Below are 144,179 nucleotides of genomic sequence, written 5' to 3'. Positions count from 1 at the left end.
AATAGTGTGATCTGTTTACCTGTCTCAGTAGGACAGCTAGTCCAGTTTCTGCCTATCTTTAGAACTGTATTTTTATCTTGTTCTCATTCTGCCTTTCTGTGTGTCGCTCGTCTGTTTGTCTACTCGTCTCTTTTGTGAACTATCAGTCTCTCAGAAATGACTTGATCCACACAGCATGAAACACAGCGGCTCTTTGATGCTCCAAACATTGTCTGACAGGTTTTCATGAGTTTTTACGAATGTCACAGGAGAGAAAGCTGACAGAAAGTGATGTTGCTGGAGATGGATGTACCGTAGTAGCACCTTAAGGCTGGCAGTGAAGGATAGTGATCTCTATCATCCCCTCCAATTGACAACCTTGTTGAGAACACCTTTGGGTGCTTGTATCAAAAGGTAAAAAGGACCTTGGTAAAAAGGACCTTGCAAACTTTTGATAAGCGTCACTTTAGCAGTGCACTTCTCTTACGGAGTGACGCAAAAAGAACAAAGGTGCTCGCTCGCTAAGCTGATATCTTCAGGAGCCTCCCAAAAGTTAGGAAAGTGATGTACAATACAAATTCAGAAGCAAAATGCCACCATATTGTGCAAAAATCAGCTAAAGTTGTGTCAGATAATTGGGATGGTTTTAGGACTTTCTAAAAAAAACAAGAAAAGCAAAGTCTTGATTGTTTCGAAAGTTTTAAAGCATCAAAACTATTCAGCTGCCATTGCAAATCAGGTTTATTGTAAAAATGTACAGACGTTCAGCTGTTTGCAATGGAAAAAAATAAACACAAGGAATTAATATAGCTCAACACAAGAATGCTTCAAGTGATTTCCACAAACACAACTGAAAATGCATCTTATAATGACTTCTCAAAATGATCTCAGCCTCAAAATTATTCAACCCATTATTCAACCCAATCATTCAACAGAATCCTAACCTTGCAATGCCAATGGACTGGCCAGACTCCATGTCCGTCATCAGGCAAATCCATCTTGCAAAGCTCTTTGCAAAGTTTGTGGTGAACCCAAAACTGTACAGACCAATCAGCATCATTTGAGGAGAACGAGGCAGTAGCTACAGGAGGAGTTTAGTTGTACTGGGAGCCGACAGCAACTTATGTGTTACTCGCAGCTAGCATGGTGGAGTATAGCGGCAGTTTTATCACAACTGGACCACATTTCTTAATACAACAAAGAGCAAGGAACTGCAGTGAAAGCTTTTCCTGGTGGAAAAAATGTTTCTGCCCTTCTGCCGACCTGCAAAAGGGGGTCTGTATATATAATGAGAGCTGACGGAGCAGTTAGCTCAGCTGTAGCATTGGCAAAGCAGCATTTAAATCAGAACTGGACCACATTTCTTTGTTAAAACAAGAGCAAAGAGCCACACTGTACGTTCCTTGGTGCAGAAGACGTTTTCACTCTTCTCCTGACTGGCCACTTCATTTGATCCACGTCATAATCTACAGTTCTTAAACTGCAGTAGCATTCACCAGCAGGTTTGTTGCAGAGCTGTGCATGCATGCTGCTACTTTACGTTTTGTCACTTTATTTGGCCTGTGATGAATGTGACGGACAGAACATTCGTCCAATCACATTCCGAGATTTTTTAAAAAAGTCCTGCCCTTCCCAAATGTGTTGATAGCAAGCTTTCCCAGATTAATGTGAAATATCTATGCAAAGGATACATGAAACAGTCTATCTGGTGTGTCAGGTTAACAGAAACCCTCATTGTGTTTGACTGCATATAAGAAATATGGCGAAATCAAAAGAATGGCCCAAAAAGTTAAGAGATCATTGTTTTTCACAAACAAAGAAAAGGATACAAAAAGGAAGCAAAGGCACTGAATGCTTACAGAAACACTGTTGGAAGCAAAGTTCACAAGTTCAAAGTTACAGGAAGCATGGTTACACTACGTGGCAAGGGCAGAAAAGATGCTATCAATGGCTGCAACCAGATACCTGACAAGGCAGGTTGTGAAAAACCCTTGAGTGACTGCACAACACCTCCAGGAAAACTTGGGTACAACAGGGACTGAGGTTTCATTGAGTACAGAAAAACGCATACTGAGCGTAAATGGTTTCCATATCAGAACTCCAAGACGTAAACCACTGCTGACCCAAAAGCACAAGAAAAGTTGGCTCCAACATGCTGAAAAAAAAACATTTAAATAAGCCACAGAGGTTTTGGGATTCTGTTTTGTGAAGCAATGAAACAAAACTGGAACTTTTCTGCATGATGGATCAGTGGTATATCTGGAGGAAGTAGAATGAATCATAAGCCAAAAACAACACTGTCCCCACAGTTAAGCATGGTGGTGGCTCGGTGATACTCCGGGGCTGCTTTGCATCCTCTGGCACTGGAAACCTGAAGCGTGTGGAAGGCAGGATGGATTCATTGAAGAATCAGAAAATCCTAGGAGGAGACTTCATGCCATCTGTGAGGAAACTGAAGCCTGGGCGTCTTTGGACCTTCCAGCAGGACAATTAAATTCCACAAGGCTTGGTTGCAAAAGAAGTCCTGGGAGATTCTACAATGGCCATCACAGTCAGCTGACTTGAATCACACAGAAAATATCCGGTGAGGTTTCAAGAAGGTGGTTGCAGCATGCAGACCCAAGAATATTAACGAAATGGAGGCCATTGCACACGAGGAATGGGCTAAAACTCCTCAGGAATGCTGCCAGATACTGGTGTCCAGCTATGCATCATGTTTGCAGCAGGTCTGAGAAACAAAAGGGTGCTCGACTAATTACTAAAGATGCTTGTCATGAAGGGGTTGAATAATTTTGAGACTGGAGAAGTCATTAAAAGTTGCATTTTCAGTTGACTGTTGGGAAACCACTTGAAGCATTTGTTGTGTTCAGCTATTTCAGCTCCTTTCGTTTGATTTGTTCATTGCAAAAAGCAAAAAGTCCGTAAATTTTCTGATTAAACCTCTTTTGCAATGGGGGTTGAATACAGTCATGGACAAAAATATTGGCACCCCTGGAATTCTTCCAGAAAATACACCATTTCTACCAGAAATTGTTGCAATCACAAGTATTTTTAGTATACACATGTGTATTTCATTTATGTGCATTGGAACAACACAAGGAATCTGAAGAAAAAGGACAAAATTGACATAATTTTACACAAAACTCAAAAAATGGGCTAGACCAAATTATTGGCACCCTCAACTTAATATTTGGTTGCACACCCTTGGGAAAAAATAACTGAAACCAATCTCTTCCTATAACCATCGATGAGCTTCTTACACCTCAACTGGATCTTTGGACCACTCTTCTTTTGCAAACTGCTCCAGGTCTCTCAGATTTGAAGGGTGCCTTCTTGCAACTGCAGTTTTGAGATCTCTACATTGGTGTTCAATGGGATTTAGATCCAGACTCATTGCTAGCCACTTCAGAACTCTCCAGCGCTTTGTCTCCAACCATTTCTTGGTGCTTTTTCAGGTATGTTTCAGGTCATTGTCCTGCTGGAACACCCATGATCTCTGATGCAGACTCAGCTTTCTGACACTAGGCCCTACAGTGCAGACCAAAATCTTTTCATTGTCTCCAGACTTCATGATTCCTTGCACACAGTCAAGGCACCCAGCGCCAGAGGCAGCAAAACAACCCCAAAATATCTTTGAACCTCCACCATGTTTGACTGTAGGTACCGTGTTCTTTTCTTTGTAAGCCTCATTCTGTTTTCTGTAAACAGTAGAATGGCCAGTTTTTCCAAAAAGCTCTACCTTAGTCTCATCTGTACACAAAATGTTCTCCCAGAAGGATCGAGGCTTACTCAGGTACATTTTTGCAGACTCCAGTCTAGCTTTTTTATGCCTCTCTGTCAGCAGTGGGGTTCTCCTTGTTCTCCTGCCATAGTGCTTCATCTCATTCAGATGACCAGGTATGGTCCGAGCTGACACTTTTGCACCCTGAGTCTGCAGGATGGCCTGAATTTGTGTGGAAGTTGACTAAGGATGTTTATCCACCATTCCAACTATCCTGCGTTGCATTCTTTTGGTCAGTTTTTCTCTTCCGTCCACGTCCAGGGAGATTAGCCACAGTTCCATGGGTTATAAACTTCTTGATTATACTACACCCAGTGGACAAAGGGATTTCAAGATCTCTGGAGATGGTCTTGAAAACTTGAGATTGTTCATATTTTTCCACAATTTTGCTTCTCAAGTCCTCAGACAATTCTCGGCTCTTCTTTCTCTCCTCCATGCTTGGTGTGACAAACAAAGGGACACAACACAAAGGTTGGTTCAACTTTTATACATTCTAACTGGCTTCAGGTGTGATTTCTAGATTGCCAGCACCTGTTACTTGCCACAGTTTAAATGAGCATCACATGCTTAAAAAAAAAAAATATTTACCCACAGTTTTAAAAGGGTGCCAATAATTTTGTCCGGCCCATTTTTTGAGTTTTGTGTAAAATTATGTCAATTGTGTCATTTTCCTTCAGATTTCTTGTTGCTCCAATGCACATAAAGGAAATAAACATGTGTAAACCAAAAACATTTGTAATCGCAACAATTTCTGGGAGAAATGGTGTATTTTCTGGAAAAATTCCAGGGGTGCCAATACTTTCATCCACGACTGTAATTTTGATTGCAAATGTACATATCATATCTCCAGTTGCCATGTCTTTTTTTTTTTTTTTTAAGTCAGTGCTATTGGTCACCTTTTACACCTTTCAGTGGGTTTTCATAAGTAAACCAATAGGAGGTGTAAAAAAGATGCTGACTAGCACCATTACTTCATTCCATGAAAAGTGGTAAATCTGGAAAAATCAGATTCTGGTCTTGCATAAGAATGTATTAAGGAACTGTTGAGGCCAGCTTTCGTAGTACATTCCTCTGTTCATAGTGTCACAGAATGCATCAATGATAAATTACACACTGAACAACTGTTCTATAATATGAACAACTGTTATACAATACACCGTATAAAGTTAAGGCCCTTGATGCCTTTTTTATGCAGACATTAACATGGTCCCACAAGAAAAATGATTTGTGTACTTGTATACACAGGACAAAGGGTATCATTTATCCTTACAGGGAAGGACAACACTTCCGGGACCACAAACAAAGGACACCTCCAGAACAGAGACAAAAGATGCTGCTGGTGCTCAATGCATCATCATTCGATACTCCATCTGGAGTAATCTGTTTTAACTGGTGCTCTCCTACATGCAGGTGGGTTTGGAAATTGTGCAGAAAATTAAGCAGCTCTGAAAAGAAATAGGACCTATTAATATGGACAGAGAGATCTCTGTGTACTCTGCAAAATGTACTTGATGCACATGATTTTAAATTTCAGACGTGGTTCCCTCTCACCATGAGGCCTTATTCAGTGTCAGAATCTGCCTGGTCAAACCTGTGGCGTCTGAAACAGATCAAAGGTATAGCTCAGTCTTTGTGACTCACACCGGCCTGGCATCAAGGTGAGAGATGCAAGAAACATCTGATTTGCTGTGACAGCGAAAAGGATGATTCATTGATGATGTTCTTTCGGTGCAAGAGTCCACAGAAGTACATCGCTTCTCCCCAGTTGGTGTCCAACAGCTTCAAAGTCTGTACTCCTCTCAGGGATGTCTCCTGTGAGAATTACTTAGGCAACCTGGGAAAGGGTAGAGATTCTCATACAATCAAATTCACTGATGCATGACTTGACAACAAGGTGTTATACTGGGGACTGCAGCATTTATCTAATTGATCACTGGGCTTTCTTCTTGCAATCCAAGATGTTAAGTGAGCTTTTCAATTGCAAACTTTTGGAATTAAGTCACAGTGGGAAATAACCTTGCGAAGCAGATGGATACGCCCGTTTCCTTGTTTCTCACTGGCGAATCTGGCAAAGCTCCCGTCTGAACCGTTTAGGCCTGGTTAGAAAGTGACAGGACCAATCAGCAACGAGGGGCAGTACCTTCGGGCGCTGCGGAGTTGTGACGTAAAAAAAGCTGCAACAAGAGGCTGGTGCTGTTATGGCGGAAGACATTAGCGTGGATGCTGCTAAAGAGCCAGTTTTATCTGAACTTGACAACATTTCTTCATTAAAAGAACAAAGAACAGCACTGAGTTGTTTTCTTTTCAAAAATGACAAAAGTCGTGTACTGACATGTCTGTAGTCACCATGGTTCGTGTTACGCAGTTCTATATGGAGTTTATTCCTCGGTAGCTGCACAGGCGCACCTCGGTAGCAGCGTCGACGTCACATTTTTTTTTTTTTCTTTTTCCAAGGCTCTGCCCTTTCCCAAATGCTATATATCGAAGGTTTAACACATCCATCTAGCGTGTATGTTTAAGTGGGAGAGGCATTGGTTGGTAAACTTCTTAAATCTGAATAATAAATCAGCAGATGTTGGGTTTCTGTTGTTTGAGCCTCTTATATGAATCTGCTTCTAAACTAACAAATCAACAGTCCCAAGAAATAGATGTTTAACCTTAAAGAAATTAGAAAAGTAGAGAATATATGTTGTGTCTGAAGAAAAGTTACTGTTTGCAACACAATGGCGAGTGATCCATCACATCAGTTGTTCTTCTGAAGTTCACTACTCATCTCATCCTACATCCTTCTATCAATACCTCCAGTGTTTCGACTTCATCAGGGAGTATCCTATCCCGCTGTCTGCCTCATTACCCCTTTCTATTCACCAGAGATAGTTTGCATTGCTCTATTCCAAACCTGCAACATAAATAGAAATGTCAGCTCATATTTATGTCTCTTTTGATTGAAACTGAGTTGTGATAATGATTTAAGTCTAAATGAATTTCCAGCTATTTATGTATTAATCTAAAAACAGCTATAATCAGACATTTCTCTTAAATGTTCATTATTTGGGAAATTTTCATTATTGGCAGTATCATTTTCTTATTCCTTAGTATGTTTTAAATGCAGAAAGCAAAGAATAAATCACCACTATTCATTTACAATAAAGCCGACATCTGACAACTGTTTATCCACTTTGTGAGGAAGCACATCTCGCTCAACTTCCCGTGTCAACCAAAGTACAACAAGTCCCATTCTAATACAGTGTGAACTTTGAGGTCTCTAAATGAGCCACAGCTTTATTATCTTGAAGCCAGGTGGCACAATGTAATGACACTGGTTACAGGCGAGTGGTCAAACAACAGCCTAATTAAAATCCACCATCTAAGCAAATCACTGCCAGGATGTTGTTGTCTGTAATACAGGTGTCACTGACAATAACCCTCTCAGAGTTGTCAGATAGAGTGCACAGAGATCAGCACAGGCAGTATTAGGAATAAGTCTGACAGCAAGGATCAGGTGATTAATCAAATGAATGGTTTGTAAAAATATTTTGTCCCTGCTCTGGTGAAACTTTAGTGTTGAATGTGTCAATCTTGCACAAAGAAGTACCTCCTTTGTGAGACATGGAAATTACAATATGCCGTAGTGTATTTCATCAACACCAGAATGGCAGAAACGTCATTAGGACAAGGAGTGTGCATGATTAACCAACTTAATAATTAAATACTTTCACCCTCTCTCATCTAGAACAAAATTAAAGTCAGCTAAACAGATTAATTTTTTACATTTTGGCCCTATTTGCTCATCAGCTGTAACCCAGCAGGCTGTCTGGGCTGTAGCTGTAGACTGGCTGTAGCCCACGTAAATAAGCCTTCAGTCTTTGCTCTACTGCTCAGATGTAAGCAAGAACAGCAGATGGACAGCATGTTGTAAGAGGAGTGAATTTTGAGCTACAAAACAGAGTTAAAGTTGTATGTAATGTATTCAGTGACAAAACAACTAGAACAACATTTAGGAATGTGGAAATTGGCCTGTGAAGACTGAAGCTGGTGGTGCTAGTACTGCTGATCTAAGCTGCACTTTGCAAAGAAATTTGACATATTTGACCACAGAAGCTGTGATCAGTAGTTTGTAGCAACAGCATTGTGAATGTTATGTCTGAAACTATGGTGTAAAGTTCACACTTAAGTCAAAACTTGATCTTAACTAGTAGAGCTTTACATATCTTACTATATCAAAAGATGGCCTGTCTGTCTTTGTGTGTCTGTTTGAATTTGCACACCACACTGTTGCTCCAATCATCCTTGAGCCCTCTCATAAGACTTCTTGGGTGTACTGGTTAGAAACTGGTACCATGAAAAAATCATTAACATATACAGATTTTCAACAAAATCCAGAAATGTTGCACCTTTCACTTAAGTCTGCCCCACTCCCTGTCCCCCAACACCACTTCCCCTGTGTAACACATACACTCACTCCACCACAATGCTGAAGAGGAGACGACCTTCAATCCCAAACATACTTCCTATAAACCTGAAACTACAACAGGCTCATGAGTCTGGTTTTTCTTTGTTACTGAGAGCGTTTGTGAGAGAGCTGGAAAACAACTGGACTTTGTTGAGACGTTCCCACAGAAAAAGTATTTGGCACGCCTGGATGTGATGATATACCAAATCTTGGTTAAAGAAAGCTCTCTTTAAAGCACTTCTCCATGCTCATATTAAATAAGGTAACACAGGAGATGTGTCACACATTGGTGTTAGAAATCACGGTTTATTTGATGCTATTTTTTGGTTGTAGTTGACTTTGCTGCATAACGTGTGAATGTGTCTGTCTCTGTGCAATCAAACGGTGTGATTCTTTGTTAAAGCTCTACAATAAAGTGCCCACTCTAACAAGTAAGTCAAACAGCACCGTTTTAATGCTCCCTTTGTTACGTTATAGGCCAATCACCACAAACACGCAACATGCAGAGACGCTGAGCCATTATGCAGTTATTTAGGGGGAAAAAAAACAACTTTTGGCCTTACTGCATCAAGCATCTAATGATGAGGTTGGTAATGGCATGGCATCAACAGAGTAAAGATTAGTCTCATGTCTGTGAGAGCTGATGGACATGCGCTGCAGATTTTATGGCACATAACCTTTCCAGAGATCAGGAAACCATTCCACCTTAGTATGACTTAAAATTAATGATGATTAGTATTACTTTGACACTGCTATAACTAAGTCATAACCAGGAATTTAATTAGTCTGAGGATCTCAGCTGCCTTCTTTATGCATGTGTGGCACCATTATGCATGAAGAGGATGTGAATGTAGTATTTAATTTACAACTTAGGGCCTACATTGAAACTATATTAGTTCTTGCACCACCTTAAATGTAAGGAGAGCGTAAACTCTGTTGTAAGTAAGAACTAGATTACATTTGAGCTTTTGCAGAGCTGATGAAACCCATAGTTCATGCTAACTGATTTCCAAATGTTATGTATTTGCATTGTTGTTAAACTGACTAAGGTCTTATTTGCTAAAAACAAAGGCAAATCTCAGTTTCAATCTTATCCAATCTTGATGAATATGTAAGTTGTAATTCTGTCCCTTCATGCATAAATGGAAAATAGCTACGACTTAAGAACTTACACCGACTGATTAAAGACAGGTCATGCAAGTTGCTCCATTTAAGAAAGCACAATGGACTTATTAACAGGGTGGCCCCAAACAAATATTTAACATAGCATTTTGGCATGCTCTTTTAAAACAACTGCTGTTCAGGCATTTGTACAATATGATGTTACTTTTTTGAAAGTGTTGGGCAGCTGTTGTAGCAGAGTTATAGACCGAGTACAGACTCATAAAAGCAAATAAAAATGAAAGAGTGTTTTGGGACAGGCTTTTCAGCTTTTGTGAATCAAGAGAAACCTAGTCACTTCAACAAAACCTGTCTTTATACTGGAATATATTCCAAGAGTGCTACCCTTACAAAATTACATTTATCTAACGCTTTAAAGTCTGAGAGAGGTTGGGGTAACAACCCAAGTAAAAGTGATTTTTGGATTTTAGAGACAATAAAAACAGCCCAGACTATCTGGTGTCAAACAGAGTGTAAGATAAAAAAAGGAGTTCAGACTTTTTATCAAACACAAAGGAAAGTGACTAGCGACGGGGTCTTCATTCCAGCCAAAATGAACAAAACAAATTAACAGTCTGAGTTTTTTATGTTTCAGAGATTTTTAGTTGTGTGTGTAAACTAGTAACAAGTTCAATCTTTTTGCAGGTTTTAACTTTACTTAAACAAGCCAACAGGAGATGACAAATTCAACAAAGTGCTGACACCTCAAACTGATTGAGTCAATTCAAAATGCATTTATCAACTCTTTGGGCAGCATAGCTGCTCCTTCAGGTGTCAACCAAGACAACAACAACAGATACCTTTGTCAATGTGGAAAGTTCCAGGATGTAAGATAGAAAAGATTTTGAAAAGAGTCAAGATTGATTGTGGCAACAACCTATGAAATTCCAGCTGTGCCAAGTGAAAAGGTGAACAATGAAAACCATCTTCTTAGACAAACTATGTCAAACTGCCTATCTTATCACTATTCATCTGGTTTTGTTCAATTTGATAGCAACAAATCTGAGAAGTGTCTGGCACGGCAAATCTTACCTGACTGGTCTGTGCTTCAATCACACACAATTTTTTTTTTTTTTTTTTTTTATCTTTAAAGACAAACAAGCAGTTCATCAGCATTTTGTCATTTCTGTCTTTTTCTTTTTTTCATCATTCTAATTCTACTTTAATATGATTTATTGCAAACCGTGGGGCATCGTACTACTGAAATTTTTCTTTGTTGTTAGTCGTTACAAAACTTTTATTACCAGAATCAGCTCACCCTTCACCTCTTGTAAGCTCAGACGCTACATTTCAACTGTTCAGTATGCTGCTGGACTACAGGCTGCGTAACTTTGCTTATCACTGTTATTTTATTGGGACATGGCCGTTTTGCTTAGGTTTTATATAGTTTCTGGCTTTATTCTCAGTTTACTGTTAACATGTTTTATTCTCAGCTGTTCCTGTTTTCTTGCATGTGCTGCTGCAATAAATAAAATGCTCTTCTGGGCATCAGTAAAGGCTTATCTCATTTTATTTTATGGCTCTGGGTAAACAGGCTGCTGGACAGACATGAAGTTGTAAATTCCAAAGAATAATTTGGTCTGCTAAGACCAAAAAATAAAAAAACATATAAGAATGGCAAGACAATATGTTTGAATTAAAGAAAAAAAAAACACCCTCATCCTCTCAAACAATAACAAGATTTTTACAGCTTATAACATTTGGCAAAACAGATATGGTGAATAGATATTTTAATCAAGGCACAACATAGCATGCTACATCTTGGCTACCGGACAACTCCAAAGAGAACAAATCATAAAACTGCAGTCCATTCCATTTAAAGACCTCGACCCTAACCCAGTACATTCAGTAGGCCAGGTGTTGTTGCACATTTTGAGGAATAAAACTACGTCTCAGTCATACATTATTGAAACACATTGTGGATGAAAAATAAGGAGGAAAAAAGAAGCAAGACAGACAAAAAAGATTAACCTCAACATCTAATCAAGAAAGACAAAATAATGGTCTTTGTATGAAACTGCCAGTGCTAAATTATATAAAACCAATGTAGTCCAGTGTTTTCAGTGTTCTAAGCACAATAAACACACTCACAAGTATATGCAGAATACCTGGTATCAAATTTAACACTTTTAATATATTTTTCAAAAATCCCTTTGTGTTTTAAGACCCAATCACATTTACAATATTTTATCCATTTCATAAGTGACACAGTCATGTTTATCGTCTATGTTTTGTGCTGACTGTAAGATAAAAAAATATGACTAGTGTTTCTTGTTGTAGCATACAAATTAAGTCCTCTAGGAGCATTTTGAGATCTGACTATGAGAAAAAAACATCTCAGTTTGAAACCAAAATGTCAACAGAAGGTCTTTTTGTTTTGTAAATAAGCAGCCTTAAAGCAGTTATTGTCATACTACAGTAGTAGTAGGTTCTGTGCTATTGTAGCTGATAAGCTATGGCTCATTATAGTTGATTTCTATTCATTTTAATGTTTTGTTTTGTTTTGTTTTTCAAAATTGGCTGTGAATTCTCCCAGCATGCAATTCAGAAATACTGGTACATCCAAACTAATTTGATGAAAATATTTATTTAAACACTACATCATTTTAGATGAACAAAAGTTCTGGAACATTTGACTGACAGGTGTACTTTGTTGCCCAGGTGTGTCCTATTACACTGATGATTCACACGATAAGTATCACTGAATGTCTACGCTCAGTTTCAGATTTGGGTTTTGCCTAGAGGTGTAACCAACATGGAAACCAGAGAGCTGTCTATTGGTGAAAAACAAGCGATTGTGAAGCTCAGAGAAGATGGAAAATCAAACAGAGCTGTTTACAAACATTGGCAATAGCCAATAAAACCATTTGGAATGTCCTAGAGAAGAAAGAAACCACTGGTGTAATCAGTAACAGTTGTAAATGGTTAGACCAAGGGAAACAGCAGCAGTTGACAACAGAAACATTGTGAGAGCTGTAAAGAAAGACCCTAAAACAACTGTTAGTGACATCAGCAACAACCTCCAGAGGGCAGGAGTGAAGGTATCACCATCTACTGTTCACAGAAGACTTCATGAATAAAAGTACAGAGGACACACCAGAAGATGCTAAGCGCTCATTAGCAAGAAGAACAGAATTTTGGAATTTGCCAAAAAGTACTGAGACAAGCCTAAAAAATTCTAGGACATAGTTTTATGGACTGACAAAGAGACAAAGATGAACCTTTACCAAAGTGATGGAAGGCTAAAGTTTAGAGAAAGAAAGGATCTAGTCATGATCCCAAGCTCATCTGTGAAACACAGTGGGGGTAATGTCATGGCTTGGGCTTGCATTGTGTCTTTTGGGACGGACTCATTAGTCTTCATTGATGAAGTAACACATGATGACAGCAGCAAAATGAACTCAGGAATCTACAGAAACATTTTGTCTGCCAATTTGAGGAAAGATGCAACCAAACTGATTGGGAGATCCTTCATCATGCAGCAAGATAATGACCCAAAACACACTGGTAGATTAATTCATCAGGGGCATGAAGTAGATGGTTTTGGACTGGCCAAGTCAGTGTCCAGACCTAAACCCTATAAAGCATTTCACCTGCTAAAGAGGAGACTGAAAAGAGTAACCCCCCGTAACAAACAACAACTGAAATAGTCAGTGGTAAAAGCCTGGAAAAGCATCACAAAAGAAGAATGCTAAAGTTTGGTGATGTCAGTGGGTCACAGGCTTGATGCAGAAACTGCAAGAAAAGGATTTCCAACTAAATATTAAGTCTTATTCACTTGAATCTGTTTTCAGTCTCTCTGTTCCAATACTTTTGCTCACCTAAAACCATTTGGTGTTCTGTTACAAACAAAGCTATCTTAGGGCTGGGCAATATGGCCTAAAATTGATATCCCGATATATTTTTGCTATATCCTGATCAACGATATAAATCGTGATATTTTGAAATGTCCTCTCAGTAGCTGTATTTAATTCAGCCCCAAATGACACTAGCTTAGTGATAAAAATAGACTGTTCTATTGGATTTTTAATAAAGTTATCTGCAGAAAGTAAAAATCAACATAAAGTCACATTTAGCAGTTTTATTTTGAAAAGGACTTCACTCAATCTTTTACTAATAAATCAAAAATACATCAATCATGAAATACTCAGTATTTTACAGTGTATGGAACGTCCTGAAATGTTTTCTGTGTTATGTTTACTGTTGCTGTTTAAAAAATGATTATTTTCCTCATTAAGGGTGAAGCAAACCTACACAAAACTCACCAATCCTGCATGCAGCCGAAACCCTGCAGTCTAGTCCACCATTCAGGCTCACAGCTGTGATTACATTTGTCCGTTATCTGTGCTGATGAACGCTGGACCAGTTTCTGACAAGTTCATAGCACAAGAGTGTCTTTGGACCTCATTCAAGAAACTCTCCTGTGTGATCATGGGGGAAAGCTTGTTCCTTGGAGGCAGGAACATTTTAACTCTGCATTGTTGTGTTTTGAACTGTAAGGCTGAGATAAGGCTCCATTGTTGTGGAGAAGTTGATCACATTACATTTGTCCGCTGCTGGGTCATCTTCTCTCTGACATGTACGACTCTGGCAGGGAGTTTTCATCAAGGGTGTCCAGGCAAATCTCAAGTATCTTTATGAAATTTTTAAATCCTGGCTTTTCAACAACACTGGGCTCATGTCTTTAGCGGCATGTTGTGTTACTGTAGTCATCTTGTAGTGTATTTTAACAAATACTGTGTGAGTTTGACCTCCTCCTTTTCAAAGTTGAATGACTGCTCAACGCTGCAGATCCAACGCTGTTTCTCATTGACTGTCTCAAAAGGCAGCTAACTCACCGCTAACTCGCCACACTGCTCTGTTTACTTTCCTCTCCCTTCCTTCTCTCGCCGCTGATACAAAAATGCGCATATGTAGGACTTTTCTGGATGGGCAGGGGAGAAAAAGACAGCTCTCTGCTGTAAGAGATGCATTCAGGGACAATGGGGGAAGTGAAACGCCAGCGAGAAATGCACGCTGGCGGCTCAAAACTTCCACATAATTTATACTCGGATATTCGCGATATAGTCATTTTATACATCATGAGTGGCAAAAGCTGGGATACATGAAGTATACTCGATTTATCACCCAGCCCTAAGCTATCTCCTGTCAAACCCAAATGTTTTTGGTCTACAGCAAAAACGAAGGAATTGGTCCCACTGTTCCAATACTTTCGGAGGGGACTGTATTTCATTTTCATCTGGGAAACCTCTCATACAAAGTGTTTAGAAAGGGTAGGACTTTTAAAAAACATTCTCAGAAGGTGATTGGACAAACATTCTGTCTGTCACATCCATGACAGGCCAATAAGAGCAACAGGACAAAATGAAGTAGAAGATATGCACAGCTCCAGTACTAACCTGAGCTATCCAGGCTAGCACTAGTACGTAGTTTATGAAAAGTGGAGCTTGTCAGTGGCTAAAACATCTTCTCTGCCAAGAGCAGCTCTGTGGTTTTTTGCTTGTTATAATAAAGAAATGTGATTGAAGTCTGATTAAATGGCCCTTTTCTATAGCTACATCTGGGAGAGAGGAGAGGTCGAGAGCATCAAAAGCTTTTAGCATGGCCCTTTGCTCTTGTTTGAATAAAGAAATACTGTCCAGTTCTGAGCCAAACTGTTTTCGGTGCTAATCGCTCCACCAGCAGCCGGTGTATATACTGGCTCACAATACAACAACCCCCACACCCCCACCCCCAACCCAATATGTTGTAGATTGAAGCTTTGCAAGATAGATTTACCTTTTGACAGAATGAAGAGTGGCAAATCTTTCTGCTTTGCAAGGTTACAGATTTATAACTGTATTGCCTTTTCCATCTTCGCTGTGCATGAGTTTTGATGAGGCACAGAGCGGCAACTGGAGTCGTGGTTAGGTCACGCCCTCCACGCCCAGATTCAAGTCCAACCTAAGGCTCCTTTCCAACGTCATTACCCAGTCTCTCCCCCATTACCTACCCTGTCCACTGTCATATCTAGTAAAGGTAAAAAAAAAAAAAAAGGCAAGGCATGTCCCTTAAAGATTCATGTTCCATGGGCTATTAATAAAGTTCTTCAGTAGATTGCATGCTTAGGTATTTAACTCACTCAGCCTTCTTTTTGCCCATTAGTTTAAATGTGATAGTATGCCTAAAATGACTTTTTTTTTTTTTTTTCCCCCTGTCTCAACTGTGCATACATAGCAGCACAACGGTCTGTAACCAGATAAGCACACCTGAGCTATCATTTGTGTAGAATCATTGTCTTTCACTTTTGGTCTTATGCTGTTTAAATCTGGATCATTTCCAGTAAACTGTTGAAACTAGAAATAACCAGAAAGACAAGTTTCGAGGGACACCGAGGGAGAGACTTACTCAAGGTGTAGAAGGGAGGAGGGAAGAAAAGGGAAGTCAAGAGCAGGGAGCGAGAATGAAAGGGGGCGGGACGTTCAGTAAGCAGAAAAAAACAGGAACAAGGTGATAACAAATGCCAAAGTACACCTGCACACCTGAGAAAACCATTCCTGTCTCAGGACGCGCTGGGAGAAGAGGCAGAAAATAGAATGAAACCTCAGACAACTTTTATTTTCTACAGCATCGATCACATTTTCACTCTGTTTGGATGTATTTTTGATATCAGGGAGTGAACTTCTGTTTTGTTTTATTTTGATTTTTCTTTGTGGAGCGCAACACATTTTGACTTTGACCTTAAAACCTTGCCACAGCAGTGTAGGATTTTAATGTGTTTTTGTGAGCAGCAAAGCGATGAAGATGTGGTCCATGAAGATCATCATCCTCCTCCTGTTCTGCTACAGTGAGTACAGAAAATAACGGGATCTGTTTTGATATACATATATCAATCAGCAGGCACTTGAACATATAATAGGCCTGATTTAAAACATAATAACTAAGAGGCTTCACCAAAAAGGCAGTGAAATATAATACAGTATTTCATGAGATTTTTTTCTTTCCTATTGAAATGAATCAGAGAACACACTGCTCATTTATAATGATAGTGATCAATGAAAATTTCCATTCATTTGAGCCTGCCTAATGTAATAATGATAGTATCACTGTATGGCTTATTAAAATGCTAATTTTGAGTGAACTACTCTGCCTGTAACTTTCAACTCTGTCTTTCACATCATCAGTGAATGACTTGGGCTGTTTTATTAAGTAGTAATGAGATTCATGGTAAATCACTAGATGTGGTGTATATTACACTTTGTATAAGCAGCTTGACATATCCTTGCCTTCATACTCTTTACTTAGCCAGCACCTGAGACTTTGAGTACTTCCTCTTATGAGTGACGTGACTGGCAAAGTAACATCATGAGTTTTGAATTTCAGACACCAAAGGAAACAAAGTCCATTTTACACAATTCCCCTATGATCCTGGATCTGTGTATATTTATGCTGTTTCACTGAGGTCTTAGTCGCTAGAGTGACTATTCCTCTCCCTGTACTTGATATGTTAGAGCTGCATATACTCACAATAGTAACACCTCAAGTTTGCTTAGTTGAAATTTAACACCAAGTATAAAAACAAAATAATGTAAAAAGGTTGTGTACTTCATTCACATGACCAGGTTTTTAATTCCTGAATGTTGGACTCACCAAGATCAAGGACTCAGTATGGCGTATGCAATAAAATTATTCACATGGACCTTGCCCTTCTGCCTTTTTTTCTGCAGCTTGTCTGTCAACAGAAAATCCAACAGCTTGTCAGTCACCAGACAATCAGACTGTTTATTTTGAATCCAGAAACTTCCACAATATTCTCTGCTGGGTGCCATTTAAGCCAGAAGTTCCTGGGCAAAAGGTCGTCTACAGCGTCCAGTATTGGAGGTAAGACCTAGGAAGTCAGATAAAGGTTTGTTACATTTCCTTTACCTTAGGACCTTAGTCCTTTAAAAGCCTCCTCGGGTTGGCATCCCCACAGCATGATGCTGGCACCACTGTGCTTCAAAGTGGGGATGGTACATTTGTGGTGATGTGTGGTGTCTGCCAAACATAGTGTCTTGAGTCCTTAAGTCGCACACATCAGTGACTTGAGACTTGACTCAGACTCGTGATTTGGGACTCGTGCACAATCTTCGGTTTTTAATATTATCCCCCTGTCCTCAACTTCTGTTTGACGGTTCGTGAGTCTTTCATGCAGCACCAACGACTGCTCTCCTCTCTTCCTCATCTTCTTTTATGCTGCAAAACAATGATACACACAAACGCAATGCTCACGCACACACCTACACTAAAACGCACGCAAAACTGCTGGTAGTGCAGACTTCAGACTTCAGTCTGTTGAGGGCAAAAGTTTCATAATACCTAAACTTTTTTTCTCCCACATTAAAGCTCCTCTCTGACCACGGAGGATCAGCGTCAGCGCTGTTTGTGTGTGCTCCACTTGTGTGTGTCTCTGTGTCGTCCATGTGAGCCATGGGTGTGCACAATTTCAAAATATTATTTGGTTAATAATCCCTTAATATCGTACGCTTATGGGGAACAAATTAATGTTAGAATCTCTGCATTGTCGCTTATTGATAATGAATGAACATAAAAGACAACAGGAACATTAAAACTTTAAACATGGTTCATGGAGGCAGCGAGAAACAGAGACAGATAGATACGAGGCTGTAACCGATAAATTTCTAACTAAGGAGTTCAGGAGATTTCAGCTGAATAAAGTAAAATATGGCTTGATTTTACCCATATAAAGAAATTTACACCATAAATGATGACAGAAGTTTCTCAAGGAGAACGGAGGGAGAAATACTCAGCATACTCTGTTGAAGGTCTGAGTGAGAACTAGAAATGCTCATTAAGTTTTTATTTTATTTCGTTAAACAGTTCATCAACAGTTAGTGTTGTTGTGTTAGTATAAAATTACTACCATTAAAGAAATATATCTGACAAATGACAAGGAAATTCAATCTCCAATGTCTCAGTGTCTGTCTCCATCAGTGAAATATGACACATCTCTGTAGTGTTTTAAACACAGAGAAGACCTTTATTAAGAGGAGAGCTGATATTGATCATGTTGATGAGGGAAAAAAGAGCGAGCGAGTGTTTCATCTTATAGCAGATGTAGATATGATATATAGCAATACATTCCCAACAACAGAACTGTGACTAGTGGAAACACAGAGTGGCTAGTAGTCATTAGTCACAGTGGCTGTTGTGAAAAAAGTTAATGTCAAGTAAGTGTACACATGCGCAGCCACAGACAATAACCGACCCTACTGGGTAGATAGAACGATGCAGTGGTCTAAGCAGACTGAATGTCAGAGGCAGATCATTGCACACTTATTACAACCATCAGAGACTTGAGACTTGACTTTGACTTGCAAAAAATGACTTGTGTGCATCTCTGCACATTGGTGTCATCAAATCAAAGAACTTTCCTCCACATGACCATGGACTCTCCCACATACTTTTTGTTAATTTAATTTGTTTTCTCTAACAGTGGCGTTGTCGGTGCCACTCTCCCATAAAGCTTTGACTGGTGAAAAACCTGGACAACAGTTGTTGTCTGCAGAGTCTCTCCCATCTCAGCTGCTGAAGCTTGTAACTTCTTCAGATAGTCATAGGTGTCTTGGTGGCCTCTCTCAATAGTCTCCTTCTTGCTTGTTTGTAAGTACTGCCTGATCTAGGCAGATTTACACATGTGCCATATTCCCTCAATTTCTTGATGATGGATTTAAATGAACTCCAGAGGGATGTTCAGTGCCTTGGAATGTTTTTGCATCCATCCTGATTATACTTTTCAATAACCTTTTATCTGATTTGCTTGGAGTGTTATTTTGTCTACATGGTGTAATGGTAGCCAGGAATACTGATTAACTAGTGAGTACAGACACAGGTGTCAGATGGTACCAACAAAGCTTAAGCAATATGATGCATTGTTTAGGTGGTTCTATTATCAAAGAGTGATCTAAATGTACTTTTCTTCTCTCTACAGTTATGGTGAGAAGTTTTCAAAGAAGCAAGCCAAAGAGTGTCAGAACATAACTGCTCTGTCCTGTGACCTTTCTGCTGAAACCCCATCACATCATGACAATCAATACTTAGCTAAAGTCTATGCTAACGGTCATATTCATGGCTGCACCACCACCAGATTTACACCTCTGAAACAGAGTAAGAATCTCAATGATCAGTAATAAGTGCATCCCTTTGCTTATTACAACCTATTTTCTTTATTTTTTTACAGTATTGTAACATCTGTTAACTAGTCTTTCTTTTCTCCCTAGCAATCTTTGGTCCACCAAGCCTATCCATTCACACAACAGTGTCATCCTTGCACGTTAATGTCACACTACCTATGGGGCCAAACGGAGAATCCATTGCAGACATCATCACCAAGAGCAGAGGAGAGAACTATCAGACTGTGATTGCTTATGAAATTCAAATCACAAAACCAGAGTGGGCTGCAAAGGTGAGTCCCCGTGTGACAGTAGAATACACAGTACATTCACATGATCCTACTCCTATACAAGCCATCTTCTTATGAAATAAAAGAAGTAAAAAAGGATCTTGTTTTGTGTGTAAGTTTTCATTTTTAATCTGAACCTTTCTCCCTGCAATGGACAGAATCAATCAATTCAAATGATTTTCTTTGGTTCCAGGTCAATCATTCCAAAACAGGACGGTTCATCATCAACTTCAAGAACACCCAAACAGAGTACTGTGGCTATGTGATTTACATGCCCTCTGTTGAATGGGGTCGATCCAAGAGTGAGAAGGCCCCGTTCTGTGCCAAACTGCAAAGTAAGAATGATGTCAAATATCTCCTCAAAACCCAATATGCTGATTTAAATTGGGTGGTGTGATTGCTCAGTTAGATATCATTAGCATATGATATGTCCAAGCTCTGATTATAAGTTGTTGATTAGTATGTATCTATTTGGAATTGCACACGCTTACATGTTTTTTATTTAAGTATGCTATTTATGGACAATCTGAATAACATTCTTATGAATAAAGACTCATCAATTGAGTCAGCTCCCAGACTTTTACTGCCAGGCACCCTTTGTTAAATTAAAATATTTTCAAGTCACCCTACCACACCCCATATTTATTAGACATCCTTTGGCACCTGTAGATGCACTAACTGAGGTGTGATGTCTGATTTAAAAAGTCAAGCTCGTATTCTGCCATTTCAAGACTTCTGAAGCTTCTTACTTGGGACAATGGCATGTAAGGCTTCATTCATTTTCAGCTGCAACACCTTATATTTGCAACTGATTTCAAAATAAACAGACAAATATTTATTTCTATTGTTAGTTTTGTTTTTGTTAGAAAGTGGATACATTTTATGGTATGATCAAATTTAGCAGTTTTACCTTGGTTGTACCACCTGACATAAAATGTTTACCCACTCACCCAAGCAAACCTGTAATTAACCCCCCCAAAAAATTAAATATGTAATAGCTCATTTACCTAATTAGAAGTAATGTAAATATTTTAGGAGCTTTAAATATTATTTATTTCATATAGTGGCACTTTTTGTAGTATCAACACTTGAATCACTGGTTGTGCCACCTGACATTTGCTGCTAATTTAAAATTAAACAGGAAAATAATTAAACACATTTTGTTACTTTTGCTCTTGTAAGAAAGTGGACAAATATTTTTAAAGTATAACCATGCGTTTAACGGTAAAAAAAAAAAAAGTTTTTTAGCACATTAGTTGTACCATTTGACATGGAAGTGTACCATCACAAAAAAAATGTTTATCTTTACTGTAAAGAGTCTACAAACCATTTCACTTGTCCATGAGTGCCAGCTGTAGTCAAACTGATGATAAACTACGCTATAGTTTGTTTTTACCACTTCATTTCAAAACAAAATACCCATGATTACAGCTGCACCACCTAGACATTTAGGAATTTGAAAATTCAGGGGCAAAAGTTTTTTTTTATGATCATACTAACTTTATATTAATAGACTTTAATAAGAGTTTTTTTTTCAAAGATTTATACCATAAAATCATACCAAGGCATTCTAATTTAAATTTCTCACAATTAAAATGACATTTTTAATAGTGTCAGAAATATTAAAATATACAGAAATTTTTTTCAGGTAACAAAATTGTAGTAAAAAAACAGATTCAGACACAAAAATATGGACGTCATATCACTGACCCATTTCTAATACTTTCCTGTATTCCTGTGCTCATGGATGATGGTTGTGATATCATCAACAATAAGCCTTCACACATACAGCTCACCTGCTGTGATTATAGAACATCAAGTGAAACATTACTAAAGGCAAGTTGTGCTACGCAAGTGTAATTGTACAGGAAGCAGCCATCTTTACTGCCCCAGTAAAGTGTGATTCTATGGGAAATACTGTTGATTTGCATAAAAGGTGCAGTAGGATGTGGTAAAAGGCATGGCTCTCTCTTTAATCCATCATTGCACAGGTATTGTGAAGAGCAAGATATGACCTGTCAGATTTTCTTGTCTTCATTTTAGTCATCATGATGTCTGCTGCAGATTAATTGTTTGCCTTACATTTACCTGGAAATCATCCCACAAAACTTGCAGCTCTTTGCCAGCAGTGCTAAAAAGGACATTATTGTTATCAATAATGCAGAGGTGTCCCACACAGGCCCCACTTTAGGAATCACTGGATTAAGTTATCCCCTACAATCCAGTGGCTCTCAGTGTGGGGGTCACAAGACACTGACAGGGGGTCACCAGATACCTTCCAAAAAACAAAATCATATTTATAGTTTAAAATGTTAAATTTGACCCATTTTTGTAAAAATATATGCACACAATGAGTTAAAGGTAAAGTAAACACCTAGCCATTTGGTTAAATTATGCTGAAATCAAAGTAATGTTTAAAAAAATCTTAAATTGTGAGTCTGCAAAAAACTATTCTTGAACGTGCATGGCTGCATTCAGGTACAGTCGGGGTCCTCGGCCTCTGGGACCATTAATTTAGAGGTTGTGGGCTGAAAAGTTTGAGAAAAACCTGCTCTACCGAAAAGTTTGTTTTGCTTCAGGCAAAAGCTTTACACCGCATATCTTAGTTTGAATATTTTAGGTATCCACCTGTTGCAAGAAAAATGCAGAAATGCATTTTGTGTGCCACTTTGATTGGGACCACTTGGGGAAAAGGAAATGTTTGATGAAGTGAGAGGACTCGTGAAAAAAGACATGTTTTAGATGCCTGTGTTTGCCCCACACTTGAGTGTTACAGTATATCAGGTGAACTCCACTGGTTGAATCAAAGAAGAAGCTTGGACTTCAGTGAAACTGAAAATACTGAAACCATCACACTTTTAAAGATGAAAATTTCCTGCATTTTTTTTCTTACTTTGGAAAGAGAAAAAAAGAAGCTAGGTGAAATTAAATTTAAAACTCCTTCTGGGAAAATGATCTCCCTACTTTCTGTTTGCTGTAATACTGGTGAGACAGGAGATTGGATAACACAGTCTGTCGGCAAGAAGATATTTTTCTTCCCATGGATTCTCTTATTTATTTTCTCTGCTTTAAAAACTAACGACCATAAATGTAGATGAGTAAGGCAGGATACCGGCCCTATACATTTAATCCAATGACTTTATAATCTTGTACAAATAAAGAATGACCCTGCTCCAGTCAAACCATATGTGAACATGGTTCTTTTCTACCCAGATATGGAAAAAAGCATTATTCTGCTATTAATCACTAAAAAACATGCTTAACCAATAACAGTCAACTTTATATTTTTAATTTCACAAGTGCACTCATACAAGTGTGCCAATATCTATCCTATTGCTGTAGCTGGGTTTCTGAGAGGTTCCTTAATAATTATTGTCATGGTCCATCCAGGAAAATGCTTTAATCATCTGTTCATAAAACATGTCACAGACACTCCCTGAGAACATGCCTAAGCTTGTGTCACTGTGGGAATTTTCATAAGGAGCTATTTTTAAACACTGATGGGTATCTGATTTTAATGATGTGTTGTTTATTTCCTCTTGATATGTGACACTTACTCTCTTTTCCTTCAGATGATTCTCTGAAGATTTTGCCGTGGCTGCTCGTGAGTGCTGCTCTTCTGATGGCCATCATCATCATTTCCGTTGCATTTATTTCCTACTATGTGAAGGGTGGAAAGGGAAAGAAAACGCCAAAGACCTTGGTAAGACTTCTGTTTCTCCAGTGTCCTTTAGTGTGTCTGGGTACTACAAGGAAGTGATGTCTTACTGGTAGTAAAAGCCTTGAGGCAATTAAAGACAATCAAGGTGCCAGTGTGACACGACATCCTGAGAGGAATTAAATGCATCAGAACATTTTAGATGTTGTTTTTTTTCCAAATGGAAAAGTACTTCAGCGACTCATGGTGCCTGACACATATTTAATGTAGTTTAAGTCTACTGTGGTTCCATTAATCTTACATTGAGGGTAGATAGGTTTTACCCTTTGTATCACTGTGTGTAAAATGTTAGGCCACACAAGAATGGGCCACTTTGTTTTGTGATACCCAGCCAGGTCAGATAAGACAATGGCTAAATACCTTGAGGCATCAGATAGCAGATAATCTGAGCCTTTTGAACAAGCTGACATTTCCTAACTTCACCAGTTCATTCTGGCTGTGTCAAATTTTGCTTTTCGAGTGAAATATTAGCAAAAACAAAGAGGTGGAATTGAGAGAAGACGTCTTTGTTCAAAAGGTCCATGTGTAAAAAAGCAGTTCCCTTTTAAGCTTAATAACTGTACCACCCAATGACAACAACTGCAAGCAAGCATTTGCTATAACTGACGATGACTCTTTCACATCACTAAAGAGGAATTTTGCCCCACTTTTTTTACAGAATTGTTTTGATTCAGCCATAATGGAGGGTTTTTCAAGGATGAAAGGCCTGTTAAAGGTCATGCATCTCAATCAGATTTAAGCCATTAAGAGGTGGACTTGCTGGTGTGTTTTGCCTCACTGTCCTGCTTAACAATCCAAATGTGCTTGAGTATGAGGTTACAAGCTGATGGCCAGACATTCTCCTTCAGGATTTTCTGGTAGAGAGCAGAATTCATGGTGCCATCAATTATGGCAATTTGTCCAGGTCCTGAAGCAGCAAAGCAGCCCCAGTCCATCACACTACTACCACCATGTTTGACTGTTGGTATGACTTTCTATGAAATAAAAGATGTAATAGGACACACACCTTCTAAAAAGTAAGGATGTTCCTAAGCGTCTTTTTACCTATTCGGCTAAACGCACGTTTAACCGACTAGCCCCGCCAACCTTCATTACTCTTTGCAGATTAATATCGTGCTTTGACATGTGGCCTCCTTTCACTTCAGGTGGAAGTTATACGTGAATTCAACCCTTAGCCCCAACACACTGCTATGTTTCCATTTATTACTTAAAAAAACGGTCACATCGTGCTGTTCCTACTACACGCTAACCGCTAAGCCACCGAAGAGCTTTTCATGTTAACATCCGTGAAGTGCCACACAGGAAGGCAGTGAACTTTAACTGAAGCTACAGCGGCCTCTAGTGGCGGGAGGTTCATTACAGGTTAAAAGAGCATCATAGACCGGGGTTTCAAGCCGGTGTTTAAAAAAAATGATAGGTAATCAGTTAAACCAGCTCGTGAATCCCGCACCAGCTAATTTGATAAACAAATTTAACTGTTTTAGCGATTAACCGCACGCATCCCTACGTTGCTCATCTTTCTTCTCCTCAGTCCACAGAATATGTTCCCAAAAGTCTTGGGGATCATAAAGATGTTTTTTTGGCAACTGTGAGATGAGACTTTATGCTCTTTTTGGTTGCTTCTTGAAATCTTTTAGCTGACCAGGTCCCACTTCAGTGATTGTTAAATATGTTTGGATGTTTTTTCCCTTTATTAATAAAATCACCCTTTAAAATCTGCATTTGCATTTGCTCAGGTTATCTCCATAATATTTAAATTTGTTAGGTGTTCTGAAACATTTAGATGTGACAAATATGCAAGAGTACAAATGCTTTGTCTTGTCTCGTGTTTATGGAAAGCCAAAGTTATCACTGAAATTGAAACCAAAATATTTTCCACTTTTTTTCTCTTATTGTACCTTTGTAAAAAGCATTCTCTTAAAGACAGGCTGCCGATTAATCCAAAAGAAAAAAAAAACCTAAACATTTACTCGACTGATGGGTCTCTCATCCTTCTCTCCAAACAGGTGATCTCTTCTCACACCGATCCCAGAGTACTGAAGCCTCTAGATGGCAATCTCCACATCTCTAAACCAGAATTCAACACTCAAAGTGAACGGACAGTTTACGCAACCATACAAGTGAAGCCAAAGGTGCCATCAGTTGGAACAGGAGGTTATTCTCCTCAGGACATCCCCTGCCCAACCTGGCTAGACAGCGCCGAGTCTTCTGAAGGAACAGGAGCACGAAGTCCAACCCCAGATCCAGTCGACACAAGCGCCCAGTCCTCAGAGATTTACAGTGTTGTGGCTGTCCACGTCCCAGCTGAAGAGAATGAAGATAACCAGCATGGTATCATAAAGAACACATTGTCTCCCAGTGGAGAAAAGTGGGACAAATGTAAAATGAGTCCAGAGCTGACTACACATGTAGTAGCACCGTTACCTGATGAGGATTCCTGTGAGGGAAGTGCAGCCATGCCGCTGCTGCTGCACACAGTTCGGGATTCCAATGGACAACTCATGTTGCCTTCACTCGATTTTAAGCTACAGAGCAGCACAGGTGGCAGGGAAAGAAGACCCCTGTTAAGTGACCTCATAGACTCCAATAAAGAGGGGCCATCTTTGGCTTCCTTGCAGAGCTTTGACAGCTCAGAGTGGTCAGACTCGGGATGTGATGATAGCACTCTAAACACACCAATCCATCCATATTGCAACACTAATTACTCCCCATCTCAGCCAGTTGTTCCTTATTTGCAACACGGATGTCAGAGCATGCCATTTGGTAATGCAACATCTGAATCAGGTTACAAACAGAACTGGATGCCTGAAATCCCTCTTGGAATTCCCTCCAAAGACAGTTGTGAATACAGAAGGACGGAAAATCTGTGGACGTGGAAGGACTCCCATACAGAGGAGGATGCTGAGGGAGATGACGGGCAAGGACAGAAGGAGAGATCAAGGGAAATTCCTCTTGAAAGTTGGGGGATACAAATTCCAGAGTAGCACTTCTATTTTAACCTTCAAGGCATTAAGGGCATTCTAGGTCCCTATGATGATAAAGATGTTTTATTACAACACCGTTTCTTTGGAAACAGCTGACAAGGAAGAGGGCAGACCCCAGGAAGATACCTATTCTTATTGGTCTGATATGCAAATGAGGATAGATGGACAAATGTTTAAAGTGTACATAAACCTCCAAATGGATTTTCTAAGTCTTTGTATAACAACTGCATTCTAATTTCATTCTGAATGTGATTTGCTGTAAATATATTTTTTATTTATCTATCCACACTTGAGTGATGTTAAAAACAACTTGAAGAGTCAAGACTTTACATTTTAATGTCTCATTGTATCAGAGGATGGGCTAGACATATTTCACTGTTTCGTTCTAGACATTATCTGTCGTTTTGATGAACAGGTTTTACAAATTTGGTCATACTGTTTTGCAATCCATCATAATTTTCTTCTTTTAGTATTTTTAATATATTTTAATGAAATATGACTTTATTAATGGGCTGCACGGTGGCACAGGAGTTCACACTGCTACCTCTTCCTGTTTGCTTACCAGTCAGGGTCTCTTTGTGTGGAGTTTGCATTCTCTCCAGACTTCATTTAGATAAATCATCATTTAGTAAGCTATATGGTAATAATAATGATGATGAAAAAGTTCTGTGAAGGGTTTATTTTTCCTCTTACAACTGAAAAGTTTGCGTGGGTGATCCATAAATACTACAGTGCATTCTCCATTAGCTCTCCTGCATGAGATTGACAGTCTTTTAATAATAAGGTAAATTGCATATAAAAAGGACTTTATTTCCCAGAAATAAGTGCATAACGGCGTTGCTTCTGTGTGCAGATCTTTCCTAGCAGTGGCCAAATATAGATGTACATGAAATAATTTATTTACAGTTTGTACAATGATCTCACCTCTCTGTACAAAGTTTGAAGCATGCTGACTTTCTGCACCACAATGGCAGCTGTAACCCTCTGTGACAAACACACACCTCCAGCCCAGCCTCTTAGCATGCAGAGGGACCAATGCTTTCACTAATCTACTATGTCGAAGTCACAGGCTATGAGAGGAATCCTTTTATAATAGATTCAATAACCTTCTTGTTGGGCTATGTGTGCAAAATAGAAACTCTGTGCATCTGTGTGAGTGTGCCGGCACGCGGGGCCATCCTCATTAACCCCAGTCGGACAAAATGATAGCCAGCCTTTAAAATTTTCGGTCATGCTTTAAAAAAAATCTGTCACTGGCAATTTTTTTTTTTTTTTGTTAACGCAACCTCTTCATTGTATAGATGTTTTAAAACCCTTGTTAACTTTTTCGAAGCCATTACTTTGCAATGTAACCACACAACAACAAGTCAATATCAAAAGATGATAAGCTATAAAAGGCTTAGTGCGATGTGATCATACTGATATTTTTAATGAAATATTCTTGTTGTATGTTTACAATGTACACATATTACATTTGACTTTATTTTGCCTTTATAAAAATTTATAAAAAGAAGGGAAGTGAATACAGCAACTACAAAAAAAAGAATTCACAAATATATGAAATTCAAAGTGTCCTGTAGCTCACAGAAGATGTATTTGAAGAGCAAAATTTGTTACATACATTTCTAAAAATGTAGTTCAATGTATTTACAACCCTGTGTTTGAACATACTACACATACACATCTGAAGGAAGAAATGGCTTCATTCTTCCCCTGTAAGACAAAGTAGTCTGCATGTAGACTTGATTAGATTCAAATTTAAACTTGTTTCCGAGACACAGTTCAGACCCTATAATATATTTTAACAGAGGCTGAAATTCTGATAAATTTCCATGCTCACTTTGTTGCAGTATTTTAAGTGCTGAAAGAAAACATAGAATGACTGAAAGTGTAAAAAAAAAAAAAAAAAAAGCACGCTTTTTTATCACTCTGAAAGAAAGAGGTAATGCCCTTATTTTGTTCTGCTTATTAGACATGTTCATGTTTCAACATTACAGTTCAAAGCTAGGTTTATAATATGCAGTCGTAAAGCCATAAGGTGAGGTGTGTTGAAACAGTGCAACATGAGTCACATATGTCAACACTGAAGAGAATTCAGACGTACTGTAGAAGAATGTAGATATATAAATGTCATATAAAAGCTGTGAGTTTTGCATTTTATGATTATTTTGAAAGTTTATGTCTACAAGCTTGAACTGGATTTTAAAAAGATGTCAGGTTTAACGCTGACAAAACCCTCTTTCATTATTGACACTCTGTACCAACAGTAAATAAAAGGTTGAAACTGTTTTATTTGACTAGTCATTTTTTTGGTTTGTGTTTGTAGTACATGCAACTATAATGACTTAGTGTGGCAAAAGTAAAATTGCACAATCAAAAAAATGAAGGAAATAAACAGTTGAGCCCTAGTTCTGCCTCTAAAGTGTTGATTGGCTAGTACTAACCTGACATCTAGCTAGGGTTGGGCGATACAGAAAAACAAAATCCTGATTTTTTTGAGGCCAGAAATATACAGTATCAGACACAGCTGTTTCAGTGGACACAATACAACACAAACCTTACCATCTACATTTCAGGTTGGTGCTGCTCTTGTCCTTTTCTTTCAGAATTCAACATATTTTGGATGCTTTCTCAAAGCCTCACACACCTGGCCATATGGTCTGCAGCTATGTGTTGTCAAGTCAGAGAGAAACAGAAATGGTGCAGATGCTTCAGGGATTTTTTTCTTAGGGCAACAAAAAGGGAGGAAGATTTTAGCTTTTTCATTAACCAGTTACTTTAATGAAAAACACAACAAATTACCTCAATTGAAGAACTGACATGCTATTTTACTTTGTTTTTAACAAAAAAACGAACCTGAGTACTCTAAAAGATTGCTTTGTAATGTGTTGCCTCAAACACTGCTTCCAAGGTCAGATGATAAAATTCTGCCTCATAGAGAACTTGGGAAACACTCTTACACGAAAAACAGGTGCATAAAAAGTAAATGAGCCTTGCTGCACCCTGTACAGTTACTGTCAGGGGCAATAAAGACGTAAGACATGTTACAGACGGGATCCAAAGTACAACTAAACAGTCTGTTGCTAGGGAGTGTTTTTTTAGTCAGGAAAAAAAACAAAGCAGTGTTAGCTTAACCATCTCTGTTTCTACTCTTTTAATAATGTAGACTTAGTTGATCCAGCTGGAGTACAACAGAATGTAAAACTATGAATAAAAAGCAACAAGAAACCGCTAAATTATTAAAAAAAAGAACACACAAACATGAAAAATCTGTTGTCTTTAAACAGTACTCTACAGTGTAAAATCCAAGGACACATGGCAAGATAAACGATCTCAAAGATATGGAGTGGCTTTTATACCCTGATTGGGAATTTCCCCCTTTATATTTTATTGGGATTCAGCCCCTTACTTCCTCTTCCTTTCAAAGCAGCTGCATGAGGAAATGATCCTCATGTTTAACCATCAAACAGAGGAAGAAAACAGCCAAGCTATCCCTACTGGGTACTTTCCAAAAGACAATATAAGCCATGAGTGGATCACTTTGTGCCTTGTTACAGAAGTGCTACCAGATACCAGACTGGGATACTCATCACTTGAGCCCTGACCTACACATACAAATAACAGGAATAAAGGAATAAAGGTACAGATATCCAAAATTAACTAACCTACAACAATTAGGCATTTTATCTTGAAAAAAAGCCCCTTCCATAATTGTATTTATACATTTTCAGTGCATCAGAGGCAATATGAGCAGTTTCTGATAAACTACATTAAAGCTTCCCAAAATACCACCCTTTCTTAGCCGTACTCTCCTATTTATTGTCCAACTCAGCCTTCTGTCACAGCCCTTCCCATTAATGAGACAGCAGTGCTTCAAAGTGAGATCACCAGGCTCTGTGGGTAAGTAAATACTAAAGTGAGTGAATGTCAGAAGTTATTTTTGCCAGTGACTGCAAGGCAGAGATTTGTTCACTTTTGACATAATTTGGCAAAGAGCCATGTCAAAGAATTCATCTACCATCCTCTAGTTATGGGCTGCATTATTCTGAAAATATCTTTATATAATGGTGCAACAACATCCCTGAAATGGAGACTATATGCTGACTTTATAGCAGATCAGGTTGATGAGTGTAACGTGTCTGAACCTCCTACTGTACTCGAAGTCAGGGGTTCTTAAACAGAATTAAAATGGGTTATGAATTGCTAAAAGAGGTTAGAAATGAAAATTGGCAGAAAAATTGGTGAAATTGGATTTCAAAAGTAGCAGAAATGGGTTAAAAGTGGCAATTAGGGTTAAAGTGGCAAAATGGAAATTAAAAAGTGGTTCAAAACGACAATAATGTCTGAAAAGTGGAAGAAATTGGCAGAAAAGGCGGGGAAATGGGATTAAAAAATGAGCAAAAAAATTGGAAATATGGTTAAAATTGCAAAAAAAAGGGTGTAAAAAGTGATGAAAAGGGGCTACTAGTGGCAATAATCAACAGAGGTAACAACTGGCAAGAGAAAGTGGTGAAAAGGGTTTAAAATGACAATAATGTCTTAAGAGTGGAAGAAATGGGCAGAAAAGGTGTGGAAATTAGATTAAGAAATCGCAGGAATGGGATTAAACTGTCAAAAGTGGGTTAAAAGTGTCAGAAAAATTGGTGGGAATTAGAGAGAAAAACAATTTGCACCCATTTTTGAAAACAAAATTTGGTGGAAAATGGCAAAATGGGTAAAAAGAGGCAAAAATGGGCTTAAATTGTGCAACACTGACAACAAGTGGCAAGTTATAGTGGCAAAAGGGGTTATAAAGTGGCACAAATAAATACTTTAAACATTAGAGAGACAGTGAGAAGGCGACCCCCTTTCAGTGTCTTGCGACCCCCAAAGAGGTTCTGACCCCGAAGTTGAGAACCACCACTCTAAGTCACATGCAACATTTCTGACTCATAAATTCAAGGTTTTTGAAATGAGCCCTGTAATCACTTCTAGTGAGTTGTAAATAATATGGTGTGCCAGAAGAAAAGGCTAAGCTGTTATTTCAGTGTTGCAGGTTAAGATTGAATCAACATTTAAGGAAGTACTGAATCAATGGACTGTATGAAGGCCTAATGAGCTTTTTCAGAACTTAGTGTTCATACACTAGGTTTTATAATGTTTCTGTGCAAAGGAAGAAAATATAAACCAAAAATTCAATTTTAGGAGTTTTAGGTTCATCAGTCACCAACCAGAATATTATTCAATATGACAGGTGGAACAGATTCATAAATCATGATGACAAAATGTACTGACTGAGTAGACACACAGTACACTTTGCAGGATATTAGATGCTAAATGCTGAAATCCTGCTCCATGAAAAATGATGGCAAAACTGAATCAATATATCCTGTGACACACTATCAACAAGAAACTTTGCATTATGAACACGTTCAGAGCTTATGATTTATGGCCAGGTTAGCTTATAGAAGTAACGGTACAAGTCCATTGCACATACACAACACACAAATACAAAGACTACTGGAGGAAAGCAAACAAGGATTATGTGAAAAATCAACCTTCGTATGCAAATGCCTGGGTTAATTTAAGATGAACCAAGACACTGTTCCAACTGTTCTCGCCCTATCCATACAAACAAAAACCTTCAGTGGCCATCAGGAGCATACCATCACAGAAAAATGAGTTCAAAGTCTCTCTGTGTTCACTTCTTTGTAATTGCATCTGCAGTTTAATTTCTCACCTGCTGAGGTGTTTTAAGCTCCTGACAATGCCATATTTCCCGATTTAAGCATTTACAATAAAAGCACTTGAGCAAAATACAACTACAGACTTTTATTGTAAAGCACTTGTTGGAAACAGCATGTTTATCACAACTTTAACTTTGGCAGAGATGCCGGCTAGTGCATGGAGCAACTGTGTTTACAGCTGCTTAACTGGCTGTTGTACCGTATTTATCTTTTCTGTGACATATTGCACCAGTGTGGAAACAGTAAGCTTCACTAATTCTATAAGTTTAGAGAACAAATTCATCAGACATTTTTTAGCTTGTGGACTTTATCAGGGTTGTCAAGATACAGATTGCAAATATACTCTACCAATGTGGCCAAGCACATTCTGCTACAGCAAGGTGAATATGCCCCCCTTTTTTCATTTTCTCGTCTAATTCTGGCTAAAAATCGCTAGTGGTGCACAGAAAAAAATGGGCGAGACTTGAATTCTCTTAAGTGTTGAATTCTCTAAGTTTTCCATGTGTGAGACACACGGCTCACAGGCAGTCTAAAAGCTCTGACTTAACAGGCCACTGAACTGAAAATCCAAGCACCCAAACATGCATCCCTTTTCTCCCAGTGTCTCAAACGGCTGAAACTGCATAGAAATTGTACGGCCAAGGAGCGCTGCAGCCAGACGACGTCCCACTACCAGTGCGGATCAAAACATGGCGGTCCCCTGGTGAGTTCATGGGTTCAAATCTGCTCAGGATGCAGATATCTAGTAAGTTTTTTGTCCAATATAATATAAGAAAAACAAATATCTATCTGATAAGGCGAACTTGTCTGATGATGTCAGATTCCTTATAAAAATATGAAAACCAATGTTTGTTGTGCTTCTCTTCAGTGGAAGGCTAAGCAACATTCTCATACGGGACACCATGATGAGTGCTTTATCTGGCCATCCATCCATTTTCTACACCACTTATCCTGTTCAGGGGTTACGGGGGCTGGAGTTTATCCCAGCTGTCACTGGGTGAGAGGCAGGGTACACTTTGGACTGGTTGCTGGCGTATAGACAAACAACCAGGCACGCTCACACTCACACCTACGGTCAACTTAGAATCACCATTTAACATGAGCATGTCTTTGACAATGGAAGGAAGTCTGAGAACCTGGAGAGAACCCACACATGCACAGGGAGAACATGCAAACTCCCAGTTCCACATCGGGGCAAGGGTAAGACAAGGCAGTCTGGCTGCAGACCGCCACTCTCAGATCCTTCCCTCTGCAGACAACCGCTGTCACACAGAAATACATACAAAAAGTTCAAAATAAAACTGGATTACACTTCCAGTTAAGGTTAGGGTGGATTAGGAAAGCCTGAACAATAGTAAAATAACACACAATTGACACTAAAAGTAACTAACCTGACACTATCAAAACGTTTATTATAGCCGCCTTAACAGTGAGCTTCTCTCCACCTTTTTTCCCATTTTCATCAGGAAAGATAGAGAAGAAAAAAGAGAAAAACAACAAAAACCATTTTTTCTTCTATGATTTCTGCCCTTACCTGGCACTATTTCTGCTCATCTGAAACCACTGACTCGTTTCAGCTGAAAACAAATTGTTCTTTCAGTCTAACCAGTCTGCAGCCATGTCAAAGATCGATTCAAATCCACAAGGCGTTAAAATTCAACTCAAAGACTCTCTTGGTGTCTTTCATGTGTAACTTTTATGAAAGAGACTACAGCGATGCTTTTTGTTCTCAGTTGTGGTACGTAGCCCCAGCAGCTGTGGGTGTTGTTAGAAGCTGCTACTACATTTCTCTATCTTGTTCAGTGCAACAAAGCAGAAGTCGTATGTTGCATGTTTCATAGCTGTTAGGCATTCTGTGACCTCTTCTACATCAAAGCTCAGGCATGTCAATGAACATGCTGCTTCTATTCTGCTTTTCAGTTTCAAGTCATTTCTGCTGCCCTTTACATATGAGTGGGCTCTGCGCTTGAAGTGAGAACAGGGCTGACAGAGGAATAGAGGAGAAAGTGGGCATTGTAAAAGATGATTTAACAAGAGCTGAGTCCTGACCCCAGAGGTACACCAGCAAAGTTCAACTACCACAAAAAATAAGGGAAAAAATGAATAGAATGGCTCATGTGTGTGGGAGGAAGTGAAAGATAGAGATGAAGAAATAGAGTTAGATTCAGTCACAAAAATTTTCGGATAACTACAACTGAGAGAAGCAGTGTGCTAAATAGCAGCGAGAAGGAAACCTGGGAGACAAGGCCATTCTCCCACAGCTTAAAATACACTGCAGGACAAAGGAGAGAGTTTTCATGATGAGAGGGGATTACTAGTGTCTGATGTGTTTGAAAAGGGGAGACATGGCAGAGGGCATGTTGTCCAACTTTTCATTACACTCTTTTCTTCTATCCTCCAATCTAGCGCTACTTTGGACAGGCGTCTTTAAAACTGCCTTTACTTGGCTGGCAGAAGTGACAGTTTCTTTTTTCTCTGCCTGTCCGTAGGCTGTCTTTGGTCTTTTTCAACTCTCTGGACCCCAAGGAGATCGAATGGGAGATTGCAGGGCAAATACTCTGGAGTGCCACAAGCATGATGGAACTTTAAAAGGGGAATAGTAGCTGGGATGAACCCACTGATTCTGCACAAATAGAATTTCAATCACAGCAGAGGGTGTGTGCTAGCCCTGGATCAATGAATTTATGGATGGCCACTCTAGTCATTCCTAGTACTAGGCACAAGGGAGGTGGCCAGCTCTGTCTCTTGGACTGGGAAATGCTTGTTTCAATCAATATAAGAAAAGTGTAAGGCTGGGTCAAAATCAAAACATGCATACTTTGATTTTCTCTTAACTCAGACTTAAAAAGTGAACTTCAATGTGTCCCAGAAACTTTCTAGTCACTTGAAGTTTGTTGATAAAATGTGTATGTGTAGAGATTCCCATTAACATTTAATGGCTCCTTTGAGGTTTAAACTTCCAAGCAGACTTTCAGAAAGCTGATTCTGGGTGTATGCACTCATGATTGCCTATTTTTTTTTATTATTATCACTATCCATAATTAAGGCAAAGTCCTAGCAAGGGAGATAGAGCTAGAGCAAGGAAAATCTTCTTTGAAGGCAATTTACCGTATCGGAAATTGTTTAAACAAGTTGAGAGGATAAGTTTGGTCGTCTTAGTCTTAAAACTGTGCCCTGAGATTCACCCTATCTTGGCTTAAAACATCTTTTTTTTCAGAACTTATCTGTTCTGATAAGGTGGTTGGAGTTAACTGGGCCAAATGAAATGTACGCAGACCTTACTGCTTTAGATCCTGTACTGATCCCAAAGTATTATACGGCAATATAAAGTTATTTTTTTACTGTTTCCCACTAGGGCTGGGCAATTGATTGAATTTTAGATTAAATCAAAATATATCCTACTGCAACTTTCAAATCGCAAAAGGTGCAATACTTCTTTGACCTGAAATGTGTGTTAAAATACCAGTCTAATACAATTTTAGTTTTTAGAATAGTTTGCACAAATCTTACTTCCCTTACTTTTTTTAAGTTTTTCTTAATCAAAATAAGAGTGACATAAAAATGGTTATTCTCTTTAATGCAACATTTCATACCGAACTTTCAATATGAGTCAAAATAATTGAAATAAAATGTATTTTAAAAAATCGTTCCACCCAAGTTTAATCTTTTAATGTTGTGCTGGTTAAAATAAAGAATGATTTATTGCTTGTGTTGGTTGAAAATATATAGGATGAGGCACTTAAAAAATAATTGCTCATTAAAATACAAATGCAATAATGGAAAAAATTATCAGAACTGCATTATTTTCCTAAATGATGTCCCACACACCACTGCAAAATAAGACAGTAACTAATGCCGACACAAGAGAGATAACCTGATTCAGATAAGGCTAAAGGAATGTAAGATAAGTTTCAATTGAATGTATGTAGCTGATTTCCTGATGACAGAGGTGGATGTTTCTGTGTGTTGGCTGATTCTTAAGATACAGTGAACAAAAAATCTGTTATAACAATGATTTAGTTAAAAGGCATCATTTGAGTTATTTCTGTGTAATGGCTGACATCAGCTGTGATCAATCTTGGATGTTTTCTGTTCACTGTGCCTCCTACAACTAACTATAATGCAGTGAAAGGGCTTTTGCATTTGGATTAACTGTGATTAACTTTCTTTATAAGGGTTCAGTTAGCCACACCCAGGCCTGATTATCGCCAAACCTGTTGGCACTGGCTCTGGTCCTCTCTAGAGTCAAACTGTTGAACGTTCATGACTGGTTGTCCTGTGATCCACCGCAATGTGAGTTTAAAAACACTTCAATTCTTTTGTCTTGGTGTAGATCAGAGATGAGAAAGGATGAACTTTATCCACATCTGGAAAAAAACTGGTTCTAAAAAATTATAGGTAATTACTCTAACCGACTTGTAGAGCTCACTCCAGCTAATGTGATAAACAAATTTAACCGTTTAACCATTTATCCGCACGCATCCCTACTTAACAGTACTGAATCATTTTCCTTATATGGAGAATTATCACCAAATGAGAAAGAAAAACTGTTAAAAAGTGGCACTGCAGGCCTGATACTAGTCACCATGTATCCCAGCACATTTTGAGCAGTGTAGCAGCTGACGGCAGCTCATACTGAATAGGGACACATTTTAAATGATATCAGGTTGCATGCACTGTGGCTGCACTTGTGGTCATGAAGGCACGCATCTAAGCATTTTATTCTGGTATCTTAGTTGTATCACCACGTAGGATGAAGCTGTCTTTCTACACAAATAGGTATTCAAAGTACATCTCATACACTGGATTTTACCTTAAACATGCAGTTTACAAGGAGGGATGCTATCTTTGCGAACCAAATGTTATGCAAAATCAAGGAGGTCACAACAGATAAGTATCATTGTCAATATTTTCCCACTTGAACAATGCTTTATTTAATCACAACAAGATGCCCTTTTCCTGCCACCCCCATTGAGAAAGTACCCAACCTCTGCGACCACATAACTCGACAAATTAAAGTCTGCGTGTAATTGGCTGCAATCACTTCGCCCCCTTTCTTTCCTCTCCTGCATTCTAATGAGTTCTTAATGGGTCCTCAATTAGAAAAAGGCATGAAAACAGCTGTCAAGGCAGGCCAGGAAATGATGGATCATCCTAGAGTCTTTAGTGTCCATTATGGTCTATTCTTGGCCACAGCACTGGTCGGTTAGAGGGTCAAATTAAAGTTTCTTAATATCACTGTTGCCACCAATACAATGCCCAGAGTAACAGTGATCAAAGTTGAAAGCAACAGATGGCATCTGAACACTCAGAAGAGTTTCCAGCATGACAATATTGTGTAGATAGACTGTCACTCTAAGACCATCATGGTGGCTGTTCACTTAGCTTTAAGGCACAACAAACGAGGAAAATGTTGAAATTATAGCGAGCTGCTTTGAGTAACTCAATAGTCAGAAAAATATGCCCAGTAGAAAGATTCATTATGTCATTTTCATTATTAAATCATAAAATAGCAATATTATATTATTATTGTCAAAACATGAAGAAAATCCTCACATCAAAGAAAGTCATGCCATGCCTACCAAATTTAATTTGTCTGATACCTCTTCATATCCTGGCCTCTGGCTCATGTCATGCCAGATTTGCAGTAAACATGAGCTGCACACTGAGAAGTAAATACATTCACATCTGCCTCCAAGTCTCTATTACAATAATGGTGTTTATGTGGATTTACTCTGACTTCAAACCACAGCTTACACTGATAAAACTGACCATTCTAGCCATAAATGATTCATTTTACTAAGGGATTTCAGCAGAGCACTGGTTCTCAAATGGTGTGGTAAGACACAAAGCAAGTCAAGGTGTGCCTTGGGGATTAGTACAACCATGCCTGATTATTATGACTACACAACAACCAAAGATACTTTCACATGTGTTTACACTGGTATTTTTGGATTCTATCAATGATTAAGATAACCACTTTTAAAACTCAGTATATCATAAGCTATCAAAGTACTTAAGAATTAGACAACCTCTTAGACATGTTTTTCTCTGCGCCTTTATTTTGCATGCACGTATTTTGGAGAATTTGGTGTAAAGATGACTATTAAAAGGTACAAAAAAATGACTGGATTGACTAAAGCAGATTGCTTAAATGAACAACTGTAACTAAGGCTGGTGTAGCTAAAATTTAGGCTGAAAAACATAAATCTTAGCATGCATTCATGGAATTTATTTGTTCCCAATGATGGAGTGAGGCATGTCTAGCTGTGCATTGTGGATTTAAACAACAATGCATCATACTAAAACTAAAGATATGATTTTACAAGGATATGAAGATGATGTGACTTGAGATTTTGGCTTGATCTTTGGTATACCTTGAGCAAAATATGTTTGAAAAATCACTGACTTAGAGTAACTAAACCCTTGGGCCACTTTATCAGTTAAAAAACTGTGTATATAGGGATTTAGCAGCACTTTTGGTACGTTACAGCAAATCTATTTTCACTTCTTGTGTTAAAAATGTGCATAGCAACTGCCCTCTACAGGCTTAAATCATCTACTCCAACTGAACCAATTTGAAAATTTTCTACTGGCTGATCTGGGGCCGTGACGTATTTGGTGCCAGTTACCACATACTTTTTTGTGGCTTCTGGGAAACGTATTGCTGTTGATCAAGATCAAAAATAAACGATATGTTTCTCAAAATGAGGCTGATAACGAAACTAGCTTGTGCCTTCTGCATGACCAGATATCATCATTTTCCCATTCAAACTGTCTTTTGTTTAAAAAAATAAATAAATAAATAAAAAGGAACTTTAGTTCACTAGTATACACAAACAGACACTGTTCGGGTAAAAGCGGGATCAACCAATCAGAGATGTTGTTGGGACTCTCTAGGATGGGATGAAACAACCATCTGTTTTAATCATCAAGTCACTGGATGATTATTTTCTCCATTCGTCGCTGATTTGGATCATTTCTTCCATGAGAAAAATCTTTACATCTATCTATTTTAGGACTCCACTTATAGTGGGACAGTAGTTTTATTGCTACCACTGACAAACATGTTATCCCAGAAGAGCCACATGTTCAACCAATCAAGCATCTTTTTATAAGCTAAATCCTTACGTAGGTAAGCCTCAGCCTTCAGAGGTTATTCATACTGTGATAACTTACCGACCTTTGTCACTCACTTCCTGACCAAGCTATCGTTAGCTTGTTGCCAGGCCGGCCCTCATTTACTGACGGACGTGCAAACACACATGCACACAAACAGCTGCTCCTCTTACACTGTGACAGCAGCTCACACTGATCCTCCTCTTCTCCTGCTCAAATTTTAGCTGAAATTTAAGATGAAGTTGGGGTAAACACCATGGATAACATGAATACCCGACAGCTTTTATCCAGTCTTGTCTCACAACAAGTATGGTTCCGATGGAAGATTTCTGACAGAGAGCTATTTTGAGGTCACCAGCATCTTGTCTCATCCCCCTCATCAGTAGTGGATGAACATTTGTCCTCATTATTTCAGTTGATCATTGGAGTATTATCAGAGAAGTAAATTACTTAACTAAGAGAAAGTACAGTTTATAAACTGTCTTGGTGTAGCATTAAGGATTTTTCAGGGAAAGTGTTCAGGGGATTTAACAATTGACTCTGTAGGTACGGAGTCTTAAGTCAGGAATAGTGAGAGGGTCAATGTCTGAGACCAGAGAACCCTGGCAGCAGAGTTTTGGATGCACTGGAGCCTGGAGCTTTGTTCATGATGACCACAGAGTCTGGGAGTAATGGTCTAAGTCTGGAGATGCTTTTGCAGTGGAAAAGGCAGTTTTGGTCACAGCTTTGATGAGGGACTGGAAGGACAGGGTGGTCCCGGATGGGTTTCAGCCCTCAGAGGATGGGCAGATGGGAAAACCACATCAAGCACAAGATCATCAGCATAGTGTGTCATCACAGCTCTTTCTTTCAACACAGCTGTATTAATGCTGATGCACCACGCTGTTGCCGCTGCTAGTGGCAAAACGTAACTTCCTCCACCACCCCCTCCTCATTTATAGCATAAAGCATGTTGAACTCTCATTCAGATTCATGCTTCTATGGATTAATAGCTTTTAAACTAATTTTATTGTATTCAATACACATTGTCAAAAATATATCTATCCATATGGCGGTTTCTAGCCATGTGAACAATGGAAAGTTAAAACATACTGTTTGACCACCAAAGGGAGCATCTTTTAAGCAGAGCCTTCTCTGCCAAGTAAAACTGTGTATCCATTATGCTATAAAATGGTTAAATTGTGATCTGAGTGTTCCTCGATGAACTGCCAATACTGATGTCATGTGGCTAATAATGGCATCTCTGTTCTAAAGGCATTTTGGGGGGGGTTAGTCACTTTTAAAGGACACAAAATTTTGAATTATTATTACAAGTAATACAATCAACTCTTAACAAAGCTGATACATTACTTTCACTGTTGACCCTTGTAGCCAGAAGTACTTCAGATGTGGCTACTCCAACTAGATACTGACATCAACTATTCTAAAGTGGTAAAAACATCCTCCTCTTCTGTCATGCGTTTCAGGCAAAGTGCTCTGAATGAAGCTTCAAACAGAGCAGAGATATCACAGCTGTCCTCTCCACAGTGTCCCATGCATTAAAGAGTATGATACCCTCTACATCTGTGAGGTGCAGATGAAATGTAAGAGAATCCACCAGGGAATAAATGTTTGCCACAATGTCAACACTGACTCTGGCTTTTAGTTCATAATTAATGGGAGTAAAAGCACAGAGCATGCATAAATTGTGAATAAGCATTAATGATTAATAAACAGGAATAGCTGTTCTGACGTGTGGCAAATATCTAGTCCATGTTGGCTTGTCATGCGTGTTTCACCTGGTACATGTACAACTCATTACATATTTTGTGCATCAGGTGCTTTGGGGAAGTGTAACCAAATCAGTTTGCATAATTTGGTGTAAATAAATCCAGCACTGAACAGACAGAGGCTGCTCTGGATGAGTTTTCAAGCTTGGCAGGATTTCAGAAACTTCTTAGTAAAAGTGTTTAAAATGTTCTGTCATCACAGAGCTTTCAGCAACTATTTTAAAAAAGAGCTGTCAAAAAACAGAAGGCAACACTGATATCTGAAGTTTCTTGAAGCTGAGGAGTCTTCCACTAGACTAATAAAGGTAGTCCTCAGCTGTTTTGTCCCAGTGGTTATTCTTAGTCTACCAGTCACCGTTAATGTATGATGTGAAGAGAAGGCCTGGCAACAGTAGCTTGTATTGTGGACTGATATTCCAGAGGCAGGTGCGGCTACTAAAAGCTTATAAATAACCTCCATCCTTCCATATAATGCTGTGGCCTTGAGTGATGCCTTCTTTCCTCGAAGCCCCTGAGTGCTCTTAATCCCTTTCATTGACCACTTACATGCACACACACAAACATAAAAGCTATAGTTATAATAACATGTGGGCTTTTTTATTAATTGAGGAGGGAAAACAAATTAAGAGACGCTTCAAGCACACACAAAATCATACAACCAGAACAAGAGAAATAATTCTAACAAAAAAGCTGCTTCTGTTCCCCGGGAGAATTAGAGGAAAACTTTTAAGACACGCTGAGGGGTCAACAAAACACAGAAATGGAGTCTGCCTGACAAACTAACTGGTTCAATGACACTGAACAGAGGGTAGGGACTAATAAGAGTAAGAGTAAATGATTGTGACAAAAAAGAAAAAGGACACAGGCAAAAGGCTACCGTAAAAAAAATTACTTCATGTTAATTTAAATATTATAACAACCAGAACTGCCCAATTGGCTGGGCTCCTGAAAACCCCAGAGAAAGAGCCCTCCCCAGTTGTGATTTATTGATGATATTTTCAATTATTGCCGCTTCTTGTTGCCACTTTTTACCCATTTGCTACCACCATTATCCCCTTAATGCCCCTTTTCACCTATTTTTGCCATTTTTACCGCGTTTAGCATATTTTGCCAATTTTTGCCAATACTTGCAATGTTTTTGCCCTTTTATGCCACATTTCACCCACTTCTGAACCATCTTTTTGCGACTTCTTTTTCCTATCTTAGCCATTTTTTGCCAATCTTCTGCAAGTATTTACCCCTTTTGCTCATTTCTGCCATTTTTTGCCCTCTTTTGCAGTTTTTTCCCCACTATTTACCCATTCTTACTTCTTTTTGCCAACTTACTTGATTTTTGAGACTTTTGCCAATTTTTTCCCACATTTGAATTTTTTGGGGTCAATTTTTTGCCATCCATTGCCACTTTTTGCCCACTTCTGAAGTATCATTTTGTAATTTATTGGCTATTTTCACTACTTTTTTAGTCCAGTTTGGCCCCTTCTGGTCATTGTTTTTATTTTTCAATAATTATCAATACTGACCTATATTTCCTGGCTATGCTGAGATTTTATCATTTAAAATAAGAACATTTCATGATTATTTGTTGAACTATGCTTTATTGTATAACTCTTCACAGCCCGAACAAACAAGAGAGACAGAACAGCGGGGGTGGGGGGCATGTGCACATCAGTGACGAGAAAAACAGATCATACATGGACATTTAGTGAAGACAAGATCCGGGATATGTCTATTTATCGAAAATGGTTTAAAGGTTTCTTCTCTGCTGAAGAGCATTGTCTGTGGCACTGCTCTGTGCTATAGCTGGATACAGTTTTTGCTCTTGTTTTTGTGTTTTTGGTGTTATTTCTAGCACTTTGTCATGACTGTCTCAGTGAACCACCCTGCTAACCTGCTGTGTAATTTGGAGAATTAATTTTAATTGTCTCTAAGTATAAGCTCCATGAAAAAGGGTCACATTTTTATTCAGTGCTCTACAGAGCTGACTGTCTGCCAGCAGGTTGTTACAGAGCTGCCCGTAGCTCAAAAAAAGGAGGAAAAGCTTGGTTTGATTCTCAGTGTTTCTATTTGTCATAACCATGTAATGAAAAGAAACTGATTAACTTTTCATTACTGAATGTCAATACTTGAAAAAAATGTAATATACCAATTATTGTAGAAACAAATTTTGTTTATATTTTAGGGCTGTTTTCAAAGCAAACAGACTGTCACAGTAAGAGTTACATGTCAATTCTAGTACAGGATACACTTGGTGTTTGTTAGGAAGGTTAGTTAGGTTGGAAAAAAGTGTGTTTTATATTGGTGTCCACAAAAATAAGTGTGGAAATATTGGCATTAGGACTAAACGATTTTGGAAAATAATCTAATTGCGATTTTTCCCCCAATATTGGAATTACAATTTGATATGTGATTATTCCTTAACTTTCTTTTATTCCTAAACTAGGGCTGAATAATTCTTTGAAAGTGTCTAATTCTGATGATTTTGACTTGTATTGCAAATAGGATATGAATTACTGTATTGAATGGTTTTTGTCATTCTTATATTTAATAAGAAAAAGTACAAAAATCAAGAAGGTATGATTTTTTTTGTAGACTTTTCTAAAAACTAGTATTTTGACACTGCTGTGTCAGTGGCATGTGAATGGCTATGGAAGCATATAATGAGATTAAAGGGGACATATTTTACCTTTTTAAGATATGTTTATATTGGTCTCAGAGGTCCCCAAAATATGCCTGTGAAGTTTGTTGCTGAAAAACACTCCAGTATTGGATTTTTACATGTCTAAAAACCCCTCTGTTTCAACCCTTCTCAGAACAAGCCGTTTCTGTGTCTGTGGCTTTAGATGGTAATTAGCTGTCTGACTCTGCCCCTGGCCACATCCCTCACAGGAAATGGATGCAGTACTCGTGATATCACAGACTTTTTTTTTCCCCCAAAGTTTAGACTGGGATTCAAACCATCAATCTCCCAGACCATAGTCAGCAGGGTTACCCACTGAGCTATTCAGCATCTCAGCTGCTAATTGAGAGGATCAGTAGAGGAGGGCCAAACTTTCCTCCAAGTGGGGGAGGGCCAACCAAACCTGGGGGCAAGTGCCTAGGCCCCTGGTGAGGTCACTAGATGGTAAATCTGAGAACGGCTTGTTTCAGCACACATTTTCTCAAAGGTGGAGAAAGAGAGGGGGAGAGGGAATGAATTTTTCTGGTACTTGAGGCAATCATGGACAGGCCAGGGGCACATTTTTGTGTTAGAAAAGCCTGAAAAAGTGATTTTTGCATAATACAGTCGATAGAAAAAGTATGTGAACCCTTTGAGATTTCTTGGATTTCTGCATAAATTGGTCATCAAATGTGTTCCGATCTTCATCTAATTCACAACAATAGATAAACACAGTCTGCTTAAACTAATAATGCACAAAAAAATGATATGTTTTCATGTTTTTATTGAACAAAACATGTAAACATTCACAGTGCAGGGTCGAAAAAGTGTGTGAACCCCTAGACTAATAACTGGTTGACCCTCCATTGGCAGCAATAACCTCAACCAAACGTTTCCTGTAGTTGCAGATCAGACCTGCACAATGGTCAGGAGGAATTCTGGACCATTCCTCTTTACAAAACTGTTTCAGTTCAGCAATATTCTTGGGATGTCTGGTGTGCATCGCTCTCTTGAGGTCATGCCACAGCATCTCAATCGAGTTGAGGTCAGGACTCTGACTGGGCCACTCCAGAAGGCATATTTTCTTCTGTTGAAGCCATTCTGTTGTTGATTTACTTCTATGCTTTGGGTCGTTGTCCTGTTGCATCACCCATCCTCTGTTGAGCTTCAGTTGGTGGACAGATGGTCTTAAGTTTTCCTCTAAAATGTCTCGATAAAATTGGGAATTCATTTTTCCGTCAATGACGGCAATCCGTCCAGGGCCTGAGGCAGCAAAGCAGCCCCAAACCATGATGGCCCCTCCACCATATTTCACAGCTGGGATGAGGTTTTGATGTTGGTGTGCTGTGCCTTTTTTCTCCACATAGCGTTGTGTGTTCCTTCCAAACAACTCAATTTTGGTTTCATCTATGGACAGAATATTTTGCCAGTAGTGCTGTGGTAAATCCAGGTGCTCTTTTGTAAACTTCAAACGGGCAGCAATGTGTTAATTGGACAGCAGTGGCTTCCTCTGTGCTGTCCTCCCATGAACACCATTCTTGTTTAATGTTTTACTTATTGTAGATTTGTCAACACAAATGTTAGCATGTGCCAGAGATTTCTGTAAGTCTTTAGCTGACACTCTAGGAGTCTTCTTCACCTCATTGAGCATTCTGCGCTGTGTTCTTGCAGTCATCTTTACAGGACAACCACGCCTAGGGGCAGTAGCAACAGTGCTGAACCTTCTCCATTTGTAGACAGTCTGTCTTACCGTGGACACATGAACATCAAGGCTTTTAGAGATACTTTTGTAACCCTTTCTAGATTCATGCAAGTCAACAATTCTTAATCGTAGGTCTTCTGAGAGCTCTTTTGTGCCAGGCATGGTTAACATCAGGCAATGCTTCTTGAGAACAGCAAATTCGAAACCGGTGTGTGTTTTTTATAGGGCAGGGCAGCTTTAAACAGATCCAATCTCATCACATTGATTGGACTCCAGCTTGGCTGACTCCTGGCTCCAATTAGCTCTTGGAGAAGTCATTAGTCTAGGGGTTCACATACTTTTTCCACCCTGCACTGTGAGTGTTTAAATTGTTTGATCAATAAAAACATGAAAACATATCATTTTTTGCATGGTATTAGTTTAAGCAGACTGTGTTTGTCTATTGTTGTGACTTAGATGAAGATCAGAACACATTTGATGACCAATTTATGCAGAAATCCAAGAAATCTCAAAGGGTTCACATACTTTTTCTAGCGACTGTATGTCCCCTTTAATACTGATGGCCACTTCTCCATAGCAATCTCTGCCATCAGTGAGTGAATGGGTGTGAATGGGTAGGTCTGACCTGCAGTATTAAAGTGCTAAAATAAATCTGTTAATATGGGCATATCAGATATGAAAATTCAAACATTGTGCATCCCTAGAAAAATCAATTTATATGTTCCCTCTTATACAGGAATTCATTAAACAGTTCTGGAACAACCAGTGGTGCTGCCAGCTAAACTACACCACCATATGTATGTAGACTACAGCATATACTGTAAGGTATAAACAAGAAAATCCGACGGACATCTTTTATAATATTTAATACCAAAAAATAGAAGATGTGTTATGCTATGGGCAATCAAAGTGATTGGTAAAAAATAAAGTCTAACCATTACATAATTTACATCTCTTTACAATCTTTTTTTGTCCTAAATGTAATTGGACTGATTAGAACACCATCCCATATCTGCCACAGTCTCCTTAACTGAATCATAACCAAATTTTACTCATGGGTTTTATCATCTTTGCTCATCAAATGAGCCAATCAATGAGATCAAGAATTAAAAGAATGTTAGTGTCTCAGGTGTTGCCTCCAGCATCTTTAATCTTGTGATTTTAATTCATTTTAGTCCAAGGTCAGATTGTTAATAAGAAAGGGCTCAGCTCATTTTCCCCTGCCTTTTACATTTCTCCTCTCTTTCCCCTCTCCCCACAGCCCTCTGTCTCTTCACTTGTCACTTCTTAGCTTTTAATTTTACATTCATTGTGCTCAGGTGGGATAGTGCTTAGAGGGCTGGTTTAAATATATATTTCTTTTGTGACAGTTATTGAGCAGACATTTGTAGCCCCGGTTCTTAGTTGTTCTCCTGAGGCCGTTCCAGCTGTTCCTTTCAGCTGCTCAGGTCATTTGGGCCAGCATATTTTTTTCTATTGTACGGGGAGCCATTGTGTCATCTCTTAGCAGCTCGTCCTCGGGGCTGTCTGTAAATCGATCTGACTGATGGCATCGATGTGTCCCTCTGTGTGACTGGGGTGGCTCTGTGCGTCCATTTAGGACTTAGTGTTGTGTAAAGTTGAGTGTGTGTGTATGGGAGGTGTCACTGGTCTATATTTACCAACTTAAGAATGAGAGAGCATTGTGTTGTCCACATTCTTGGCACTGAAGGACACTTTGTGCTCAGGGTCACCCTCGTCGCCTCATCAACGGAGGCGTAGAGAGAGGAGAGAGTGAAGCTGGCGCAGGCAGACAGAAAGTGAGAGGAGACGCTGAGAGGTGAGACAGCTGAGACTGTGTCAGATCTTCAAGGAGAGAGACAGACAGGAAGAGACAAAAGGAAGTGGGATTTTTCCATCTGACAGATCCTTGACACCCAGAGGACTTCACACGTTCCTTTAAAGAAATAGTGAGTGGGATTTTATTCACGCAGCCTTTATCTTAAGCAAAAACAAATGGCACTCTTAGGCCTGATATCTCTGCTGTGAATTCGAACTCACATCATTTGATGAGAAAGTTAAATGTTGTATTTCTCAGAAAGGTTCCCTGCTGTTTCCACCTCTTAATTTTTTGCTTGTTTTCACCTAGTTGAACTCAAATTGGTCTTAACTCTTATGGCCTTGGTAGATGTAGCAACTAATAAGTCTCTAGGGACAATAAAAAGAGGCTCTGATAGATAGATAGATTAAGTTTTTTTATATGATCACAGACCTGAAGACTGCACTGTCATTTCCATATCAAGACTGAAACTCACTATTGGTCCTTTCAGAGGCCCATGGTCCAGACCTACCCGTAGTAACAGATCCGTTTTAAAACTCCAGTGGCTGCCCTTGATTAACAAAGCACAATACCCAGCCACAGAAGGAGCAACAGGGGGATCAGCTTTCCTGCTGAGAATTTAACAGAGATGAGAAACAATAAGAAATTAGGCTCGTTTATGCCCCTACCACAGGTGGCTGCTTTAAGAATTGGGTGAATGAAGTTATCACTTAGGAGAGACCTGATTCTGTTTGTTGGGTGCATTCTGCATCTGCTTCCCCTGAGCAGTGGCATGATTAATGACAGGCTGGGTGTGGGCAGCAGCACAGTGGACCCCAACTGATGAATTATTAGAGGCTTAGCGACCCACAAAGGGGGGATTCCTTCAACTTGGGACTGAGATGCACGGCATTTTCACCACAAATGGAACACACAGAGGAAAATAATGGACTTTTGCACTACTATATCATTTGGCACTTAATTTTAGAATCGGTAAGAAGAATACAAAACATACTATATCAACTAAAGCTTTTGCCATTCATGTAAATAACATTTTTGGTTACTTTCGAAGCTTAGTTAATAACTTTTTTTCTTGAAACTCATTCACAAAACTGTCAAATTTATTGATGCAAAAATGGAAAAGAAAAGCCAACCCCACAATCTCCAATATGAGTGTTTGTTAATTGGAGTTTCATTTTGAGCTACAGCAGTCGCTAATGCAACTGAAAGGGGGTTAGGTCCCTTTCCTCCAGAGCCTGGGGGAGCTGGATTTGAACCCCCATGCCCTTAAACTAAATCACTGTGATTAAAAGACCCATGTAGGTGTAGTACCCCTGATGCTGCAGCCATTAGACGAGCTGCACGTCACATGCACAAAACTGCTTGATGAGGAGAAACTGCCTGCGCAACAAGCGTCCTTTAATTAAACAGAATAAAATCTGCTGACATTGATGTTTTCAACTTTGTGAAACCTGCTCATTGCTAACTTAAGTCCAAATGCTGCGTGTTATATTTTTCTTGGTCTTCTTTGATTGAAATCCTAACATCACTTAGTTGGATCTAGTGCAACGCAGCAAGGAAGCATATATCACCATGGGCTCTGGGTAAATTGGATTTCATGTTTCATTATTTTCTGATGTTTTATGATGAGTTTGGCTCATTGATCAAAAAGATAATTTGCAGACAAAAACAGACAATTAATCATAAAGCAGCCACTCAGAAAGTTCAGTATTTTCCCTAACATTTGCAAAAAGAAACCCCCTCTGTAATTAAAGTCCACATCTCCTTTAAAGTGCTAACTATTGAATTTCTGACACCAATTTCTCTCCCCCAAGCACTTTAATGACATTTTGAATCGAAACCCATTTATGCTAGGTGTGTTTGGCGCTTGTGCTACAATTGAAGCCAGACACTTACATAGTTTGATACATATTAATGTGGATTAAGGATGTAATTGTAGCTGATATTGATTCAAAAACATTTTGTCATAGTAGCACCCTGTTGTGTCTTCCAGTCACTGAGCCTGTGACACTTCAATATGTCACACAAAAAAATGTGTTTGTTGAAACCTAAATCATTCTGTTGGCAATTTGCATTCACTTAGCTGATGATTTGGGCTCACTGACTACTCCTCAGGGAGGATGGAAAATGATTCACAATTCTGCACCTGCAAGATTTGCCTTAATCATAACCACCATGTCCATCTCAACAGAGAGAAGTAACCACAAAGTAGCTGTCCCTTCTGAATACAAAGCCAAAGTGTGATCTGACTGCTTACAAACATAATGTAGTTATGTTCTTTCAACGCCTTCAGGGTCTGACTGACTCTCATTGACTCTGTATCACTGCCTCCTACACACATCTGCATCCTCACTCCTCGTGTTTCCCTCCCTCTACAGGTGCCAGCAGAGGAGTTACCATGGAAACCAGGATGGTGATGAAGCGCGAGCAGGAGGAGCAGTCTTCCCAGATGTCTCACAGCATGCAGCTGTCCTCTCAGATCAAGAAGAAGACCTTCACTTCCAGGTGCAGACACGCTCCGCTCACTTCTAACTTGCAACACTGTGCAAGTTAGAAAAGAATCAGTGGAACTGTGGAGGTGTTTGCTGTTCCTTTGGTAAAAGTAACATTAAAAAAAAAACATTCCTAAAACAATCCATTACAAGTGAAGTCCCACTATTTAGAGCCCAACTACAAAGTAAAACATAGAAATGATTTATCACCACAATGCAGCTAAAGTGCCATCTTTAAATACTCATTACATTCCTATAATGGTCCTGATAACTTGGTGGGCAGTGAGCTATTTTTGTCTTGTGGTTCTCAGAGGCTGTTAAGTCCCATACAAACCAATTTATAAATGCTAAAAAGTTCAATATGGTAGCAAGAATTTATTTCTAAACCCAGTATATGTATGTTTTACTGCTAAGCAGAATCCTGGGTATACTGCCCATGCTTTATCAACATTGTGACTTGTTGCAAATACCTATAGCTAACATTCTTTAAAAATATTTTCTTTATAAAGTAATCTCAACACTAAACACTGCTATTGCACATCACATTTTTTCATATTTGCAGCAGGCCAAAGAAAAAAGGCTGTAAGTCCAACATGATGAAAAATTTAAATTATATATGATTGTAGGGTTGACATGCTCACTGTCCACATTTAAAGCAATGTGAACTCATTGCATCTTTTTTGACAACTTCCTGTATCTTTTTTTTTTTTTAACTATTTTGGAACTTACCACAGAAAAGGTATCACAATGCCAGTTCTTTCTAATATGGTTCATATCAAACCTTATGGATAGTAATGCCAGTTTTATAACCATTCGATGACCTAAAACATTTTTAGCAAGTCTGCTTCAAAACTGGAGCCAGGCCCAGGAAACACTCTATACTCTCTATAGAGTCTACTCTCTATACTCTAAATACAAATACTACGAATGCAATGTGCACGCATTAAAATTGTTCAATGGCACCCAAAGAGGGTCCATTTCTTGGGCTTTTGGAGACCCCAACCGTATTTGTGGGCAAATCTGCCTAAGTGTATTTGCTGACTTTTTTCCTCCTATTCTTTAAGTCTGTATACAACTACAATCTATGAATGAGGGAGAAGTGTCCACTTGCAGTGTCCTTCCAGTAAATGCAACATTTGAGACACAACTTCTAATGTAAAAAAAACACAACAACTTTGTACACTATCATTTCAACAATGTTTTGCCACGCTTGCAGCCACTACTATCCTGTTCCCCTCCAATCTAAAATGATGGTTGTGATGTGCTACCTCATCAACAACAAGCCTTCAAACAGGCAGCTCACCTGTAATAGTTTTGAAGTGAATTGCCTCAGTGAACTGATTTAAAGTTTCGGAGTTTCTCACGTCTTTTATATCCGTTAATTATTGATATCTGACAAATCATTATACAAACGTATCAAAGGTTTTAATAACGTTTAAATTATGCTCGTATTTGCAGAGGTTTTATCATTTACATCGCCCTTAACAAACAAAGAATAAAGATGGAGTATAGTCAAACAATATTCAGACACACTACACACCCTGGCTCGCATGAGCAACAGAGACATACAGCTGGAGCGCACACACACACAAACGGCGCTGACGTGCTGATCCTCCATGGACAAAGAGAAGATTTGAAACAGAAGAAGAAAGTTCAGGTCTGAGCTTATCCTCCAACAGTCTGAAACATTTTCCCTAAACAGATAGAAGCCTTCAGTCTACATTAACAACACGTCAGTGCAAGTGTGTATCAGTATATGTGTGTGGGTGTCGTATTTATGTGTGTCATGCATCAAAGCCCTTGGCACTGCATAAAAACGCACAAACGGATGAAGAGACGAGCCTTTTCAGTTATTTTGGAGGGAAATTTGAGCCTTTATGTGCCAAACTGTAAGCCTAAATCATAACGGCTAACAGACAAGCACGGTCAGAGTGAAGCATTAGTTGTAACACTGATAAATTCAACCTGCCATTGTGGCTAATTAGAGTCACGCTGCTACCCGCCGCAGCCAAAATCCACCTGAATTTGGCTAGTCGGCGGGTGTAGATGTCAAGCCCTAGGAACATTGAATTATAATGCAAACCTAAAGAATATAATCTGTCACACAAAGGCTTAATAACTAATTTTTTTATCTGGGAAAATTTTTTTGAGATGATAACTTCACTGCTAAGAAAAATAGAAATTCAAGGAGCTACTGTTCAATGACAACAGGAAAAAGATCAACACTGAAAGCTTAAGGACAACTGCATAATGAAACTAAGCTCAGATTGACTGGGATATTTTTATGGTTTTAGCCACCTGTTGCACTGATTTATATCTTCAAGAGTTGTTTTATTAAATGAAATGAAGCAATGTAATGGAGATCTATGCTATTGTACTATGAGGATTTGTTTCTTTCTACACCTGTGAATATCTTCTTGATAAACAGTCAGCTGGTCCCGTTACACAAAGGCATGAGAAAATGAAAAAATAAATCAAAAAGCAGATACGCCAGTGCTCCCGAGTGATTCCTGTGAGATCTAATAGAAATCACTTTTGCTCCTGCCCTAATAGTCTCCAGTCAGATTGGCTTTCATTTTCAAAGCCCCCCTGCTGCTGTGAGTTATTAAATTAGGCTAACCTGTGGGTCTTCAGTCTCTATTACTGAATAAAGGGAACTCAACCCATTTTCTCAGAGGGGATGATAAAAATAAGCAATTATTCCATCAAGCTTAGTTGAGCCAAATTTAGAGCTCAGAGCTCTCTGCTAAAAAGATCGAGAGAAAAGAGGCAGGTACAACTTGGAGTTTATACTTGTAACGTCCTCTGTGGGAGCATACTTCTTTCTCCTTATGCTACACTGAAATAAGTGTCCCCTGGGTGTCACTGGAAAACAAAACTAAGAAAGAAGCTGAGAGTTTTGCCTACAGAGTTGAGGCCTTGTTTGTATCAAAGCTAGTACATACTCAGTACAAGTTGCTGACATGCAACAATCACAGCAGAACACCCAGTGTCCTCTTTTAAATAGTTAAGCAGAGATTATATTTGAGGAAGCTTGTTAAAACAAGTACGCAACCTCATTCTGCTTACCTGCACACAGCAGTATAAGCTCTAAGGTATTTGTTTGCTTGTGTGGAAGCGCACATGTGAGTGTTCCTGTTTGTACGCATGTTATGAGTGTTTGTGCGTGTGTGCCAGGCTTTTTTTCTACATAATTCACATGGCCCGAGCCTCTGAGCACACACTAAGTGGGAAGCTGAAGAGAAAAATAAGACGCCAAAAGCAGAAGTTGTCTCCTGAGCGTAGTAAAATGGGGAAACTTCCCAGCTTCCAAACAAAAGAAAACGAGAAGTCATGTCAATTTGCATCGCCATTAGACAGATGGCTCATTCAAAGTAATACCTGAGGCCAATTGTTGACTGAAACTGCAGTTGGGGGTTGTGTCATACATACCTGGGTAAACACACTTTATTTTTGTGTTTGTTCGTTTTAACACAGCTATTGTGCTGGAAGGTACTTCACTTTATTGTTAAGTGAAATTAATGCTAGATATTTAGAAAGCAACATTAAAAAAGAAAAGAACTGAAGTATTAAATGCTCCATGGAAAAACCCACACTATAGATGAGACAGTTGTGTTTGGATAAAGGGAGAGGAAAAATGACTGCACCTCTTGTTACAAACTTTCCTCTGCTTTGTTGCCTTGACTGACCTTGTTGCCAACAACAAATACCTGTCTCCTGTTTTAGGGTGCACTTAATAAAGGTCAGTTCAGTTTATTGTTGGCACATTGAATGGAGAGCTCATACGCCAGTGTAACTTACACCACCTACACTTGACCTGCTATTGATGATAATTCAGAGGATTGTCCAATTTTGTGTTCAGTAGGGCTAGGCAATATTGACCAAAAAATCATATCTTGACTTTTGGGGGGGCCTTTTTGCCTTTAACAGATGGGGCAGTTGAAGAGAGACAGTAAATATGCACAGCAAGAATGAAGTAGAACTCAACTTCTGCAAATAAGTAAAATAACAAACAAAAAAAAACAATAATTCAACTAAACGGGGTATATCTATTGAATCAGGAAGCAACAAATGGGAAATTTTCAAACTAAAAATTGATTTAAAGTGCAAGTTGCTATTGAAAGCACTACTCTTCCTGATATGGGCTTTCACAATAAAATCCCTTGAGGAACTACCGACTTTTATTGTGAAGGATCTGTCGAAAGCACCACATTTATGACTGATTTAACTTATTTTTAGCAGTGGCCACAGTGTTACAGAAGTCAACATTGCTGTCTCCATAGATTCTTCTCTGACCTTGCTAAATGCTGCTTCTTTGAGTTTTCATTGACTTAAAACAAGCGACTCATGAGTTAAAACAGCTTTAAGCAGCTGCTTAAGCCATTGTAATACGAGTCCCTGCAGCTCACATTAAAGCCACAGACAGGCCAAAAGAGTATGCTTGCTTCAAGTTGCTGTTATTACAGACATCAGATTTAGGAAGGAGAGAACACATCTTTTACCACATAACTGTGCTTCACATTGATCAAACGAACACAAACGGTGACATTTGGTTTGTCATCTAAATGCTCTTTAGTGCTGGAGCCAACTATGATGATGAGTGGACTCAGACTCTCATTCAAACCTTTATTTATTCTCGAAAGGACATTGAAGTTTCCCTCATTTCCAGTGCTGTCAAGATTACAAGCACATTAAAACCACAGCACAATAAAACACAGTACAGTATATAGAAACAATCAAAGTCCTAAACGGTGACAGAGAGGAAAGAATGTCAATTTATAGAGTTTTTTGGAGGACGTTCCATGAGCTTGTAGCATCAAAGCTGTTTTACCAAATTCAGTACAAGCTTGAAGGACTTTAAGAAGGAACAAATCAGCAGAGCGAGTCACATAGCTACCAGGATTCCACTTCAGCAAGGTTGAGATGTAAGGAGGTAATTTTCCAATGAGGGCCTTAAAGATATATAAAAAACAATGTTTTTGCATATCTCTGCATACAGAACACAATGATGAGTCAGCTCATTGATAAATCTAAGAGCATTTTGCAACGCTAGCAAAGGCATTGTTCACAACGCAATGCATGCTACCGTGCAGTAAATTCACGTCCCAGCTAAATTCATTAGATTTGGTTCGGTAGCGAGGATCAGCGCTGTCAGCCTGATGTCCAATATAAAAATAAATGATCAGACCTGATACCAGTAATGAATAGGATCTGGCCCATCTCTAAACTAAATTAACTAGTGTTGGGTGTCCAGGATGTCACTTTCATTTGCCATGGTATTGAAACAGGCATCAATATTAGGGATGTGCATGGTTAAATGGTTAAATTTGTGTATCAAATTAGCTGGCACAGGATTTATGAGTTGGTAAAACTAATTACCTATCATTTTTTCACTAACACTGGCTTGAAATGCAGGTCTAATACTCTTTTTAGATTCAATGAAGCCTCCCACCACTAGAAGCCACTTTAGCTTCCGTTAATAGATGTTCCCTTACTGTCAGAGCTTCGCCCCGGCAATTTGACGGATGTACATATGAGAAGCTTAGCACTTAGCATGTAAAAGGAACAGCCCAGTATGACAGTGTTTTTAAGTAGAAAATGGAAATAAAGTGGTATGTAGCCTGTTGAGAGTATCAAAGTGTTAATCTGCAAAGAAGAAAAAAGGCTGGCATAGCTAGCTGCTAATGTTAGCCACGCTCTGCTGAGTTTATCAGGCTAACATCGTACCACTGACACAATGACCCTGTGATGAATGTGACTATTTTTTAAGTATTTTCTCCTCTTTAGACTAGTTGGTTAAACACAATTTAAATTGGCATTTAGCCAAATTAGGAAACATCTTCAATCAATTTAATTTTATATTTTCGAATCTAAATTCAATCAATCAATCAATCTAAATTCTGGCATTGTGACAACACTAGCACAGAATCATGAGATTCAGCTATAGCCATGTTTTCATGATTCCAAATGAAGCGTTTTTCTATTCTTACATTTGCAGCAGTTTCTCTGAGACTAGCTGAAAGTTGGCTTGGGTGTCATCTGCGTGCATGAAATGTACTCATAATTCATTTCATGTTGGAGTAAGGATGAAATTGCAATAACCACACAGCTCTAGTCTGTATCACAATGTGCTCATGATGGAATTCTGAGTCCCTAAATAGACAGTAACTGGAAGAGCTTCTGGTTTATTGTCATGTTACTGTAAGAGTCCAGCTTTGGATCATCATGTTTAGTTTCTATATCAGCTCATCAGCTGGAACACAAACAGCTTTCCTGGCCGTTGACACAGATACACCGTGGGTTTCAAACTGAACATTGCAGATGATTGCATGCTATGATGCCGCCAACATTAAAATTGCCACTGAGCCATGAACAACCTAGTGGCTCGGATCCAAAACCCTTTGGCTCATAAACACCATTTGTCATCATTTGCCTGTGCTTACATCAGCAGCCACAGTTCCTCCTGATTATTTAAACTAATAGACAATAGCATGTGTGCTCGCACACCAGTGAGGGAAAGGGGAACAGAGGAGAGAAGCAGCTGATGATGGACATGATATTTTTCACAAAAAAGCAGGTCACTAGGATTTGGCTCTGTATACCTCTAGCAGTGGCTTGAAAAAGAAGAAAACTTCACAGATATGTAACCAAAAATGCTTTCTGAGGATTAAAGAGATACCAGCATGCACCTCTGTGTGTTTTGCTCCATGCACTTTTGATAGAAGTCAAACTGAAGAGTCTCCATCAACAGCTTGTGGCCAGCAGCCCTGTAAAACCAAACTGTATTAAGCTGCAGCAGTGCAGTCATCATAACTGACAACTTTTAACTGACTGTTACCATAATCTTAATCTTAATCTGAACATTCCAGTGTAATACGTCATATTACACTGTTCTTAAACGGATCAGATAAATCTGCTGTGTGACTTTCCGTCTTTTCTCGGGGCTGCACGTACTGAAAGAAGATATGTCATCCAAAAAATATTTTGTTATTGTATTTCAGGGTCAGTATTTTATGGAAATCTCCCTTCTTTGCAGTAGATGTCATTTTGTTTGATTATGGTTTGTCACTGTTTACCTCTCTTGCTCCTCACCACAGGAAAAGGAGACCAAAAAACAGATCCATTTAAGTTGTTCTGAGTCTGGAGACAAGATGAAAGTTGAGGATTGTAATGTTTGCCTACATCACCAGAGTTCTCTGTGACATATAGCCATCTCTGCTGTCCAGACTGAGAATAGGAGAGACACTGCTGCTTTCTAGTGGCAGAGGGGGATAATGGTCTGATGAACTTGAGATTGCATAATGTGCCATGGACTGTAACAAAAGGAATAGACATGCTAATATGAACGCTCAATCCCTCCATCAACACATTAAATATCTGTGAAGGATGACAAGGGAAATATCTATTTTTCAAACTTCACCTGTGTCATTTGATTATATGCAAGAGCTTTTGATAATCAGGCTTTGTTTGATTCTTCTGAATCCACAGTGACGAGGAAGCCTCCTACTCGGATTTCTATCCAATCATCTCTGCCGACCTGATGTCCGTCAAGGAGATCCTGAACATGGAAAACTTCCCCCGCCACAGGACATGGTAAGATTTAAGATACATTTAAAATTGTTTTTGGTGATCTTCAATAAGATTTGAGAATAGATGATGATGAATGACGAAAGTTTCTTGTTACAATAACAACAAAGACAGTGATCACAGATCCTAGAACCAACATAAAGGCCCTGTAACTCACTGATTTGCCCAGATTGGCCTCATGCACCATGAGATACAAAAGGGTTCATCCTGTTGGCTGTGTAAGGAGAGAGTTTTGATATAGCAGTATCCAAACATATCTGGGGCAAACTTCCAGTCTCCAGAACTTTTCTGATTAGGTGATTAAAATAATGCCTGGGTGATGAATAAGGATGGGAACACAATTTAAGTTCCATATATCAGTTTTTCTGCACTGGGCAGGTGATGTAATGGATTTTGTTTAGATGGAGAATTAAATAGCCCAGTGTCGCAGCTCAACGCAGCCACCAATGGTAGCTGCTAATGTCCTCCAAGCCTCCTGACCAGCCACGTGACTGAAAGCTATGAATTGCAAGATTTTTTTCAATATGAAAAACTTTTGAACCTCACTTCTGTAAAAGTACATGGAAGACTATTTCATCTTGATTAAAGCAAACCCATTTTGGCTCTGACCAATGAGCCTTTGCCTTATGGTGGGGGACCCCAAACCTTCTTGGTGGGTCTGGGGGCATGCTTCCCGGGGAGGAAACTTTTGTCATTTTTCTTCTCTTTCAACATTTTTTTTTAAATCTGTTATCAGCATCAAAGATTACTTGTTTACCTTGTCTTACATGGATTTTTTTATTTTCATACTCATAACAAAGCATCCATTATCTACAATTTTTAAAAAATATATATATATATCTCTAACTGCAGCCGACCACATGACAATCTCTGATTTTAACTAGAGCTATTCTCCACCAGAAAACAGTGTCACACCCTTTATTTCCAGTATCAGTGTTTACTTTTATTCCCTAATTTATGGTGGAGTTGATATTTCATTTTTCTTAGCCAAAGTAAAACAAAATCTACTGAAATGATTTGTGAATTTAATTTTTTATGAGTTTACATTCTAGAGAGAAATAATTGGTTATTTTATTAACACTCTGTTCCTCCTCCCTTGTCCGTCTAACTCAGGAATTACTCAAATCACAGAAACAGAAGAGTTTAAAGCAGCTGTATTCCCTCTAACTTCTGAAGGAATTATGAATTATCCTACAAATAATTAAATCAGTGACTGTTCACTCAGCTAGATCTGAAAATCTTCTGACTGCCTCTTTCCCTCTCTCTGCCTTGTTAGTGGGTACAAAGAGCTTTTAAAATGTTTAAAAACAACTGTCCATCTTATTCCTGGGGTCTACTGTAGCTACAAATGTGGGTGGAGCTTCCAGTACAGTAGCAATAATAGCAAAATCGCGAATCTTCCAGTGACTTACGAATGTGATTTACGACAAGCAGCAGTTATTTTGGAAGGAATAAAGCATTAATGTAGTAAATACTTCTTCATTTTTGTTAAATCAAACATCTAGCTAAATGTTATTTTAAGTAAAAAATTATATTTTCTGTTTCATGTTACTAGACAAAGTTAAATATGTCTCCAACAACTGTGTTTAAACATGCTGTTCACTGTCTGAAAGCATCAGGGATGTCATTCTTTTGATATTAATGCATTATTAAATTTTAATACAGAATTTTGAGATTTACTGAACTTAAGAGTTGACAAGGTGAGTCATGGATATCATTATCAATATAATTCTCACATTTTAAGAAGCATTAGTTGGTGGAATAAGAATTTCAGCAACCCCACAAATAAATAGAGAAATGTTAAAGCTCTGACTTGGCTCTATATTTTCTCTGAATGTCGTGTCCCAACTCCTTTAACAAATCATGATCATTATTGCTATGCAAATGCTGATAGGAAGCTAATAAAGTTAGCTAAATATGCTTATCTACGTTATCTGAGGTAGTTTCTTCATTTTATACTCTACAGTAGAGGATAGAGAAATAATAATAAAATCCCTTTTGAGGTGTAATAGATGAAGTTCAAATATTCTAATCTCCAAATATTCTTAATAATCAGGATTAGGATCTTGTTTCTATGCAAAGAGAGAAAGGAACAGAAATCGTGCCCACATTTCATGCAAAGTATCATGGGAGCTAGGACTAAGATGGATGCTGCTATTATTTCCCGTAAAGTAATACATCTGATTGAAGGCAAGGCTTCTCAATCCCACACATGCACACTAAAGATTTGTCTCTAAAGACAAGAATATTACAAGATTATTTATTAAATTAGACTTTAAAGGTAACATTTTAGGAAAAATACAATTTTTCAGGCTTTTCTAGCAAAAATATGTGCCCCTGACCTGCCCACAATGCCCCCAAAAATCAGAAAAATCCATTCCCTCCCTTCCTCTCTTCTGCCCTCTTCTCCTGATCCTCCTCTCAGCTGGCAGTTGAGAGGAGGATCAGGAGAGTGAGAGTGTTTTTCAGCAACAAACTTCACAGGCATGTTTTGGGGACCTCCGAGACCGATATAAACTTGTCTTAAAAGGGTAAAATATGTGACCTTTAAGGTAGCACACCATGCATGGTGCCACACTCTGTGTGTAATGTTGGTGGGGTAAATCACACCATGGTGATAGAAAAATTGGTCTTGGTAATTGTTGGGAAGCACTGAACACTGAAAAACAAATGTTATTAGGAACCTTCATAATCAGCATAGGATCAGTATTTGGAGATAACAGACTAAAAAGGTAATAATCAGCAACAGTATCTGTAGCAGATATGAACATTTTTGCCAATATTTTCCAGTGGATATATCAGCCATTGAGTCACAAGCTGTGGTCTGTTGGTTTGTCTAGTCTCTACTCAACTTGTACTTGTAACAGAAAACTAACTTGTAAATAAATAACATAAAATACAAGTTATCTGATAGTTAAAGTAATATATTGTGTATGTGTGCACGACAAGCAGCACCAAAGAGAAAATTTGTCATTTTTTCCATCTGCAGCTCTAATTTTTGCCCATTATCTTTATTCCTCATTTGGAAGTCTTTCCTGTGTGCAAGCCGAGCCAGCGACTAAGAGCCAGCCTGCATTTTTCTCAAGAGGACTTCCTTCCTGGATGATATGTACTTGTCATAAATTCAGCCACTCCATCATTAGTCAACACCACATCCTCCCTCTCCACTTCATTTGACAAAGTGGAGTGGCTCAAGTTTGACTGGTGCTTTTCCCTGGAAGCAGAAGAGCTTTTATGCCAAAAGAGAATCTCAATAAGCAACAGAAATTAGGTCTCTCACTGATCTGTCTGTAAAAGGCCAGCTGTGGACTTCTCCCATCATTTGCTGTCCCAGAGATGTCAGGAAACCAATAAGCCATAAAAAGCCATTCAAGTGAGTCAAACTGTGGACGCTTTGTATTTAATGTTAATAAGAAAGGAGGCCTAGCACATCTTTGGAGAAAGGAGAGCACAGAGAAAATGACTTGATAGAAAGGACATTAATTACAACCAATAAGAACTGAGACATTCTAAGAGAAATAAAGTCACAGTTTTTGTCCCTTGTTTCTAGAAAGTGAGAATCTCTTGATTTAATTCATCCTTAATCAACATTAATTGGCTACTTCTCTGTGGGCCTAACAAAATAATGAGAACATTATGGGCTGTATTAAGATGTGATGGATATTTTTTGAGTATTTTCTGAAAAGAAAAATCTGAGCAAATGCTTAGAATTGACAGATAAATCACTGTTTAAATAGTTGTCAGATGCAGACCTAAAGTACAAATGCAAAAACAATTCCTTTCCAAGGGCAAGAGTCTCAAAAAAGCTTGAATAATCCTGGAGTTACTGCTACTCAAAAGTTTACCAGACATTAAAACAGGTCAGCACATAACAGGTCTCTGGACTTTCCTGCCTGCACAGAAAGTCTTTAACTTATTAGTTAATATAAATCTGAGAGGATTGTGCTGATGACAAGTGTGAGCCACTACTTTCTAAGTGACTTAAAACCATGTTGCTAGGACAGGATTACAGCTCAGCTGTCATGGAGAGCATGTCAGATATCTAAAAATAAGTCCCAGAACAGAGCGGTTTAGGTCACTGAGAACTGGAAGCAAGGGGATTGTGGCCCCTTGTGACATGATTTGCTGTATGAAAATCCCTTTTCTACTGCTGGAGACAACTCACACTGTCTGGGTCACGCAGTATTTTTGTTGGAACTCAATACCACTTTCAATTATGGAGGCTTAGCGCCAGCTTTTTTTCTCTTCTCCAATCCGTCCACAAATTGATAGGTGTCTTGTTGAGCCAGAGAGAATCTGAAAAGTTTGTTGTATGTTGTGTTATTTTATCTAAGAATAACAAAGTTGTTTCGATGAATGTCCAGGGAAGGTCACGATTCGAAGTGAAGGAGAAGATTGGTAACACTAGAAGATGGAGAGCGTGAAAAGGGGGAAGTCATTGAGGGTGCAATCACCCCCTCTTGAAAGACAAAACACATCTGACAGTAATGAGCCTCAGCTGCAGAGATGTGGCCTGCCAACACGGCATCTCATTAAGTGCCCTTTACCGTGCCACCACCATCACCCTCCATCTTATCAGCGAGTGCCTGCCCCATCCCCTGAAGTGCTAAGTTTAATTTGGTGTCACCTTCAGCCTGATTCACCTGTTAAAGCCCTCTACCTCTTGCATTAGCAAGGTCGATTCCTTCTGAAGTGAAATTTCTCCATCAAAACTCAATTCCTCACAAGTATCAGCCCCTCCTCAGAAGTGCTGGGATGAATGCAGTGTGGATGGATATTTTAGGATGGAGGCTGGATATCGAGTAATGCTGGGGATGATTGACTCCTCCCAGGATAAGAGGAGAAGGACGGATGAACTTCAAAGCTCTCGCGGATTGGCACACTATTTCTGGAAGGCCTGAGTGTTGCAGGATGGGGGAGCATGACATTTGTTTTGATTTGTGTGGAAATGGGGGTACTAGATCTTCTTCTTGATGGCTCCACATTAAAACCTGATTTAAAGATCGTTTCTATGCTGTCATCTACTTGTGGTAAAGGGGTAACATGTAAATTATGCATTTGATTCATTCATGCCGGGGTTCTCTTGGCAGGAGGGGATCACTGTTCTTTCCACCAACACTCAATAAGAACACTTTCGCCATAATTAAGCCGTAAACCGTCTCGTACCCACTGACTTGATATGTTCCAGTAGTTTAGTCTCCTGAGGCTTAAAATCTCTGAGCCCACAGAGATTAAAACCACTGGCAGACACACATTTAACTAAACAAGGCTGTGGCAGAAACAGTCATATCTGTTTGTTTGAGTGCTTGGGAGTGTGAGAGGTAGGGTACCTATTTTTCTGAATATGCATTTAAGCATGCGCACATTTAAACTTGCATTTTTATTCATGCTGTTTGTGCATTTCAGTGAATTATGGTAAACATTTGAAGGGCCATTCATGCTCTAGTGGCTATCAAAGCTCTGAGAAGTGTCTGTGAATATTTAAGATTTTATCTCTTTGTTGGTGGTGTGTGTGTGTGTGGAGTGAGGTTCAATAACTGTGCCCTGAGGACTGTCAATCAAGAGATGGTTTGGGGTACACACCCCTCTGGCAATGGGAAGAAGGATTATTAAACGAGTGATTTTAGAAGAAGGCAAAATCTATGATAGTGTGGGGTAGAGTGTGTATACCCCCATAAATATGGATGAACTATATATACACGAGAGAAAGCAAGATGTGATGGACATGTAGATATATCCACTGCTTCAACATGCCATACAGATGTATAGTCTGCCAGAGGGTTCCAATAAAGACTAGGCTGTAATACTAACTTCAAATCTGTCAAAAACAATAATACACACTGGAAATGAATGTTAAAAGATCTAACAAATTCAGAGGCAGCTAGGCTAGCAGCAGCTAAAAACTACTAAAGAGCACTGGAGATTTTTAGGAACAAAAGCCTTGGGAATGATCCAATTAATTTCTGTGAGAAGGAGGCATGTTAAGATAATTTAACTCCCTGTTTCAGACTTGTATACGATATAAATGATAGAGCCATGACTCAAAAACAAGCCTGGAGAAACTGTACCCTCTTACAGCATCTTCTCTACTTACTATGCCACCTTGATATGCTGACATGGACAAATAAACTCTGCTTTGGCTGAATAAACAGGCTATCACAGCACATGGTGTCTCTATGACAGCCAGCTTGATAAAAGGGAAGTCAAGGATGTCACACAGGCTGCGACACAGCAACTGTCCACACCTGAGGGACTCCTAGAGAAACACACATCATCATTTTGTGAGATTTCAGAGCACTGGCACTGCATCTCTACACAGTGACGTGAATCAGCAGTGGCAGCGAGGCTTCATATCCTACTGATAAAACACCCACTTCTCACAACCTTTGAATGTGTGCGACAAAGGCGCTTGTGTGAAATGGCACGTAGGTATAAATGGAGCAGCAATCCACAGACATCATTACTGAGGCTTTCCAACAACAAACTGCCAACAATCATAAAAATAGCGTTCGTCTGCAAATGGACTGGGACAGAAGAAAACATTCACTTGCAACTGAAATTAAAGAAAAAACTGTAAAATTGCTGGGGGGTTTTCTCAAAGGTTGATCAGTCTTATTATGAACCAAGCCTCGGTCTGACTTGCTGTCTCTCCTCTTTTCACCTCTTCTGATGAAGGTCTGCATTGTTCTGACAAGCAACTAAAAAATTAAAATGAAGAAAATTACCACCAGTACATCTTTCACTTTTGTTTGAAATTAATTCTGAAGCTTAAGCATGAACTTTAAATGTTTAGACTAACTACTTCTAACAGTTAAATAACAGAATAAGACCCTCATTGAACTGGTCATACGTCAGCATTAGTCATCTGTTGGATCTGCATTATACACATCATCATTCCATACAACCGAAAACATCAATTTAGACAAATGGCATAAAACAAAATAACTCTGAATCATTAATTCTGTGCTCTACTTTACTAGGGAGATCCTCAAGGAAACTCTTGCTGCTGATCAGGCGTACCAAAGACAAAAATGGACCCTGTTTGGGAACGAGGCTGAGAAGTTGGAGCTAGCTGTGATCAAGAACCAGCATGTGTTACGTACACGTGTTGACTCCAGGGCACTTCGCAGGAAGGTAAAAATCAAGTCATGAGAATTACTGACTCATTTTTGTACTGCTTTCTCAAAGAAAAAACCCTTTAATCCCTGCTGTCTTCATCATGTATTCAACCATGCAAAAAGGCTACAACTATCCCAGATAGTGATATTTGATTACCTATTAAATTGCACAAAATGTCATGTCATGTCATGTCATGCATTTTAATCTCCTATGTTTGATTTTTGTGCCAGTTTATTGCACTAGATGTGACTCTGATGGGGAAACTTACACCCTTTTTGGTCAGTAAAACTTAAACTGTGAAGTTGACCGGCCAAGCGGTTTGGTTACACCTCATATTATAATCCTTCAAACAGAAAGCCTTGGTTCCACTCCAACTTGTCATTTCCGCATGTCATACCCCACTCTCTTTCTCTCTCATTTCTCATTTTATCCCCAATCATCTCAAACAAAGATATAAAAGTACAACTCTAAATAAAAAGCCAAAAGCTTAAACCATGGTTATTCATTGAGTCTGATACAGGAAAAAAGTGTATGTTTCAATTTGAAGCAAACACAAGATACTTGTGCTCTAAGGCTTAACTGGAGAGTGGGAGAAGTAGAGCTAGCACTCATCCCCGTCGGACTAGGCAAGCAAAACTTATAATTAAGCCTTCAACAGACCCAGGCTATGCAAAAGGGTGGGGACAGCCGAGAAAGGGTGAGGTGCCCTGACTGGGCCTAGCACTTACCCCCACCAGACTAGGCTGATGCTCTACATCCCCCTTCTATCTATCCTACAACGACTCTAACTACAACAGGACTACTGTTCCTATCAACAACATTACACCTGAAACTGAAAAAGGTACACAAGAGATATAGAGCTTACCAAGAGGGTGGGGGAAGCAGAGCTAGGGTGAGGCCCCTTGACTAGGGCTGGCACTCACCCCTGCCAGACTAGGCCGACGCCCTACATTCCCCTTCTGTCTACCCTACCATAACTCATAAATACGCCTTCAGTAGACCCAGGCTTAGTAAGAGGGTGGAAAAGCAGAGTTAGGATAAGGTGGCCTGACTGGGCCTAGTACTCACCCCCCGCCAGACTAGGCTGACGCTCTACATCAAACCTTCTACCTACCCTCGCATGACTCATAAGTACAACTACCACCCATTGTTCCTCCTGATCAAAATCCACTGAGTGGCCCTTGTCTTCTGCTATGAACCCTCTACACCCCAGTTCTACTGTACGAACCCTCGCTATTCATGTTCTGCTCCTTAATCTGATTATCTAAGCTTATTCCTTTCATAATCCTCCAATGGAACTGTCAGCCTCATAAAATAAACTATAAATTAAGTTCAAGTTTCCCTCCCAATTTTTACTGCATCTCCCAGATCTTAGCACCCTTTAGCTGGCCTGGCTGGTGCTTCTGCCTTCTGTTTTCAATTCCAGCTCCTAAATTTTCAGAACCCTGTTATGCTGCCATGTATATCTACCTTGTGACAAACTGGCCTTACACCCTGTCAAAATGTGCCTCAAAGTTGCTGACCCTGAGCAGAATGGGCATGGTGGGTCCCTCTGAACCCAGCACTTTAGGTTCTGGGGTTAAGGGAGGACATCACTGTTAACCCCCAATGGAAATTTCACTCGAATATCCTCCATAATCCAAAGGTCCCTCCAACTCAGCTTCTTCTTCTCTACACCCTCCCAGTTCATCCACTGTCCCTGCTTAGCCTGAGCTACTGCCTTAGTACACCTTACTATTTCCTCCTGTACCTACTACACTTCCAGCTTCCTTCTATCTTTAGAACCTACTTTGTTCCATGCTGGTTTGCCTGAGCCAAGCCTCAAGCCTCCCTGTCCTATCTGGACATTGCCTACAATCTCAGTATGCCTAAGAGCTGCTTCTGTTCCCTGTACTGCCTGTCTTGGGTTCCATTTCCTTCCTCTAGTTGCATTTGGAACCAGGTTACAAATGAATCTATCTTTGCTCTCTGATAACAACAGCTCTGTTCTAGCCTTTGTGCACTTGAACTCTTCTGCTAAGCTAGTAATTGGGAGGTAAAGTATTGAAATAAACAGTGACCTAGTTAAAACAACTTTGATATCAAAAACACAGACACAAAAATAAAGGTGTTGGTAGATGTTAGCTAAATACTGTGATTTATTCTTTTCTTTTTCACTCTGATGTATCTCCACAATCAGATTACCCAAGGTGAATTCTAGTTTATCTCATTTGTTTCTCTTTTCTGTTTAAATGAGTTCTGAATGACTTAGATGCCTCTTTTATAAACCAAGGTTTGCTCTAGAGATATAGAATATTTTCTGCACATTGTTTTCCTTTCTTATCTTTAGTGTGTTTTTATTTAGAGTTTAAAAAGTTTTCATTCTCTGGATGTCCCTGTGCTCCAGGCAGAAATGAAGGCATCAGCCCACATGAAGTACATGGAGCGTCTGAGCCAGAAGGCCCCAGATTTTCCGATCCCTCTGAGGGCTCACACTGTCTGGGAGGGCATGACGGTCAAATTCTCCTGTACAGTCAAGGGCTGTCCACCCCCAAAGGTCACATGGTAGGAACTTTTTTGTCCCCGTAAATCTTTCTGGGCTTCAGTCATCCTAAAGAGTCTTTTTAAAATCTATTTCTTAACTTCACTTGATTTGAGAGTATAAAAAGTTGTATGGGCTGCGCAAAGATAAAACTTTGCAAAAATTACAAGTTACATATTCATACTGTGCACTCAGTGTCAATCAGTGAATTCATCTAGTCATTCAAAGAAACTCATCCCCAACGAAAGTGACAAATTATCATAAAAAGACATTAATTAAATTTTAATTGCCATCTTTTGATGCTCCCCTTTTTGTTTGTACTGCAAATTAGAAGCAATATTGGAAAAAAAAATGTTCCAAAGATGGCTGTGTGGAATTTTAATGAATGATTCTTCACCCTTGTTCTGATCTTCAGGGGCTGAGTGCACCAGCTGGGCACACAAACATTGTTCTACTCTCCTATGTCAGACTTAAATAAATTAACACACAAATCAGTCATAGCTATAGCCGGTCTTCTCAAACACATTCATGTGAATATTTGCCATTAGTATTTCTCTGTAGAGCCAAAGAACCCTTCTTAACCCTGCATGGAGTTGTCTGTCTGATAAATATGAACACGTCTCATGGAGTTTAAAACAGCCCTCATGGCAAAAAGTGGAAAAAAAAAGTGGTGAAAAGTAGTTACAGACTAGCAAAAATGGGTTAAAGGTGGCGAAATGGGATAACAGTGGCAAAAATTGGCTAAAAAAGCAAAAAAAGCGGTGAAAAAGCAGCAAAAATGGGCGTAAACAAGGAGGCTAAAAATGGCATGAGTAATTTTAAAATCAGAACCCATTAATACTTTCAGCTCCAAGATAAAGAAACTGTAAGCAACCAATGCTACTGATCAAACACACATGATCAATATCATCAATGAATCACAATTTGGGAGGTCCCATTTGCTGGGTTTTGCAGGGTCCCAGCCAATCCTGTGGGCAGACCTGCACAGGTGGAACATGAATAAAGCTAAGTCCTGCTAGTGCACAGGGTATTACTGTAAGTCGGTGGTAACTTCCAGTTCCATGCATGGCGTAATGTTATGCCCAGGTAAACCAATAGATGGTGCTGTCAGCCCCTGTTGACATCAAGACAAATGAATCCATCAAAAGAAGAGAGGAAACTGGAGCATTAATTCTGGAAATTATCTGCAAACACTCTCTTTATAATCAATTCATTGTGAGATCATTTAAGGAATACATTTTGAGGGTTAAACTGGTGTGTCAAATTATACATCTACTGTTGTAATCACTGGATATTATAGACTTGCACTCCACAATTTTCTTGTGAAAACCATGAGCCATGAGCCTATGACTCGTATTCCTTCAGTTGAAAATATGGACATTTTTCATGGCTTTAACATGTCAAACTGTCGACTTTGATGGTTGAGCTGCTGAGAGACTAGCTGATGAGCAGACTGCATGTTCAGTATTCATAAACTTAAGCTGAGATCCACATAACCTGAGGCCCGAGGGTTTCTACATCCCATATGGGACCCATCGAGCCCAATAAGCTGCCCTCAACAGTGCCCAGCACAAAACAGAATGAGAGATCAAAGCCCCCTTTGGCTGCTCTACATTCGGTCGATCAACCAACATTAGACTGGTGAAAGACTGAATAAGAAGTCAGTAGGCCAGGTCATGAACCAACCAAGTACAGCTTGTTGTTCCCCTTGCTTTGATATTCTAAAAAAATTTGAACACACTTAGATCTATTTCAGGTATAAGGACGGTCGGCCCCTGAGGATGTCTGACCAACCATGGAATTACCATCTTCAGCAGAAGTTTGGTCTAAATACACTGGAAATTAGAAGGTAGGATTACCATTCAAATCCCTAATTAACACACTGAAACTCTGTTAATCATAAACTTTTGATACACTGAAAATAAAAATGTGACATTTAAAGATTTCATGTTAAAATTCATGCAGATATTTACAGCTGATATATCAGCTTTACATATTGGCAAAATGCACAATTGAACTATCAGGTATAGGTGGTTACCTAAGGCAACACACACTCAAGTAGGCCCAGCATGAGCCGTGGATATTCTGAATGAAGCCCCAAACAACAACTACCAGACCTTCTACTTCCCTGCTCCTCTCTCAGCTCACAGCAGTTTTTTAATAATCTTACAGGCATTATTGACTATTGCATATGCACTGCTGCCCCCTAGCTTCTGATTTTAAGAAAACATGCACAATAAAAAGCCCTAATGTCTGGAGATCTCTTAGAACTAATGCATGAAGTTAGGAAATTGCAATGTTACGAGATCAAAAGTGGCTGTCAAATTAAAATTAATGCTGGTGCTGTTTTGTAAGTCTGCTCCATTACCTAAATTTAAAGAATGAAGCGAGTCAATTAAGCTGAGTGGTCTGGAGTTAAGGCACCACATCTCTTTGTTTCATTATGCTGCATGGGATTAACTTAATAGCCACTCCAACAGAGAAAAGCATCCTCCCTGCCTATGACAAAAGTGTGCAATAAGAGCACACGTTTGTAACACTACAGATATATTTACATTTCAGCTTAATCTTCAACCACTCCATTCTTCACAGATATTTTTTATCCTCAGATGCTCTCCTGAAGATGCTGGCGAGTATAAAGTGATAGCCAGGAGTCACTTGGGTGAAGCAGTGACTTTTGGAACACTTGTGGTCAACTGTGAGTAGTTGTGTAGTCCGGCACAATGTTGAAGCACTACATTTCATACTTGGATTACAATCAACAAGTGAAATACAAGAGATTTGATAGGTTACAGAATCTAAGGTGGTCATTAGACACTAAGACACAGTGACAGAATCACGGGGGAAGAAATCATCTGCGGAGCTGCAAGATCATAGGCCATTTAACCAGTGCTAAGAAAATTTAGAGTTGGGATGCACCAATGCATCATTTAGCATCAGTATCAGCCCTGTTTACAAACAACCAAATGAGGTCAAATCAGTTTCCACAGGTTATCTGGTGTGTCCAATCAATATTATGCTGAAATCCAGTACATCTAACTCCAAGTAAGAGATTTTTACAAAGCAGAAGATGTAACAAATTTGACACAATCTGACCTGTTTTGATTGTCAAATATGCGAGAAAATTTTTGCACACTAGGAGTCTTATATCGAATAGAAGTGATGAAAAAATATTGGTATTGGCATCAGCTAAACATCAGTATCTGCCCTAATGTTCACAATCGGTGCATCTTTTATTTCCAGAGCAGAATATTATGGGTCTGATATTATGGGTGCACACACAAATCCGATCCTTGACACATACGTTGCTGGTGGTCTACTGTAACATCTGCATTTGACCCAAAATCACAATTTCACTGCGTAGGGATGACATAAATGACTGTTTTAGGTTCTACTGATGCTAAAGCATTCATAGAAATCAAACTTTTGTTCTAACTTAGTAACTGATATTCAAACTTAAACAGTACATAAATCAATTAAACCATACATTTAGTCAAATCTCTAACAGATTAAATTTGTTCATGCAGATGAAAAAATGTCAAAAAAATATGTCCAAGCCAAATTAATCTTTTCAAAACGCAGGGGATAATTTTTTATGGTAAGGTCAAAAATACTTGGCCTTTATGGAAGCTTGTTATATAAAGCCTCTCACCTTTAAAAGGGAATTTAAGAACTGCCACTGAGGTGAAGTTTTATAAATCACTCCCACAATATTGAGATGAAACTTTTTTCACAAATGCAGTCCAAATACTGCAGTTCAAGTATGACTCAAAACCAGCAAAGCTGACAGGAAACTTTCTATTATGAACCAGCAGAAGTATGAAAGCACTTGCCAAACAATAAACAGCACAACGGGCTGTGAACGTCATATGCGTGCAACCAACATCACCATAGCCACAACAATGACACCTCACTGTTGCAGTGATGGACAGCCGCGAAACTAGTGATAAAACAAAGAAATTAAGTGTACTCACTGTTAGCTGACCTCAGCCATTATTGAAGTTGAACCCAGGATATCTCTGCAGTCTTTAGTACTCCAGCAGGTAGGTTTGTCTCTGGCAGTTTCCAGCGTCCTGCATTTTCAGCACAGATATTGAGTCAAAAAAGGAAAAAATTAAAGGTTTTTAAACGTGTACTTTTTCAACTGCTCCTCCAGATACTGTGAATTTTACGGTGTATAACATGCCAGCATACCTGCCCAACACCTTACAGCTGCTAAGGTGTTAGCTTCTCTGGACAGCTACTCAACGGCTAGTCCACGAATTTTCCTCCCATTGGGCTTGCTTTTCAACGTCTCTACAACCTCCTAGTCGTGTAGACTTTCATTCGCGAGAATCCCTTTTTTCTGAACAAATTGCAAAACTTCATTCATCGAAAAAAAAAACTAGCTAGCCCAAATTTTTAATGGCTAAAAGTCTCTGCACTTCCCTGTAGCTCACGTCAGTAAAGTTTAACCGCCCCCTACCGTTAGCTCATTACATCAGGTGCGATTTTTCACGACATTTTGGACGCTTCAGTGGTAACTTTGATTGAAAAAGAAAGGGGTAAGTTACTGTTGTCTGAATTTATATAAACCTGATAATGATAAACTCGCCATGGTTTGTCATTTTCAGCTTATAAGAATGCTTCACTAGTCCATTTTAGCTGTCCTGGTGCTGGAGCTTTTTCTATGGAAGCACGTTTCTGCATACTTAACCAAAAGTAAAGAAAAGCAATTCTTTAAAGAAAAAGAAAGAAACAAAAATCTTTAATGGATATTATAAAATAAAAAGCCATAATTATGATGTGAAAAGTTGAAAGTATGAAGAAAAAACACAATTCTGATATAATGGTAGAAATTCTGAGTTACAGTAACTCATTAGATTAATCAAAATTGTAAGACTAAAAAGCCATAATCATGAGAATAGGAGTCAGAATTATGAGAAAGTAAGTCAATCATGGTTATGAGATAAAAGTCAAAATCATGAGGAAAAAAAGTCAGAATTGTAAGAGAAAATAAATAATGATGAGAAATGTAGTAAAAATTCTAATTATGACAAATAAAGACAAAATTCCGAGACAAACTCAAAATTCTGAGACATAAAGTTAAATAATTAGATATAGTAAGTCATAATTATTATATAAAATGTTGAAACAATAGTGTTATTACTCATAGCTCTGAGATTAAAAAAATAAAAATTATGAGATAAAAAATCATAATTATGAGATTTAAAAGTCATAATTATGAAAAAAAGTCCAAGTTAGAGAAAGTAGTTATATATATGACATTTAAAGTCATAACTATACATTAAAAATTAAATCATGAGGAAATATATATATATAAATATGAGATTTTTTGAAGAAAAAGTCAAAATCATGAGGAAAAGTTGAAATTCTGAGATATAGTTCGTCATTATTATTAGATAAATGTCAAAATAATGAGATCAAAAAAATTCAAAATTCTGACATACAGTCTAAATTCTGAGAAAAAATGTCAAAAACGTAAGATAAGTCATAATTATGTGGTAAACAGTTGAAATTCTGAAATTTTAAGTCATAATTATGAGATTGAAAAAAGTCCAAATTATAAGAAAGTAATTCATAACTATGTGATTAAACTCAAATTATGAGATGGTCACTCATAATAGTGAGAGAAGAGGCCAGGTTATGAGATTTAAAAAATCTTAATTATGTGATAGTCAAAATTCTGAAGAAAAAAATGTTGCAAATATGAGACTAAAAGGCCAAAATGATGAGGAAAAAGGCTAAATTCTGAGAAAATTGCAAATTCTGAGATAACGCTCAAAATTCTGAGAAAATAAATCCTGAACATGAGAAAGAAAGTCAAAATTATGAGATTGTCATGAGATAAAAAAAAGTCCAAGCTTTAAGACAAAATTCAAACTTCTGACTTTTATCATAATTATGACTTGCTTGCTCACAGTTTCAACTTATTTATTCCATAATTGTGACCAACTGTCTTAAATCCTGTCTTAAAAAAATAATTGCCTGTCATTCATATTTTATCTTTTATAAGTGGCTGAAATGGGCTTTTATGTTTTCAGTATCCACATGCCAAGCCACCTCTGTAATAATCAAACACTGTAACTTTTAAATGAATTTCAAGCATCTCTACCTTATGACAAACATAAGATAACAATGTGTTTGTTTTCTTTGTTAGCTGATTAGTGCTCAAATTTGATACGTGGACATCAGCTCATTGAATAGCTTCTTGCTACGGGCTAGTATTTCCAATTTTTGATTTCAAAAATTAGTGGCCTCAGAAATCTTAGGCAGTTAAGTCAGCATTAAGTTTTACTCTGTATTTTGCAACATAATGAATCATCCATGCATTTGTGAGGGGGGCTGACACTGTCTTGAATAGTGAAATATATAAAGTGTCATGGTCCTGAAGCTGCTAAGACATCAAATTTATAGTAGTGTTGACCCGTCTTTTGTTGAAAGCAGTTCCTGACAGTGAAGTTACTGAATATTGTAGATAAATTAGATGGTGAGAGCTTTAATGAAACACTTCAACTCCTCTCTGTGCCATCTATATTTCATAGACTTTCTCCCGTTGTTGAAAATAGGTGAAAGGGAATATTTGATGTGACATGAATGTGCTGTTGCCAAGTTATATTTGACTGCTGTTTCTCTCAACCTTGTGCCCCTTCAATTTCACAATATCTGCCTGTGTTTCTGTCTCCATCTATGACCCTCCCCGTCTCTCTTCAATCTGTCCTGCATTACTGCTCTACTGCTCTGTCTCTCTGCAATTCAGCATATCATGGAGCCATGGCTGGTTCAGAGACCCGCGGTAAGTTTCACGCCAGGGCCTAATGAAAAATGTCCCCTTTCATTTCTCTGCCACCCTTTGAAGTTTCTTCCCTCCACCGGTAAACGAGGGAGGGCTGTGAGGCTTTGAAGGCAGTGACACAACACTCTGCTGTGCATGCTGCACTTCATAAAAACAGATATGGATGGATAGAAAGGGAGCAGCATATTGACAGCATTTGTTTTACATGGGACTTTATGTTTCTGTGTAGGTGTCCATGTCTTTGGATGCACGGGTGTTAAGTAAGAGTATTCGTGGGGTAGTTGCTGCAGGGATAGAAACACTGGCTTCCAAGTGAGCAGCAACAACAGACATGTATATTTCATTTCAGGGACAGCCAGGGATTTAATCCATTTTGCTCCAAGCTATAGTGCATCTCATAATGGCTGTGGCACTCTTTGGCCTGGATCATCCTCCACAATATATTCTTCTATAAACAGGAAAACATTAGCATTGGCTGTTAGTTCAAAGATAACCTTTTTCATTTTGCAGATATCAGAAGGAAAAGCAGAGGTGGCATGGCATTGTTGAAGGCTAAAGAAATGGATCACAATGTGACTTTGACAAAGAGGACATTGTACTCACTATCTTTTTTGACTTTGATGTAGGGAAGCAGTCTCAGCCAGAGACTGCTTTACAACTCAGAAAACCACGAGCAAGGCATTTTTAAAGGTCACTGCTGAACTTTATAATCTAGAAATTTTATATCACAGTAGAATGAAGGTGACCCTTTGATTTTTTCCTACTGAAATCACAAGGATTAATTCCTGTCAATCTAGAATCATTGTACAGGGTTTATAAGGGGATAGATAGATAGATAGATAGATAGATAGATAGATAGATAGATAGATAGATAGATAGATAGATAGATAGATAGATAGATAGTCATTTATTGTCATTGCATTGTAAAAACACAATGAAATTACATTTGGCAGTCTCTTCTCTAGCAGCAAACACAGTCATCCAAGTGGTGGTTAGAAATCCGCAGCCTTACATCATCCATCTTGCTGGCGAGGGAGCGGGCACCCAGGAGAAAGAAGCTTGGTATGACAGGTTTGTGTGGGGCAGCTCTTAGCCTAGCCAGCAGCCTGGCTTGTTTGCCCCGCTTCCGCCTTTTCGCACAATGCCGTCTCTGCCTCCTCCACACTGGCTGTAGGTGTCGTGCTGCTCCACGTCATCCTCCTTTCAATCTCTGAGCACCCCGTTCTCCGGATAATCTCCATCAGGAAAAATGTAAACTCCGTGGGCACACTTTCAGTTCTGGTGCAAGTGTAGGGCTTTGTTTTGCTGCTACACTACTTCACTACTGCTACTATAAATGTTGGAAATACACATTTCAAGTTTATTGCCACACTTTAACAATAGACATGTTTTGGTGCAACCAGTCATTGGTTGGTAAATAAACTCTCTAAGAGTCTTGCTTGTAAAGAAGATGATTAAAATCCTAGAAAAATATGACCACTTAGTAATAGCTGAAGCCACTCTCACTGGTCCATGTAACTTAAAATCAAGCCATTTCTTCCCACTTAGGGCCGTTGAATCTACACAGTTACAAACTTGATTTGGTGGCATTCTCAGAAATGCAGTTATGCATTTTATATCATACAGCTGTGACTAGTCCAAGCTGAGAGAGTAAGCAGAGCTCATATTACAAGCTTGCTGTTTAGGTGTTGTGAGTAAAGTCAACGTAAACAAAATGATGCTGCAGTCTCGATCTGAAACAGTGTAGTGACTGCTTTTCACTGTGATTGCTGCCAGACAGAACAAAGGATGATGTTCAAGACTGTTACATGAAGCTTCAGTGATTTTTAAAATAGCTTTTAGATATGAAAAATATCCATCCATTATCTACAGTGCTTGTCCTGTTAAGGGTGCTGTACATCTTGGACATGTCAACCATGCACATTCAAACATACAGCTAATTTAGAGTCACCAATAAACCCACCAAGTTTGTTTTTAGGACTGGGAGGAGGCTGGAGTACTTGTAGAGAGCCCATGCATGCAGACTCCACCCTTAAAGGCCCTATCTGACCAGGATTCCAATCAGGAGCCTTCTTGTTGTGAGGCAACAGCACTAACCCTAGGCCATCATGCAGCAAAAATATGAGTCTTGCAAACCAGTTCAAGAATGAGAGGCTAACCAAACAATGCCTTTTATCATTTACGTTGAAATATCTTTTAAGCTGAGATAAAATTGACTGACCGAGATCAACCTGTAGATATGTTTTTAGTGGTTCCCTTCAGGCTTAGAGGCCACAAAAACCTTATAAAACCTAAATAAAATTGATATTTATTTTTATTTGAATTCTCTTTTTGCTGCTGCATGGCGGTGCAGTGGTTCACGCTGTCACCTAACAGTGAGTGGTTTCCTAGAAAGGACCTCTCTGTGTGGAGTTTGCATCCCTGTGCACTGTGGATGCATTATATCCTCTGAATGATATCTGTAGCTGAAGTTAATAGCTTATTAGTGAATTATTGTTTTTGGCAGACATGAACATTTCTGCTGATATTTACTACCAATGTATCAGGTGTAAATATCAACCATATGTATATATGAATATGTTTATAGAGTTTTAGGTGGGACCGTTGACACCAGCATCAGTAGGTACTAAAATCAGTATTAGCATATCGAATATCAGCAAAAAATTGAATATTGTGCATCTCGACTGTGCATGGGTTCTTTCAAAGTTCTTTGCCTTCCTAAAATAGCCCAAAGACGTGCTTGTTTGGCTGATTGGTGGCTCAAAATTGACTGTAGGTATGATTTTGTCAATTTGCATGGTGTACCCTCCCTCTCGACAAAAGGGGAGGGATTGGCTTTAGCCCTTTGCATCCCAGGACAAGCAGTATAGATAATTAGTGGAGGAAAAGATTAATTCTTTATTCATGTAAGAATACATATTTAGTCAATAACACAGTATCTACATGCTATTTGTTTTTTGTACCCTTACCTCCTAAACTGCTATTATTAATGTCAAAGTCAATAAGGTAACCAAGAAAGCCATAGCGCTGCTTAGGGCTGAACAATTTGGGAAAATAATCTAATTGCAAATTTTTCCCCAATAATGGGATTTGATATGCGATCATTACTTAAGTTCCTAATCTTATGTATTTTCCAACAAACACAAGAAATAATCAGTACATATTATAACCAACACAATATTCGACTTAACAAGGGTTGAAAAACTTTGAAAAAATACCTAATTGTAATGATTTTGACTCATATTGCAAATTGGATAGGAATTATTGTATTGAAGGAAATGTTAATTTTTATGTCATCCTCACATTCAATAAAAAAAAAGTACAAAATGAAGAAATTTTGATTTTTTTTGTAGACTATTCTAAAAAATGGGTATTGAAGGTTTGCATGATATGCAAATATGCATAATATGCGTAACATCCTTGCTGCAAAAAGAAAGTTTTAAACCAGTATTTTGAGTCAAGTTTAAGGTTACAGAAATATTGCAACTTCTGCGATTTCAAAATTGCAGCAGGCCATATTGCAATTTGATCTAATTTTTGATTAATTTCCCAGGTCTAGTGCTGTTGATAATTACAGCACTTGCAGTTGTTTGTTTACTGTGTGATTCCAGTAAAGCCCACGTCACAAACTTAATCAGGCAAATTAAAGCCAAAGATCATGTAATGATATGAATATATCAGATTCAGGCAGCGTCCACTCACTTGACCTTTCAGGGCTCCATCATTTCTGTGGGAGCTTGCCTGGATCTTACACCTGAGGGATTTCTTCCTTACTCTGAACCTTCGCCTGTATGTTGCAGAAACACCTCTGCAAGTGTTACATTTGAACAGATCAATACAATACACTTCCTACACATGTAAAGAATAAAAGTTCAGTCAGTTTGAATAAAGTATTATCAGAGTGTTAAGCTATCAGGGCCTACTTTCTGTCAGAATGTGCTCAAGGATTGCATGCTGCCATTTTGGTGTAAGTAATGCTTAATTATTTCATGTGAGACTGAAGAAATTTTCCAGCTTAAGCTCCTGAACAAACAAAGCAATCAAAACTATCACTTTTCTGAGGAAAGTATTTGTGGAGAATTTTAATGATGTGGAAAAGATTTAAGCATTGGACGTGGTTAAAGCTATACCCACATTCTGGTAATTGCCTGGACTGCTAAGTAGAACCAGATAATTATAAAAATCATGTCACTCTCCCTCAGATTCATCCCTGAGAATGGGATTTGATGAGCCCCCACGACACACATACATCTCACTTCCAGATTGCATCGCTCCAGTGCTTTGACAAGTGAGAAATGGCAGTAGCTGAAGGAATAACTTGTCAGGAATTGTTCCCTCAAAAAAAAAATTGTCACATTTTCAGCTCTCCTTCTGTCGTCTGTTGTTTCCTCAAGGGATTGCCTCTCCTGTCTGTCCTTTGTCTTTTAGATGAATTAGAGGGTCTTTGTCTATTATGATGGTGGAAGTCTGTGAAAGATAGTCAGTTTTGGTTGATGAGGACAACGCTGCTTTGTTCAGTTTCACCAGTGAGAGAGTTTGAGGGAAGATGTTACCACTATCTTGCCAAGAGAACGTAGTCAAGGTATGAGAGAAATCAGAGCTTTTCTGAGTAGGTTTTGGTAGCAGAGCTGTAGAAATGATGGAAGAGCTTTCATTTCATATCACAAGGAATCAGCATACTTCCTCCCAGCAGCTACTCCCATACACCCTCTACTTCCTACCTTTTTACCTGTCATACTTTATTTCATTCTAAAGGGGTCTGTGCTATTTTAAATACCAACACCCATCCAGATTGTTACCATATGGAATATTTTTTCCTCCTGCTGGAAGGCTGTGTTTTGGGGTGGACCTACTTTTTTATTAAGTTTATCTTTGCCCTGCATCAGTGAAGGAAAATGATTGTATTCAGATGAAATCTTATCTTTCTTTCACATCTTTTCAACTCACTACCTGTCCTCCAGCCTCATACTTTGAAGAAGAAGCCCACTTTGAATACGCCTTCCCTCCAACCTGGGTGAAGGAAGGTAACAGCCTCACCCTGCAGTGTACCTTCACCTCAGCCCTGCCGCCCTCTCAGCAGGATGTCAGCTGGTTCAGAGATGGTAAGAGCTATTAAAGATGAGCAATATGAGCCAGCTGTGTTTGCGCTTTAGGTGATGGCCAGTTCATGTTTGTCATTCTCCAGGCATACTGCTGCTTCAGTCCAACTCTGTGGACATTAAGACTGTTGACAACATGACCTTGATCACTTTAAAGACTGCACACAAGGAGCATGAAGGTTTTTACACTGTACGACTGAAGACCATTGATGGATTGAAGGAGCACAGCGCTTATGTCTATGTCCAAGGTGAGAGACTGTATGAAAGCGTTTTTCCCTACATGAATCATGCAGATCCTTCCTTATACCATATTTTACCTTTGTGAGGTATATTTTACTGATTTAAGTGTATGTATTGATGTATGCATATATTAGGAGATGGGGAACTTGAAAATATTTTGCATATTTGTCACACTTCAGCATTTGAGATCAACAAACAACTTTTCATTATAGACCAAGATTACATGAGTAATAAAAGATGCAGTTTTTATGTGATTGTTTCATTTAGTAAAGGAAAAACACCATCCAACCCTTCCTGGCCCTATTTCAAAAATGGAATTGCACCCCTTGTTGAATCATGAATTAACTGTAATGTATCACATTTTTGGCTAAAAGATTTCAAAAAGCAACACATCATGCTGCCATCTTAAGAAATTCAACAACAGATAAGAAACAAAGCTGTTTTTAAGACTTTGGGAGTCCAGCGACCCAACGTGAGAGCCATTTTCCACAAATGAAGAAAACTTTTAACAGTGATGAACCTTCCAAGGAATGGCCAGCCTACAAAAATACAACAAGAGTGCACCCTGGAGGTCACAAAAGAACCCAGAACAACATCTTAAGACCTGCAGGCCTCACTTGACTCAGTTAAGGTCAGTGTAGTGTTCATGATTCAACAATGAGAAAGAGATGTGGAACAACACAACCATAGGAGAGCTCCAAGGTCAAAACCACTGCTAACTAAAAAGGTCACAGACTTGTCTCACATTTGCCAGAAAAACCTCTTGATGACCTCCAAGACTTGTGAGAAAATATTCTGTCTACTGACAAGACAAAAGTTGAACTTTTGGAAGGTGTGCATCCTGTTGGATCAGGAGTTGAACTTACACAGCATTTCAAAAAAAGAACATCATACCAACAGTCAAACATGGTGGTGGTAGTGTGATGCTGTGGGGCTGCTTTGCCACCCTAGGACCTGGACAACTTGCAGTAATTGATAGAACCATGAATTCTGCTCTCTACCAGGAAATCCTGAAGAAGAATGTCCAGCCATCAGTTTGTGACCTCAAGCTCAAGCACACTTGGGTTATGCAGCAGGACAGTGATCTGAAACACACCAGCAGGTGCACCTATGAATGACTTAAAAACTCAAAATAAATGTTTTTGGAGTGGCCTATTCAAAGCCTGGAATTAAATCCAATTAAGATGTCATGGCATGACCTTAAACAGGCCTTTCATGCTGAAAAAGCCTAATTTTTGGCTGAATTAAAATATTTCTGCAAAGAAGAGAGGGGCAAAATCTCCTTCCCCATGTTTATTGAGTCCAGAGGAAGTTTATGTTTTAATGAGGCTTTTACTAACAGGGAAAACCCCTTCTTGGGGTGCAGGTTCTACCCAGTTGGTAGCTGAGATGCCCTATGTTGTCCTTGTCACACTGGTCAAAGATTTTACCTCCTGGTACTTCATATTCCAAATATTAACAGTCTTAACTGCAGTATTTGGTAAACTTTAAATGAAATTGAGCTTGTATATGGTGCCTTTCTTGTTGTTTGATTACTTAAAGCACTTTTACACTGTAGGCCATACTCATTCACACACTGATGGCAGAGGTTGCTGTGGAGAATATCCCATCAGTGTTAGATAATCCCATTCAAATGCACCCATGCCTACACACACCACCGATGGAGCACTGGGAGCAAATAGGGGTTAAGTGTCTTGCCCAAAGGGCACAAAAACATGTTACTGTTGGAGCTGAGATCAAACTCAACATCTTTGGATTGCAAGATGACTGACTCTACTTACTGAGCCACAGTTGCCCCAATTGGATACCTGTCTCAGTAGGTATCCAGCTGCTGGACTACAGTGGTGGGTCAAGAAGAAGAGCTGTGGTGTTTTCTGTGGTATTATGATTTGTAGAAATGCCTAAAGGAGGTCTGACCATAAGGCCTTGTGACCTTAACCTTGGAGCTATGACCTCCAAAATTTAATCAGTTCATATTTGAGTCAGAGTGTGCAACGTTTGAAGAAAGTTTGTCAAAGCAATCTTGCGATATTGCATTCAAAAGAATGGCCCAGGTGGACAGAAAGACAGGTGGACAGAAAACATAGTGCCTGTAGCCTCAGCTGTGTCCAGCGTGGAGATTTTCAATAAAAAACTCTTCTTGTTCTGACTTTCACATTTAGATATAGTTTAGATTGTAGCAGTTTTGCAAAACATTCTTATCAAGAGCTCCATTTACCATCTTTTAACTGTGCATTTGACCATTTCCTAGTCTGTGTTGCTTGATGGATTCTGCTTAGTTGAAATGAAGACCAGCGTTTTGCTCTCATTTCACTTTTACAACTCTCTCTAATGGCCAACCAAAGTACATCTGAAGTGACATGTTTTATTCTGAAATGAGCTTTTTAGTCTTTTCAGATAACACTTAGAAGTGACCTCCCATGACAAAGCGCCAGTGCTTTTGTAGATGGAATCATCATTTGTTGTCCCCAGCTGGATGAACAGTGTTTTGACTGAAACCTTCACTCATAACACAATTTGTATTCTCCAGATTTTGGCTCTGCTTTCATTTCCTGTCAGCAAACTAGGCTGAGTCATACAGGCAAAAATTGCACCATCCATCAAATTGCTCCCGCTGTAGAGCGCTTGTTAACTTTTTCAGTAAAACTTTATATATTCTTCACAGACTGCTCTTTTCTCTCCCACATTGTTTGCAGCATGTAAATAAAGTGGAGAACAACTCCCACTTGACTCATCAAAGATTTGAAATGTGTCTGGACAGATCTGCTGGAAGGATTGGCTCGAGTGTGTTTCAGTCTAATACCAGTGCTTACTCATGGATTCACTGCATTTTAACTGCCACAGTCACAGTATTATGTGCACTGAATCATTCATGAACTTTGAGTGCACTTACAACCAAAAATAAATAAACACCCGTTTATGACAACACTGAAATGCAAAATGAATCTTCCTGCAAAGCTTCCATAAAATCTTACCTCGGGTGTCTTTCTCTTAATAAGACGCTTGGTCACAGCCAGAGCTGGAGGTACTAATTAGTGAATCAGCAAACTTCCCTGAGTATGGATTTTCTCCTTCATTCAGCAGTCTTGTATTTGCATCACAAATAGGCAGCACAGCAACACAAAAAACAAATGACAGTGAAGGAGGAACAGGAGGACTGGACAGTAAAAATGCAAATTTTAAAACTGGAAAAGAGATTTTGATGTTAGCTTAAGTCTTTTGTTGAAAAAATATTCCTAGCCTCAAGAAAGGTTTGGCAACATGTCATATCGAATCATTTCAATCTGCTTAGCATAATTTCATCACTCCTTTTCCTCCCATTGCTGCATCTCATTACATTCACTAGCTGCGATTGTATTATGAATGTATTCAGTAACGTGTTAATCTGCCTCTACTGACAGATTTAGCTATGGGTTGAATAATATTAGGATGTCACAAGCTGGAAGACCTTAAATACTTCCTCTATGAAAGTTTCCCATACTTCTTCGGTTCTCATTCTTCTGTCATCATTTCTTTTTCTCTTCCTTTCAGGTTTCTCATCACTTTCCTGTTAGTATCTAGGTCCTCATAGCCCTCTATGAAATTCTAGCTCATTTTCATTTCCTTGCATTTTCTTTGGTACTTGACATTTTCCTGGAGGAGTATTTTTCTTTGGCAACCGTTTCTTCTTTCTTCCCCAGAATGTTTTACCTCAATATCTGACATATCACACATTATGCTACAGATGCTTCTGCTGCAGTGCTGGGAGGCCCCGCCTCCCCTCTGGCCGTTCAGGTATCTGACGTCAACAAGGATTATGTCTTCCTTACCTGGCAACCACCCAGTGCTGATGGATCCTCACCGGTCCAAGGATATTACATAGAGAGGTGAGAACCAGCCTTCAAATAAGTAATAGTAAATGTTAAGTATGTAGTTGTTTTAATATCAAGGACAGATTGTTCATTTTTTGTTAATGTTTATTTTATTAAAGAGATTTTATTAATCAATTTTGAAACATGTGCATTGTTTCCCATTAAATACCTAGACTGCCATAGTCCAGTTGGCCCTGCTAATGTTACATTTTCATATGATACTGAACGCATTTTTGCACTCTTCACATTATAAAGATCTTGTGCGTAGCGTTGCCATTACCTCATGGGAAAATCTATCTCCCCAGTTGGTCAGAATGAAGAACATTTAGCCGACTACTACTGCTATCAAGTCTTCTGAGTTCTGTGACTTAATTTCATTTTATCATATCATTAAAAAAAAACAAAAAAAATTAGTTCTCGCAAAAGTGGAAATAAGCTTAAGGCACATCAATATTGTGCAGCCACTTAAACCATAGTTCAGTACCTTCATTAACCTTGTAAAGCAGATGGATTTGCCCATTTCCATGTTTCTTACTGGCAAATCCATTTTGCAAGGCTCCCATTCGAACCATTTGGGCCCAGTTAGAAAATGACAGGACCAATCAGCATTGAGGGGCAGTACTTTCAGGTGTGGCAGAGTCATGATGTATGCAAGCAGCGAGAAGAGGCTACTCGTTGGTAGCGGCGCACCTCGGTTTGGGGCTACAACAGCACATGTTTTGATGCTCTGATTGACCCGCAAACATGTGACAGACAGAACTTTCATCCAATCACCCTCTGAGTGTTTTTTTCAAAGGCTTTGTCCTTTCCCAAACGTCATCTATGGAAGGATGTGTGAAACACATCCATCTAGCGTTTCAGGTTATACCTTTATCTGTTAAGCAAAGAAAGTTTCCTGCACTGGGAGTAGCATGCCCTCATAACACTGGCTTCAGCTGCTGCAGGACAGTTCTCCTCATCTGAACAGACTTGCTTCGAAAAGTGCTCCTGAACTTAGTAGCAAACCCTGTTAGCTAGATATGACTTTTTGAAGTCCTTTTTAAAATCAGCTGAATACAAGTGAACTAGCTCACTTGATGAGTTGACAGTTATATTTTGATGGTCAAGGCTAGCTCAGTAAAATGTCTACCAATAAATGTAAATAAAATGTTATGAGGTGTTCATATGTGACATCAAGAAAAAGAAAATTTAGTTTTTTGATGATAAAGGAATAAATATTGTTGTGAAGATAAAAAATGTGTTTGTTCAACCATGTAAAATAGGATTTTCTCAAGCTCTACAGAGCTTATACCACTCTGTTTAAAATGTATTGTCATTTCATTTTTTCACCAAACAATAGAAAAGTATCAGTAGTAGTATTAATAAGGACTTGAGTCAATAAGTATCATTAAGGGGATCAGTATTTTAGCCTGACACCAGATAGACTGTTTCATATATCCTTAGATATCCATATATTTATTTTACATTTCTCTGGGAAAGCTCCCAGTGTTTGAATAGGGAAGGCCTTTTCAAAAAATGTTTGGAAGGTGAGTGGATGAACATTCTGTCCATCACATTAATTATGGGCCAACTGGATCGACAAGACAAAATGAAGTAGGAGACAAGCACAGCTCAGGAAGTAACCTGAGCTCAACAGACTAGCGCTGCTGTAGTTCAAGAACGATGGAGCTTTTTTGTGGAAAAACTTGTGCCGAGACAGGTCAGTAGAAGTGAAAAAAACATCTTCTCTGCCAAGAAAAGCTTTTAATCTCCAATTCTGATAAACTGCTACTGTGCTATTGCAACATCTGAGCTAAATGATACATCTTCAGCAACCATTGCTGCCAGCTCCCAGCACAACTAAACCCTGCCTGTAGCCACCACCTTGTTACCCTGAGGACAGACACAAAATCTGGCCAATCCATCTGCTTTGCTATCAATATGTATGAAAATGAAGGCTCCCAATTCCAAAGTAGGATAGCAGTTACTTCAGTAAGTTGGTAAAATGAACTGATAGATCGAATGAGAACAAAGTTCGTTTTTGATTTTAAAAACATAATGAAAGCAGTGTTAGTCCATATGTTTTGTCATGTAGTAAATAATTCAGTGTTTGCTTTGATATTTATGCCTTGGAAGTGTTTCTTTTTGTTTATTTGTTGTTATTGTATGTTATTCTTTAACATATTTATATGTTTTGTTCACTTATTGCTTGTTTTTCGAAGTTTTAAGAGTGTTAAAGTTTGAAAAATGCATGCAATGCGGCTTTAGTAATTGTGTTTTTAATAATCGTGATCTCAGTGTCAATCAAAATAATCATGATTATGATTTGTGAAGTTATCCAGCAGCCCTACTAAGTAATACTACTGACAATAAGCTATAATCAATCATTTATGCTACATGCAAACAATTGTTTCTTGAACAAGACTAAATACCGTACCATTTTATGTGAAATAATCCAAAAGGATGCTATGCACTGAAGGATTTTTTTGGGGGGTAACTTATCCTCCTCTTTGCATGTGTCTATTTCTGGCCTTTAATGTGTAAGAAAACAATGTGATGCAAGGAAACACAAAAAGTGAACTGAGAACGACCCTGAGAGTCAAGTGAGTGAGAAAGGTCAGGGAGTCTCAGGACATCTAGTGGATGGAAGGAGAACGGCAGTGCAGGACCTGGAAAGGGAGATTTATGACCAAGGGGAAAGACAGAATATAGAATGATGAAAAACAAGACTGGAACAGACACTTTGACAAAGTAAGTGTTCAGAAAAAAAGAGCCCTTCATTATTTATAACTGATTTAAATATTACTTGACACATAAAATTTGAGTTTAAAGATTTTAAAGCCTTGGTTTCGTCACTGCATTTTGCCTTTCCATTGCTAGACTTATTCAGACAAAGACTGGATGACTCGTGAAAATCAAAACTGTTATTTTTAAAGAAGGCTCATCCTTTCAATCATTTGTAACAAAAATCAACAACAGATCCACAGGCATACATTTATTATGGGCAGAAAAAATGGAGGTGGCAGTGACCAACAGCAGTGTTACATCCTTTTGGCAGAGCACACATGAGATGGATGGTATACACGGTAATTATCAGCCCTCAACAGTTTGTTAACATCAGAGTCAAAGACTCCCAGAGGAGAACAGGTGCTGCACTTATCACCAACACCGATCAATCACGATCATCCTGTTTATGTGAATGTTTATTTCTGTGTGTGTGTTTGTAGAGAGGGAGAGAGAGTTTTTACTGCATTAGTTTGTGCATTTTTCTTTTTTTTAGAAATGAAAATGTGTTGTGTTTTTGTGTTCTTTCATACTTTATTCCAGACTGTTGCTGCAGCTCAAGATGTTATTGGTTATTGGGTGTGGAAAGAAAAATGTAGCATACTTCCCAGTTCCCTAGCAACATCCTTATGGTTGGAAAATGGCTCTCTTTTCTCTTTTGTTTTGTTTGTAAGTGGATTCAGTTTGTTATTGATGTTGTATAATATGAGCATGCATTCTACTTGAAAAATCTGTTTGTATTGTGTTTGGGGGACCATTATTTTCACATGATGGTCTCTGGTCATGAAAATGGGTCTTGGTGGGGTGTTTACTGACACAGATGTACTGTTGTGCAGGCTAAAATTGTTTGCAGTTGTTCTTATAATGTTACGCCCTGCAGAGTGCACACAATGTGGCTCAAACAGTTTGTTCTTTGTTTACCTCTCATTCAATGGTCTTTCTTTTCTTCTGCCTTCTTCCTCTTCTCTCTCGCTCTCTTAGATGTGAAGTTGGTCAGGGTGAATGGGTGCGCTGCAATAAACACATTCAGAAGAAGTGCCATTATCCAGTGTTTGGACTAAAGGAAGGGACTCTGTACCAGTTCAGAGTTCGTGCTGTAAACCAGGCAGGAGCAGGTCGACCTTCCATGGCCACTGAGCCCGTCCTCACCACAGACCCCCTGCAACACACCAGGACAATGGGTAAAACAAAAAACACTGTCTTCATTTTAAATGTCTAACATAAATTTGTTGTAAACACAAAATGTATTCAAACATCGGTGCTCTCCTGCTCTTTTTGGTTTCTTTGTGGTTTTAGAGCAAAAACTAAACACCACCGAAGTTACTGATGTGATTAGAACTGAAAATTAAGCACAGATTTGGTGCTGAATCGATATGCTGATCATGAACTCTTGTTGAGAAACCTGGAAATTAATGCAGAATCATACAGTAACCATGGTAATGTATCCATGTGACTATATGAAAATTTGGATTTTTTCCTGACAGCTGATGAAAGACAGAGGTATGCTGAGCCTTTGCCCTGTAATCTGCGCGACTGAATAAGAGGGTCCTTGTTTAAAACAGAATGAAATCAAACAAAGTAATCACTCACTTATGATCAAAAATGTGTGTGAGCAGTGCCAGTTGTAGGTTTTTTTAGAACACAATGATTTGTTTTTGAATATAAATTTAAAGTATTTTTAAGCTGTTGACTGACTGCTCATGCACGGCCTTAGCCAAGTGACATTTCAGTAAAAGAGACATGGTGGTGGCAACAAGAAGCTCTTACTTCTGTAGGAGCAACAAAGAATCTTAGTTTAGTCTTTTGGTGATTAAAGGATGAACCCATAAACAGTGTACAGCCATTTTAGAGGGTACTTTTTTTCTGAAAGGAGTCAATAATAATCTCTGTACACTTTTTGTATACAAATTTTATTTGTGACCAAAAATGTCCCATTAGTACACAATTTTGATCCTCTAGCCATTGTGGTAAAAACATGCATTGTATGATATCAGGCTTTCATTCTGGAGTCATTGCCTCAAATTAGCAGTTTTTCCTTTTCGTTTCCAAATGTTAGCTTTTTTCTTCACTTTTTGCAGGAGGAAATATTGCATACTAATTTTACCTGGTCTCCCATAGGGTAACATTTGCAACAACTTCAAATCTTGATACTTCAAAAAATAATAATACATAAAAATTGAAGTTGTTTCTCATTATTAACATATTCAGGGCTGCAATAATCCCCCTCAAGGAAATCCAACTTGAATGATGTATATAAATAACATTTCATTTTTATTTTTTTACATTCCAAAAATTAGGGCTTCTTGCACCTAAACTGGCTATACTTAAACATTTTTTACGTGTAGTGTTATAGTGTACACTGGCATTTAAAGGGTTGAATTCCCAAAAATCAGTTGATATTTGATACTGATCAGGTCTTGATCTTGATTTTAAAAATAAACGCAAAAGAAGTTGGAAAAAAATATCTATATGTTTTATTTTATTGTTGTTGTTGTTTTTTGTTTGTTTAAGTTTGCCACCACGAACACCATGAGTGTAACAATTTATTTAACACCATTGAGGGTTAAATGTAATTCTCACCATTGCTTTTTTGTCCTACATGGACAGTGACAGGCTGACACCAGTCAGAGGTGCCACTTTTTTCAATCACACTCGCCCCCCCATCCCTAGAAACAATGTGGATAAACTTTATCTGTGGGATTCTCAAGTCCTCTGTGTTTCTCCGTAAAGAAATGTTCTGTTAATTTCTCTCTGTCTGTGAGAGTAAAAAGCATCATCAATAGTTTGGAAACTCATTCCTGGTGTCGCTTCACCTCAGCTGACTCTGGTTGCTGTGTTTGGCTTGCAAAGATATTAGCACTACAACTGAAAACAGATGAAGGTGTGTGGATGTTTATCTCACTTTCTGTAGCCTGAAGGTTCTGCAGTCGTTTCTGTAGCAGCTTCTTAATGGCATCCTGGAGAGTTTGTTCCCTGGAAGATAACCTAAAGATGTTTGGGTTTTCTTTAACTTTTTTACAGAGGGAATGAGACTAATGGAATGAAATGTAATGTATGGCACATTACTGAGTGTATGTGAAACTGTGAAATTGTGTGTTGGAGGGAGGACAGATGGGCTGTGGTCAGAAGCTGTGGATCATTAAACACAGATGAAGGACGGACAGAAGGTTGACTTGCCTCCAGCTTGTTCTCCATCCTTCCGTGTCTCTCTCTGTCACCTCTTTGTATCTCTGGCTCTCTTTCCTGTGGCTGCTCCTCTAACATTAACACTAATAGTGTTATCATGGGCTCTCATATTACTTAATTTCCCTGATTGTACTCCTTCTTTATTCCTCTTAACTGTCTTTTTCTCTCTCCATCTCCCCTTTTTTCTCAGTGGTCAAAGTAGACCAAGGAAGGAAGATCACCATTACAAAAGATGAGCTTGAAGGTGAGAATGCTATATTTTCCTGTCCAGATGTATAATTTTACCATAAAAATATGCCATTTGAACATTTTAACACTCCAGGCTTGTAGCTTAATGCATATGTGCTTTATATTTATCAACAAGCTGCAGTAATTGTATGGCTGAGGCAATGAGCATTTGTTCCATTTACAGAAGTGAAGAGAGAGAACAATCCCTGGCTGGTTCCTTATAAATGCACATAATGGCCTAAGGTAGAGTGAATGCCTATGGAGAGGGCTGATAACCTTGGAAATAAAACTCACAGATAAAGAGAAATAAAGGGAGAAGAGTAGGAGGCAACCAGAAAATAAATGTGGCAAAGACTGGCATTCATACTCTTTTATACACACTAGTCTGTGATGAGGGCTTCAGGCAGAGAGTTTAAGAAGAAATAGAGAAAAACATGCACTTTTCAGGTTTATTCCTCTTATTTAAGCAGCTTTCAATCAAGCCCTCTTGAATACACACACATTTTAAATGCTTTATTTGAAGTGATCAACTTGAACAAAATGATTCAAATATTTTAAAGGTTATGTTCATTGGCTCAGTGCATCTGGAGTCATTTTGTTTTACTGATCACAGCTCCAGTTTCAGTTTTAGTACCAGAGAAGTGTCCAAGCATGTACAATATATGTGTAAGAGGTCTGCATTACTTTTTGTGGTGATATCAGCTTTGTGCTGTAAAACACTGGAGTCAAATGAATCCACAAATATCAAGCTTTTTCTGTTTGAAGATGAGGGATGCACAAAGCACTGGTGGCTATTTTTGGAAATAAAACCAAGATTTTAAAGGTGACATATAATGAAAAAAACACTTCTAAGTATTTTTGCTAGGGCTAAACACTTTTGAAAAATGGTGAATTGTGATTATTTTATCTTATACAGCAATTTTGATATTATTTATGGTATGAAAGATTGACGGTTTGTACATCAGCATTCTTTTTTTAATTGAAAGAATTAAATGATTTATAAACTTTATAAATAGGATTGATGAGTATGATGTTTTTGCACTTTCTGCACAAAGATAATTTATTCTTACACCTGTGTATAAAATGTGCACAAGTACACCTCTACAGCAAAAAAAAAACAACTTAAAATGGTACTTAATGGATCTTTGACATGTATTTTACCTCAAAGAGACACTGCACCTCCTGAGATTTAAAAATTGCAGAAGGTCTTATTGCAATTCCAATGGAATATTGATTAGTTGCTCAGCTCTAATTTTTGCACATGTACTTGGGTATTCGGAGTTGAGGTTAGATCCTCTGCCCAAGACCAACCCAGTGTGACCAGAACCAAGTTGGACCATGATCTCTCTGCCCTCAGATCCATGCTGGGATAGGCTTGATGGGAGTCAAAGACATCAAGTCAGAAATACCAGCTTTACTATATTTTTACTAAATATATATATTTTTTTCTTTTTTTATGGGAGTAACTTAGGAACAGCTCCCTCGGTGCAGACCCACAGCACAAATTACAAGAAGCAAAGTCCTTTACATTAAAACTTTGAACAACAATGTGTGATGGATATGTATCACCAAGTCTTTCTTGCTGTCCCGGTATTCCTTCTTCAGTTTCTTGAGTTAAATAATTATTTGGTCTGTCGCTCAGGTGAACCCAGCCTTCACTATCTTTTCTGCAAGTTCAGCACATAACCTCCCCTCCTTGTACTCTCCAGCTTCACCTGGAAATCTATTGATGCAGACATCACAACCAAACATTTTGTTTCCTCTTTTTGACCTCTTTTTCTCCTTTTTCGGCTCTTCTTCACAACTTAGAATGTGATACGCCCACAAATGATGTCACAGTTCCCAAGAAAGAGCTAACCATGTTTGGTTCCAGCTGAGAACCGACTTAGAACCCACTGTGTTTTGGTTTGAACGCTCTAGTCCAGGGACATCAAACTCAATCACAGCAGGGGCCGGATTCTGGAGTTAGGTCTAACCTGAGGGCCTAACAGTGTCAACATTTAACCATAACTATCAATCTCATTTTCACCAGCAATAAAATATGAAAAAACAGCACTGATGATAAATCATTTGGAAATTCAAAAAGTAAAAATGATAAGTTTAAAGGCTCAAATCTGTGATAAAAAATTCCAATTTCTGATTCCAAAAGATCAGAACACAACATTAAAAATAGAAAAATAATGTTTTTAAAGAGCAAATGTATGAGGAGAAAGTTGAAATCATGAGTTTAAAAGTCAAAATATGACTTAAAATTTAAAATTGTGAGTCTGATTGGTCCAAGTATTGGATTAAAAAGCCAAAAACTAGGAGCTGAAAATGTCAAATTATGAGTTAGAATTCAAAATGATGACTTAAAAGTAAAAAATGTCACCTTAAATCCAAATTGGGAGTGTAAAAGCTCAAAATATGATATAAAAAGTAAAAATTATTCATTCAAAATGTCAAAATATGAGGAAAAAATTGAAATCATGTTTTTAAAAGTCAAAATAAGGGACTAAAAATCCAAAGTAAGGAGTTGAAATGGTCAAAATATGACTTAAAATTTAAAATTGGGAATGTAAAAGATAGAGATGTGATAAAGTCCTAATTATGAGTTGAAAAGGTCAAAGTATGAAATGAAAAGTCAAATCATAAGTTTGAGTCATAATCCTGAGATGAAAAATTGAAAATATGAAGTAAAACACCAATTATTCCGATTTTTATGGCTTAACACGGATATTTTAAATAATCAAGTTGAAGACTGCATTATTATACTGGAGGAAATCTGCAGACCTCATACTGGTGGGCCAATTATAATACAAACATGATATGATCTTGCAGGCCGGATATAATCGTTCCACGGGCCGGATTTGGCCCCCGGGCCTTGAGTTTGACACCTGTGCTCTAGCTGATTCAAAATTAGGTTCAGAAACTGGACCTGGCACAGTGCCCTGCCAGTCTGAGAGGCATATCTGTGGGCTATGTAGGGCACTGGTTCTCAGCTGGTGCAGTCATAGGACCCACATCACCTCTATGAATTGAAACTGTGATCCAAATTTCAAACATTTGTCAACTGCAAAAACTATTACAAGTAGCAGAAAATGACTAAACAAAGAGACTTGACATTGTGTTTGATTCTGTTTGCCATGAAAACCAAAATTTTTGGTTTTCTAAAGGTCTTACAAAAACTAGACATCATAGAAATAACATCTTTCTTCAAAGTTCTTCTACCCAAGAGAGCAAGATTAATAGGTCAAGATCTCAAGAAAACAACAAGAATTTACTCCGTCACATCTGCCTGAGGCTAAGTACATCCTAGATTTTTTTTCCAGGCCCCAATATAGACCAAATGAAAACTCTGCTACCCTCTTTGAGACTTGACCCACCTGTTGAGAACCACTGACATAGGGTATAACAATGCTCATTCAGGATTCTGACACCTCTGCAGAATGGCATATTCACCAAATACTGACTATTGTGATTTCAGACACAACCAGTGACATTGTTGTTTGAAATTTAAATGCAAATTGTTTGCAGGGTCTTTTTTGCTTAATTTTGATAGGACAGGTGAAACATGAAACATGCAATAAACATGTCCTGAAACCAGGAATTAATCCCTTGTTCAGTGCGTTCAGGACTATAGCCCTAGCATATGGCTGCCTGAACTACCAACTAAGCCAAACCTGAAAAAAAATAGCTAGGAGTTCTATTCATTACAGATTTAAATAAATTCCTCATCCTTAGGATCAAACATTAGCACTTCAACCCTGCAGTCATGGTTTTATTTTGGTTACAATACAATAGATTACAGCACTACAACACTGAAAACCGTCTCCTTCTTATAAACAGCAGACACATCGGCACATACTGCTCCTGCCTGATCAGCATCTCTCATTGTTATGCTCTCTCTTTGGTCTGGAGTTCCTCTCTGATCCACAGTGCAGCTCTGCTACTCTTCAGGGGACACAGAGAGACAGACAGAGACAGAACCTGAAGACTTTTGTCGAAATCAGAACACTTCTGTCGTCCTTGAGTCGCTCAGAGTATCATTGAAAGTGTGCTGGTGTAAGCTATTTGAATAAATCTCCTTTGTAATGTTTATGTATGAGGAGTGGAGGGGAAATTGGGGCTGAAAGGTAAAGCTTAACAATTGTGTTCTTGACTCCGATTCACCTCACAGAGGTGTGAAATTTCCTGATGCAAAGACTTTTAGTGAAAGGAGAATAGAAGGGGCAGTGTCTGGGTAAGCATTTTTTGGAATCGATGTTCATTTTCCTTGACCTTTTTTCTAACATCCTCCTCTCCTTACACCTCTCTTGCTGCTGCAGGTCAGGTCAAAGCTCCCTTCCCTCCCACAGATGTGCACGCCTGCGAGGTGAGTGACACCTACGTGGTGCTGAGCTGGACTGAGCCTGACCCCAGAGGCAGAGAGCCGCTCACCTTCTACGTGGAGCGGGTCAGTCTTTACTCCCACACGCACAGACACACAAATGTTTATAACAGAATAATTATGGGATTCTCGGTCAGCAGTTTTCCCCTTGCTCGTCACCTTAACCTTTTCTTTAAAACACCACGGTCAAGGTTTAGCAAATAAGCTACAAATCAGTGCTGCTGACTGTTTTCAGACAAGAACTGCAAGTTTTCAGATTGGTGTCTCACCTTTGAGGCAGACTGTAGATTGAGATCGTGCCAGCGCAGAAACAAATCCACTTACACACTTGAGACTGGCATAAGAAGGCAATCCATCACATTTATTCAATATTTCGGGGTAAAAGTTTTATTGTTCTATAAGAATCATAAGGTTAAGGACTGTATGGAGGGGTTTAAAGCAGCAGTACTCATAAGGACTCTGACATATTTGAAGATTGGCTGCAAACTTTGAGAAACGTCATAAAAAGGCGATGATGAGTTGTCTGCAAAATCTCATATCATAAATCTGTGACATCTGAATGAACCAGTAGGGTTTTTCTTTAACATTAAACAAGTTCGAGGCTGTCTTTTTCAAAATTGAGCAGCAGCCTAATCTTTTTTAAGGCTCATCTTAGTCACTGAGGTAATGTGCTATCTGCAGAGAGGGGGATTGTAGTCGTCGCTTTGGTTTGTCGGGGGAAAGAGTTTTGTCGTTCCAAAAACCTTCCTTGGTTAAACATGGACCATTTTATTTTTATTTTTTTAAGAGTTATTTTTGGGCCTTGTCATGCCTTTATTTGATAGAGAAAGGACAGTGGATAGACTTGGAAGCAGGGAAAAGGGTGGGGAGTGACATGGGGCAAAGGGCCACAGGCCGGACTCGAACCCGGGGCGCCCATGTACATGGGTAGCGCCTTAAACCACTCAACCATCTGCGCTCCAAACATGGACCAATTTAAACACTGACATAGCATATACCAAATGCATCCTCACTAAGGAGGTAACTACCAGGTAAAACCCATGTAAACATATTGTTGAGTAAAGGTGGAACAGTTCATAAGTGTTGAATCTTATGCTGTTACCATACATCACATTGTTTTCTGGTACAGAGATTTATCAGGAGTGAGCCGTCTCACATCCATACTATCTTTGCTGAGAGTTGAATGCAAGTCAGTGACCGTGAAGTGACAGGAAAACAAAACACAGCACAGTGGTAGCAGCTAATGAAACTCCATGGCCTAAAACTTCTAAACCATGGGAGCATTTTTACCCTGAACACTGCAAATAAAAGCCACTCAAGACAGCCTGGCCGTAGACATCCAACATGCATAAGTACATGCACGTTGCCTACAATGATTTTTTTTAACATTAAAATCATTATAGATGAACGTTAAATTATGTTTTGAGAGAGAAAAGAGACCTGTAAAAGTGTGGACATATTCCAGCCTCACGCTGCATTGAGTTCCCAAAATGCTTTGCATGCGGCTCCCATCCACTGAAAGCACAAGCTGGAATTTGTTGGCACTTTTAAAACAGGTTTTCTCTATCAATACATAAAATTCATCCATGAAAAAGAAATGCTGGTTTATTGCTTAGTACCTTTATCTTATGGAGCTCAGTTTTCATGAAAAGACACCTCAATTAAAAAAAGCACAACACTTCGTAGCGTAGCCTAGCACCATTGAAAGAGAGATTTAACAGTTCTGGGATTGCCTCTTATACATCGTCGATTGGGTGCATTCAGTGGGGCCGACTATAGAATTAAAAAAAAAAAAAGAAAAGAGATGTCTTGGTGCGCATGAGTCCAACTGTGCACACCTTTATAAATGTCTGAAGTCTACAGCCATGTACCTCTCAGCTAGGGCTGGACAGTTAATTGAAAATTAGATTAAATCACAATTATGGCTGCAATTTTCAAATTGCAGAAGGTGCAATATTTCTTTAACAAGAACGTTTCTATCAAAACACAATTTAATTTTTTTTTTTGCAGCAGAGTTGTAATGCATTACATATCATGCAATCATTCAAGTGCCATTTTTTTAGAATAGTCTACAAAAGATTCTTTCTTCACTTTTTTCTTATTAAATATATGAATGAAATAAAAATGATCACTCCCTTCAATACAACAATTCATATCCAATTTGCAATATGAGTCAAAATCATCACAAATAGATATATTTTTAAAATTGTTCAGACCTTTTTCAATCTAATATCGTGTTGATTGCTTTATAGAATACATAAGATCAGTAACTCAAGGAATAATCACATATCACATCGCAATTGCAATACTGGGGAAAAACACTGCAATTATATTATTTTCCCAAAACATCCAGCCCTACTATCAACTTATAAGGGAGACTTCTTTGTTTGGTGCCGCGCTTATCTTCTAGGATAACCTCGTCACTTTAACTTGTCAGCGGCAAGCATTAAGCAAAGCCGGGCTTGACTCTTGAGGAGTTGGTTTTGCTCATTGTTGCATGAACGGCTTAACATTAACATTCATCCTTTTAATCTTCTCACACGCAGTCAGACCTCTAGTCTCTCTCCTTACTTGCTTTACCACCTACACCTAGGATCATAAATTGTAGCACTCAGTTGGTCACAAACTGAGCTATGCCTCTCAAAAAATTACCTGTGAGATTTGTAGAGTGGCACGTTAGACGCCTCTATTCTAAAAGAGAATTTGACATTTATCTTACAGTTCAAAGTTACCTCCATTAAGGGATTTTTCTCATTTACATCTTCAGTCTCTCAACTAGCCTTTCCTATGAAACACTGTTTTTCTCCCTCTTTCTGGAATCATCTTTCTCTCCTTTATTTCTTCCATTCTTATAATAGACAGTGGAGCAAACTCTTATCATGCTAATATTTAACTTGTATGTGACTTTATTATCAAATATATTAAGTGAATGTATTGATAACATGACCAGACTACAGAACCTACATTGTCCCTTGTTATATTTAAAGCCACAACAGAAATATTGCTTGAATGTTGTTTTTTCTTTTTTTTCATGGCATATTCCCTCAGTAAGAGCCATTAAGTTATGGAGCCAAGCAGAATCTGATCAGTTGACTAATTTATCCAGCAACTACTCAACTGTTAAACAAATCGCTAGTTGTATCGGTATTTTTGAGTAATGATTTTCTTTAATTAAAAAAAACAAAAAAAAAAAAAAGGGGGGGGGTTAAGTCAAACTCACTCTGGGTTTTTTATTTTCAGCCATGTGTTCACACTGATGGGGCAGCACATCCTTCAGCTTTCTATTTACCTCAGAGGCTCAAACATGATTCATATGAGGAGATAATTCAAGGAGTACCTACAAACTTCCAGTTGGGAGAAAAAACATTGGTCCAAAATAATTAAAAGGAATAAGAACCAGCCCTGCCAGCCTGTGGCTTCTTTCCTGCATGTCATTCCCCTCTCTTTCTGCAGCACTCCAAAGTAAATCCAAACACAATACATTCATAGTTTGTTTTTTTTTAAGCATTTTTCACATCTTTGTTTTTTGTTAAAAGCAACTTCAGTGCACTGTTCTGAACAATTCCAGTAACAGTAGGCTTCTGTTTTCTGCAAAAATCTCTCCTATAGTAACTCTGTGGAAGCACAAGACAACAGAACAACAGACACATAGAAAACAGATGTTTCCCTCAGGAGTAGGTGGAGAGTTATCGGAGCCAAAAGGATGGACTACAACTTTTCAAGAGGACAAAATGAATTAAACACAGGATGCCGTTTCCCCCACTATTCCCTGAAGGAGGTGATGAGGGAGCGATGAATGCCCTCACTGTGGTGCTTCCTGCTTATAAAGTCAAACCATTCTTACACTCTCATAAGACGTAAAAACATAAAAACACAAAGCACCATTGTAATTAGTAATTCCAACACATCCAGTGAGTGCAAGAAATGATGTTCTTGCATCATCACTTCCTTCACTTGCATGTTGGGTTTGTTCAGTGTAGCGCTGGAACATGAGCCAAATAAACAGCTGGCTCCTGACCGCAGCGATAATCAAGCAGAGAGACTCTTCTCTCTCTGTGGTGTCAGTTTAAGTGTGAATTTGTGAAATCATTAAAAACCAAACAGACCTTAATGTTGCTCGTTCACGGCATGTGCTTCAGCATTGGGGGTTTGATTGTTTGGGATGCTGCCTTTTTCTAAAAAACTATTTGGATCTAAAGGGCTTTTTTTAAGACTAGTCTTGAGTCAGTTACACTTTTGACTTGTTTATCTGCGTATTTTGTTGAAAAAGTTTTGCCTTGACACTTCCGATTCCGAGTTGAAACGATCGCCAAAATAACAAAAGTTTTCCTCCAGCGTGTCAAAGTATTCTTTCCAACTATAAAAGAGCCCAGCTCTCCAATATTAACCCAGACAGCAGACAGCTTCTGGCTCCAATAATCTGAAACTTGCCACAGGAAACAGATTTTTATTGGATTTTAGTTACCAGAGTAATAAAACTGTCAGATCGGTCAAAGGCTTCTTAAATTACTTAAGTCGACTGCCTCACTTCTGCTAATATAACGAGGGAAACATTCAAATATTTCTTTCGCCTTTGAGCAAGCTTTTTATAATCACTCATCTCTTTCCTATGCCTCTTTCTGTTGTGAAGTTCTTCCTTAAACTGCAGGTTTCAGAAGGAAATAATGGTAACACAGAGGTGAAGTATATAAAATAGAGTATAGAGCACCATTAGCTTTGACAAAGAGGAAGAAATGATGTCCAGATGAGTCACTGGTCGGTTAATTTTTACATTTTTCATCTTTTTGGGCACTGTCTTAGAAAATTAGCCTCTCACTCTCTCTGCAGTAATATATCTGTATTTCTGCCTCTAAGTCATCACCGCCAATCTTTATTCCTTTTGCCCTTGTCTGTATGTTAAGTAGTTTGCTTTAAGACTGGCGAATCTTCAGTTAACCACAGAATAAGCGTGCAAATTTAAATGAAATAAGGGACTTTTTTAAAGAGTATTTGGCAGTCTCTGCAGCTCTTCACTCTTGTGCAAATTGAATACTCAAGCATATTTGAAGGACACTGAATAATGAGCTCATCCCTGAGATGAATAGCACTTCTGAAATTATCTTTGCATTTTTTTTCCTGCTGTTCTCGGATCAGTCCCTGGCAGGGAAAAGCAGCTGGGAGCTGGCCAGCCTGGACACGGTGGTAAACTCTCCCAGGTTCCCAGTGTTTGATCTGGTCAAGGGCAAGCAGTACTGCTTCAGAGTGCGCTCCATCAACAAGTACGGCGTCAGTGACCCCTCTGAGCCCAGTCAGCCCATCTCCTTGGGCAAACCACAAGGTGAGAAACTAGGATATGTACTCTACTGATTTATTACTCTGCCTGTTGTAAAGGTTAATTGGATTTTTGCTTCCTTTTACCACCACACTGTACCCACTGCACTTACACATGCACTCACAGATACTTTCATAGTGCAAAAGAAAACAGGTTTTATTTAATCTACTTGAATTATATTATTAGATTTTTTCTTTTGATCTGTTTGTATTGCTGCCAATTTAGGTCATTCTTACAGAGTCTGTCACTGAATACAGGTTCTTTTGCAGTGACATAAGGTAGTATTACCAGGCCCCAATGTAGGCTGTCAAGATCAGCCCTTGCAAGTGCATTCAGCTTGTCAGTATTCACAGATTTTGTATTTGTTGAACAGAGATTTAAGATTGTACAGCAACTGGCATGTTGTTCGAATATAAGCCTATGATATTCAAAGTTTACCTGCCACTTTTTCTAACACCGTGACAGAGATCACTTGGCCTGATCAGGGTCTATAAATGTGTGTGGGTATGTATTAAGGGGGAATCTATAGTTTGAGTTTGAAGGTCAATATTGTAATAATGTACTGCATCAATGATGAAGTCCCCTAAGCAGTCCTTAGTGCTTTTACATAAACAGAAATATGATCCATAAAATGTGCTGAAAGTTTCAAAATAAATATTATTTCAGCATAAAAACTGCATAGGTGAGGCCTCTTTTAGGCTAAATCAGCTTTTACAAAGAGCAAAAATTGACATTGGCTTTTCAGGGCTGCTATTGATACTAATTTTCAATAGTGCATGTGACCAAAAAAAAATGACTGAACTTGGCATTAGTTCATGCAGGATACAGAAGTCATACGCCCAGCTGTGATCAGCTGATGACCAGCTGATCCCAATTATCGCCTCTTAGTTCCCACAGCCAATCACAGCTCTTCCTCTCACCACGGCAGTCCATTTACTGTAAATATCACTTCCTCCTTACTAATCCTTGCTTGTAGTAATGCTGATGCACCACGCTGCTGGCAGTGTGGTGCATGAGCATGCTGCTTTACTAACCCAGGGAATGTCTTTTTTATGCAGAGCCATATCCACCAGGTAAAACTGTGTATCCATTTTGCAATAAACTGGCCAAATTATTGACCAACTGAAATATACATTTGTTATGACAAACCAAATGTACTTTATGTGACAAAAGGAAAATAAAAAACTTAGCACCATTTCTGTCAGCATTAAAAACTGCACAGAGCAACACTGGAGTAGCAGAAAACAGGAAGTGATGTCATATTTGTCACTGCCACTTGGGCTTGAATGCTGATTGGCTGGTAGTCAAGTGACATAAAGCAAGTCAGAAAGTTTTGTGGGCGGCACATTAGGTTAGACTGTAGGGAGTGAAAACAAAACCACAGGGAAAGACGCATCTTGCAGTGGAGCCAAAATAGCACACCTTTGAATTAATTATATTTGTCCAATTATAGGTAAAATAAAATGCTGGTACTAATAATTGGCTAAATGCCATCGATGATCGGCCAGGTCGATAATCAGTTACCCCTATCTTTTGCTCTAGCTGTTTGATAAATGCAGAGAAATAAAAGACTTATATTTATCTTTAAATGTTGTGGAATCTTTGCAAAAAGTGGCAAAAACTTAATTACTCAATATTAGTTAGTGCTAAACTTGTAACTGGATACAGTACTTGGGCCTGAGATAATTATCCACCAGGCACCAAACACAAGTAGATTTTTAGTTTGGCAGGTAAATCGCAGGGGGCTTTTTCACCAGATAGCAGGTAAATGTTTGTACCCAAACTGTCATGTATAATAAAAACGGTGCTGATTTTGGAGCCTGTCTGGTGAAGCTGGAATTCTTCATCTTGCTCCATAGCTGTCTGCATGTTGGAGTGTCGACAGGACATGCTAACACACACCAACATACTCTGTTTGGCACACGCACTCACAGGAACCCCAGCCACCATGCACCACTGTTTTCTTTAAGTGCCACTGAACAAAGCCAATCTAGGAAATTTTGATAATCAAGTTAAATCGTATTAGACTATGACAAAGAGCAGATCTTTATGGGCTAAAAGAGAAAGGATCTTGTTGTTAATCCATTTCTAAAGTTTTATTTTATTATTTTTATCGTCTTTTTTCTTCTTTTTTTTTTAATCTTGAGACCGTATTTCCTCTTTATTCTGGAAATTTCTACTTTTTCCCAATCATTTCAACTTTATTCAAGAAGTGCAAAAAAAATATTTTTTGTGATTTTTATTATTGACAAATGTAGTCTGTAGGGGTCAATCTATGGCCAGGCTTTGGAACTACTACCTTTACAAAAAAAAACGTAAGCAAAAGTTTAAAAAAAACAAAAGTGATTTCCTGAAACAATAAAAACTTTTGATTCATGTCTGAAAAACTCAGTTAGATCCACTGAAACACAATACCCTCTTAAGTCAAAAATACTTATTTAGGTATGTGTGTGACACAAAACACAACTTCTATTTGGACAGGTGAAATATGTACATCTACCCATCTCTGTAGATTATTAGATTTATTAAATTTACTAAATTTTAGTGCATGTAAAAGCCTATTGTTAGATTTAAAAATTAAAGTATTTTCAAATTCATTTCTGCCTTTCATTTTATTGTGCCATTATTTGAAATAAAGTTTAGCCGGCTGACTTTTCATGTTTTTCCCTCAGCTGTGCCCGCTCCTCCTCACTCCGTCCTGGCCTTCAGAGACACAGATACCTCAGTGCTGCTTCAGTGGCAGGAGCCCAAAGACAAAGATGACGTTCTTGGGTATTACCTGTACTACTGTGAGAATGGCAAAAATGACTGGCAGACCGTCAACAACAAGCCTATTACACAGACAAGGTAAGTGGGAATGCTGCGGGTTCAAGAGAAGAAGAAACCAAAGTTCAAGTGAAAATTTTAAATAGATAAAATCAGGTGATCTCATTAAGCTAAAAACACCTTACTTTTGTCTCTCCTCCACAGATTCATAGTCCATGGCCTAAAAACCAGAAGAGAGTATGTGTTCAGGGTGAAAGCTGTGAGCCGAGCAGGAAACAGCATCTACTCGGATGAGTCTCAACCCATCCTTGTCAAATCAGCCATTCGTAAGTTCCCCGTGTCAGCCAAGTCCAAGATGAATTACACAACACAAGTTAACTAGATTTTCAAAATTCTTTCGAGTGCTTCTGTGCTGAAATTGGAAAGTCATGGTTTATTTTAAAGTATAGTAATTTTTAGAGCCTCCTAACACTGACTTAAAGCTACAAGATATGACAGGATACAAAGACTAATTAAGCAACAGCTAGTGGCTCCATGACAACATTGTTAGACGGGATGTGCATGAAAGAATTCAGCTGGTCTGCATGGAGCATGGTTTTCAACCCAGTGAAGATCCTTGATATAAATTGGAAATCTACTCATTTGTCATGATTTTTGTGAAACATCAGTATTGGACTTTACAAATGCTTTTTGGGCTAAATGGAGGCAACTATGAATACACAGGGAAACACTTAAATATTAAGAAAGACACAAAAATAGGTTCCATTTTAGCTATAAAAGGGAGTGTGAGTGAAGCTTCAAAATTACGTGGAGATAGTGTACCCGTCTGCTAAGCTGTATAGCCTAGCTTTCCTGCAAAATTAACCAGCAAGTCTTCTCAAAGGGGCAACACACACTGATACCACTGGAGGCTGATGCCACTGCTGTTGCCAAGTACCTCATATGATCCAACTACAAAAATAACGAAACATCCCTTTAACGGCCATTAGCAAGCGGCTTTCAGATGCCCTTCGGCCATTGGTAGACAGCCATACCGCCCTACAAACAGATGTAAAACAATGGAAAAATGAATCAAGATAAATGCCGCATAAACTTTTTGCCTTTTTTTTGCAAATGACTGAATATCCAAACTTTATGACCCATCTTTGATTTTCAGAATTTTGGAGGTTATGAAATCGTAAAATTGAGAAAGGAAGACAGCTGAGCTCTCACGTCAGTCTCCATATGCTTTGTTATTGACTGTTAAAAAAAAAAAAACTCACTTTCTCGTGTTGAGATGTACCTGTTGAAAAGCTCCTGAACCTCTGTGTTTCCTCTGTTGCATTCTCAGATAATGTGCTCTCTGCAGCATGCAATTCAGTGCAATGATGACTCAGTTTTGCGTGCTATTCACTGCTAGAATATTCTCACATCTACCCTACCACTGAGCCATTACCTGAGGATAACTGGCTGGAATCTGACTCTTAGTGGGGAATACATTTATATAAAATCGAATATGAGCGGAATATTTCCTCAGTCCCTTTTAGAGCTGCTTAATATTGGCACACAGTTAAGAATTTGCTTCTCTAGAGGGGAGTTGTTGTGGGCTGAAGAGTTTCATTCAGTCATTTTTCGGTCTATTTAGCAAGAATGTGTGCCTGCTGAGATTCTCTGCTCTGTCACCTCACTTTTGTCATTTATGCTGCCGGTTCCAGATGTTCCCTCTGCTCCCTCTGCCATCACCCTGCTGCTGTGCACCGGATCAGAGATGGTGTTAGGCTGGAGGGCCCCTGCCTCTAACGGGGGAGACCCTGTGCGTGGATACTACCTGGACCAAAGAGAAAAGGGCAAAAAAACATGGAGAGAGGTTAATGTGAAACCAGTCAAAGAGAGGCAGTTTAAGGTCAGTAATGCTCCAGCATGATTTTGCTGTTATGTAGAGCCGATGCACAACTGTGGTCAGGACTGCTGAGGAGGCCGGGCGTGACATAAATGGATAATGTTCTTGCTCACCTACTTGCAGTGATTTTCAAAAAACATATCCTGTATTCAGTCATTGGCTCCAACTTTGCCTGGTTTTAAATTGAAATTTTACAAGACTGGTAGAGAGGTACATGGCTGGGTCAGTAGATGGGTAGCTAGGTCAGTAGAAAGGTAGATAAGTAGGGTGTTAGAAAGGTAGGTAGGTGGGTAGTTAGGTTGGTTGGTAGAAAGGTAGATGGGCTGGTAGGTAGATAAGTCATTAGATAAGTCGGTCAGTAGGTAGGGACTTTACCAATCCCAAGAGGAATTCCAGTGTACAGTAGCAGTTTCAAGACACGTGGCATGACACATCTTATATGTGTTATATGTTTAGAGACACCCCCCCCCCCCATGTTAAGCATGTACCATTAAACAAGTATGAAGTCCTTAATAGACTAAAATAAAATAAAACGCCTTTCAGTAATTAGAATAGAGCCAACAGTTTGAATCACAAAACACTGGAATTAGATATTACACCACACATTTTTATGTGCCAGTGTATGATAAGTGGTGATTTAAAAATTTAAAAAAAACAAGACAAAGAACCATCTCCTGGCATGACAGAGAGGTGTTGTACAGTTGTATGGCCAGGGGAACGAAAGAGTTCCTGAGTCTGTTGGTGGATTAGGATTGTGACTGAAGTTTGCCGCTGAACACACTCCTCTGCTGGGTGTAGGTGCTGTGTAGACGGTGGTGGGCTCTTCAGGAGAGCAGTTCATCAGGGGTCCTTCTCTCGTCACTAGAGAGTCCAGTTCTGTGTCCGCTACAAGCCAGCCTTCCTCACCAGTCTGTCCAGATAATGCATATCTAGACTTTAAAGGGATACTTCAACATTTTGGCAAATTTGCCCATTGCCATAATTCCTATAGTCTTAGTAATAGGTTTGTTTCCTTTAGTTGTCAGTGCAAGCTGTTTCTAAATCTGGGGGAACCGATATACCAACTGCACAGCTAACGCTATGTAAGCAGACGGTGTTTTTTGCTTTCCCTCATCAATCTCATCAAATACACAATCCAACAACTCCAAAACGCTCTCATGGACAAGTTGTGACCTGCACAATCAACACGCTATGAAATAATAACGTATAATTATGTAACATTACGGCACATGAAGCAAATACTCTGAACTATTTCTTGAGTGAACCTCTGGGCGGAGTGACATAGTACAGCAGCCATGTCTGGAGTGTAGTTCCGGTTTTGCATTTAACTTTAAAACATGTCCGTCTCGTAATGTTCCATGATTATTTCATAGCCTGGTGAATGTGCAGGTCACAACTTGTCCACGAGAGCGTTTTGGAGTTGTTGGATTTTGTATTTGATGAGTTTGATGAGGGAAAGCAAAAAAATACCATCTACTAACATAGCGTAAACTGTACAGCTGGTATATCGGTCCCCCCAGATCTAGAAACAGCTCGCACTGACAACTAAAGGAAACAAACCTATTACTAAGACTATAGGAATTATGGCAATGGGCGAATTTGCCAAAATGTTGAAGTATCCCTTTAAGTGTCTATAAAGATTACTGTATCTTCTAGTCCCAGACAGACTATGAGAGCAAAAAGCAAAAGTAAATAATTATCAATAAAAGTGGGAGTATAGTAAGCAATACTTGAGGGGGCTCTCTTTAATACGTTTTTACCAATGCAAATTAACTCTCTATTTAGCAGCTGACTCAAAATTAAAGTAATGTTGTCCAAAGCTCCCTCATCGACAATGGCTGTGTCACTAGGCAACTAGCGGTGTCCATGGCGACCTGTTGCAAAGGTAAATCTTCAACCTGTGTCAGTGTGATTACAGGTACTCCTAATATGAAAGTATGTTTTGTGTGAGTGTGGGATTTTTTCTAGCTTCCAGGAATAAACAAAGACAAAGCTAACTGGAGGAAAGAAATTGAATTTGGCATGTATCAAGATTAGCCTTAAACCGTTGAGAAAAACTGATAACTGGGGACCCTTTTCAAAGAAGGAACTCTATGATGAGAAGAAGCAGCACCCTCTTTTGGGGAGAATTTTGGTCATCCCTAGTCCTTTCTACTTCCCACAAGCTGTTATTTTACTCTGCCTGTTGGCTCCCTGGTTCAAATTAGAGTAATTGGGATATTGATTGTGCTGGGATAATCTTCTAAGGGCCTGTTTTCTTCTCTGAGTTAGAGTTCTGTACAAAACCTAAACAACACACAAGCCTCTACCACTTTAAGGAAAGCTTCAAGGCAGATATATGGATCCAGCAGAGGTTGGCCTGTCATATATTTCACCCTTTTGAATTTAATTGCAGGCCATCCTATATACTCTAAAGACCCTGCATGTACATACACGGACATTGTATTTTGGCTTCCCTACATCATAGTTGTAAGTTTCTATTAGAATTTTTGAGATAGTTGTCTGGAAAGTCCATTAAAGTTTAAGTTATTTGCTTTGATAATTTATCGTTTGCATATTTCAGGGTATTTATTTTGAAATCAAAGCTGTCAAGATTAATAGCGTAAATCATGGTTAAATGTGATTCAAAATCCATGCACTAATTTTTAAAATCATGATTTATTGCATGATTTATTTTCACATCAAGAAACATGATCAGCATCTCCCCGCAGCCACAGCGGTGTAAAGTAATACACCATTGCACATGAATATCTCATTTTAGTTCCAACAGACAGCTCAGTGGACAAGTCAAAGACCACCTGAACCATTTTTAGCAAACATTTACATTTTACTGTTCATATATTTCCTTTGTGGTCCATAACAAGTTCCTTTTCTTGTGGTTTAATTCATGTAAAAATCTGGAATCCACCTATAAAAGCAGGCCTGGACCAAACCTGGAAGTCAATTTCCCATAGTTTAAGAGAGAAGAAGAATCCAAAATTACACAAAAATGATTTTAAATGCAAAATAGTGGAATTTTAGAATCTGCTAAAAAGGATGGAATTCATTATGATGAACTACAGAAATCCTGAGATATCGCGATGAAAATTTTTAATCTTTTGACAGCCCTATTAGAAATGTTGAAGCACTTCATATAAATTTTGAAAGTAATTCTTTATATTTTGGAGAGATTCATTGGAAGTTTTGGGAAATTTTGCTTTTCTTTGTATTTTCATTGGATTTTGGGAAAGTTTGGATGTTTGAGGAAATTTGTTTTGAAAATATCAGACCTTTTAATGGAAATTTGGGAAATTTATTTAAAACATTTTTATAATTTGATTCAGAATTTGGGTGGTGGTAACCTGATATGCCAGATGGATTTGTGTCACACATCCATCTGGGAAAGCTTCAAAAGGAAATGTTTGAGAAAAGGCAGAGGCAGAGTATGACTGGGTGAACGTTCTGTCTGTCACATCTCTACAGGCCAATCAGAGCAACAAAACACGTGACATAGCCGCATGCACAGCTTGATAGCGGCTATATTGCTACCTCTGTGATTAGTAAATTGCGGCAGGTCATATTGCAATTTAATCTAATTTGTGATTGATTGTCCTGCCCTAGTTCAGACAAAACTTAAGTGACAGTTTGATATGAATAAATAAGATAAACTGCACTGAGAGAAACTACAAGATTAGAGCAAATATTTTATTTGCATAAGCATGTTTAATAAAGTTTTTTTCACTTTATAAAGTGGGGTGAACCAGAGCACCTGGAGGAAACCCAAAAGACAATAAAGGCCTGGAAAAAGTCACTTGAACAGTTTTGACAAGTGACATATTCTTCTCTGTTGTTGGCCTCATTTTTTGCACTTTTTATTGCGCTTTTTATGGCCACCATTCTTCTGGGTGGTCTTATTGGGGCTGGATTTTTCTGTGGCTGCAGAGTTACCAGCAGAGGTTTCTGCTTTGGCCTCCAGCTGACAAGTAGCAGATTCTGCTTTGGCCTTTGGTTGACCAGTAGCAGGTTCTGCTTTGGCCTTCGGTTGACCAGTAGCAGGTTTTGCTTTGGCCTTTGGTTGACCAGTAGCAGATTCTGCTTTGGCCTTCTGTTGACCAATAGCAGGTTCTGCTTCGGCCCTCATGAGACCATCAAGAGTTTTTGCCATGGCCTCCAGCTGACCAGTAGCAGTTTCTGCTTCAGCCCTCTGCAGACCATTAGCAGTTTTTGCCATGGCCGGCAGCAGACCAATAGCAGTTTCTGCTTCGGCCCTCTGCAGACCTTTAGCATTTTCTGCTATGCCCTCCAGCAGATTAACAGTATTTTCTGCTTTGGCCTCCAGCAGACCAACAGGAGTTTCTTCTTCGGCCTTCGTTTGACCGGCAGCAGTTTTCACTTTGGCCCTCGGTTGACCAGCAGTCGTGTCTTCCTTGGCCCCTACCTGTCCAGCTGATGCTTTCCTGGCTGACAGTACTTTCTTCTTGGGCTGCCAAGAAACTCTGAAGACAGATCCAAAAATAGACAGAAACTTGTCTTTTGTTCCTGTCAATAGAGCTGTAAGTCTCAGTTTAGCCGTGCCATAGATTGCTGCATAGTCCAAAGACAAAAAATAAGCCATAATTTTTGCCTTTTTCACACAAAAATAAATTTTTGCATAGCGCATGTAATATTGGACTGGCTTTGGGAGGGAGGGTGGATGTGAAAGCAGGCAGGGAGACTGACGACTCTTCTCTCCCTGATCCCTCTGCTTGTCTCCACTTTCAAAATCATTTTTCTGCAGCATTTTCAGACCAGTCTCCCTTGCAGCTGACAAATCAATCCTTGCAGGTGATTCAGGGTCAGACCTGGGAGGATCTGAAAAATTATCGGCCTTGAATTTTATGCTGCTTTCTGCCGGGCACCCAACACAGCAACGAACGGTCGACTTAATCCACGAAAGTCCAAACATTTTAGCGGTTAAAATGACTTTTTAAAAAAGCTTGAAAAAAGGCTCTGTAGTTCAACAAAGTTGAAGACAAAAACACGTTATGTGTCTCCTTCAGCACTAACTACTTCTAACTTCAACTTATTCAAAAGCGAAGTGGGAGCCTCTCATACTATTTCAACATCCAAGGACAACTACGTCATACGGAATAGAACGTGATGTCACAATGCCCCACCCTTACAAACAAAAACAAAGACGTAGATGACGCGTTCGCTGTCTGACGGTACGTCTATGGGGCCGCCACCTTGGCTCGGGCAAAAGAGTGAGAGTTCAACAGAATTATATGGGCAGACAGCATTGAAAATGCCAACTTCGTGTGCTGACGCCCACAGATACGATGGGTTCCTCGCTCTGATGTTAGTGCTCTGGCCTTCAATATGTACAGGACTTCCGACTGGGTTGTTTATTATAAGTTGTTACCTTACTTAAAGGTGCAGTGTGTAATATTTAGCCTATTAGCATTTAGCAAAACAAGCTTGGTTAAAATGAAACATAACATTTATAAGTAGACTGATCTAAATTAGTGTTGACATCTGATAACACATTTTTTAAATGTATGTTTTAAATTAATTCAGAATAAGCCTTTTATTCATACATAGGGAGGGTCCCCTCTAAGGACGCTGCCATCTTGGATTTTTGCATTTTGCCTGTTTCTATGGCACCATAGAAGGAACCAAATAACAGTTAAGCATGTATTGATTTTTAAACTTCACTGGTTCCCACAGCTATCACCAGAGAAATGAGCATCACACTCCAGAATTGACTGTTAGATGTTGATAATCCCAATTTTACACACTGCACCTTTAAAGTACAATGCACCAGCTGTTGTGGAAGGAAATGTGGAATCTTTCTCCCGCTATGTGCTAGTACTGACCGTCATCTGATTGTTAAAAGCCAGACTGGTCATTTTAATGTTGCTGGAAGAAAGCATGGACCTTAATTATTTATTTTTTACTTAGTGTTATTTTGATAATGTCATTAAGTACAATACTTAAAATATACAACTAAGTCATATAAATTTATTGGCTTTAGTAAAGCGCAGTTCTTATCGCTCGCTTCTCTCGTTTTGACGATAAGCATTATTATATTCACCGCAGAGAGAAAGAGAGTCAGTGTGCGGCGCGCTACTGTCAGTCTGAGTATCAGTTTGATTTAGACTTTTTAGACAATATAAAGATGATCAAATAAGCCAGGAACATTCAGCTTTAACGTCTGTCTTTCCTTCTTTGTTTTGCCGATTTGTTGTACCATAAAGGAAAAAAATCACGAGAAAATTAGAAACCACGTGACTCATCCTGTTGGGACTTTTACCTGTTGAGAATTTAGTTTTCCTCATGTAGCTGTCTCTCTCTCTCTGACCCCCCATCTGATGATCCGCTCTGAAAATTTTACTGGAATCTGCTGGCTCTGCCAGTTTTTCAGTCAGAAATTCATCCCCTGTATGAGTAATTAAGCCGAGATCGGCCTGTGTCCTCACATGGCTAATATGCACTGCAAACTCAAAAATCATCAGGTGAGAAAAGGCGTGACGACTCACAGTGTATGCCTGCCTATAGATTAAAGGCCAGTTGCAAGATGAGAGGGAAAGAAATTATCTATATAAATCTATTTGGAGAAACAAAAACTATCTAGTTCGATTACACCTGATGTTCCCTGTACATATCATAGACATAATAGGTTGTTTTAAATTTAAAGTTGATCAGACCCACAATCAGTACCTTAATTTAACTACGGTAAGTAATCAGTATCATTTTCAAGCGTTCAGCTTTTTAACAAAACAAATTTCATGTAGATTGGTTCAGGATTAAGCAAGGTAAGGCAGATATTACAGGAGAAGTGGGCTTATTTATACTGAGCGTTCGCTGATCCCGCCCGTTCCAAGATGGCAGACCGACAGACGCACAGCGGCTACGTTTAACAGCCGTGAACGCGTCATCTACGTATCCATAACTATAAGTAAAACAGCCGAAGAAATCTCGACAAATGCTCATGCCATAACTTCGCGGCCTTTTTAAGACGTAAAGTTGACGCACCGTTGCTAAGCAACGCCCCGTACGAGCGTGGCGCATAGTCTCTGTGCAGGCTTCTTAAGGTTAAATCCTTGAGTTAAACTCGTATATAAAGCTACATTTTCATACCTGTTTAAACGCTGTTGTTGACATTTGATAAACAAGTTATATCTGCCAATGTTAGGCTCTTGCTTGTGTTCTTACATTTCATCCTCCTGTACGTTTCTTTATAAGGTTCTTATTGTTGTTCTTATTGTTGTCTACATGTCTTATCTTTCTTGCTTAATTTAAATTGTAACATAGAATAGGACAAATATTGTCAGATGTTACAGAATTTTTCATGCCTGGTTTTGAATCTTATTTAATGTGAACTTTCTAACCAAAGGTAAGAAGATCATCATATTAATTCATTAAAAAGGGCCAGAACAAATGAATGAACATGAGTATGAAAAACAAATGTAACCATGCTGGAGTTAGCAATACTGCTCATTTACATCTGTTGTCCCAACCACTTCATTAGGTATACCAATTAAGCTCATTAACACGAATGTCCAATCTACCAATCACATGGGAGTAACCAACGGATTCAAGCATGTAGATGCAGTAAAAAAATAATTCTCATTCCCATTCTGATGCTCAGTAAAAAAACTGAGCATCAGAATGGGGAACAAATGTGATTTAAGTGACTTTGAAAAATGCCACGGATGTTGGTGTTCAAGAAGGCTTTCATATTTTTCACGATAAGTTCTAATCCTACTATTTGAATGTAACAGTAGAAACTGAGACTCATCAGACTAGGCAACATTTTTCCATTTTTTTACTGTCCAATTTTGTTGAGTTTGTGTAAATTGTAGCCTTAGTTTCTTGTTATTAGCTGATAGGATAGTGATAGTGTTTTTGTGATTGTAAACATGTTGCTAACCAAAATAATAAAAATATCTTGATTTATAAAGCCCTGATGGTTTATGGCAGCAAATAGTAATACCAATGACATTCCAGGGGTGGAGCCAGGGCTAACCAGAGCCCCCTGAAGTCTGGTGGGCTGCCCCAAAATGATTAAATGCCTGCTATTTGCCTTGTCAGCCATTAACCAGCCATTGAAGCATACCCAATCACTAAGCATATCTTAACCCAAATTAGATTGGCTCTACTGACTTTAATATCCTCAAGGTGAAATATATAAAAGTGGCCCTCCATCCTTCTATGTATCTTTGTATGGCCCTTAGCTGAATGAGTTAGGACGCCCCTGTCTTCAACCTTTAAATGTAGCCTGAGCATTCTCAGGAAAAAAAACAAAAAAACATTTCCATCCCTCTTAAAGTGAATATGAGTAAGGTATTGCTTTACTGTGAGTGAGTTTGTAGAGATAAAATACTGGTATTAGTTTCTGCCAAACTGGCTAATGTGTTTTAGATTAAAATAGAGTGCAAAGAGGTTAACCCTGCTCCAAACACAGCTTTATAGCCAACTTAAGGGTGTAAACACAGAATGTGTCATATAAATGCAGTGCAGCCTGTTTGCCATCTAGTGGAGGGGAGGTGTATTACTCCTTTATTGTCATCCAACCTTTGCATTTCCTGCCCAGTATATTGACCTGAGAAGAAGACTTCTTCCTAAAAATGCCTGAAGATATATTTATAGATGATGAAGGGGGCTGTAGGTGGGGGGAAATTGGCTTTTAGATAGCAATTGCTATTACTGTGAAATAAGCTCCCTCTGGTTGTGTCATTAAGGAAGTGGAAAGAACCGGCAGAAGTTCACATCTGTTCACAGAGGCGGTAAGAGCCGAAAAGTCTAAGTGGCTGTGAATAGAGAGATCAATGTACAGATCAATAAGCCTGAATCTTCTGTGCTCATGATGCCAAAGCGTCTAGGGGCTCAGCAAAAAAAATGCTTTGGCAGCAGCAGCAGAGCTTATACCCTGTAAAGTGCCTGCTTGTGTCAGGAGCAGTGTAACTGCACAAAGGGTGAACTTTTGCTCCTCTATGACATAATACCCATGTTTCTAAAAGGCAGCCAGAACAGCAGTGTGGACCGGGTTATTTGAAACCTATATGGAGAAGATCATCTTACAAAAATACCACTAAAGGTTCAAAAAGGTTCTGATTTAACTTTATTCATGTAAAAAAAACACATATTGTCTATTTAAAATCAACGTTAGTGATGGTTTGGTCATTCCTCAATGCTTATTTCCATGTAACTGCACAACATGTTTTATTCAGCTTGTCAAATATGGAGATTAAGTGCGACTTCAGAATTGAATCTCCATATTTATCAGCTCGTTTTCTTCTTTCCAATAGGATTAAATATTTAAATGCTGTTTGTTTTCAGTTTGTCTGTTGGACACCGTCGTCATTTACTGAGAGACGATAAGCATTTCTATGTCTGATTTGTTTCCACAGGTTTGTAACCTCACCAGTGGACACTTCTACCAGTTCCGTGTGTTAGCTGCCAATATAGCTGGCGTTGGGAAACCGTCTGAGGCCAGTGAGGCTTTCCTGTGTGAGAAGTGGACGATGCCAGAGCCAGGTGAGGAGAAAATGTTTGTTGGCTTTAAAAAGGTAAGAAAATGTCACAAATTCTGGTGTTTTCATGCAATTCAAAGCCTGACAGGTGTATATCAAAACAGGGTGCTTTTTATCGTATCCTATTCAATCCAATCCAGTCCACTTTATTTATATAGCAACATTTTAAAAACATTCAAGTTTACCAAAGTGCTGCACAGTAAAATCACAAAAAAGGATCACAAATACTGCAGAAGTAAAAACATTCAGAGGAAAGAAATAAAAGCAGGCAAAACACCAAAAAAACATTTTAAAATGAAATAAAAAGACATAAAAATATAAAACAAACAAAAAAAAAAGCCATAAAAACACAGGCGTTAGGAACATAAAGCAATAAAAGGACAGAGATCACACAACTCTCATGCTGAATTGAAAAGCCAAATAATAAAAATGAGTTTTAAGATGTGATTTAAAAGTCGGTAGGGTGGGGGATGTTTTAATTTCTTGTGGTAATTCGTTCCAAAATTTTGGAGCTACCGCAGAGAGAGCTCGATCACCTCGGTTTTTTAATCGAGTTTTTGGGACAACAAGATGAAGCTGATCTGCTGACCGGAAGGACTGGGAGGGGTTGTAAAAATGTAAGAGATCAGAAATGTACTGGGGTGCTGATCCATTTGAAGATTTAAAAACAAAAAATAAAATTTAAAAATACATTCTAAAATGAACAGGAAGCCAGTGGAAGGATGCCAGGATCAGAGTGATGTGTTCATGTTTTAGTGTCTGTTAAAAGACAAGCATGAACATTTTGGACTATTTTTAAGCATGCCAGGGAAGCCTGGTTAACACCAACATAAAGAGCATTACAGTAGTCCAACCTTGTAGAAATAAAAGCATGAATTACTCTCTCAAAGTCCTTAAAAGATAAAGCCAATTTAATCTTGGATAAAAGCCTCAGGTGATAAAAACTGAATTTAACAACAGAATTTATTTGTTGATTAAATTTAAAATCATTGTCAACCTTTACACCAAGATTTAAAACTGTGGGTTTAAAATAAGGTAGAAGAGGGTCCAGCTCCCTGAGAGGTGTATCCTGGGCTCCACTGGAGCCGAAAATGATCAGTTCTGTGTTCTTTTTATTAAAATTTAAAAAACTCAGGGCCATCCAGTCTTTAATGTCTTTAAAACAGTCTAGCAGATGTTAAAGAGTGATGCCATCATTCTTCTTTACTGGTAGGTAAATCTGAGTGTTGTCTGCCTACAGATGGTAAGATATTCCATGCTTTTTAAAAATCAAGCCAAGAAGAAGAAGGTAGAGGGAGAAAAGGATGGGACCAAGAATAGAACCTTGGGGAACTCCACAGGGAAGAGGGGCAAAAGAGGAGACACAGTCACCAATTTTTACTTTAAAACACCTCTCAGCCAAACAGGACCTGAACCAGTTAAGAGCTGTGCCTGTTAAACCTATACAGTGTTCGAGGCGAGCAGTGAGAGTTGTGTGATCTACTGTGTGAAATGCAGCTGTTAGATCTAAAAGTATTAAAAGAGCTGAGTCCCCAGAGTCAGTAGTCAGTTAAAGATCATTAAAAACCCATAAAAGTGCAGACTCTATGCTGTGAAATGCCTTAAAACCAGACTAAAATATGTCAAGAATGCCATGATCATCTAAATAAGACTCGATTTGTAAAAGCACAGCTGTCTCAAGGATTTTTGAGATAAAAGGAAGCTTCGATTTGGTCTGAAATTTGACAAAATAGATTTTAGAATTTAGGTTTTTTTCATTAAAGACAAATTAAGAACAAAATTATACGTAAAATTTACTTTACTGGTTAGAAAGCACTCTCTGCCCCTTCTGCTTCACTTTAATATCCAGACTGTTTAAAGGAACACATCTTTAATTTTATTTGTAGAACTTTGGGATAGAAAAATCATTCCACTTCAATGAAAAGTTCACATCAGTGTCTTTAAGACAGATTTTTCAAGATTTCCACAACATACCGTACTTGTAAAAGCTCCATATTTAATACACATGGCTTCAAAACTAGTTATTTACAGATCTTTAATTGAAACTGAAGGTCATCAAAAACTTCCTCCTTCAGTGGATATGTAAATGTGACTCTTAGCATCAAACTTTCCACATACAGTACTCTGAAGAACTTTCAGGCATGTTTGCGCCAAAAATTGAGGCTGAAGTAAGGTGTGAAATTGTGAGTAAGCCAACCTGAGAGCACCTGAGGTTGGGAAGGAGGATTGACACAAACTAGGTCTTGCTCTGGATGTCTTTTCATATCACCTGGGATATGGAAAAATGATCTGTTGAAAAAATAACAAAGTCCAGAGTTAGGGGTGGATGTGGCGAGTAAGCATAGCCTAGGATATCGTCTTGGTGGGTGATAGAATTGCCTCGATCCTCTGCTTGAGCTGTGGAAGTCCCAAGGACCCAAAAACCGCCTGCGGTGAAAAGACCCGGAAACAAGAAATGCTGTTGAGGTTGACATTGACTGCTGAGCAACACACGTGTGTTGACATGTGTCTAGCTTGACTCTGACTGCCCTCTGTACCTTTCTCCAGCCCCTGATTGTGGCACATCGGGCCTCATGGTGAATCCTTACCCGTGCTTAGTTACCATCAAGGACCCAAGTCAATTAACAAACAGCAAAAATACTTTTGGGCTCAAACTTTAATAAAATACAAGCTGGAGGATTTTGAAACTCTGAGATTGGTGCTCTAATCTGAACTTTCACCTAAAGAAATCTAATCTTAGTTTTGTTACTAAAAGTTCCATAGAAATCGATGTGGAAAAAAGACCAACTTTCATCTGTAATGCACATTACCATACACAGCAATTCACTTAAGTTTAAAACAGCACTATCAAAAGTCAACATGGTCACCTCACAACAAAGAAGTCCTGGTCAAAGTGAAGTATCAGAATAAAAATAGGTTATTAGCATATTCTGCCATCAAAACTTCAAAGTGGAGTCAGAGGTCAGCAGTCAAGAGCATAATACTGAAGCTGTTATAATAGCTTTAATAATAGCCTCAAGTTAGAGGTAGTAAGTGGAATTTATTTTGTGTTGAATATGTATGACTTGTCTTTTAATGCAGCCCTGCCTGTGGGTAAGTGTCTGTGCTACCCTTTAGCCTCCAATCCTCAGTCAGTTTAAGTGTTTAATATATTTCTAACTGCTCTCAAAGTTAGTGAGAAAACACCAATTTATCTTTACACACAGGGATCTGAAGGTCACACCTCTGTGAACATTTGAAACATCAGTGAGACCTATTTTTCAGCAAATGGATGGGGTCTTGTCATTTACTGCCTTTAATATTAAGTCTTCGTTGATGTTGACCTTTTTTTTTAATCTAAGCAGTTAATCAGTTTTGATAAGTCAGTTTAGGCAAAAAATTAAAAGTCAAAAAGTCAAGATTTGGTTATATGTCAGTCTCTGATGTTAATGCAATTATGGATATAATCCTAAGAAATCATATATTGCAGTTTTTGTTGATTTGCATTTTTATAAAGGAACTATGACCCATGTGATCTTGATATAAAAATAGAAATAATTTATGTTTCTGATTTGTTAATACATTTACTGTAGGAGACAATGAACATTGATGAACATGAGTACCGGCCACATTGTAGCCTTAAGCTAATTTCCATCTGTAGTCCCTGGCAGGTTGATAGTGTATATATAAAAGTGTGTATCAAGTATGTACAAAATGTAAAAAAATAAATAAAATTAAATTAAACAAGACAACACACAGAGACCAAACAACATAAACAGTACATTACAATACAAAGACCCACATAAATCACTACACAAAGTGGATGTATGATTATGCGAAGGACTGACTGGACTTGAAGCACTTTGTGACATTAACTGTGGTTGTTTCCTCCTGTCTACATCTTGACTTTCATTATACTTACTCTCAGATGTGTGTCGCTTTGGTCTAAAGTGTCTGCTAAATGACACTGTAATATTTAAAGTCCCTGTATAGTGATAAAAATCTTTATTTTAGGTTGTTTGTATGGTAAGCCATAGTGTTATGAAACACCAGGCCAAATATCAGTCATGAAAAACATCTGTAAGTTTATAAAATTAAGCTTCAAAATCATGAAAAATGAGGCAGTAAAATATGCTCCTGGATGGTGTGGGCATGTCGGTTGAATGGGCTTAAGCCACGCCCACTCATGAGAAATGAGATTGTCTCAAATTTATAAAATGCTTTTTTAAACCACCAGAGAAACAGTCACATTATGCCATGACAGTCAGACAGTTTAGAGCTAACACGGTCAATTTCACTTTCTCGTTATGTATTCAGGTATTCCAAATACTTCATTTTCTTAGTAATGCAAAGTTATCCCTTGCTCTCGTTTATGAGATGCCTTTGTTGTTAAGTTGCTCCTGAAAACACTCCACTTCCCGATGTTGCTTTTCAAAATCAAAGTCTTCATTGATGATCAGCATTGGAGCTTTTTATTGTGACAGACAGAAATAGAACATGAGTATCATCTGTTACTTTACTAAACTTAAGCATAGCGATGCTAACAGACAGGAGGGAATGATCTGTGGCTGCTAGAGAGACAGTCACAGCCCACTTCTTTTAATCAGCCAGGACTAAAGACAAGTGAACTATTGATTAAAACACACCTTCAGCAGGTAAGATGTTTGTTCCTGCAGCATTTGGTTCAAGTGAAAAATAGACAGTAGACAAGCACCCCAGCATTTAGTCTGCTCCCTGACCTTATGGTGAACTCTGACCAGAGCACAGCTGCCTGGCTCTGTGCCAACCAAACAGAGGTTGGGGATTGGATTTACTGTTTTCTGGTACAAATCTCTCTATTATGAGGCTTTTAAAGGCCACCGTGGCTAATAGATTTGGGAAATTTACCTCACAATGAACTTTTAACTTTCAAAGAAGGCAGTAGCATCATCTAACAACAGACTGTATTTTGATGAACTGTTCTGTGATTTTATATCATTGTAGCATTGGGGGGCAGGGTAATCCCCCATAGCAGTGACATTGTGGACTGCTATAATTTCCCTGCCCAAATAAAACCAAGCTATAAGAGTGGTGAAAAACTTTCTAATGGTCTAAATCTAAAATTCAGACACGCATAGATCTCAGTGTTTTCACATGTTTACAGCAACCTTATTCTAGCATATCTAGTGTGTTGAGACACAAATGTTGGATTTCAATTTACACAGACTCTAAAGACATGACCGTGAAGTTTAAGTTAAACTTCTACAGAAAGTTTAGGCATGATGCTTTCCTGTGTGTCATACTGGTTAAATTGTTTTTAATAGTACTCTGGAAAAGTCCTGGAAAATGATCTCTGAAAATCAGTGGGAATCTTGGTTTCATTTGCACTCTATTTTTCATTATTTTTAAAATTGTTTTTGCTTTTTAGTACAATAATTTATCCTTTTTACATGATGTTCAACTACATCAGACTTATCAAAGAATTCCCAAGTAAGCATGAGGAATGACATGTGTAAAGCCAGATTTGAACCCAGGCCACCCACTTCAGGGACAACAACCTGTGTCATGGGTTACGTGGACATATCCACTTGGCTACCAGCACCTCGGCTGTTGTACTTTTTGAGCCGTTTTGTTTGCAGGTTCTGTACACGACCTGAACCACCTTCTCTTCCAGATAAACTCGGCCTTTATGTAGCCTGAGAGCAAACCAAAGGCTTACACTTCTTTATTACACCGGATGCTGCACTCTGCTGTATTAAAAGCTCATTGCTTTGAGTGCTCAGAAATAACTACAAGTGAAAAGGCAACAGCTTTATCGACTTCTCTTTCTTCTCATTTGGACTGCCTAAAAACAATGTTTGGAGAGATTTCAGTTACAAAATAAACCTGGAACAATAGGAGTGGAGACTACACCTTCACAGTGTTATTAAAACACACACAAACTCTGTTTGAACAAGCTTTCACACACACGCAGAGTCATTTCAGTATGTGGTGGCTCAGCCTGACAGCTTTGGCCTCTGCTCATATCGGCTTCTTATGGCATTAATATTGAAAATGGAGAGAGGCTCTCTTACAAATGCCACTTTTAAAGCGCAGCTCATTAATCTTGGAAAATGGGCTTTCCTCTGTGATTTCAATAATTTAAAAGTGACCGAAAATCATTACGCAAATGAACTACCACAAGCCGGCACAACGTTAAAGGGGGAGGATTGTGGAAGGTCCCTTTTTTTTGGAGTTTTTCTTTTTGCTGATTTGTTTTGTTATTACATCCTTTTGCGACGTGTTTGATATAGTATCTGAAGGAAAATATAAACAGGCATATATTTAAGACATGCTTTGTTTCTCTGCCCTTACAGCCCCCACCCCAGCACCATAACACTGACTCTTTTGCCCAGTATGCCATTGACCCTCGCTCCTCTCTCTCAGGTTGTCCATATGACGTGGAGGTCAGAGAGGTGAGAAACGACTCTCTCGTGCTGCTGTGGGCGGCTCCATTGTATGAAGGAAGAAGTCCAGTCATTGGCTATTCACTGGAAATCAGCCAAGGTGACCAATCAGATGAATGGATGGCTTTAACTGAAAAAACAATCTCTGACACACATTACAAGGTGAGTGGAGCTGTAACAGTGTTTACAAGCTTCAGCTCAGGATAACAGACAAAGATGGAGTATTTTTCTTGAGGTTAAAGGTGGGGTTTTCCACTCCCTGATTTAACAGGGCAAATAACTCCAGTGTGATATAAAACATGTTTTTCATGTTTGCCAGCAGTAAATCATTCTTCAGCAAAACTGAACATAGCAGGAGTTTTAAGGAGTCATTTCTTTGTGTTTCTTTTGCCCTGAATGTTTTAATAATCGTCATGAATTATAGCCATGATCAGTAAATATTTGATGTGTTTCTTATGACACCCAGGTGACGGGGCTTCAGGCGGGTCAGACCTACCGACTACGTGTGTCAGCTGTCAATGAGGCTGGAATGAGCTGTCCGTCCCTGCCCACTGATCCAGTTACTGCTCAGACCAGACCAGGTCAGACACTGGGGCTCAACGTATACAAATACCGTATTAAAGAAATCTCCTCCAAGGCTTTAGGACGAGCTTTTCTGAAGACACAACAGAATACAAAACAGCAGCACTTCAATCTTTTCAAGTGTGTAGTGTAGAAAAATATTCAGCATCTACTTTTGCATGCATAGGCAGACTTGTGTATGCAAATATATGCCATTTAAAACACAAGGCAATATATTTCTACAATGTGGCACACACAAAAGCATTAAACACATTTAAACACAACATACTTATAATGAAAACTGAATAAAAAGAGAAGAAATGGAGCTCCTTTAAAGAAAGGCACCAGGTTTTTAAAGTAGATACTGAAGTTGTTTATTAAAAAGCTTTTAAAGTGGGACTTTCTTTAAGCATTCTTTCAAACAGAATAGAAACGAAGGGTTTCTTCATGTCTAAGGCTTTTTACTCAACAAATAGATAAGAAATTTGAATTCCTCTGTAAATATTGGCACATGCACTTCCCGAATGGCTAATCTAACCTCTGGGGTCACTCAAGGAGCCATTTTAGGCCCTAGTCTGTTCTCCATATACATGCTACATCCTCTGTTATGCTGATAACACTCAGCTCTATCTCCCAATCAAACCAAACAATCCATCTGATCTCACCTCTGGTGTGACGATATTAAAACCTGGATGGCCCACAGTTTCCTTCAACTTAATAACTAAACCAAAGGAGTGCTGTTTGGTGCTACCAGACTGGTCTTAAAAATCTCAGGTCACTTGTCTTCACATATTGAACCCCATGCTAAAAGCCTAGGATTCATTTTTGACAGCACCTTTAGATTTGATAGTCAGGTTAAAGCTGTTGTGAAATCTGGCCTCCTCCAACTCAGAAGCATCTAAAAGTTAAAACCAACACTTTCGTTCAGTGGTTCAGAAAAAGTTATCCATGCTTCCATCTTATCCCGGTTAGATTGTTCTAATTTTTGGATTTTGGTATCAGCCAATCATCACAGTCCTGTCTACAACTGGTTCAAAATGCAGCTGCCAGGCTGCTAACAGGCACCAGAAAGTGGAATCATACAAGCCAAATTATAGCTTCACTTCACTGGCTCACACTCCACCATAGGATACATTTTAAGATAGCACTGCTCTGAACAGACTAGTCCCATCCTACATAACTGACCTTCTAACACCATATGTAACCAGCAGACCCCTCAGATCTTCAGATATTGGCCCTTGGGAAGTCCCTCATTCTAATTATAAACTTACACAGTAGGTAATCATGCTTTCTCAGTCATGACCCCTTAACTTTGGAACAGCCTTCCTTCCACAATCAGAACTTCCCCCTCAAATCTTATTTCAATACATATATGATATGCTAGAACTTGTATCTTTTGAGCTCTTAGCAAGTATTTATTTAAAATTATGTGAATGTTACCATGTACAAAATAGAAAATTAATGCATGATAAAATAAGATTGTTTAGTAATTTCTTCATCATCTCTCTCACCAACTCTATAATCCTCAGGGACCAAAAACATTGAGATCGGAGTGGATGAGGACGGTTTCATATATCTGGGATATGAGGCGAGTGAGATGAACGATGAGAGCAAGTTCCTCTGGAGCAAAAACTACACTGAACCTATTGATGCTGGAAGAGCTCAGGCTGAAACCAAGAAGAATAGGTAGGGTTGTTCAGGAGGGGTAACAGAGAGTATCCAATGACAAATTATGTGAGTTTTTCTTAAACTAATAGCCTTTAAATTAAGAAAGAAGCCTGGATAAATAAATTTAATAACCAGTGTCTTTGCAATGGCTGTCATTGGATTTTTAACTAAATGCTATCCACTTTTAATCATCCCTTCTCAGTGCTTTAGGGAAGCTGCATGCCAACTTTCATTATGTTTTACACCTTTCTGCTCACTTGTAGCATGGAAACAGCATATGCTGGCTGAAAGGTATCTGAGTAACACTACAGGGACAAACAGTATTATGAAGTGTGTGATGGCTGACAGCATGGCATTAGGGCTTCGTCTGCAGAGTGAAGTGTAATGACAGTAGCAAAAGATGTTTTTTGGATGCATGTTTTTTTATTTGTCCATCAGGTCCCTGCTCACCTTCACAGACCCCACTGAGGAGGATCTGGGTCTTTACACAGTGGAGATGAGTGACAACCCCAGCCTATCGTCCAGCTATGACTTCACAGCTGAAGGTAAACTCAGGCACAGTCAAGAGTTTGGAGACAGATTTAATGCAGTTTCAGCTGTAAGAGCGATAACTACCCAACCATCTGCTGTGTCATTTAAAAAAAACCCTGATGGCTGCAGGAGCAGCAGACTTTTCATTTTAAGGCTTTTCAAGTTTTGCGATTAATTATTCCCCTCAGAGCTACTTCCACAAGGTCACACATCCCACTAAGCATCAAACTAAGCATATGATCTCAATCAAATTTCAGTCAAGCAAACCATTGTTCCTTGGTGCTAAAAAATTTGACTGCTGATCAAAGTTTAATTAACCTTCAAAACTTTTGTAATACTTTCAGACCTTGAAAGACTCAAAGAACTCAGCTGGCAAGTCAGAAATCCACGTATGTACCAAAACCTTTTTACTTTAATATAAGGAGTCTGTAGTCTGTCAGCATTTCCTGATGTGCTCCTGTTTTTTTGTTTTGTTTTGTTTTTTTCATGTTTTTTGGTAGTGATAGCTTTGAAGACAGGCTGGCAGGTGGAGGTGTCTGAGAAAGGTACCGTACGTCTTTGGCTCCAGACTGAGAGTCTGAGTGACAAGGCTGAGCTCCGTCTCATCTTCAATGACAGAGAAATTTCCAGCACCCCGGTAAGAACCACTGGGGTCTTATTTTAGTGTTTTAATGTAAAGAAAAACAAAAAAAACCCATAAAACCTTCACCCTGCAAAGTACTTTAGATAGTATGATTCACCAGACATTGCCTTGTTGTTTGACAAAGTTGTTTGTTTTTAACCCATTAATACCTGAGGCCATCTAAAAAAAAAAACCCCTGTAACATCGAAGTATTCTATGGGAACATCAACCAAAAATCTTGGGGTTTTATTAAAAAAACATGCACAGAATTTCAACATTTACTGAAATGTATATTTCTCACATGCATTTTAGCCAATCAGGTTGCAGTTTGTCATATTTGTCTTAAAAGCATTGCCATAATCCAGAAGATGCTGGTGTCGCCTTTGGCCTCAATGGGTTTTAATGTACTCAGTTCTATCCCCCTCCTGCAAACAAAGTCATAAGCTATGTTTACCATTTTGCAGTTGATTTGGAATGGAATTTTTTAAACATTTATGCAAGTGTAGTAGAACTTGAACAATATCAATATAACTGCAACAAAAATGAAAGTCCTTGTCCTAGTCCTTGCTGCATTAATTAATTCACCCTCCACGTTTACAAACCAGCTGAGAAGCATCCCCACAACATGATGCTGCCAACACTGTGCTTCACAGTGGGGATGGTGTGTTTGTGATGATGTGCAGTGTTTGGTCTCCAACAACAAACATAATGTCTTGTCTGATGGCCACAATGCAACATTTTGATCTCATCAAAATGCGTAGTCGATGCGTTCTCTTTACCACTCTCCCATAAAGCTTTGACTGGTGAAGAATACATGGAACAGTGTTTTTTTATCGCAAAGTCTCTCCCATCTCAGCTGCTGAAGCTTGTAACTCCTTCAGCGTAGTCATAGGTGTCTTAGGGTCATCTGTCTCTTGTCTTCTTCTTGCCCAATCACTCAGTTGTGAGGACGGCCTGATCTCAGCCGATTTACACATGTGCCAGATTCCTTCCATATTTTGATGATGGATTGATGCTTGGTGCCTTGGAAATTTTTTGTATCCACTCCCTGACTTATACTTTATCAACTTTTCTCTGAGTTGCTTGGAGTGTTCTTTTGTCTTCATGGTGTAATGGTGCACTCCACTCAGGTGATCCTCCTTTGACTAATTGTGAGACCACAGAGACCAGTTGTTTAAAGGGTGCTTCAGTTGTTGACCACTGTTGAATTAGGTCAGTCAGTTTAAAGAGGCTGAATACAATACAATACAATACAAGAACTTTATTTATCCCCGAAGGGAAATTCAATATATTGTAAATAAAGGTGAAATGAAAAGACAGTGCTCTTAGTATTTAGAGTGGCTGATTTTAAGTTTGTCATCACTTCATATAATGTCTCTAGTATGTGGCGTAATTGGAAAATAACTAAGATATTGTGATTCAAATTCTCCCACCCTTTAAGTTTGTTTCTGAGGACAAATTCACATCTCAGTGGTCAGAATGAAATTTGTATGCACTCAATGCACACATGCCTCATAAATGACCTCCAAATTCATTTACTTTCATACAACAGCTCAGCGAGAGTCAAAGCTATTTGTAGCCACAACAAAAAGCAAATTTCATAAACACTGTCACCCTATCATTGACGAAATAACGTCACACCGCTGAGTAAATAACCACCCAGTGATTTCACTGGACATTGCAAAGACCCAAAACAAAGCGACACTGTAATCATGGAGGAACATAAAGGGAATGTGAACAAACCTCCTCAGCGCTAGTATGTGTGATGACATGAGGCTAAAAATAATCAGTAACACCGTCAAGGTTATTGAGCCATGCACTAATGTGTCCACAGAGGACAAAAACAAATATGACACAGTGTATTTATTGTGGTTTCACAACTCTGTCACATACACTTTGTGTGTCTGTGTTTGCGTGAGGCACCCGGTGCTTTTATATTCAGCTGCTTTCATTCAACGCCTGCATTTCTTTTTCATTTATTCCATTATTTCTCAATATCAATGTTCCATCTGAGCAGTACTGATTGTATGGTATTCCTAAATGATCACGGCTGGAGTTGGTGAATTCAAAAGCCATTTAGCTGATTAGGGCCCGTAGGCTTTGCCATACATCACAAATCACATCCAGCACCGAGGCCCATCAACATGCACAGCACATACTTATCTTGATGAACATAAAAGCTATGGAAATGAGCTCAAACGCTGCGTTCTGTGTGTCCCTGTTTGTTTGTGCTTCATGTGCACATCTTACAAACAGGGAATATTTCATCTACAGCATGCGTTTGTCCCTTCAGATATGTTTCATGCACTCATTCCCACTTTCCTCCCTCTGTATGGCTAGAAATCTGTAAAGTGAATACCTGCCATCTGTCTGTATTTGAGCTGATATCTGCTGTATGTGTGCTGCTTTCTTGTTTGTTCTCCTGCAGCACCGTAAGATCAACTTTGACAAGGCCAAAGGTCTGGTGGAGATCCTGTTTGATCGGCTCTCTCCAGAGGACCAGGGCTCGTACACAGCTCAGCTGAGGGACGGCCGCGCCAAAAACCAGTGCACTTTGGTCTTTGTAGATGAAAGTAAGTCATTTATTCACTACGTTCTCCTCTAAGAAGAAACGAACAAAGAGAAACAATGAACCAAAGAAGTATTAGTCTTGAAGCGACATCACACAGCTCAATTTACCAGGATGCAGCCCCAAACAATGTAGCACTCACTAGTCAAATATAAAGCCTAAAACTCACTTGGTTGCTATCTGTTTCTTTAAGTAGAAGTTCTCCGCTGGTGTAGCATCAGGACCCACCACCATCTCCTATACAACTGATTGCAACCCAAATTTCTAACATTTTCTGTTATAACCATTTTTTTAAGATGAGTTTTTGGGGCTTTTTGCCAGCTGGAGAGAGACAGGAAATATGGGGAGACATGTACCAAACAAGCGCCAGGACAGGGGTTTGATCCTACAGCCAGTGCTTTGAGAACTGAAGCCTCTTTGTTTGGGCACCTGCTCTACCAGCTGAGCTAAACCACCACCAGCACCCTGGACTAGAAGAGGAAGTAAATATATATGTCCTTCAAAATAAAAGCACATCATAGATTTTTACAGCATTTTTCTCTTGGCACATACACTATGGACAAACGTATTTGGCCACATTTGTTAATTGCGTGTTTCAATCAGACCTGTTGCCACAGGTGTATAAACTGAAGCACCTAGCCATGCAGTCTCCATTTGCAAACATTTGTGATACAAAATGGGTTGTTCTGAAGAACTCGGGGACTTTAAGCGTGGTTCTGTGATTGATGCTTCCTTTGCAATAAGACTGTTCATGGAATTTTCCCCCTGCTAGATATTCCAAAGTCAACTGCCAGTGATATTATTAGAAAGTGGTAGCATTTAGGAACAACCGCAAATCAGAAGACCATGTAAAATCACAGAGCGGGTTCAATGACTGCTAAGGCCATGGTTTGTAAGAGTTGCCAGCGCTCTACTGATTCCATAGCTGAAGAGTTCTGAACTTCCACTGGCATTAATGTAAACACCATGCATGCAAGCCTAAAGTCCAATGCAAAGCGCCAGATGGATTGGTGTAAAGCACACAGACACCAGACTGTGGGACAGTGGAAATGTGTTTTGTGAACTGACCAACCACACTTCTCTGTACTGCCTGTCAGATGGGTGAGTCTGGGTTTCGCGGATGCCAGGAGAACGTTGCCTGCCTCAGTGCATTGTGCCACTGGGAAGTTGGGTGGAGGAGGGATAATGGTATGCAGCTGTTTTACAGGGTTTGGGCTGGGCAGCTTATCTCCAGTGAAGGCCAATCTTAATGCTTCAGCATACCAAGACATTTTGGACAATGCTATCCTTCCAGCTGTGTACCAACAGTTTGGGGAAGGCTCTTTTATGTTCCAACATGACTGTGCCCCAGCGCACAAAGCAAGGACTATAAAGACATGGTTTGATGTGTGGAAGAGCCCTGACCACAATCCCATCGAGCACCTTTGCGATGAATTGGAATGGAGATTGCGAGCTAGTCCGATATCAGTGCCTGACCTCATAAATGCTCTACAGAGTAAATGGACACAAGCTCCCACAGAAAATACCTCCAAGTCTTGTTGAAAGCCTTTCAAGAAGAGTGGAGGCTGTTACAGTTGCAAGAGGCAGTCAACTACATTGTACATTTATGTATTTGAATTCAATGTCATTACAAACCCTGTTGGTGTAATGGTCAGGTGGCCGAATACTTTTGTTCATATAGTATACCCACTGAGAACGATGCTTTTGGATCCCAACCTAAGTTGAGAGCCGAGGTCTTAGACCAAAGACAGCATTTTCTGTTGGCTCTCCTTGAGTTGTACTCTACAAACAGCTTACCTGAGTGGGTGAACCCATCTTCTTTCGCCAAAGGCGGGGCTAAGAGTCTGAAAGAGAGCAGTTCACACACAAAAGTTAAAAAAGAAAACATGTTTGAGTCTCTGACACACAAACAAGTTAGAGAGAGCAATCTCCTGTCAGTGTGAACACAGAGCTGAAAACAACAAACCTGGACAGTGTGGGACTTCACACTAGGGAAATATGCATGGGATATATATGAATTTCACAAAAATTAAGATACAAAATGTTGCATTTATATACCTAAAAAGAGGAACACAACTCCATTAAATATTCATTATATTTGTTTGACGTTGCTGAAGGAAAATTAACAGATATGGATTTCATTCCTTGGTGGTGAGGATACATTTTTAAACATTATGTTTTCATTTGTGAAAATAACATTTATGAACAATGTTGATTATTATGTCAATAAAAAGTATTTGCAGCAGCTTTTCCAACTTTTTTTCTCTTGGCCTCTACATTTTTTAAATTCTGTCCGTTACCCTGGGAGACTAATGATGGTGCTCATTAACTTGTATTTTTTATTTTCAGGGACATAATGAGAGCCACTTTAGATAAGTGTTTATTTTGAATAATAAATTAGTTCATGGGAACAAAAAAATCGAATATCATGCTGGAAAGTGATTTTTTAAACACCACTTGCCTTTCAAGAACATTTTAGAAAGGCAGCTCATTTGCATTCTCTCTCCATTTAGTGAAATGTTTTATTGAGAGGAGCCTGATCACGGTAAACTGTGGGCATCTGTATTCACTTGCAGAAGTTTGAAAACATTTTTGTGTGAAGGAACATTAAGTTGTTTTGACATTTAGTTTTAGACCATTTGGTTTGAGTTATAAGTAAGACAATCAGAAGGACTTTTGGTTTTTTGAATCAACAATTATGCCGTAGCATGACCTGCATCTCAAAAACTAAACCACTCTAAATCCAGGACCATATTCAGAGAGGTCTAATCAATGAATTCAAAGGCCTAAACTTAGCTGATAGAATTGTTTTCTTTTTGTCTTAACTTCAGTTCATTTTCACTCTTCATTCTTGGCGATCTTGAATAGAAAAAGATAATTTCTTACCCCCACATAGACCTCCCTAAGATCAGCCCAGTGGTTAGAGATTAAAACAAGGTTATTTTAAAAAGAACCTCCTTTTTAGCAACAGACTAATCTGTCTCTCTTTGTGAGCACATTTTTGTCTCAGCCTGATATTTCTGTGTCTCTGTCAGAGTTTCGTCAGACGCTGGCCCTGGCAGATAAAAACAGGCGGGACCAGCAGAGAAAGTCTGGTGAGCAGTCTCCGAACATCAGTAACACATTTGTGCAGAAAAATACAACGATAGAGTTTGCTGCTGGGCCCAGCGTGGCTCCACAGCGCTCAAATCAAAGTGTGAATGTAGAGAATATTCAATGTTTAACCTACTGCTGGAACTAAATCTGTGTCTCTTTGGAAAAGTGAGTGAGAAGCTTAGAAAGATAAAAACAGGATGCACTGCCATGACAATCTAAGGTGTTTACATGCGGTAGCTTTTTGATGAGTAGTTTCTGAGATGACACAGATGTTTCACAGATTAACAAGAAGAAAGAAACAAAACATCCTGTGCTACTGAACTCCGTGCTTTTATCACATGAACTCTCTGATATGATAAGAAGCTATAAAGATCTGTCATGTGTAGTCTGATGTCCCAGTGCTCTGTACTTACTCTGTCTCACCCCATATTTATATTCAAAGTCCATCTAACACATGTTGAACACATTTTATCTACATCACGAAGGAAATATGACACACATGAGTGAGACAAAGGTTTCCTTCTAAAGCAGGGGTGTCCAAACTTTTTCAGTGAGGCCACACACTGAAAAATGTAAGGATGATTGGGCCACTTTGATAAACTTCCCCTCAAGTGAACAAAGTTAGTAAAACAATCCAGTGTAGTTTAAGATATGCCTAGTAACTGAGTAAGGGTAGTGCATTATTTTAGTGTGACATCTAGTAAATTCATATTAGGTGATAATTATTTAGTTATTTATCAAGAATAAGGTGGCAATATCATACCAAAGCACTTTGTAAACTCATGTTTAGAAAAGTGCTATAAAAATGATAATTATTTTCATAATTATCTTATAATAAGTTGGAATCTTTAAGTTATAACTCAGAAAAATAGTAATTAGGCGGTATTTTACCCCAACACTGACCCCTTACCCCTAAAAATTAGTTGAAAATTATTTAGGAAGGACTCACTTTAATATATTGGGCCAAAATAAAGAAATTACCTGGGAATTATCAAGCAATTTATATTGGTAATTATTATCCTATTTCAAAGAAATTACTTGGCAAAATACCACCTAATTAGTTTTCAGAGAATTGCCATAATATTACAAGGTTAGAGTAAAATATCAGCTAATTTCCAGAGAATTTTCATGATATTATGAGGAATTATAAGGATAATTAATACATCATTACTAGGTAAATGCTTCTTTGAAATTTCCATGTTTCCAAGTCATTACTTGTAAAATGACAACTTATTACAGGGTAATTATCACCTTATTCTTGAGAAAGTACTAGATATTTACACTAATTACTATGAAATTACTAGGTAAGTAAGGCCCATTAAATAAACCACTACCTGAATAAGCTTAAAGGCACAACACATACATTCCTTTAATGGCCTACGTGGCAAATAGCTGATAATTGTTGGGGATTATTGTTTAGCTTTTCAGGTTTAAGGTGGGCCTGACTGGCCTCGGCTACCACTTGAGCCACTCCTGGTCATGATCTGAGCAATGTTTTGTGAAGCAGAGAGGGGAGAACATGACAACTTATCTCCACATTCAGATGCAAAACACTAGCAAACTGCATGAAGCCGCCGAATTTTACAGCGTTGTCAAATTGGTTAATTTAGATAGCAGAGGAAATAGATAAAATTTGTGCAGCTATTTGCTGCAGTAATCCTTAGTCAATATTCATCTGGGCACTGATAAGGTATCGTTGTTATTTTGGTTGTCAGTCATGAAAAAAGCACCGACAAATTCTTTTGCCAGGATGTTTGTTTACAGCATCAACACAGCAGCACCACCTAGTGTCAAAACTAAGAAGTACAATACAGTCAGGCACAAGCAGCAGTTTTAGTGAGAGCCATATGAAATCATAGCCTTTTAATTGTAATAATTTCCTGTTTCCTGACTGAAAATGGACCACAGGGTGCAGGGGGCCTACTTGCCTTAGTTTGGACACCCTTGTTCTATTGTGTCCCTTTTATAATAATTTCTTGCAGCTGTCACAGTCACTGCTGGTTTATCATGCATCCCTAATTTGCCTTAATTGTCATAAATTGATAAATAATGATGGATTAATGTTTCCTTGTTTGTTTTGAATAAATTACTGTCTGTTGGTCACTGTTGCTATGGTGTCAGTACGGATGAATAATCATTTTCTCTGTTTTTCAAAGGACCTTATTTCCAAGAGTTCCTGTCGTGGAGTCTGAACAAGGACTGTGAGCTGATTATAAAGTGCAAGGTACAATTTACAGATGAAGCAGGACAAAAGTAAAGATAGAACTATCATTATGACATGTTTGGAGCCCTGAAAGATTTCCTCTTTTTTATAGTTACTTATGAAATGATTTATTAGAGATGGTGATTCTGCTTATGTTCATACATTATTCCAAGCCAAGACAATTTTCCACTTTAATTATTGGTTATGAAGGAAGTCTGCTTGGCATCACTGACAGTATACTTTTTCATCCAAACATTCACTAAAGGAAACATTAATTATTATGTTTTATGATCAATAAGATGAGCACTTTAGTCCATCATTTAAATGTAACTATAAGGCTGTGTTTTCATCTGCAGTCTCCAGCAGGTTTAAAGCTTTTTACAGTGATTTTGTGAGTAAACAAACATCGTAAAGAGCACATTAGCAAAGTAGAATAAAGCCATAACCACTGCCCTAGATTATGGCTATGTATTAGGGATGAAGGCATACTTGTGAGCAGATGAGCTTCATTTTGAAAGAGCACAGGCTGGCCATTTCCCCTTGTTTCTGGTTCTTATGTGAAGCTAAATTAGGAAGTATATGATTCCAGTTTTAAATTCAGTGACCAAACTCAAAAGGGGTTATGATCTAACTCTTTGTAGGACAGCAAATGGGTAATATTTTAAATGTATTTTGGTATCTTTAACCAGAGTTAACTTGAACTTGGCCTCCTTTTACCAGCACATAGGGTTTCATAAAGAAGAAGATATCCTTTCTTAATCCCTCAAGGGGAAATTCAGTTTTACAATCTGTTGTTGAACATGCTGCTCACACATGAAATACATGCACATACGCGAAAAAGATCCAATGGACATGCGCCAATGAATAGATGTAAGAATGAGGGGCTATACATGAGAAAGCTATTGGGGCTTCAGTACCTTGCTCAAGGGTCCCTCAGACGTGCTGAGGGAGTGAGCAAGCACCTCATTCAGACCAATTTCCAAACTTAGTCTAACCAAGTCTTAAACTGACAGCTCTTGAGATTTGTAACTGGATTTTGGTTATTGTGACAATAATAATTATAAAAGTAATAGGATTATTGATATATTATTGATTATTTATATTTACTTATTTGTGTTTTTATTTAACAAAGCAGCATCAGTCAGTATCAGTGACACTTAAATAACTATTTTAAAACTAAACTACAACAATACAAACATTTTACAAAGCCAAATATGATGAATGTGTGCATGTGAGAAACCAACCACTGAGAAACCCAGTGACTAGTCTTAGACCCCCTTCAGTTTTTCCTCAGGTCTTCTCCTGTCAGAGAAGAAAACGTGTCATTTTCACACATTGGTGTGAAGTGCTGCAGGGGCTCCTGGGACCATGAGTCCATTGGTTTTTATGGCTCTTTGACAGTTTCCTACAAAGCTACCATGACTCAGGCACCAAAACTGCCATGTAAGCCAAGTCTTTGTTTCCCACATGGCTAGCCCCAACAAAACCCATCGGATTCCAAGCCAAGATGCTACAGACTGAGCTAGTTTGGGGACTGCAGGCATGCATATAAACAGACATAACATATTTATATAATCAAAGTAAACAAAACTCTTTCAAAAGTTCAGTCTTCACTGTTTTGTTTTCAGCGTGTTATTCCTCTTTATTCTTAGGTGACAAATACAAAAAAGGACACGACTCTGAAGTGGTTCAAAGACAGTGCAGCACTGACCAAAGTGGAGTATGACCAGTCATCAGGAGTCAGCATGCTCACCATCCAACAGGTATCACAGAAAAGCTTTATTTTGTGTTGTGAGAGAAATAAGAGAAACAGAATGCAGAATATGATTATATAAAATAAAAGATGGATTAAATAATCTGAGTCAAACACTGTATCTTTGAATATCAGCTATTCATAAAAAATGTTATCTATAGACACTTTATGAAAAGAGCAAGTCTAGACTGTACTCTTACATTATTTCCAAGACTTGTAATGCATGATACTATCTGGATTAACAGATAAGTGCTTAAAATGTTAATTTTTCAAATTTGAAAACTCTCCCTTTATCTATAGCCAATATAGTGGCCATACATATTGCGAGAATGTATGAATGTACTGTGATGCCTCACCCTAATAAGGCAGAGCATTAGGCTTTATGGATTTTAAGATTCTTTTCTGGGCTGTTTGCCTTTATTAAACAGGACAGCTGAAGAGAGACAGGAAATATTGGAAAGAGACTGGAGAAAAACATGCACCAAATAGTGCCTGGATTAGGATGTGTGAGGACTATAGCGTCTATATATGGGAGCCTTCTCTATCTACTGAGCTAAACTGGCATCTTTTGAGAAGTTTTGCAGAGCCATACACCAGAACATGAAAAATGATTCTGGAAATTTTGGCACATTATATATCAGCAAAACTCATGCATCCCAAACACTAATCCACCATGAGCACAACACTAAGCAGCATTTAGAAGGAGTACCCTGGCAAGGAGAAGCCTCCTTTTACCAGGAGAAAACCTTGAGAAGAACCAGACTCATGTTGGTCAGCCATCTGTTAAAATTGGGTTAAAGCTGTGGGTGGATGGAGGCAGAGGGAGAAAGAGAGACGAATAGAGCAGCAACAGTGAAAATGATACATTTATGACTAAAATACCACTTATGATGGTAAAAAATATGTCATGTTATCAGGAACAACCATGTATGTACAATGATTATATTTTTATCTAATGGAAATTTTTCCTCAGGTAACAAAGAAAGAGGCGGGTTCATACAGAGCTGTGGTGTCAGATGGACGAGGAGAGGATGTCAGCACCTTGGAGTTACTAAACGATGGTGAGATATGACCTTGTCAAGATTTTATAACTCTTACCAACCAATGAATATCTCTGTTTGTTTCTGTGCGCATTTAAACTGCCTCATCATTCACATTCATAATGAAAGTCAGACACCCAAGGTGTGTAATCAGTGTGTCCACTGCATTCAGCCACCCACTTTCAATCCTGCGTTTAGTATTTATTGAGTTCCAAAGACAATAGAAAGCTCTCTCTGACTGCTGTATTGTTCTTTTTTATTTACAGAGTACGACAAGCTCCTGCAGCAGCTGAGTAAACAGTGTGGTGAGTTATTAACACTTTGTCTTTACAAAATGTTTGGGAAATGTGACAATGACTTCTTTTTACACCAGATGTGCTGCATTGGCTATGTTAATTAATTATAATGTGTGTTATTCCAGAATATGAATGTGCTGAGTCCCTGTGATAAGAAATGTAGTGTTTTAAATTGCAAAGGGAAATGTATGTGAGTAATCAAGAGCTTGGTCTGCTTTCTCTTTGTCTCTGCAGCACTGTCAGCTAGCCCACTGAGGATTCAGAGCACAGCTGAAGGAGTTATGATCTACTGCTCCCTCAAATACTACATCAGCTACCTGAGGAACAGCTGGTACTATGGGTAAGACCACCTTAATCAATCTTTTTTTATTTCTCTGTTTTGTTCCTCCTGGTCTCCTTTGTCCTCCAACATCTTAAAATGACACCGTTATTAATCTTAATATGACTAAGACACAAGTCTACATCCCTAAAATGAGGTATGATAAAATTGTTGCAGCAATACCCAACTTGATACTTAGCATACAGCAGTTTAAGATGAAAAGTCTGGGGCATTGATGTCTCATTTGTTAATTGCCCCGACTCCTCTCTGCTTTTGTTTCTACCTCGTCTGCCCCATTTTCACATCAGATAGGAGAGACTACAATTGGAAGAGATGAGTAAAGGAATTAAGGATGTCTGAGCTGAAAAAAATGTAATTTTGAAATGCAGCATTATAACAAAGTGCATTTAAGTAAATGAGAAGTGTCTTCACCTTTATTTTAACTTCAGCAGTGTGGTCACATTTTGACTGGTACAACGCTGGTGTCAGGGCAGGGGGTTTTGGGACACAATAGCAGATGAAGGCTTTCTTAAAGTTATCCTAAAAGGATAACCACAACAATCACAAGCGATCAGTTGGAAGAGGGGAATGAAATGAACAGTGGACCAAAAGCTCCCTATCACAAATACCTCTAGAACTAAACCACCACTGCCATGCAGCTGACAACTAACTAAAAGTTCTGGGGAGATCGAGAAACTCTCTTTAAATAAAACTCAAAGGCCCCAAGGCTTGTGTCAGAAGAAGAACAAAAAATTTTTTAAGGTTACTCAGAACTGATTGACCACTATCTTTGAGTCACAAGCAATACTAACCACTCAGAAAACTTATCAGATTGCTTCAGCAGCTTCTTATTACCACAATTTTCACAAGAGAAAACACAGAGAGATGCACTCGGTATCTCTGATGATGAGACAATGAGTCAGCACAGAGTGCTGCAGCCCAGGAGTATAATATAAGTTTGTCACACCTGGCCCCAATCAGTGGCAAACAGCCACACACACCTGGTGCTGCACTGATTGACCCACACCTGGCACTGATTGACTCACACTCAGTGAGTTATCAGGCTGATCCTCCTCACAGCTGGATAGGACGACTAACACAATGCAAACAAGCTCTGTTACTTTCTCCATCAGGGAGGTATGTACTGGTAGTGTAGGTTCAGTTGCAGCTTGTTCATGAACATGCCATAAAAAGGACCCACACGTGGTGTTTTCACATAGTGCCAATGCAAGTAGGCAGAATATTAATTGACTGTGACATTTCTCCTTTATGATGGCAAACTCTGGCTCCTTCACTAAAGTTCAGCTACTAAAACACTGAAAGTTCAAGTACTTACATGAGTTCAGCATCCAAATGTGGCTGTGGGGATAGATCTTTACGTCTGTATATAAAAAAAAGATTCTTATGTGGCAGCTTGGGGAACATCTGGATCATCCTACTAATATGCTATAACCAGTAAAACCCTGCACAGAGGAGGCCTTTAAAATACTCCAGGTACTCAGTATACCATAAAAAACATTTGATAAATGTCTATAAATGTGACTTATGGGGCTTTTTAATTACATTGAGAAACCTGGCTCTATTTGGTTTGACTTGGCACAGCAGCCCAGCGCCACAGGACAAGGGTCATCAACTACATTTGTACAAGGGCCAGTTTTTCCCTAACAGGCACTTTCAGGGGATGAGCTTTCACGTAAACAAAATTTCTAAAATTTTCTAATAAACATAGTTTTGCTTAGAGGATTTTATTTTCTTTCAAATGTAAATAATAAATTTTAGGCTCCAACAGTGATGTAGGTCCCTATATCACAGTCAGCCACAAGGGGGCGACAGAGCTATTTTAACTGAATATTTCTATGGCTGTCATGTTGTCCGTTACTAGGTTTGATGCTAATATGCTGTGTAGTGAACCCAAGCGGGAAAACTGCATCCCCAAAATGCCTGAAAACAAAAGTTTCCACAGAAAATGTCACTTTTTATCGTGAATGGACTGATAAATACGTGTTTAACATAAATTTTAAATGCTAACAGCTGAAGGGGGGGGGATCTCTGAAAAGTTGATGAATCATAAAGCCATTCTTGATGAAACTGTTTCAGTTGTTTTTGGAGTTGTTTAATAGCTCTAGAGAGTTATGGAAAAAAACAACACCTGAAGTACTACATCATGTTTTCTTCTGCACATCTTCTGAGTTTGATCATGGTTCTGGGGGCCGGATGGGAAGATGTGGGGGACCTGATGTGGCGGTGCCACCAATTAACTATCACTGCCAGTGGATTTGCTTTTCCACCCAAACCAAGCTAACTGTTTGAGGGCACATCTTGAGCTGATAATGCAGCATTTTGAGCCAATAACATTAGATAGCTGCGCTTCAGTATGTATTGTTTTCCGCCAGAAGAAGAAACAATGTTTGGTTTAGCTGTCCACTCACATCATGCCTGTCCATGCCATTAACGAGGTTTTTCAAAGTTTGGTGCTGCAGTTACTACTTAAACATGTGTGCAAGGTGTCCCCAAATGATTACGAACCACTGTGATGTCGGGTACAGCAAAACTGGTAATGGAAAAGTAAATCAGCACAGCCTGGTTTGGATCAGTGCAGCCAAAAGTCATTGTGGAAAAACTGCAGTATATTTAACGGCATTGAGGCCTCAATAAAGATTTAAAACATGCTAATTCAGATTGTGCTTAACATACTGTATTTGAAAAAGGGTTAGAAGAGATTCAAGCTTTTTAAGAAGGATCACCATGAAGTTTTAGTGGGAACAAACTAGCTTTGGTTTTCAATTGTGCAGTTCAAAAAGTCGAGGAGTAACAGAGAACAAAAAAAGGAGAAAAAAACTGCATAGCGGTTTCTTTTAACACTGAATCATGTGCATTGCAGATTCTGCAGCATGAGGTTTGAAAAATGTATTGTCTAAAGCAGCTTTTCTCACTTTTTTTGTCAAGGCAACCCGTAAAAATGTGAAAAATCTCAAGTCTTTCTAGTCAAAATGTATTAATCAAAACATTCTAGATACCTCAGACTTCATGTAGTTGAAGAATGACCAAAATAATTCTCCAAGACACTCTCATGAAATAATTGAAATGCCTTTATTTTCTCTGAATGGTTGTCTATCTTACATTGTAAAAATCAATATGAGGGCCCAACATAAAATATTTAAGTAAAAGGTTTCACAGCTTTTTTGAGTTAAGGGGCCCAACTTAATATTTTATGTTGCCACTAAGTTGACACAACACTTATAGCTACAAATGTCAAGTTGGCAGATCATTTTTCCAATAAATATATATACATAAATCAGTTGTCTCAACTAAAACAACTCTTTAAGTTGAGCACCCCTGGACATTTTGGCTCAACTTAAACCTTTATGTTTACTTGGTGTATATCTTATATAATTTAAGATACTCAGTGTAATGTGTCATGTCAATAGCTCAGTTAACAAAAGTGCACCCAGTAGTTTACAATTTGTTCACTTAACATCAATTAGGTTGGATTTTTTTCAGTGTAACAATATACTTCAACATGTTTGTCCCTCCATGAACACCTTCCAAACTGAAAAAAAACACAAAGCCTGATTTTGTGCAGTGCCTACAGAATTAAGTCTATTCTTTTGCTTGATTTAAGGCATTCTGAAGGCATGCTTAAAGGTGCAAGAAAGCACCCCAGGGGGAAAGGCTGGTCTTAAACATGATAATGATACAGTCAGAGGTGCATTTGGTTTCCAAGGAAAGGCTGCTAGCACCATCTGCTGGCTGATTTCAGGATTTTTTTTACAGAAGAGTGAACAAATAACTGACCTTATGTAATACAGTCTGACAAAGTCCAGGATAAATTTAGCTTTTAGGCCTCCAGATTTTCCTGCTACATCCATTCTTGTCCCTGATAGTTTGCTTTTTCACTCAGATTTTTTTAAAACCTGCATCCTCTTTATTTTTAAGACTTTCTTTAAATATTTGAGATATATTGCATTTTCTCAGAGACGAACCATGGGGAACAGGAGGGAAACAGGTTTATGAAAAAATGTACTAGCAGGTTTACGTTGTTAAATTTTAGTCATAATGGTATGGCTGTATGTAATGCTGTAGACTGAAATAACTAGATTATGTATGCTTGAAATCATGATCAAAAATAAACTAAAATGGTCACAGAGAGGAAAAAAGGAAAATCTAAACACTCTAAGATATAAAATGGTACATTTACTTAAAGGTACAGACTTTAATATTTAGCACGACACGCTTGTTAAAAAAAAAATTATATATATATATACATATATATATAAAGAAAACAAAACATTTAGAAGTATGCTTGATTTAGTGTTGAGTCTACCTACTGTACGTATATTAAGTAGGTGCAAGCTAGCCTGCTTGCACCCCTCTTACCAAACTGATCCTGTGAGGGGAGCTTTTCAGCCTCCTGAATTTACCCCATGGGACCCCATCCAGGACAATATTAATCACTCAGTTTTAACCTGTGGGATTTACTCAGCAAAGGTGAGTTGTTCCAAAACAAGATGTTTAGTTAATCTAACAAACCCTCAGGTAAAGTTTAATCTACCAAACATTGGTTAGGTTTACATCAACACAGATATGTTTAATAATTTTAAAATAACTGCTTTATTTGAACAACTCTTGAAGACCATGTCCAACTTTAAGTTCTGTTTTTGATCATATTCGAAAAATATAACACCCCACATTCTTATGAAAACTTCACATCTTTTGCAAGAAAAAGAAGCCATTTTTAGAGAGGGACCCAACTGCAGTCAAGATGGCCGATATGGGTGTTGCTATACATCCAATCCATGCTGGAAGTCCCAAGCGGAAGTTTCTTCTACGTGTTGGACTCAGCTGCCAGTGTTTGTCAGTCTTTTTCGCGCCTAAGCCTAACTCAAATATATCACCTTCCCCACTGCTTTACCCTGAACCTAACTACTCTGGTTTTAATGCCTAAGCCTAACCTTAGATGTACCGACTTCCGGTTGAGACTTCCAGTATGGATTGGATGTATGTCGGCCATCTTGTCTGCATCAAGGTACTCTTGCATTTTTAGCACTTATTTTGTGTCTGGGACTGATCTTTTCTGCAGCCTAAATTAATAACAATTAAAATAATAAAGACCATTATCTTGTATTTTTAGTTTTGTTAGACTACTCAAATACAAACATTATTATAACCTTAGTAATAGAAAACGACAATTATAATAATTAATATTGCACAATAATAATCCTTCATCCTGGATTATTCTTGTCTGCTTCAAAAACGTAAAGGTCCCCTACTGTAATATTGAAAAATCGACTTTTGCTCACATTATCAAGTGTTTATTTTTTGCATTAGACCAAGACTTAAAACAAAGCTAGTGTCATTTTGGTAAAGATCTAGTCTCTTTATGAGCCACAGATCCAACAGAAGAAGTCTTCAATATGGATTTTTCTATATAGGGAGAAGAGGATCGATCAGGAAGCCAGGATGAAGCCTGGCTGCAGCACGGAGAAAGCCTGGATTGAAATCCGTAACCCAACTGAGAACGATAAAGGCAAATACACGCTGGAGATGTTTGATGGCAAAGAGACACATAAACGGTGTCTTGACCTCTCTGCACAAGGTGAGATTGATTTAAAACCCAAAAGTACTTTTTTGACATGCCAGATAGATTTGTTTCACACATCCTTCTGGAAAACCTTCCATATATAGCATTTGGGAAAGGGCAGAGCCTTTGAAAAAAAAACCCGGATGGTGATTGGATGAACATTCTGTCCGTCACATCTTTACGAGCCAATCAGAGCAACAAAATGTGACGTCGTTGCCGCAGCCGAGGTGCGCATGCACAGCTACCTTGGAATAAACTCCATACAGAACTGCGTAACGCGAACCATGGCGACTGTAGACATGTCAGCACACGGCTTTTGTGGTTTTTGAAAAGAAAACAACTCAATGCTGTTCTTTGTTCTTTTAACGAAGAAATGTTGTCAAGTTCTGATAAAACTGGCGCTTTAGCAGCATCCACACAAATCTCTTCTGCCATAATTGCACCGGCCTCTTGTTGCCACTTGCTTACGTCCCGACTCTGAAAGTACTGCTCCTCATCGCTGATTGGTCCTGTCACTTTCTACGGTTCAGACGGGACCTTTGCAAGATGGATTCGCCAGTGAGAAACACGGAAATTGGCGTATCCATCTGCTTTGCAAGGTTACAAAAATGCCATACTTACAGAAGATTTAAGAGCAGAAATGATGTTTGTTAACCTTATTTTTTATATTCCATGGACAGCCCTAGCCGATGCCCTGCTGGAGCACCAGAGGTTGAAGTAAGTGCAGCATTAGACACAGTGTTCGATGCATGGCGTGCTGTGAAACTAACCGAAACCCCTAGAAATCAGAGGTAACAGACTATTTGTGGGAAACCATTAAATGAAAACATCGGTTAATGTGTCCTGACCTGTGTCACATTGATTTGACCCTTTGTTTTCTCCCTCAGGCAGGCGGCCAGTGCTGAGAAAAGTGAGTCATGGCTTTTGTGTTATTTGTGTCCACATCAAGGATTAAAGGATTGTACCGGTGGGTGTCAGCAGGGAGTCATTGTTGTGTGTTTGGTTTCAGGTCGGGCCAAGGTGACAAAAGGTCTTCCTGATGTGGTAGCCATCATGGAGGGAAAGGTGTGAAATCACCTCTTTGTTTTTCACATTACCTGAAGTTCTCACCTTCATCTTGACACTTTTTTCTCAATTTCATCTCTTTTGCCCTTCAGTCTTTGTGTCTGACCTGCTACATGGATGGCGACCCTGCCCCAGAGATCTTCTGGCTGAGAAATGACACAGAGATTGTTGATCAGACCCACTTTACCATCACCAAGGCCCCAAAATGCAGCACCATCACCATCCATAACATTAGCATGGAGGATTCTGGGAAATACAGCATCTATGTGCGCAACAAGTTTGGATCTGAAACTGCTGATGTGACAGTGAGTGTTTACAAGATTGGGGAAAAGCCTCCGGCACATGCTGTGGACATGGGTTAAACCTGCACCAAGAATCAGAAATACATTTATGCAAGTTTTAATGCTTAGAATTAGATTTCTGGACTGCATATAAATGATGATATTTAGATAATGAGATGTAATGTTGGTGGATAGGTCATGATTTTGAAGATGTTTTCAGCAAGAGGAAACATTCAATTGTCAAAAAGGGTAAAAAATTCATTCTTAAAGTCAGCCAACTGGACATAAAAGGAATTAACTTGGATATATTTGTGAGAAAATGTTTGTACTCCTGTCTTGTAATGGAGAAGTAGAACTGCAAAATCCTTTGGGTCAATTTAATTAATTAATTTAGTGGGGGACTGGTAAAAGACTTTGCCAGTATAAAACCACAGTCTCCAAAAAGTTGGGGCACTAAGTAAAACCCAAATCTTATTCATCATAGAACATAAAAACATATCAGATGTTGAAAATGAGACATTTTACCCTTTCGTTTTGAATTTGATGGCAGCAACACATCTCAGAAAAAGTTGGGACAGGGCAGCAAAGGGCTGGAAGAGTAAATTGTACTTATAAAAACAGCTTGAGGAGCATTTTTCAACTAGATATGTTAATTGGCAACAGGCCAGTAACATGGCTGGGTAAAAAGAGCATTTTAGAGAAGCAGGGTCTCTTAGAAGTAAAGATTGGCAGTGACTCACCAGCCGGCAAAAACTGTGTCTAATACTTGTGGAACAATTTCAGAAAAATGTTCCACAATGTAAATTTGCAAAGATTTTGAATATCCCACCCTCTTTTGTAAATAACATAATCAAAAGATTATGAGAATCTGCAGAAGTCTTCATGCCCAAGAGACAAGGCCCAAGGTCAATATTGGATTCTCATAATCTTTTGGCCATCAGATGGTACTGTATTAAAAACAGGCATTATTCTGTCCTGGAAACCACTGCATGGGCTCAGGAACACTTCCAGAAATCACTATCTGCCAACACAGTTTTCCGTGTCATCCACAAATGCAAGTTAAAGCTGTGTTATGCAAAGAAGAAACCATATGAGATTATGATCCAGAAACACAGCTGTTTTCTCTAGACCCAAGGTATTTTAAAATAGACTGAGGCAAAATGGAAAACTGTCCTGTGGTCAGCGAATTAAAAATAAAGTTAAATTCTTTTTGGAATATTTCTTTTTGTGTGGGGTTGCATTAGTGTCTCTGACACAGGCTTACTCATTTGGAAAGGCTCTATCAGTGCTGAAAAATATGTAAAGGTTTTAGAGCAACATATACTCCAATCCAAACAACGTCTCTTTCGGGGAAGGCCTTGTATATTTCAGTAAGATTAATTTTATTAAACCACATACTGCATCTATCACAACAGCATGGCTTCACAGTAGAGGAGTCCTGGTGCTGAAATAGCCCATCCGCTGTCCTGACCTTTCACCAACAGAAAACATTTGGCGCATCATAAAAAAATCCAGCAAACAAAACCCAGGGCTGTTGAGCACCTGGTGTCTTACGTTACAATATTCCTCTCCCAAAACTTTAGTAACTGGTCTCCTCTCTTCCCAAGACATTTAGAGTCAGTTACTGAAAAAAGAGGGGATGCTAAACAATTGTAAACATGACCCTGTCTGTACTTTTTTGAGATGTTTCCTTAAAAGTGAGACATAGCTATGCCAAAAACAGCTGGTCTCTTGTATTGACCCTCATTTCTTCATACCAGACAACAGTGGAACGAAGCTCCAATCGCCTCTGTTAAATTTAATTTCATTGTTTGTTTTGCTAACTACCGCTGTGGCCTTGAGGTGATTATCCATCTGAAGTTATGAAGTCTTGGTGAAAGCGTGCACAAAGGCCAGTCATGTCAGAAACTTGACAGCAGAGCTTTCTGGGGGAATTTGATTTATCATTTGCTTGTTTTTTCCTGAGTTTAATAAAAAGAATTTAAACCATTTTGACTTTTGTCTCCTTCTGAGCACTTACAAACTTCAACAGCATAATACTCCCTTTTCTTAACTTTCTATAAAGTCATAACAAATTTGACCATTTTTTCTTAATGTTTTGATTTGGAATACAATGTGCAGTGTTCCCAATGCATTTGCTTGTATGGAAATAAAAGTTATAATCTACTATTTTGAGCACAGCTGTAGATTAGTAGACATTTTGGTTCTATGACAAATAAAAGGACTGGGCTAACCAAATCCCACCATAGCAGACAAAATGTATGTACCTTTGAGTAACTATGAGGATTCTTTAGCTCCCCCTGCAGCATTTAGAGTGAAGCTCCCTTAAAATCACTGATAATCTGGATTTGGTCATTTTAAAAAGCCTGTGTCTTTATCAAGTTTTTCTATATTTGTTTTACGTTTATCTATTTTTTGATAAACTAGAATGAAGGTAAACTGGACTATGTCCCTGTAAAGAGGATTACCCAATCTGGTTAAAACCTTCTTAAATAATTGGGAATAGTCCTACTCACAAAGACTTTTTTCCTACAGTGATGATAATGTGGTACAGCTTTCTTTTTCAGAATTGTGCAAGTGTAAATTAAACAGTCCGTGATGTCGTTAACCTTTCTCCCGGGCCCCTGTCAGTCAGGTAAATTCACCTCAGGAGGTTCAACGGCACACAGCAGAGAGGTTGCAGACGTGCAGGAAGGTCAGTTTAGAATTCATGCTCAGCAAACTGAGCCTTTTTTGTTTGTTTGTTTTTGTTGGACATCTTGTCACAATTTGAAAAATAGCACACTATTTCCTCATTTTCTGGAGTGCTTTTCAAAAGCAGAAGTTCTAAAATCCTTTACTGATTAAAAAATTTAACACATTACCTCTAACCACACACTGTTCAATGTTAGTAGAGTCTTTACTCCCTTGTCCACATATGAGCCACTGAACCACCTCAAACATGATTATTTTATAAAAACGAAGGATTATAAAGTCAGAATAAGGCATTATTTGAGCAGTGAGTGCACAGAAAAAATACTGATTTTGTGTTTGGTTTATTTTAATACATTATTCATTAATACATCATGTGTATTTAACTTTCTTTCATGTGAGAGTTTTGTATGTTACTGTTTGGCCGGAGTTTTTGTTATCGCAATTTGAGGATTCCAAATAGGATAAAGGTTAAACAAATTTCTTAAAA

At 38.7% G+C, this 144,179-nt stretch overlaps 2 protein-coding genes across 3 annotated transcripts; both read left to right on the top strand.

The window, feature by feature from the left end:
- Positions 1-15,934: 15,934 nt before the first annotated feature.
- On the top strand, positions 15,935-26,517 carry LOC121514168. Its single transcript, XM_041794266.1, has 7 exons — positions 15,935-16,200; positions 17,081-17,234; positions 19,345-19,520; positions 19,634-19,818; positions 20,009-20,150; positions 23,388-23,518; positions 25,540-26,517. Exons 1-7 carry the CDS (start codon positions 16,152-16,154, stop codon positions 26,515-26,517), a joined length of 1,815 nt encoding a protein of 604 aa, XP_041650200.1. The 5' UTR covers positions 15,935-16,151.
- Positions 26,518-47,311: 20,794 nt separating this feature from the next.
- myom3 (myomesin 3) lies at positions 47,312-142,922 on the top strand. Of its 2 annotated transcripts, none has more exons than XR_005992239.1 (37): positions 47,312-47,438; positions 49,687-49,813; positions 57,289-57,393; positions 64,368-64,521; positions 66,893-67,050; positions 68,784-68,876; positions 69,637-69,725; positions 73,788-73,823; positions 78,785-78,925; positions 79,009-79,170; positions 82,887-83,028; positions 86,758-86,957; positions 89,153-89,206; positions 93,498-93,625; positions 98,693-98,876; positions 101,543-101,717; positions 101,841-101,962; positions 103,331-103,518; positions 112,887-113,013; positions 119,394-119,575; positions 119,880-119,994; positions 121,504-121,660; positions 122,081-122,187; positions 122,518-122,562; positions 122,674-122,810; positions 125,224-125,368; positions 128,400-128,459; positions 130,617-130,684; positions 132,316-132,426; positions 133,390-133,477; positions 133,723-133,761; positions 133,987-134,092; positions 139,504-139,667; positions 140,333-140,443; positions 140,540-140,562; positions 140,662-140,717; positions 140,810-140,869. XR_005992239.1 is itself a non-coding variant. In XM_041794033.1 (37 exons), the coding sequence occupies exons 2-37, from the start codon at positions 49,707-49,709 to the stop codon at positions 141,077-141,079; spliced, it is 4,275 nt and encodes a 1,424-aa protein (XP_041649967.1). In that variant the 5' UTR covers positions 47,312-47,438; positions 49,687-49,706; the 3' UTR covers positions 141,080-142,922. The 2 variants fall into 2 exon arrangements, 1 of the variants encoding a protein (XP_041649967.1); XM_041794033.1 differs by having other exon boundaries at positions 140,333-140,369; positions 140,810-142,922.
- Positions 142,923-144,179: the final 1,257 nt, after the last annotated feature.

Source organism: Cheilinus undulatus, linkage group 8 (assembly GCF_018320785.1).
Source record: "Cheilinus undulatus linkage group 8, ASM1832078v1, whole genome shotgun sequence".
NCBI classification, from domain to species: Eukaryota; Metazoa; Chordata; class Actinopteri; order Labriformes; family Labridae; genus Cheilinus; species Cheilinus undulatus.
The sequence above is the reverse complement of the archived record's forward strand: the minus strand, read 5'-3'. Positions and strand labels throughout refer to the sequence as shown.

What these genes read in the sequence shown, in the direction of transcription:
- myom3 (XM_041794033.1), top strand. Translation starts at nt 49,707, where the DNA reads ATGGAAACCAGGATGGTGATGAAGCGCGAGCAGGAGGAGCAGTCTTCC. An exon ending in TGTCAGCTGGTTCAGAGATG is followed by an intron (nt 78,926 to 79,008) that starts GTAAGAGCTATT and finishes GTCATTCTCCAG; the next exon opens with GCATACTGCTGCTTCAGTCC. An exon ending in GTGGACGATGCCAGAGCCAG is followed by an intron (nt 113,014 to 119,393) that starts GTGAGGAGAAAA and finishes CCTCTCTCTCAG; the next exon opens with GTTGTCCATATGACGTGGAG.
- LOC121514168 (XM_041794266.1), top strand. Translation starts at nt 16,152, where the DNA reads ATGAAGATGTGGTCCATGAAGATCATCATCCTCCTCCTGTTCTGCTAC. An exon ending in AACCAGAGTGGGCTGCAAAG is followed by an intron (nt 19,819 to 20,008) that starts GTGAGTCCCCGT and finishes CTTTGGTTCCAG; the next exon opens with GTCAATCATTCCAAAACAGG. An exon ending in AGAAAACGCCAAAGACCTTG is followed by an intron (nt 23,519 to 25,539) that starts GTAAGACTTCTG and finishes CTCTCCAAACAG; the next exon opens with GTGATCTCTTCTCACACCGA.